Source organism: Argopecten irradians, chromosome 1 (assembly GCF_041381155.1).
Source record: "Argopecten irradians isolate NY chromosome 1, Ai_NY, whole genome shotgun sequence".
Classification (NCBI taxonomy): domain Eukaryota; kingdom Metazoa; phylum Mollusca; class Bivalvia; order Pectinida; family Pectinidae; genus Argopecten; species Argopecten irradians.
The window spans coordinates 61,055,008-61,173,979 of NC_091134.1; the positions used below are offsets into that span (position 1 = coordinate 61,055,008).

Here is a 118,972-nt window from a genome sequence, read left to right on the forward strand (position 1 = left end):
TTGCAGCCAGCCGAGATCAACACCCGCCCCAGTCTAAAGACCTACAAAGGTAAATCCAAAATGTTGGCGTTCAGAGATACACCCGTATACATGTATGATCCGACACTGACCTTAAAAGGGAAGCAATGAGGCAATAGTTAGATTTAAAACATGGCTATGATGTCATCTTTTGTTGTCCCCAGTACTTTATTTAGACTAATGTTCAAGTACTTGTTCTGTCTGTAGATTAGTACACCTTTCACTGTACATTAGTTTACCTGTAGCTGTAGATTAGTTTCAACTAATCTACAGTTCCAGGTAAACTAATGTACAATGAAAGGTAAAGAGTGACACTACATGCAGCACTGTAAAATTGGACAGATAAATAACAAATAAATGTAATCAAATTCAACATAAATGTAATAGAAAACTTCAATAATACATATTATTACATATTTTCTGTTTTATATATTGATTCGTGGACATCGTCATAAATCCAATCACATCAACCACAACGCATAAAATTACTCCTTGTGTTGAAAATCAAGACTCTTTAGTATTTCGACAGCACAGGCATTCCAACAATGATGTTTTGATTTTAAATAGAAATGTGTACTTTCTTTCTTGAAAATTGAATGAATGCTTTCGGTATATTTCCCAATAATTTCGGTGTTAATTGCTTCATTTCTTGAATACATACTTGAATACATACACGTAACACATAAATCCACGTTTCCCAAATTGAATAATCTCGGTATAATTCCTTATCCAAGAATCACACAAAGCCTAATGAGCAAATTTGAAATTTTAAGCTCACTTTTCATCACTTTGCCGTTTTCACTGAATTTCAATGTAGTTTCCTTTAGAATCCACTAAATCTTGATATTATGTTTTAGGTCCAATCATATTCTTCATATCATAACGTAGAGCTGTATATTCAAAATTACTACATTTCCATGGTCATCCTCTATATCTTGTGAATTTCCAACAAGTTATATCCAAGTGAATGGTCTGCCTCTGACAGCAGTTAAATTAACATATCACAAAATATACTCTGTTATTGGAAATTTGATAATCATTTTAGATAGTTTGACTTCATAAAGATCTGATCTGCACTGTCCGCCATGTTGCCTCTTGTTCTGTTCCACTCAGAATGAAGAGAACTCAAACTCGCAAAAAATTATCTGGTAATAACATTGGTATGAAATTTCATGAAAAATTCATGCAATGCATGCACGACCAGAGTAGACATATTACAACTGTGCTGACATGTTCACTTTCAAAGGTGGTTGAAGGCCTTACCTGTAGCTGTAGATTAGTTACACAATAGCCATAGTTAGCGTTGTACATCAGAGTGCCATGTTTTAAGTAAGAGAAACACCTCAAACTGTAGATTAGTCAAGATAACGAACAATGCTCGGCCCTTCGGGCCTCGCATTGTCCATTATCTTGACTAATCTACAGTTTTCGGTGTTTCTCCTATACGTAAGGTATCTACACATGAGTATGGCTAATACATGTATGATTTAGGAGACAATAGTAAATGGAAACTTTGCACATTTTGTAATGCTATCCCAATGAAATATTGTACTAAAAAGACACCAAGCAACTCAACCCGTCCGGTCACATACTTCGTACACTGGCAATTGGCAATCTAGCCTTTTTCCTTCCTTTCTGTTCGGAATTCTACAGGAGGCTAGGTGTAATTTACTTTCAGGCTGAGTACGAACACAGACCAAAACACCATCACAAGGGCGAACGCTCAGCTCAATGTCAAAAATGGTGCGACGTTAAGGGAGACGTTAGAAAATCCCAATTTAGATTCCAATTTAGTCGCCTTTGTGATATGGAACAAATTCACGTTGACAGATAAAGCATTTCGTATTGACGGATAAAGCATTTCGTATTGACGGATAAAGCCTTTCGTATACGGGACAGCTGCAGGATAAAACACAATAAAATGGTCTTAGGGCACTCTGGTGGGTCCGCAATTATACAAACTGTAACTAATTCTCAGGTCCCCCTGATGGCAGATACCACGGCAGCCTCCCAAAACAACTCTCAGTTGTATTTCACATGCCCTAGAGTCTGAAGGTCCGGTAACTCAAACGGCCCAATTAATTAGTCCGGACACGCTAAAGTCGGGAGCCCTAGTAATCCTAAAGCTTAGTACAAATACACAAAACTCTGAAAATATCATGCATGCAGAAAATTAATTTTACCAATGTTTGATATACCGGTAGATCGAGACTCTAGTGGGTCCAACTTGATAAAAACTCTAACTAATTCTTAGACCCCTGTGCAACAGATCTGCACATTATTTAAAGCAACAAATAAAAGTCATGGAGATCTTTCCTAAGCTTCTACAGATGGTTTCATTAATTGTTCCAACACCAAAATCTATCATAGGTAAGAACAAGTGAACGGTTTGATTGTTCTTTACAGGAACGCAATGCTCCATCCTAAATAAGGTACTCTAAACTGTCGTAACGTCTTAAAACAGGTTCGTATATATTTATCAGAACACTTCATCATGCCTCTTCAGGATTTATTGCAACCATACCTTTCGTGAATGATAGTTTCGTTATCATTTTTTCTAATGATATGTCTGCTTTCTTCTGGAAAATGGCGACTGTCGACTTGTCAAATTATTAGTTTAAAAACCAAAGTTTGTTTAGTTGCCCATCAAATCGGCGAAACTCGTTTGTTGTACATATACTACGATCGGCGATGACACGAAACTTAGCTATCTACATGTACTAATAATTGCATCGATATGCAACAATAACCCAAAACTGATCAATATATGCCTCTAGTATTCAAGTTGTTTGCTGTTGTTTTATTGTTGTTAAAACTGTGTGCAGAGTGTTAGTATGGCTTCCCTTCCGTTATAACATTCATATCTTATACATGTATCGTCTAAAATCCCGGTCCATCGGTGAAAACTGAACGAGTAGGGATCGAAGATGGAAGATAACGTCTTTTCTAATCACGCTCCAATATATATATATATATATATATATATATATATATATATCCAGGTTATTACGTCACAATAAGACTTGCCAATGATTGACGTCACAAACACGTTTACGTCACTAAGAACCTACCCTTGGTGATGTTTTTTTAGGCGATCGGAAGCTACAGGTGGAAACTTAACATACTCAGTGATGTTTATCAACGTGGAACACGGAGGTAGGTATACCGTCATACAAATACTAATGTACCATATGCTGAATTGTGTAGAAGAACAGAGAAAATACAAATAAGATTCCTGTCGAGTGCCCCGACCAGGAATCGAACCCTTCACTCGACATCTCATAAATTCTCTTTCTCGCCTTCCAATGAAAAATCGATTCAACTTATGTTTCATCTTCAGATGGATTGTTAAAAACAAAGTTAAAAATAAACCCAATAACTCCAGATTTAATTTTGAAACTTTCGCCAAATTTCTCCATTTTTGTAAAACACAAGACTGCTGGAAACATAGCCATGATGCTGGTATAGCTGAGTTTAGATCGGTGTTTTTTTCTGGGGATATTCTATGTTGCATTCTTCACCAATAACCCGGTAGTTATTTGAGACGACCGCCTATTTATCACAACGAAACCCCATACATGTAGCTCCGCCAGGCGACGAGGAGGAGCACACGTTGACATTTTCGCGCGTCGATATTTTCGCTGAACCATGATCAGATTTCGCGCTATACATCTATAGTCTAATTATATTTTATTCTCATGTTAAAAATGCACTTGATGAAAACGAAATAAGCAAAACATTCCATGTCGTGATTGATTCCTCTTTTACAGAATACATTTAATTAATAAGTGGCAAAAACAGCCTGTTGTTTCCACAAATTGTTTTCGATATAGCTGTTGCTCCTTCTTACCTCTGGGTAACCTAAGTAGACATTCCTGGATAAGGTTTTGTCTGGAATAAAAGACCACAGTAACTTTTTATTGTCGGGCTATAGATTCTCTAGCCGCAGCCTCAATAATATACATATAACATAATTACATGTACAAATGTACCTCGTGAGTAGCATTGTTACGGGATTGGACTGTCTTACGACAATGCCGTCTCTTAGTTTGTTAGACAAAACAATCTGTTATGAAAATGGTTGCCTTGCATTGTTAAACAACAAGAACAAAGTAATGTAAAGTGATACAGTGATGTTGTAAATAATTAACACATTTAAGTGTAAATAGTCCCCTTATCAAAAACAGATAACATTTCTGATCAACTTTAAAGTCATAAATTCTTGTTCACGAAATCATTGCAACCAAACTATTGCCGTTTTTTTTGGAGAAAATATCTTTGGTAATCTTTCAAAATCGAATAAGATACATGTATATGCTATATTGCCTGTGCCTACACTAAATACTAAAGTTCAATGGGAAAAAAATAGCGTCATCGTCGTATGAAAGATTTTTCCTTCCCTAAAGTCACTTAAAGTATATTTAGTCGGCGAGTGGTACATTCGTGGAACTCCCTTCCAAACTTCGTAGTAGAATCCCCTACTCTAAACTCGTTTAAAAACCGACTGAACACTCACTGGAACTCAGTACCATGCAAGTTTTACCCCAGTTTTTATATGGCACAACCGGACAATAATCTAGTAAATGAACTAAACGCGCCACAACTAGTTGGAACTAAGAAGAGGTAACAGGTAATACACAGGTTTCTGGCGCGTAGATGAAGGGTGTTTTTGGCAGTTTTTGCGTGATCTACCATTTTGCAAAATAGTTAATACCAAATGCGCCATGCTGATATATCTGTAGGGTATATCAAATATATTTTAGCCTCGTGATGTCATAGGAAATGAATTAGACGGTAAGATACTGTTGGTTAACCCTGACTGCAATGTCAATAATCTGTTGTAGATGGGAAGAATCTGTTGGTTAATCATGACTGCAATGTCAATAATCTGTTGTAGATGGGAAGAATCTGTTGGTTAACCCTGACTGCAATGTCAATAATCTGTTGTAGATGGGAAGAATCTGTTGGGTAACCCTGACTGTAGTGTCATCAATCTGTTGTAGATGGGAAGAATCTGTTGGTTAACCCTGACTGTAATGTCAATAATCTGTTGTAGATGGGAAGAATCTGTTGGTTAACCCTGACTGTAATGTCAATAATCTATTGTAGATGGGAAGAATCTGTTGGTTAACGCTGACTGTAATGTCAATAATCTATTGTAGATGGGAAGAATCTGTTGGTAAACCCTGACTGTAATGTCAATAATCTGTTGTAGATGGGAAGAATCTGTTGGTTAACCCTGACTGTAATGTCAATAATCTGTTGTAGATGGGAAGAATCTGTTGGTTAACCCTGACTGTAATGTCAATAATCTGTTGTAGATGGGAAGAATCTGTTGGTTAACCCTGACTGTAATGTCAATAATCTGTTGTAGATGGGAAGAATCTGTTGGTTAACCCTGACTGTAATGTCAATAATCTGTTGTAGATGGGAAGAATCTGTTGGTTAACCCCGACTGTAATGTCAATAATCTGTTGTAGATGGGAAGAATCTGTTGGTTAACCCTGACTGTAATGTCAATAATCTGTTGTAGATGGGAAGAATCTGTTGGTTAACCCTGACTGTAATGTCAATAATCTGTTGTAGATGGGAAGAATCTGTTGGTTAACCCTGACTGTAATGTCATTAATCTGTTGTAGATAGGGAAGAATCTGTTGGTTAAATCTGACTGTAATGTCAATAATCTGTTGTAGATGGGAAGAATCTGTTGGTTAACCCTGACTGTAATGTCAATAATCTGTTGTAGATGGGAAGAATCTGTTGGTTAACCCTGACTGTAATGTCATTAATCTGTAGTAGATGGGAAGAATCTGTTGGTTAACCTTGACTGTAATGTCAATAATCTGTTGTAGACGGGAAGAATCTGTTGGTTAACCCTGACTGTAATGTCAATAATCTGTTGTAGATGGGAAGAATCTGTTGGTTAACCCCGACTGTAATGTCAATAATCTGTTGTAGATGGGAAGAATCTGTTGGTTAACCCCGACTGTAATGTCAATAATCTGTTGTAGATGGGAAGAATCTGTTAGTTAACCCCGACTGTAATGTCATTAATCTGTTGTAGATGGGAAGAATCTGTTGGTTAACCCTGACTGTAATGTCAATAATCTGTTGTAGATGGGAAGAATCTGTTGGTTAACCCTGACTGTAATGTCATTAATCTGTTGTAGATGGGAAGAATCTGTTGGTTAACCCTGACTGTAATGTCAATAATCTGTTGTAGATGGGAAGAATCTGTTGGTTAACCCTGACTGTAATGTCATTAATCTGTTGTAGATGGGAAGAATCTGTTGGTTAACCCTGACTGTAATGTCATAATCTATTGTAATGTCTGTTGGTTAACCCTGACTGTAATGTCATAATCTGTTGTAGATGGGAAGAATCTGTTGGTTAACCCTGACTGTAATGTCAATAATCTGTTGTAGATGATGGGAAGAATCTGTTGGTTAACCCTGACTGTAATGTCAATAATCTGTTGTAGATGGGAAGAATCTGTTGGTTAACCCTGACTGTAATGTCAATAATCTGTTGTAGATGGGAAGAATCTGTTGGTTAACCCTGACTGTAATGTCAATAATCTGTTGTAGATGGGAAGAATCTGTTGGTTAACCCTGACTGTAATGTCAATAATCTGTTGTAGATGGGAAGAATCTGTTGGTTAACCCTGACTGTAATGTCAATAATCTGTTGTAGATGGGAAGAATCTGTTGGTTAACCCTGACTGTAATGTCAATAATCTGTTGTAGATGGGAAGAATCTGTTGGTTAACCCTGACTGTAATGTCAATAATCTGTTGTAGATGGGAAGAATCTGTTGGTTAACCCTGACTGTAATGTCAATAATCTGTTGTAGATGGGAAGAATCTGTTGGTTAACCCTGACTGTAATGTCAATAATCTGTTGTAGATGGGAAGAATCTGTTGGTTAACCCTGACTGTAATGTCAATAATCTGTTGTAGATGGGAAGAATCTGTTGGTTAACCCTGACTGTAATGTCAATAATCTGTTGTAGATGGGAAGAATCTGTTGGTTAACCCTGACTGTAATGTCAATAATCTGTTGTAGATGGGAAGAATCTGTTGGTTAACCCTGACTGTAATGTCAATAATCTGTTGTAGATGGGAAGAATCTGTTGGTTAACCCTGACTGTAATGTCAATAATCTGTTGTAGATGGGAAGAATCTGTTGGTTAACCCTGACTGTAATGTCAATAATCTGTTGTAGATGGGAAGAATCTGTTGGTTAACCCTGACTGTAATGTCAATAATCTGTTGTAGATGGGAAGAATCTGTTGGTTAACCCTGACTGTAATGTCAATAATCTGTTGTAGATGGGAAGAATCTGTTGGTTAACCCTGACTGTAATGTCAATAATCTGTTGTAGATGGGAAGAATCTGTTGGTTAACCCTGACTGTAATGTCAATAATCTGTTGTAGATGGGAAGAATCTGTTGGTTAACCCTGACTGTAATGTCAATAATCTGTTGTAGATGGGAAGAATCTGTTGGTTAACCCTGACTGTAATGTCAATAATCTGTTGTAGATGGGAAGAATCTGTTGGTTAACCCTGACTGTAATGTCAATAATCTGTTGTAGATGGAAGAATCTGTTGGTTAACCCTGACTGTAATGTCAATAATCTGTTGTAGATGGGAAGAATCTGTTGGTTAACCCTGACTGTAATGTCAATAATCTGTTGTAGATGGGAAGAATCTGTTGGTTAACCCTGACTGTAATGTCAATAATCTGTTGTAGATGGGAAGAATCTGTTGGTTAACCCTGACTGTAATGTCATTAATCTGTTGTAGATGGGAAGAATCTGTTGGTTAACCCTGACTGTAATGTCAATAATCTGTTGTAGATGGGAAGAATCTGTTGGTTAACCCTGACTGTAATGTCAATAATCTGTTGTAGATGGGAAGAATCTGTTGGTTAACCCTGACTGTAATGTCAATAATCTGTTGTAGATGGGAAGAATCTGTTGGTTAACCCTGACTGTAATGTCAATAATCTGTTGTAGATGGGAAGAATCTGTTGGTTAACCCTGACTGTAATGTCAATAATCTGTTGTAGATGGGAAGAATCTGTTGGTTAACCCCGACTGTAATGTCAATAATCTGTTGTAGATGGGAAGAATCTGTTGGTTAACCCTGACTGTAATGTCATTAATCTGTTGTAGATGGGAAGAATCTGTTGGTTAACCCTGACTGTAATGTCAATAATCTGTTGTAGATGGGAAGAATCTGTTGGTTAACCCTGACTGTAATGTCAATAATCTGTTGTAGATGGGAAGAATCTGTTGGTTAACCCCGACTGTAATGTCAATAATAATCTGTTGTAGATGGGAAGAATCTGTTGGTTAACCCTGACTGTAATGTCAATAATCTGTTGTAGATGGGAAGAATCTGTTGGTTAACCCTGACTGTAATGTCAATAATCTGTTGTAGATGGGAAGAATCTGTTGGTTAACCCTGACTGTAATGTCAATAATCTGTTGTAGATGGGAAGAATCTGTTGGTTAACCCTGACTGTAATGTCAATAATCTGTTGTAGATGGGAAGAATCTGTTGGTTAACCCTGACTGTAATGTCAATAATCTGTTGTAGATGGGAAGAATCTGTTGGTTAACCCTGACTGTAATGTCAATAATCTGTTGTAGATGGGAAGAATCTGTTGGTTAACCCTGACTGTAATGTCAATAATCTGTTGTAGATGGGAAGAATCTGTTGGTTAACCCCGACTGTAATGTCAATAATCTGTTGTAGATGGGAAGAATCTGTTGGTTAACCCCGACTGTAATGTCAATAATCTGTTGTAGATGGGAAGAATCTGTTGGTTAACCCTGACTGTAATGTCAATAATCTGTTGTAGATGGGAAGAATCTGTTGGTTAACCCCGACTGTAATGTCAATAATCTGTTGTAGATGGGAAGAATCTGTTGGTTAACCCCGACTGTAATGTCAATAATCTGTTGTAGATGGGAAGAATCTGTTGGTTAACCCCGACTGTAATGTCAATAATCTGTTGTAGATGGGAAGAATCTGTTGGTTAACCCCGACTGTAATGTCAATAATCTGTTGTAGATGGGAAGAATCTGTTGGTTAACCCTGACTGTAATGTCAATAATCTGTTGTAGATGGGAAGAATCGTTGGTTAACCCCGACTGTAATGTCAATAATCTGTTGTAGATGGAAATCTGTTGGTTAACCCGACTGTAATGTCAATAATCTGTTGTAGATGGGAAGAATCTGTTGGTTAACCCTGACTGTAATGTCAATAATCTGTTGTAGATGGGAAGAATCTGTTGGTTAACCCTGACTGTAATGTCAATAATCTGTTGTAGATGGGAAGAATCTGTTGGTTAACCCCTGACTGTAATGTCAATAATCTGTTGTAGATGGGAAGAATCTGTTGGTTAACCCCGACTGTAATGTCAATAATCTGTTGTAGATGGGAAGAATCTGTTGGTTAACCCCGACTGTAATGTCAATAATCTGTTGTAGATGGGAAGAATCTGTTGGTTAACCCAACTGATAGAGAAATCTTGGTACCCACTGTAATGTCAATAATCTGTTGTAGATGGGAAGAATCTGTTGGTTAACCCTGACTGTAATGTCAATAATCTGTTGTAGATGGGAAGAATCTGTTGGTTAACCCCGACTGTAATGTCAATAATATGTTGTAGATGGGAAGAATTTGTTGGTTAACCCTGACTGTAATGTCATTAATCTGTTGTAGATGGGAAGAATCTGTTGGTTAACCCTGACTGTAATGTCAATAATCTGTTGTAGATGGGAAGAATCTGTTGGTTAACCCCGACTGTAATGTCATTAATCTGTTGTAGATGGGAAGAATCTGTTGGTTAACCCCGACTGTAATGTCATTAATCTGTTGTAGATGGGAAGAATCTGTTGGTTAACCCCGACTGTAATGTCAATAATCTGTTGTAGATGGGAAGAATCTGTTGGTTAACCCCGACTGTAATGTCAATAATCTGTTGTAGATGGGAAGAATCTGTTGGTTAACCCCGACTGTAATGTCAATAATCTGTTGTAGATGGGAAGAATCTGTTGGTTAACCCCGACTGTAATGTCAATAATCTGTTGTAGATGGGAAGAATCTGTTGGTTAAACCCTGACTGTAATGTCAATAATTTGTTGTAGATGGGAAGAATCTGCTGGTTAACCCCGACTGTAATGTCAATGATCTGTTGTAGATGGGAAGAATCTGTTGGTTAACCCTGACTGTAATGTCAATAATCTGTTGTAGATGGGAAGAATCTGTTGGTTAACCCTGACTGTAATGTCAATAATCTGTTGTAGATGGGAAGAATCTGTTGGTTAACCCCGACTGTAATGTCAATAATCTGTTGTAGATGGGAAATCTGTTGGTTAACCCGGACTGTAATTCAATAATCTGTTGTAGATGGGAAGAATCTGTTGGTTAACCCGGACTGTAATGTCAATAATCTGTTGTAGATGGGAAGAATCTGTTGGTTAACCCTGACTGTAATGTCAATAATCTGTTGTAGATGGGAAGAATCTGTTGGTTAACCCCGACTGTAATGTCAATAATCTGTTGTAGATGGGAAGAATCTGTTGGTTAACCCTGACTGTAATGTCAATAATCTGTTGTAGATGGGAAGAATCTGTTGGTTAACCCCGACTGTAATGTCAATAATCTGTTGTAGATGGGAAGAATCTGTTGGTTAACCCTGACTGTAATGTCAATAATCTGTTGTAGATGGGAAGAATCTGTTGGTTAACCCGACTGTAATGTCAATAATCTGTTGTAGATGGGAAGAATCTGTTGGTTAACCCGACTGTAATGTCAATAATCTGTTGTAGATGGGAAGAATCTGTTGGTTAACCCCGACTGTAATGTCAATAATCTGTTGTAGATGGGAAGAATCTGTTGGTTAACCCCGACTGTAATGTCAATAATCTGTTGTAGATGGGAAGAATCTGTTGGTTAACCCCGACTGTAATGTCAATAATCTGTTGTAGATGGGAAGAATCTGTTGGTTAACCCTGACTGTAATGTCAATAATCTGTTGTAGATGGGAAGAATCTGTTGGTTAACCCTGACTGTAATGTCAATAATCTGTTGTAGATGGGAAGAATCTGTTGGTTAACCCTGACTGTAATGTCAATAATCTGTTGTAGATGGGAAGAATCTGTTGGTTAACCCTGACTGTAATGTCATTAATCTGTTGTAGATGGGAAGAATCTGTTGGTTAACCCTGACTGTAATGATAATCTGTTGTAGATGGGAAGAATCTGTTGGTTAACCCTGACTGTAATGTCAATAATCTGTTGTAGATGGGAAGAATCTGTTGGTTAACCCTGACTGTAATGTCAATAATCTGTTGTAGATGGGAAGAATCTGTTGGTTAACCCCGACTGTAATGTCAATAATCTGTTGTAGATGGGAAGAATCTGTTGGTTAACCCCGACTGTAATGTCAATAATCTGTTGTAGATGGGAAGAATCTGTTGGTTAACCCCGACTGTAATGTCAATAATCTGTTGTAGATGGGAAGAATCTGTTGGTTAACCCCGACTGTAATGTCAATAATCTGTTGTAGATGGGAAGAATCTGTTGGTTAACCCCGACTGTAATGTCAATAATCTGTTGTAGATGGGAAGAATCTGTTGGTTAACCCTGACTGTAATGTCAATAATCTGTTGTAGATGGGAAGAATATGTTGGTTAACCCCGACTGTAATGTCAATAATCTGTTGTAGATGGGAAGAATCTGTTGGTTAACCCTGACTGTAATGTCATTAATCTGTTGTAGATGGGAAGAATCTGTTGGTTAACCCCGACTGTAATGTCAATAATCTGTTGTAGATGGGAAGAATCTGTTGGTTAACCCTGACTGTAATGTCATACATCTGTTGTAGATGGGAAGAATTTGTTGGTTAACCCTGACTGTAATGTCAATAATCTGTTGTAGATGGGAAGAATCTGTTGGTTAACCCTGACTGTAATGTCATTAATCTGTTGTAGATGGGAAGAATATGTTGGTTAACCCTGACTGTAATGTCATTAATCTGTTGTAGATGGGAAGAATCTGTTGGTTAACCCTGACTGTAATGTCATTAATCTGTTGTAGATGGAAAGAATCTGTTGGTTAACCCTGACTGTAATGTCAATAATCTGTTGTAGATGGGAAGAATCTGTTTGTTAACCCTGACTGTACTGTCAATAATCTGTTGTAGATGGGAAGAATCTGTTGGTTAACCCTGACTGTAATGCTGTCATCCTTCAGGATTACATAAGGAGGGCATGTGGTGTCAAGTCCACAGGTAGGTCTACAAACCGGTTCAAATGACCTTGATATCAACATTGTTGAAACAAAACCAATATATCTTGACATGATGTTGTAATATATAATTGATCAGTGATATGTACATGATGTTGTGTTGTATGTTTGACCCGTGAGATATACACGATGTTGTGTTGTATGTTTGATCTGTGAGATATACACAATGTTGTGTTGTATGTTTGACCTGTGACATGTACACGATGTTGTGTTGTATGTTTGTCCCGTGAGATATACACGATGTTGTGTTGTATGTTTGACCTGTGAGATGTACACGATGTTGTGTTGTATGTTTGACCTGTGAGATGTACACTATGTTGTGTTGTATATTTGACCTGTGAGATGTACACGATGTTGTGTTGTATGTTTGACTTGTGAGATATACACAATGTTGTGTTGTATGTTTGACTTGTGAGATGTACACGATGTTGTATGTTTGACCTGTGAGATGTACACAATGTTGTGTTGTATGTTTGACTTGTGAATGTACACGATGTCGTGTTGTAAGTTTTACCTGTGAGATATACACGATGTTGTGTTGTATGTTTGAACTGTGAGATATACACAATGTTGTGTTGTATGTTTGAACTGTGAGATATACACAATGTTGTGTTTATGTTTGATCTATGAGATATACACGATGTTGTATTGTATGTTTGACCTGTGAGATGTACACCATATTGTGTTGTATGTTTGACCTGTGAGATGTACACGATGTTGTGTTGTATGTTTGACTTGTGAGATGTACACGATGTTGTGTTGTATGTTTGACCTGTGAGATGTACACCATGTTGTGTTGTATGTTTGACTTGTGAGATATACACAATGTTGTGTTGTATGTTTGACTTGTGAGATGTACACGATGTTGTGTTGTATGTTTGAACTGTGAGATGTACACGATGTTGTGTTGTATGTTTGACCTGTGAGATATCCACAATGTTGTGTTGTATGTTTAACTAATGAGATGTACATGATGTTGTGTTGTATATTTGATCTACGAGATGTACACAGTGTTGTGTTGTGTGTTTGATTTGTGAATGTACATGATTTTGTGTTGTAATTTCTACCTGTGAGATGTACATGATGTTGTGTTGTATATTTGGCCTGTGAGATATACACAATGTTGTGTTGTATGTTTGAACTGTGAGATATACACAATGTTGTGTTGTATGTTTGAACTGTGAGATATACACAATTTTGTGTTGTAATTTTTACCTTTAAGATATACACGATGTTGTGTTGTATGTATGGAGACCTGTAAGATGTACACGATGTTGTGTTGTACGTTTAAAGACCTGTGAGATATACATGATGTTGTGTTGTATGTTTGACCTGTAAGATGTACACGATGTTGTGTTGTATGTATAGAGACCTGTGAGATATACATGATGTTGTGTTGTACGTTTAAAGACCTGTGAGATATACATGATGCTGTGTTGTACGTATAGAGACCTGTGAGATATACATGATGCTGTGTTGTATGTTTGACCTGTAAGATGTACACGATGCTGTGTTGTACGTATAGAGACCTGTGAGATATACATGATGCTGTGTTGTATGTTTGACCTGTAAGACGTACACGATGCTGTGTTGTACGTATAGAGACCTGTGAGATATACATGATGCTGTGTTGTATGTTTGACCTGTAAGATGTACACGATGCTGTGTTGTACGTATAGAGACCTGTGAGATATACATGATGCTGTGTTGTATGTTTGACCTGTAAGATGTACACGATGCTGTGTTGTACGTATAGAGACCTGTGAGATATACATGATGCTGTGTTGTATGTTTGACCTGTAAGATGTACACGATGCTGTGTTGTACGTATAGAGACCTGTGAGATATACATGATGCTGTGTTGTATGTTTGACCTGTAAGATATACATGATGTTGTGTTGTACGTATAGAGACCTGTGAGATATACATGATGTTGTGTTGTACGTATAGAGACCTGTAAGATGTACACGATGTTGTGTTGTACGTATAGAGACCTGTGAGATATACATGATGCTGTGTTGTATGTTTGACCTGTGAGATATACATGATGCTGTGTTGTACGTATAGAGACCTGTGAGATATACATGATGTTGTGTTGTATGTTTGACCTGTAAGATGTACACGATGTTGTGTTGTACGTATAGAGACCTGTGAGATATACATGATGTTGTGTTGTATGTTTGACCTGTAAGATGTACACGATGTTGTGTTGTACGTATAGAGACCTGTGAGATATACATGATGTTGTGTTGTACGTATAGAGACCTGTGAGATATACATGATGCTGTGTTGTACGTATAGAAACCTGTAAGATGTACACGATGTTGTGTTGTACGTTTAAAGACCTGTGAGATATACATGATGCTGTGTTGTATATTGGTACAGTTACAATTGACCTTAGTGATGAGAATGCCCTCTTGATGGAGCTCTTCAATAAGCCACCACAGGAAAACATGTTTGATTTCTTCATGCCGCGTAGTACATTTGTGCTGGTACAGGTTGAGCGTAAGTCTTTCTTTAATGGATACTTGTTTTACTGCAATAATTTAATTGGATATGTTACACTCATTTTCATTGGTTACAAGAATTGTGCAGTGTAACTTAGGATTCTAAAAATTAAATATTACAAGTGTTTCTCATTAAAGCAAGTGAAGAAGAATACCACTTTTGATTTTCAGACATAGAGAATTTCATCATAAAAGTATTATTTGCTTTCAATCATTCTCCAGAGGGAGAAAATATATATTTTAAATTTAAACATAGCTAGTTTTTTTTCCATGTTCCTGAAGATAGTCAAGAGGCTGAAGAAGAGACATTTGCACTGTTTAAATTCTCTTTGTTCTAATTATATATAGGAGGTCCAGATGGCAGCATCCTGAAAGTGAGCCCTCTTCTTACAGACTGGGAGAAGAAATACCCCTTCATGGAAAGTAAGTAGTGAAATATGATAATATATGTTACTCATATATGGCTTGGAAATGTGAAACAAAGCAATATATTGTGTAGTCATCTTGAATCTCTGATGGTTTATTGGGGAAATTAACACACTTTGTTGTCGGATCATTTTGTCTTTGTATATTGCTGAGGTAATTGCTCTTGTGCTGAGGTATAGATTGCTACACCATCTGTTTATGTCAGAAAATCATGCATTTTCTAAGAAAGATATGACATTGATCTCACAAACAATTCATGTAATAAGCAATTCTTACCCACAAGGGGAAATACATGTAACTCTTCAAAGAAGGAATAGTCTTGCCAACATGTAAAATATTATGAAGCTTAACTGGTGTCTCCCATATATACCTCTGGTTTCCTGAGTCTAAACTCCATGTGGGGCAATCACCAGGTAATGACTGGTTGCCAGACTAAAGTGTTTTTTCTCTGGGTAATCTGGTTTTCCTCCATGATCTTAATTTGGCACTTCCTTAAATGACCCTGGCTGTGTAACAGGACATTAAACTGATCCAACCAAACCAGGCTAATCTCGTCTTTTCAAGTTTTTGTCTCTGAAGTGAATAGATTATCACACTAGAGGCATGTTTAGTTAATTTGGAGTCAATAAGAAAATTTTAGTGTTCAAAAATTTGTGAACGACATTCTTGGATTTAGTTCTAGAGTTTATCAATACATGTACATTGTACACCATTATTAAAAGGCTTAGTTAAAAGGCTTGGATTATATATCTTGGATATCTTAAAGACTAAGATTATATTACTTGGATGTCTTCTCCAGTCCAAAACATTGAATCTCTCTTATTACAAAGGGAAGCTGAGGCAGCGTGATAAGAAAGTCAAACAGAACATGGCCACCGAGAAAGAGCTCAAAGAAAGGGGGCGGGGCAGTAAGCTGTCCGTCAAAAGTGATTCCCCTACTAGTGCAGGTATGTATACACCAGATCAACCCTAATCAAAGTCAGTTAAGGGCCGATTTTATCCATTTTGTTTGCCTAGCTAGAAGTAATGTCAAATGATACAAATTCCACTTGAATATCAAATAATGCTATCTATACAGAGCCAGCTTTAATCATAATGACCATATGCAGATAATTGATTTAAAAAAATATCAAAGAAGGAACGTTTTTTACTTCATTACCTATGATAAATACTGAAGATAACACCCCCCAAAAAAAATACACTTCAAGACCTCAGTATAACATTGCATTTCTGAAACATTTTTCAACAGTATCATTTTAAGATGATTTTGTATATCGTCCTTGTCAGTATACAGTATTTTTGTTTCTTAATTTGATATAACTAGATCTGTATTTCCTTCCTTTTTAAAATCACAGGTAAAACTTCTAGCAAAGTTAGTCTCAAGAATGGAAAGAGCTCAGCTAAGGGAGACAATCGTACCTTGACAATAGCAACTGATGAAACCGCTCCCCCAAAGAAAACCAACAGCAAGGGCAAGAAAAAACAGTCACAATGAAAGCTCTCAATTCAAGTTCATAAACTCAAAAATAACTGAATGAAGTAAAATGGCAAATATTTAAAATCTAAAAACATATTTTTCATGTTATCATTTTTCTGCATAACTTACTGCAATGTTGCAATTTTATGGATCAAGGTACATGTCATTTTGGAAGTTAAACGTCTGATTGGAAATATTATACTTGGATTAGCATTCCTTTATCACTGCAACAAAGGAGAATTACAATGTATATACCTTCAAGATGTAGGTGTGTACTAGTACTGTAAATAGTGACAGACAAGGCTTATAGCCATGATATATATAAGTGACAAACTACAGACTGATATAAGAGGCTGTACAATGGATTTATCTATTCAAAATTAGTGTTTATTCCAAGTAAATTTTTGATAAGATTGAAAATACCTGGTATGTCTTTTTGCAATTTTACATACTGTATTAATCATATACCATAAATTGGAGACATTTCAATATCTCTTTTTCATTTCTACCATAGCCATGTAAAATATAGTCTATTCTAAAATGATAGTTAACCACCACATTGCACTTATACATGTAATACTCGACCAGTTCACTTCCACATTGCACTTCCACATGTAATACTAGACCAGTTCACCACCACATTGCAATTACACATGTAATACTCAACCAGTTCACTTCCACATTGCACTTATACATGTAATATACTCGACCAGTTCACTTCCACATTGCACTTACACATGTAATACTCGACCAGTTCACTTCCACATTGCACTTATACATGTAATATACTCGACCAGTTCACCACCACATTGCACTTATACATGTAATATACTCGACCAGTTCACTTCCACATTGCACTTACACATGTAATACTCGACCAGTTCACTTCCACATTGCACTTATACATGTAATATACTCAATCAGTTCACTTCCACATTGCACTTACACATGTAATACACTCGACCAGTTCACTTCCACATTGCACTTATACATGTAATACTCGATCAGTTCACTTCCACTTTACACTTATACATGTAATATACTCGACCAGTTCACTTCCACATTGCACTTACACATGTAATACTAGACCAGTTCACCACCACATTGCACTTACACATGTAATACTAGACCAGTTCACCACCACATTGCACTTACACATGTAATACTCGACCAGTTCACCACCACATTGCACTTACACATGTAATACTAGACCAGTTCACCACCACATTGCACTTATACATGTAATACTCGACCAGTTCACTTCCACATTGCATTTATACATGTAACACTCGACCAGTTCACTTCCACATTGCACTTACACATGTAATACTAGACCAGTTCACCACCACATTGCACTTACACATGTAATACTCAACCAGTTCACCACCACATTGCACTTACACATGTAATACTCGACCAGTTCACCACCACATTGCACTTACACATGTAATACTCGACCAGTTCACTTCCACATTGCACTTACACATGTAATACTAGACCAGTTCACCACCACATTGCACTTATACATGTAATACTCGACCAGTTCACTTCCACATTGCACTTATACATGTAACACTCGACCAGTTCACTTCCACATTGCACTTACACATGTAATACTAGACCAGTTCACCACCACATTGCACTTACACATGTAATACTAGACCAGTTCACCACCACATTGCACTTACACATGTAATACTCGACCAGTTCACCACCACATTGCACTTACACATGTAATACTCGACCAGTTCACCACCACATTGCACTTACACATGTAATACTAGACCAGTTCACCACCACATTGCACTTATACATGTAATACTCGACCAGTTCACCACCACATTGCACTTACACATATAATACTCGACCAGTTCACCACCACATTGCACTTACACATGTAATACTAGACCAGTTCACCACCACATTGCACTTACACATGTAATTCTCGACCAGTTCACCACCATTTATACACTACATATTACATACTGTCACCATTTTTACACTACATATTACATACTGTCACTATTTATACACTACATATTACATACTGTCACCATTTCGACCAGTTCACCACCACCATTTATACACTACATATTACATACTGTCACCATTTTTACACTACATATTACATACTGTCACTATTTATACACTACATATTACATACTGTCACCATTTATACACTACATATTACATACTGTCACTATTTATACACTACATATTACATACTGTCACCATTTATACACTACATATTACATACTGTCACCATTTATACACTACTTATTACATACTGTCATCATTTATACACTACATATTACATACTGTCATCATTTATACACTACATATTACATACTGTCACCATTTATACACTACTTATTACATACTGTCATCATTTATACACTACATATTACATACTGTCACCATTTATACACTACATATTACATACTGTCATCATTTATACACTACATATTACATACTGTCATCATTTATACACTACATTATACATTCTGTCACTATTTATACACTACATATTACATACTGTCACCATTTTTACACTACATATTACATACTGTCACCATTTATACACTACATATTACATACTGTCACCATTTATACACTACTTATTACATACTGTCACTATTTATACACTACTTATTACATACTGTCACTATTTATACACTACATATGACATACTGTCACCATTTATACACTACATATTACATATTGTCACTATTTATACACTACTTATTACATACTGTCATTATTTATAACAATAATAATAGTCAGCTCACTTTTTCCTTCAAACCTATCAACAAAAACAGTTTTGGTGGTGAAATTATTTTCCTTAATGCCTGTCATTTCTCCTGCTTTTCTATAATTTTGCCACCAAACACTTAGGTCTTGAGTTTCTTTTTCTTCTTCTTTTTCTGTGAGCTGTTTGGTGTTGTTTTCACAGGATTTCTAACTAACTTGTCCTCGGGAGATGGACATCCAAGGAAATACCGCCTCACTTCAACTGAGACATCCTCTGCAGATTGACCTTAAAGAAAACAATGCAAATTATCTTTTTATTCCATATGTGACCTGTTCAGGATGTCAGTTGTGATCCTTACAACATACTAAACATAATATCAAAAGTGGTATTACTCATACTTCAATACTGCAGAAAATAAAGTAAACTTAACAATATATTCTGTAAAGTTTGATACATGGTTTTCCATTCAAGGACTTTGTATTAAGTTCATCTATTATGCGCAGAGTTTGACTAAAATTGGTTTTTATTATTTGCTACTGAAAACAAAGAAAATACATCAAAGCAGCTCCTTTTCTACAAACAAAGCACTGTCTTAGGGGCACTCTATCGAATAAAGTGATAATGCCTTAAAAGTATGCATTTATCAACCAAATATTCATTAATGTAGATCAAATGAAATGTATGAATGAACATTGAAATGTAACTTAATAACAGGAAATGAATAAATGTAGATTATTATAAAAAAAACATTTGACTGTACCTGCTGAGTTCAAATTGCTGAAGAACTCCCTCCACGCTGCACACATTTCTGATGTCTGATGATCGGAAATGTCACCCATCACCTTATTCAACATCTCTATCAAACCAGGTCTTACAGACTCTTTAGTATTAGAATCATAGTCAACAAGAAGCTTGTCACCTGCAGTGTTGTATAAAGCATCATAGATCTGAAGAAGGTGCCTTGCAAAATCTTTCTTTTCTGTGCCCTTTAAATGTTTGACCAGAGATCCTTCACAAAAATGAAGATGTATCCAAGAAACAACGCCAGCAAATGTCTCTTCACTTAACGATCGTAGACTAGTCACTAAGAATGAAATAGCTGCCGAGGCAACAGTGCAAGTGACCTGAATCTTATCACTACTTGTATCACATGACACAAATAGACTTGGTTTCCAATGTAACAACAAATCAGTACTTAAAGAATTAATTTTCACTTCAGTGTTGATTTCGTCTGATTTGTCAGACTTTTCTGCAAGGTTTTCCATTTCTTTTCCATCTTTAACTTTTCTTTCTGTTTTGAATTTGGCATCCTGCCTCGATGCCCCCTTGCTTTTTGCTAGTTTCACCTTCACATTCAAGAGTTTTAAGGCTTCAGTACAAGCTGTTTCTACATTTTTGTTGTTGGCGATTCTGGCCGAGTTGACTAGGACAGTACACACATCGTGTGTAGTGAGAGGCGTAACATTCACCTGCCCTTTGTCCTTTAGGAGTACGACTGAATCCTTCAGGTGATTCAGCACAGACACTAAGGTCTCCAAACATTTCTCATATACCTTGGGGCTTGTTTCTTCCCTGAAAAAAGAACAATCAACATAAAGATCACATATTGCTTTCTTTGTAAAATCACCTCCCTGGATACAGCCCTGAGTCCCTAAATCTAGACTTACCAACACCACCTGAACAGTGACAGAAGACAAGTCAGCACCTTTCTGGATATAACCCTGCCTCCCTAAATCTAGACTTACCCAAACCACCTGACCAGGGACAGAAAACAAGTTAGCACCTCCCTGGATATAACCCTGCTACCCTAAATCTAGACTTACCCACACTACCTGACCAGGGACAGAGGACAAGTCAGCACCTCCCTGGATATAACCCTGCTACCTTAAATCTAGACTTACCCACACTACCAGACCAGGGACAGAAGACAAGTCAGCACCTCCCTGGATATAACCCTGCTACCCTAAATCTAGACTTACCCACACTACCAGACCAGGGACAGAAGACAAGTCAGCACCTCCCTGGATATAACCCTGCTACCCTAAATCTAGACTTACCCACACCACCTAACCAAGGACAGAAGACAAGTCAGCACCTCCCTGGATATAACCCAGCTACCCTAAATCTAGACTTACCCACACTACATGACCAGGGACAGAAGACAAGTCAGCACCTCCCTGGATATAACCCTGCTACCCTAAATCTAGACTTACCCACACTACCTGACCAAGGACAGAAGACAAGTCAGCACATCCCTGGATATAACCCTGCTTCCCTAAATCTAGACTTACCCACACTACATGACCAGGGACAGAAGACAAGTCAGCACCTCCCTGGATATAACCCTGCTTCCCTAAATCTAGACTTACCCACACCACCTGACCAAGGACAGAAGACAAGTCAGCACCTCCCTGGATATAACCCTGCTTCCCTAAATCTAGACTTACCCACACTACCTGACCAGGGACAGAAGACAAATCAGCACCTCCCTGGATATAACCCTGCTCCCCTAAATCTAGACTTACCCACACCACCTAACCAAGGACAGAAGACAAGTCAGCACCTCCCTGGATATAACCCTGCTACCCTAAATCTAGACTTACCCACACCACCTAACCAAGGACAGAAGACAAGTCAGCACCTCCCTGGATATAACCCTGCTCCCCTAAATCTAGACTTACCCACACCACCTAACCAAGGACAGAAGACAAGTCAGCACCTCCCTGGATATAACCCTGCTACCCTAAATCTAGACTTACCCACACCACCTAACCAAGGACAGAAGACAAGTCAGCACCTCCCTGGATATAACCCTACTACCCTAAATCTAGACTTACCCACACTACCAGACCAGGGACAGAAGACAAGTTAGCACCTCCCTGGATATAACCCTGCTACCCTAAATCTAGACTTACCCACACCACCTAACCAAGGACAGAAGACAAGTCAGCACCTTTCTGGATATAACCCTGCTACCCTAAATCTAGACTTACCCACACCACCTAACCAAGGACAGAAGACAAGTCAGCACCTCCCTGGATATAACCCTACTACCCTAAATCTAGACTTACCCACACTACCAGACCAGGGACAGAAGACAAGTCAGCACCTCCCTGGATATAACCCTGCTACCCTAAATCTAGACTTACCCACACCACCTAAAAAAGGACAAAAGACAAGTCAGCACCTCCCTGGATATAACCCTGCTACCCTAAATCTAGACTTACCCACACTACCTAAAAAAGGACAAAAGACAAGTCAGCACCTCCCTGGATATAACCCTGCTACCCTAAATCTAGACTTACCCACACCACCTCACCAAGGACAGAAGACAAGTCAGCACCTTCCTGGATATAACCCTACTACCCTAAATCTAGACTTACCCACACTACCTGACCAGGGACAGAAGACAAGTCAGCACCTTTCTGGATATAACCCTGCTACCCTAAATCTAGACTTACCCACACTACCAGACAAGGGACAGAAGACAAGTCAGCACCTCCCTGGATATAACCCTGCTACCCTAAATCTAGACTTACCCACACCACCTAACCAAGGACAAAAGACAAGTCAGCACCTCCCTGGATATAGCCAGTGGTAAACACTTTGTGTCCTGTCCGCCATTGTCTGCATTAGAGTTGTTTCCCTTGATAGAACGGTGTCGTACCATTGAAAACCAGAGACCATGGAGTATATCTGACACCATTTCAAGCTTGCTAGCAATCATGTTACTGAAATGAATAAAAATCAGCCTTGAAAGATGAATAAAATTGTTTTATTTCATAATTGTCACAGTAGCATCACAAAAGCTGTATAGGTGATTAAACCCATGTTGCACTCCTTTGCTGAAATATAGCAACAACAAATGGCAACATAAAACATTTTGATGATGTCACTGAGATCAGCTTGTGACCAGATATCAGGAACAATGAGCATCTACTACAAATAATACCAAATGTACGAAAACCTTATTTATTTCTTTGAAACAAAAAGAAGCAATGAAAAGACCTTACCCGTTAGTGACACCTGCCAACCAACTCAATATGCCATGCTGCTTGACAAGGTTAAAGGTCACCGTTCTTTGTCGCGATGCTGACCTCAGTATGTCTAACACCTGGAGCTGTAAAACCAACAAAATTTAGAAATTATGTACACAATGATATGGGTAAGTAATATCAACTGTTGTTTTCTATATAACACTACATCCTTATAGACATGTCTGTAGGATACCAATTGCTTTTCAAGACACAAAAAGAACAAATAGAATTACCCTGGTACATATTGAGGACGGTAACAAATGTTCACAAAAACATTAACAATGATGCAATAATACATATAACATTTACACAGTTCAATGTTACTGTCTTTAAATGTCTTAACCTCTCTTGTGAGGGTACCAATTTAGTTAAAGCATATACTTCTAAGATGACTTAACTAATATGTGTAGCTAATTAATGATGACATGGGAAAGTTTCCAGAACAATATACAGCTGAACCTTGTAATTACTCACAGAGCCTGTTTATTTGAAGAGTTATAAGTCGGTATTGATAAAACTTTAATCAATACAGTAGTCCCTTCATTATGTAACCAAGTGGTCTTATAAAGGAGATGGGATAAAAGACCATGTACAGTGGACCCTTGATAATCCAGAAACTGATAGTCCGCAAACCATACAATCCGAAGGGAACATATTTTATCATTAACAAAGTAAACAAAATCGAACAGTCCAAATAACTGGCAATTCAGATAGTTTGAGCACGGGACGCATATGTCCAGATTAACGAGGTACACTGCATATATTACAGCTCTCACTAAAACAAATAATCCAATTACTTTAAGTTTTATCATATGGTCCCACCAACTTCAAGTCAAACAAAAGGTTTGATATGGTCCCACCAACTTCAAGTCAAACAAAAGGTTTGATATGGTCCCATCAACTTCAAGTCAAACAAAAGGTTTGATAATGTCCCATCAACTTCAAGTCAAACAAAAGGTTTGATAACGTCCCATCAACTTCAAGTCAAACAAAAGGTTTGATATGGTCCCATCAACTTCAAGTCAAAACAAAAGGTTTGATAATGTCCCACCAACTTCAAGTCAAACTAAAGGTTTGATAATGTCCCATCAACTTCAAGTCAAACAAAAGGTTTGATATGGTCCCATCAACTTCAAGTCAAACAAAAGGTTTGATAATGTCCCATCAACTTCAAGTCAAACAAAAGGTTTGATATGGTCCCATCAACTTCAAGTCAAACAAAAGGTTTGATAATGTCCCATCAACTTCAAGTCAAACAAAAGGTTTGATATGGTCCCATCAACTTCAAGTCAAACAAAAGGTTTGATATGGTCCCACCAACTTCAAGTCAAACTAAAGGTTTGATAATGTCCCTCCAACTTCAAGTCAAACAAAAGGTTTGATATGGTCCCACCAACTTCAAGTCAAACAAAAGGTTTGATAATGTCCCATCAACTTCAAGTCAAACAAAAGGTTTGATATGGTCCCACCAACTTCAAGTCAAACTAAAGGTTTGATAATGTCCCATCAACTTCAAGTCAAACAAAACGTTTGATATGGTCCCACCAACTTAGAGTCAAACAAAAGGTTTGATATGGTCCCATCAACTTAGAGTCAAACAAAAGGTTTGATATGGTCCCATTAACTTAGAGTCAAACAAAAGGTTTGATAATGTCCCATCAACTTAGAGTCAAACAAAAGGTTTGATATGGTCCCATCAACTTCAAGTCAAACAAAAGGTTTGATAACGTCCCATCAACTTCAAGTCAAACAAAAGGTTTGATATGGTCCCACCAACTTCAAGTCAAACAAAAGGTTTGATAATGTCCCATCAACTTCAAGTCAAACAAAAGGTTTGATATGGTCCCATCAACTTAGAGTCAAACAAAAGGTTTGATATGGTCCCACCAACTTCAAGTCAAACAAAAGGTTTGATATGGTCCCACCAACTTCAAGTCAAACAAAAGGTTTGATAATGTCCCACCAACTTCAAGTCAAACAAAAGGTTTGATAATGTCCCATCAACTTCAAGTCAAACAAAAGGTTTGATATGGTCCCATCAACTTAGAGTCAAACAAAAGGTTTGATATGGTCCCACCAACTTCAAGTCAAACAAAAGGTTTGATATGGTCCCATCAACTTCAAGTCAAACAAAAGGTTTGATAATGTCCCATCAACTTCAAGTCAAACAAAAGGTTTGATAATGTCCCACCAACTTCAAGTCAAACAAAATGTTTGATATGGTCCCATCAACTTCAAGTCAAACAAAAGGTTTAATATGGTCCCACCAAATTCAAGTCAAACAAAAGGTTTGATAATGTCCCATCAACTTCAAGTCAAACAAAAGGTTTGATATGGTCCCATCAACTTCAAGTCAAACAAAAGGTTTGATATGGTCCCATCAACTTCAAGTCAAACAAAAGGTTTGACTGTATAAGAATATGATATTTTACAATCACTATATTATGACAATAATGTCTGTATACTGACCTGAGTGACACTATCACTGATACCTGAGTCGTGGAAGCCGAGTAAGAGTTTGAAAACGTAACGAGACTCAAACAACTTGTAGTCAAGGGTCTCCCTCAAACCGTCTTTACATAAATCTAAGATCCAAGACCTCTCCACCTTAAACTGTAACAAAAGTTATGTGAGGAAGGAAATGTAGTTTTATATCAAAGTAAATTATACCAAATTATTCTACCTAACAGTGCCAAATTGTGGCTAGATGTATCCTAATTACACTTATTTTTAAAACTAAACATATTGCCGTTAATCAAGGTAAGGATTTCATTTTTTTTTTGTTTTTGGTGGATTTTAATAATGAAATTATTCTCCCTTTCTAAGATCAAATTTCACATATCATAATGCTCTACAACCATTGAGGATGTACTTGAGGAGATCTGGTTACACTACCTCAAAGGCCGAGCTGTTAAACAGTTTGTAGAACTCAGGCACTGTGGTGATATCCATGGCAGGTTTCAACAGCAGAAAGTAGTTCAACACTTTGTACATATGGTCATCTGTATCGACATAAAAATCACAAATTTTCATCAACAATGTACCAAGAAATGTCTGTTAAACAGACTGTGGTAAAACTGAGAGATCTGCTGACAACATAGACATGCTCCTATATGTTGATGACTGTGGTAAAACTGAGAGATCTGCTGACAACATAGACATGCTCCTATATGTTGATGACTGTGGTAAAACTGAGAGATCTGCTGACAACATAGACATGCTCCTTTATGTTGATGACTGTGGTAAAACTGAGAGATCTGCTGACAACATAGACATGCCTCTATATGTTGATAACTGGAAAAACTGAGAGATCTGCTGACAACATAGACATTCTCCTAAATGTTGATGACTGTGGTAAAACTGAGAGATCTGCTGACAACATAGACATGCTCCTATATGTTGATGACTGTGGTAAAACTGAGAGATCTGCTGACAACATAGACATGCTCCTATATGTTGATGACTGTGGTAAAACTGAGAGATCTGCTGACAACATAGACATGCCTCTATATGTTGATGACTGTGGTAAAACTGAGAGATCTGCCGATAACATAGACATGCTCCTATATGTTGATGACTGGTAAAACTGAGAGATCTGCTGACAACATAGACATGCCTCTAAATGTTGATGACTGTTTTAAAACTTAGAGATCTGCTGACAACACAGACATGCTCCTATATGTTGATGACTGTGGTAAAACTGAGAGATCTGCTGACAACATAGACATGCCTCTATATGTTGATGACTGTGGCAAAACTGAGAGATCTGCTGACAACATAGACATGCTCCTATCTATATGTTGATGACTGTGGTAAAACTGAGAGATCTGCTGACAACATAGACATGCCTCTATATGTTGATGACTGTGGTAAAACTTAGAGATCTGCTGACAACACAGACATGCTCCTATATGTTGATGACTGTGGTAAAACTGAGAGATCTGCTGACAACATAGACATGCTCCTATATGTTGATGACTGTGGCAAAACTGAGAGATCTGCTGACAACATAGACATGCCTCTATATGTTGATGACTGTGGCAAAACTGAGAGATCTGCTGACAACATAGACATGCTCCTATATGTTGATGACTGTGGTAAAACTGAGAGATCTGCTGACAACATAGACATGCCTCTAAATGTTGATGACTGTTTTAAAACTTAGAGATCTGCTGACAACACAGACATACTCCTATATGTTGATGACTGTGGTAAAACTGAGCGATCTGCTGACAACATAGACATGCTCCTATATGTTGATGACTGTGGTAAAACTGAGAGATCTGCTGACAACATAGACATGCTCCTATATGTTGATGACTGTGGCAAAACTGAGAGATCTGCTGACAACACAGACATGCTCCTATATGTTGATGACTGTGGTAAAACTGAGAGATCTGCTGACAACATAGACATGCCTCTATATGTTGATGACTGTGGTAAAACTGAGAGATCTGCTGACAACATAGACATGCCTCTATATGTTGATGACTGTGGTAAAACTTAGAGATCTGCTGACAACACAGACATGCTCCTATATGTTGATGACTGTGGTAAAACTGAGAGATCTGCTGACAACATAGACATGCTCCTATATGTTGATGACTGTGGCAAAACTGAGAGATCTGCTGACAACATAGACATGCCTCTATATGTTGATGACTGTGGCAAAACTGAGAGATCTGCTGACAACATAGACATGCTCCTATATGTTGATGACTGTGGTAAAACTGAGAGATCTGCTGACAACATAGACATGCCTCTAAATATTGATGACTGTGGTAAAACTGAGAGATCTGCTGACAACATAGACATGCTCCTATATGTCGATGACTGGTAAAACTTAGAGATCTGCTGACAACATAGACATGCCCCTATATGTTGATGACTGTGGTAAAACTGAGAGATCTGCTGACAACATAGACATGCCTTCATATGTTGATGACTGTGGCAAAACTGAGAGATCTGCTGACAACACAGACATGCTCCTATATGTTGATGACTGTGGTAAAACTGAGAGATCTGCTGACAACATAGACATGCCTCTAAATGTTGATGACTGTGGTAAAACTGAGAGATCTGCTGACAACATAGACATGCCTCTATATGTTGATGACTGTGGTAAAACTGAGAGATCTGCTGACAACATAGACATGCCTCTATATGTTGATGACTGTGGTAAAACTGAGAGATCTGCTGACAACATAGACATGCTCCTATATGTTGATGACTGGTAAAACTGAGAGATCTGCTGACAACACAGACATGCTCCTATATGTTGATGACTGTGGTAAAACTGAGAGATCTGCTGACAACATAGACATGCCTCTATATGTTGATGACTGTGGTAAAACTGAGAGATCTGCTGACAACATAGACATGCTCCTATATGTTGATGACTGTGGTAAAACTGAGAGATCTGCTGACAACATAGACATGCCTCTATATGTTGATGACTGTGGTAAAACTGAGAGATCTGCTGACAACATAGACATGCCTCTATATGTTGATGACTGTGGTAAAACTGAGAGATCTGCTGACAACATAGACATGCTAGCTCCTACATTGTATATGTAACAGGAGAACATTAGCCTAATGCTCTACCAGCTGAGCTACCTGGTCACCGATGATGGACCCAGTCCAATCTTGCTACACATACAACATCACTGACCAGGAGTTTATCATTACTTTTGACTTTTGACCCCACCCCTCAGGCCCCCCGGGGGGTCAGCCCTATCATTTGCATAATTTATAAACCCTACCCTATAAGGATGCTACCATTCCATTATGGGTGCTATCAAATGCTTAGTTGCAGAGAAGAAGTCATTTATATGGAAATAGCCAAATTGACCCCTTTTGACCCCACCCTTCAGGCCCCCGGGGGGTCAGCCCCATCATTTTTACAATTTTGCATCCCCACCCTATAAGGATGCTACCATTGCATTATGGGTGCTATCCTATGCTTGGTTTCAGAGAAGAAGTCGTTTATATGGAAATAGCCAAATTGACCCCTTTTGACCCCGCCCCTCAGGCCCCCTGGGTGTCAGCCCCATCATTTGTACAATTTTGTATCCCCACCCTATAAGGATGCTACCATTGTATTATGGGTGCTATCCCATGCTTGGTTTCAGAGAAGAAGTCGTTTATATGGAAATAGCCAAATTGACCCCTTTTGACCACGCCCCTCAGGCCCCAGGGGGGGTCAGCCCTATCATTTGTACAATTTTGAATCCCTACCCTATAAGGATGCTACCATTGCATTATGGGTGCTATCCCATGCTTGGTTTCAGAGAAGAAGTCGTTTATATGGAAATAGCCAAATTGACCCCTTTTGGCCTTGCCCCTCTGGTCCCTGGGGGGTCAGCCCCATCATTTGTACAATTTTCAGTTAGCAGCCCATTTTGACCAGGTGAGCTAATAAAAATTATAAAAAAAACCCAAATACACTTTTTATATTATTTCAAAAACTGTAACTTACCATGCAAGAACATGAGTGACACCATCCTTGCGAGAAACACCGTAATGATACAGGCGAGTTTGGTATTTGGCCGTGTCACACTGTCTCTCAGTAGGCTGACTAGGTACAGTATCTGTTGTTGTTCAGGGAAACGTGCTCCCTCAAGATGGTGGAGATATCGTGATAACACATGGTAAGCAACACCTCGTACCCGAGCGTCATGGCAACTCAGTGCTGTAATGGTGTATCCTAGACACAATGTCTCTGCAAACTTCCGACAATCCACATACGAATCTGTTTAAATGTTAAGGATCAAAGAAAACATACAGTCCATTTTCATCTACAAGTTATTAATAAGTGACTACACTTTAAATTCATCAAAAATCTTTTGAGAGGATCAAAGATGAAAACAAATTATTTTTGACACACACTGGTGTGTAGCATACAATTATATCTACCTATAAATTAAATGTACTATAAGGCCTGAGACTTCTACCTATAAATTAAATGTACTATAAGGCCTGAGACTTCTACCTATAAATTAAATGTACTATAAGGCCTGAGACTTCTACCTATAAATTAAATGTACTATAAGGCCTGAGACTTCTACCTATAAATTAAATGTACTATAAGGCCTGAGACTTCTACCTATAAATAAATGTACTATAAGGCCTGAGACTTCAGCTTTCTAAGACATACCATAGAGGCGTAGATAGCAAACTTTATTGTAACACGTAGAATGTTCTGGTTGATTTCAAGGAATTAATACATGTATATTACAAGCAAATTTACATTAAGGTTGAAATTGAATTTCAAGAGATGACCTTGAACTATGACCCTTAATTAATTACCTGGAGACAGCAGATTACTGAACAATGGCAGAATAAAGCAGGGGTCATAGAGGTCATCATCTACTCCAAAGATTGATAGGTCCTGTAGCAAGCCCGGCTGATCACCAAAAGATAGACAGAAGTATTGGCAAGTTCAAAATGTAGCAACAGAGACATAGCTTCTAAATGTTACATGAGTGAGAATCTTAATTAGTAAAATATCTAGACCGAAAATGCTATTATATTAGATTAAAAGTTTTGATTATACACCTGTATTAATTTTTCAGAAGAAAAGAAAAAGATTTACTCGTATTATACATTCAATATTTATCAAAATGGCATCTGTATTATTATAGATGGATTGTGCTCAGATGTCCTATACATATAATTTCTAATAATATTTTGGCGTCTCAGTGAAAATCAAAGTTGGCACCTTTGGGTATTTAATTGACAATAATTTACCTGAAGTTTCCGTAGTAAAGGGAATTTGACAATAGATCTTTGTAGTCTGTCTTGGTCTATATACTCCAACACCTGGTCTGTAGAAGGCTGTTTCCATAGCGACAACCCCATGGACTTCCTTATGGTGTGCTGCTCAGTGGCCTTTGACCCCCAAAGATATGGCCTTGAAAATGAAATGATTTTAATCAAAATGAATTACACAAGTGACAAACCCTCACTTATATTCTACAGATTATTATTATTATTCTGCTGATATTCTTTCTCAGCTTTATTTGGAGTTAAACGTTCAAACACTTGTGAATGTCTAAATTATCATGGCTAAAACTGCATGGTTACAACTAATATAAGTAAATGGGAATGGTAATAATGGACTAACAAGTTTTCTAAAATCCAAACATTGTTACATGTGTTATGAAAGTGTTCAGGATATTGACCGGGCAGACTGCTTTTAGTTAAAATATGTCTGAATCGTTAAAGACAGTAATATGATAAAAGGTCTTACTTACCTGTACTCCTTCATGGAGACCCCATTGTTCTCATACAGGTGTAGAAGTCTCAGCAGCTTCTGGTCTGAAAGGTAAGAGTAGGTAAGTAACTGTTTTTATTTTACAAATGAATCTGAAAAGACCAATAAATGGAGGCACTGTATTGTATTGCAGACTCCCTAACCCTCATTAATTACATTGACCAGTTACCGGGAAGCAAATATCGCTGGTGCCGGTTTCATGATCAAAGCAATTTATTTTGTGAATTTTTTATATGTACACAAATTCATTTACGAATCCACTTCCATCAATGCTTAATTGGTCCAAGCAACAGATTGACCATAATTCAAAAGGATATTGAAACAAAGCATTTTAAGATTAGGATGTAATGACATTTTTCAGCTATAAAGGCTTTTTACACATACCTGTTTGTGACAGTGCTTTTTACACATACCTGTTTGTGACAGTGTAGCACTGTAAGCTCCTAGGTATATCCCTATGTGGCTGGAGTTACAGCAGTCTGGACAGAGCTCCACCAGTGTCAACAACTCGTCTACCAAACACTCTGTATAAATCCAAAATGTAAACTCTTCAACATGGTATTATTTTTTATTATTTTTTTTTGTTAATATTTAATGTATGAAATTAATTAATGTACATGTCAAGTTATCATCATAAGTTGTTTTAAGTACATGTAAACAAAACTGGAGATTTGTTTTAGTTATTTACAAACAAAGTCTCTCCTCCAACAGTTTCAATGTGAGTGGCCTTATAGCCTTGTAGTACACTATGGTACAGTGTTTATACCAGACATGAACAAACGACCTTGGTGCACTGAGCATAGGTGATTCAGATAAACGTCTAGTGGTTCACAGTAACTTTTAGTACACAAGTTCAGTTCAGTATTTTCTGTCTTCTTTGAAGGTAAGACATGCTTAACATCAAAACACTGACATGTACACTTTCCAGTTGGACGAGATGTCAACTGACCTTTAACCTCGGACCGAGCCTCGTCTAGTATGATGGACAGGAACATTGAGTGGCTGAGTACCATGTCAAAGATCATGTTTGGGGTGAGGTCAAGGGTTGTTCCACTTGTGTACACAATCTTCAGTAGTATGTTGAGGATCTTGTGAGTACTGGCAGTAGAATACTGGGACCGTAAACAGGCTTTCACAAACGATGAGAAATCTTTATGTAGCTCAGACGGTTTTAATTGTTGGATGACTTGCTGCATTAAAAATAACAAATTATTTATATTTAATTTATCTATTTGATTAAAAAAAACTTATGTTGTACATTTAATAGAAACATTTGCAAAATGTGCTCTGCTTTCAAAACAAAATACTACTACAGTGGAATAATCATATACCATCAAATTTGCCAATTAGCCAAATAATGCCTCACCCAACATGCTTTTGAATGTTTATTCTTCAGACAATAAGTTCTTTGTGCAATATAAAACAAAAAGTCTCCTTTTCTTACCCCTCCCCATGACATGTAGTTAATGGTTCCAGTAAGTTACCCACCTGAAATGTAAAACTCACTATAATAATTCTCACCTGACTGGTTTTAGAGAGGACATTTTGGAGGTACTCCACTAAATCACTGTCCCATTTCTCCTTTTTCTGTAGAGTATAGATTAAACATCGCCGACACGCAGAGTACACCTGGGCCTCAGTAATGACAGCCTCAGTACTGCCCTCTGGTGTTGAAGAAGAAAGGTAACATAGCACTTTGATGTGGTCCTTTTTTACAGGTTTCTTGGCCTTTATAGCAAGAAAAATACTCTGAGAAATATCTTTTTGTTTCTCAGAACCTGAAAATAGAATGACTTTATTAACAATTTAATTAACACCTGACAAAGAAACATGTTATAAAGCTGCATACAACAAAACAAATAATAGCATGATAAATACCCCATCTATGTTGATCCTCAAACCTTTGACTTTCAGCAAGGTTACGAGTTGACTTACCTATGACTTTGAGTTTACACAGCAAGAGCACCAGTTGACTTACCTATGACCTTGAGCTTACACAGCAAGGTTACCAGTTGACTTACCTATGACCTTGAGCTTACACAGCAGGGCTACTAGTTGACTTACCTATGACCTTGAGCTTACACAGCAGGGTTACCAGTTGACTTACCTATGACTTTGAGCTTAAACAGCAGAGTTACATGTTGACTTACCCATGACCTTGAGCTTACACAGCAAGGTTACCAGTTGACTTACCTATGACCTTGAGCTTACACAGCAGAGTTACCAGTTGACTTACCTATGACCTTGAGCTTACACAGTAAGGTTACCAGTTGACTTACCTATGACCTTGAGCTTACACAGCAGGGCTACTAGTTGACTTACCTATGACCTTGAGCTTACACAGCAGGGCTACTAGTTGACTTACCTATGACCTTGAGCTTACACAGCAGGTTTACCAGTTTACTAACCTATGACTTTGAGCTTACACAGCAGAGTTACTAGTTGACTTACCTATGACCTTGAGCTTACACAGCAGGTTTACCAGTTTACTAACCTATGACTTTGAGCTTACACAGCAGAGTTACTAGTTGACTTACCTATGACCTTGATCTTACACAGCAGGTTTACCAGTTTACTAACCTATGACTTTGAGCTTACACAGCAGAGTTACGAGTTGACTTACCTATGACTTTGATCTTACACAGCAAGAGCACCAGTTGACTTACCTATGACTTTGAGCTTACACAGCAGAGTTACGAGTTGACTTATCTATGACTTTGAGCTTACACAGCAAGAGCACCAGTTGACTTACCTATGACTTTGAGCCTACACAGCAGAGTTACGAGTTGACTTACCTATGACTTTGAGCTTACACCGCAAGAGCACCAGTTGACTTACCTATGACCTTTAGCTTACAGCCGTGCTACCCCAACTGAGAATGACGCGTGTATATAAACCCATACCGCTCTACCGCTGACTTGTATCGATGCATTGAATGAGTGTACTGTAGCCGTCGTATTTATAGACTCGAGTACTGTTGCCAAATCCACAGGTAAATTGGTACTGGATGCTACGCTCAGGCCTCTCATCCAGCTTAACGAAGCTGAATGGCTAGTTAGCTTAACCGATCTATATATCATCAACAATGCGTCTGTATCTACTTAAAAACAAAACAAATATTCTTCAAATTGCATCAACATTCACTTGACTAGTATTTCTTTATTTTAGATATTTTAACATATCTTCATATTTCTAGTAAAATTGCATATGAAACTCCTTATAGATCTAGCGATGCTCATTACGTAGGGAACCGCCATAACATGTCCTGGCTGTAGGCCTTGTGCAAAAAGTCAAAACACGTGGGATTTATAAGACGAGTCCTAAACTGTCCTATATTTAAGATTTTCAATAAGTGGTTTGTAATATTATAACAGCAAAACTGACAAGCTACAAGGTTAGTGGCATTTTTAATCGTACTGTTATATATAATTAGCCATCAGCTTGGATCTGGTGCCGTACAGGTAGTAAGTTTACTCACAATGTGATTATTGCAAGCCAACATATCTGCTATCTGATTGCTCTCTAAAGTTTGTTAATGATCTCAAACACACTTGTAAATTATTGTGGCAATTTTAAGTAACTAGATTATAATATTTTCAAATAGTTCTGATAACTATTCATGTGTAATATCTCCAGACATTGACATGTGTACGGAGTATGGCGGACTGCCAATGTTTTTGACATGTTCTGCAAGATATATTTCACTGTTTCAGTTACGGTGGCCAATAAAAGAAAACAAACACTGTGCAATCATATTATGTTATTTCTTTTAAATACAACATTGACAAGTTGTCAAGCATTTATTGTGAATGTTTTCCAATATAATTACCACCTCTATAACATTGAATTTGTGGTTCCCCAGACATCGTTTTCCCCAAAATTTGAATGCGCAAAATATACGGATAGTAGATTTGTTTCAGCATGTTCAGCCCTGAGAAAAAAATACATGTGCAAAGTACACTGGTGTGTAAGTAACACAAGTTTTTTATGGTATTTGTAACAATAATAATCGTGTTTGGTACAGCTAATGTAGCCAGAGCGCCCGCGATTTAACTGATGATTGGCGACAGTACTCGAGTTTATAAATAACAAGCTTCACTCATTGAATACGTCGATACAAGTCAGCCGCAGGGGTTTATATACACGTGCCGTTCTCAGTTGGGGTAACACAACTGTAAACAGCAGAATTACCAGTTGACTTACCTATGACCTTGAGCTTACACAGAAGGGCTACCAGTTGACTTATTTATGACCTTGAGCTTACACAGCAAGGTTACCAGTTGACTTACCTATGACTTTGGGCTTACACAGCAGGTTTACCAGTTGACTTACCTATGACTTTAAGCTTACACAGCAGGGCTACCAGTTGACTTACCTATGACCTTGAGCTTACACAGCAGGGCTACTAGTTGACTTACCTATGACCTTGAGCTTACACAGCAGGGCTACCAGTTGACTTACCTATGACCTTGAGCTTACACAGCAGGGTTACCAGTTGACTTACCTATGACCTTGAGCTTAAACAGCAGAGTTACGTGTTGACTTACCTATGACCTTGAGCTTACACAGCAGGGTTACCAGTTGACTTACCAATGACCTTGAGCTTACACAGCAGAGTTACCAGTTGACTTACCTATGACCTTGAGCTTACACAGCAGGGTTACCAGTTGACTTACCAATGACCTTAAGCTTACACAGCAGAGTTACCAGTTGACTTACCTATGACCTTGAGCTTAAACAGCAGAGTTACCAGTTGACTTACCTATGACCTTGAGCTTACACAGAAGGGTTACCAGTTGACTGACATGTCCTGCAGCCTCAGTGTGGTGGTTAGAGATCTCCATTAAAGCTCCTACCCAGTCCTCATACTGCCTGTAAATTTTGTGGACTGCTTCTGTAGCTTTTACTGAATAAAAAAAATACCACCTGTGGAAAACCTCAATTTCTACATGAATCAAGCTAAACTACAGGTTTTTTGATAAAACAATTTGTAAAATATGTTATTGTAATTTTCTGAAAATAAACAATAGAAACATTAGTTGAATCATTATTTAAGTCTCGGCGAATAATGATGTAACGTTACAGTAACATTTTAAGTCCTGGTGAAAAATGATGCTACAGTTAAACTCAGTGAATAAAACCAACAGAACTTCATAATGGTTCAGGTTTTTCTGTCAATCTTCTAACTAGACTATATATATCACAGCCTTTTCAGGCTTGATAAATGTAGTACAACCTACCTTCCCTGTTCAGTATACACTCCAGGTATGTATTCAGTAAGGGGAGGATGCCAATCTTCCAGTCACTCTCAATATTTGTCTCCATTATCCAATCTTCTAGATACGACCTGGCTACAGAATTATGTTGGATTACAGTCAGTGTTATCTTCTGTTTGGCTAAAGATGTGCTACTAAGGAGATGCCACATGGTTTCCTTGGTAACGGCCACTGAGAAATGAGGATATGTCTCCAGAAGATTTTGACAATTAACATCCAGAGCAGTTGAGTTGATGCTGCACAACATATCTAGTAGTACCTGGAAATCCTTGATATGTAGATACATACAGCTGCTGTGGTCAATAGACTGGTTACTATGGATCTCGTCCAGAAGGTTCATCAGGAAACTCCCTAGGGGAGATAACTCTGATGACAGGTCAACAAGTAAAGACTTTGGCAGGTAGAGGACAGTGTGTAGGAGAGAAAACTGTGCCTCTTTGTCGAGAAACTTTGTAAAAAGCCCTAAATTATTCTGGATCAGTCCAACAAGTTCTTGGTACGTGGAGCTTGGTTCATTTCCCTCTTTGATGGAGTCCATGAAATTCTTGATTTTATCTACATACCTCCTTAAAACTGGAGACAACTGACTCAGGTCCTCTTTTACAATGGACAAAAAAATCTTGCTCATTTGGGATGTGATGATATATCGAAGACAATTGGCTGTTGGAGGGGGGTAAGCGGGATCCTCAAGTTTACCAGCAGGGTTATAAAGGAACCATCGCACAAGTACAGGGTGTGTCAAAACTGTCTCAAGTATATCATACAGAGGCTCTGTCCTTGTGGTATGACCAAGGTCAGTCAGCAGATCAAAACTATCATCATTTAAGTGATCTTCACATTGTTTTTGACCAGTGGTTTCTCTGGTTATACACAATTGTATTAATGCATGAAGAGTTTCTAACAATGTCTCTGCTGCGACACTGGACTTTGATCCCATCTGAAAACATGAAAGTACTGGGTACTGTAACAACTAGAATGTCAATGATAAAATTATTCTCTATATATAAAACACAATGTGTATTTCTTAACCAGTAATTAGGTTTTTGACCTTGACCACAAGCTTTCTGTTAACTTTCCTGTTAACTTTTTCTTGCTACTTATATACTACATAACAAAATCACATATTGTAATTGTGGTGTAATAACATAATATCATGCGACATCATCCATAACATATCTTCTGATTGATAATATATGACCTTGACCAACGACCTCTAAAATGTGATAAAATTTATATTATAATATTAAAATCTATCGTGACTGTATGATCCAAATCTGTACCTTTCCGCATGTCTTTTCCAGAGTAACAAAATACAACAGGAGTTGCTTGGCAACCAGAAGCATGTCCTCTCCATCCAAGTCACCTATATTCTTCATAATATCCTTGGAATTAGCCTCTTCAGTCTTGGCAGACATTTTGATGAAGGCATGCATCAGTGGTCTACTGGATAATATCTGTATAGCTTCTTTTGGTAATTTCATCTTCTTTAGCTAAGGAAATAGAAAATACTCATAAAGCCAACATTTTTATCGATGCATTATCAATCAATCAAAAAATATCTAAACAATCACTTTTCTGAACCTTTAACATATATAGAGACAAACTGGAATGTTAACAAAATCCTGCTTGCTTTGCTTATTACTATTTTATCACTTAAAACCTTATCCATGTAAAATAAAATATGACAATATCAAGGAAATTACTTTTATTTACAATATCAGTATCCTTGACTTAATCATATATTTCAACATTTTTTCTATCATCACTGAAAAAAACACCTCAAACGGCATTTTCAATTTTGTGTTTTGCGCCTGTGTGCCAATAAATACCTTTTCTTTTGGTAGCCATGACAACATATACTTGATGACCCCAGTGTCTAGTTTGTCTCCATGACAAGCACTCAGCATACACACGAGAGGGAGGGGCTGTAACTGGGAGTGGAAAAGGTCAAGGACAACCCCAGACATGTAGTTTGTTATACCTGGAAAATAGATCAAAATGCAGGTAAACAGTTTGGGTCAGGTTATTTGATAGTCATGCTGAATTATCTGATATATGGCTTATATACAAATGTAATAGCTAGTTTATTTGAAATTGCAATAACTTTTTGACTTCAAATACAAAAAAGAGTTCCTCAAAACTTCGAGAGATGAAAGAGAAATTCAGGAGTCATTAGTTTACCTCCAGCTAATAGAGACATTAAAATCTGTTCTGCAAGTCTGGATGTTTACTTACTCAAAGGTAAATCCTCTGCCCTGTTCAAATGTTTACTTACTCAAAGGTTAATCCTCTTCCTTGTTCAGATTTTTACTTACTCAAAGGTAAATCCTCTGCCTTCTTCAAATGTTTACTTACTCAAAGGTAAATCCTCTGCCCTGTTCAAATGTTTACTTACTCAAAGGTAAATCCTCTGCCTTGTTCAGATGTTTACTTACTCAAAGGTTAATCCTCTTCCTTGTTCAGATTTTTACTTACTCAAAGGTAAATCCTCTGCCTTCTTCAAATGTTTACTTACTCAAAGGTAAATCCTCTGCCTTCTTCAAATGTTTACTTACTCAAAGGTAAATCCTCTGCCTTGTTCAGATTTTTACTTACTCAAAGGTAAATCCTCTGCCTTCTTCAAATGTTTACTTACTCAAAGAAAAATCCTCTGCCCTGTTCAAATGTTTACTTACTCAAAGGTAAATCCTCTGCCTTGTTCAAATGTTTACTTACACAAAGATAAATCCTCTGCCTTGTTCAGATTTTTACTTACTCAAAGGTAAATCCTCTGCCTTGTTCAAATATTTACTTACACAAAGGTAAATCCTCTGCCTTCTTCAAATGTTTACTTACTCAAAGATAAATCTTCTGCCCTTTTCAAATGTTTACTTACTTAAAGTGTACACGGAATGGAAAATGATATTTAGATATGTTATTCTGTTTGATCTCCTGACAAGAATGTTGAAAACCGCATCAAAATCGGCCGCTTCAGTACCGAGATACCTCCCTCCGAAGTGCTCGATTTTTACCTGTATATCAACTGCTCATCAGGGAATCAGCCGCTCACGCTGATTTGGGGAATAACCGGATGTGACGTCACGAGGACAACGGCAGTGAGGTGTTTGGTAGTGGGGTTATAGCACAAAGGTGGACATATGTATTCCTAAAATGGGGTTACGAGAATTTTACAGATATATATACAGTATACAGTTATGGTGAAGATTTAATTATATATAAAATAGGAAATATTGCAACTGAAATCATGCTAAATACATAAGTAGATTAGCGGAAATTATAAGTTATTTATGTTTCTGGTATAAGCCAGGTGTACCTTGTGTAAAAACTTTTAAGTAGAGATCTTATCTCTGTTTTAACAGCTTACTAAATTATCAAACCTGGGGAATATTCAATTTTCATAATGTCATATAAAAAGAGACGAATTCGAAAAATGATGGTCATATTCAATACACGTAAATATCATAGACATAAATTGTGAGGGGGAATAAATTAAAAAAAAAATAAACCACTTGAGAAATTGAATTTAAAATACATAATTCATTTATAGCTGTAACGAGTCTATCTTCCTTTTATAGCTACATGTACAGTACATGTATGAGAGCATGTGTTATTTTAACAATATTCAACAGTACATTTATTGGTCATATAGATTATCATTATTAGTATTATATAATGATCGATATTGACCAAAATTCACAAAGAATTGGATATCCAAAATCTAGCAACTACCAGAAATATCAAAATTCTGACATTGTGCATCATATTTGCATTGTTCTTTCTCGACATGCCATTTGTAAATAATTTTGTAGTTTCTGTTATAAGAATACATATACATATAACTAGAAATATATATACGAGACAAATGTATACATTGGTCATTCTGAAATATACAATTATGTATACATCTAGTGATTTATACACTTGTTATATGTTATGTTCGAATGGTATATTTTACTGTAAACCAAGGATTAATAAGTGTAAACAAATATGACATTATACAACAATTAAATGATTGTCCATCACTAACTTACCTGTGATCTTACTTTTGACACCTGACGTCAGCTAATCAACGAAGCGTGACAGGTCACTAAACACCTTTCTTACGTAATCTGGTTATTAGCCCCCTCATTAGTCTCGGTTGACCACGCGTTTTAGTTACTGCAGTATACAGGTAAAGAGATAAACGCAGCACGACATTGGCTATTCGGAAGTACAGTTCTGATTTTGTTCTGTACTTGATATCTGCAACTTGGATTAGACATAGACATCTTCAGTCTTTTTTTCGTCTGACTCGTGCATGATTTATTTTTTCAATTAAAGACACTAATAAATGAACTTGAGCGAAATATCAACAAGTCGTCGGATGTATTGTATTATATGAAAGCTGAATGTATTTCGTCAAAAAAAATGGATCGATTTCAGATATAACGCAATTAGTAGATGCATTTACATATATGCAAAAAATTCTGTTTAGAATCATAACTTAATTCGTATGGGTAGGTTATATGAAAAAAACAGAAATTTGTAAAGCGGGTTTGACCAGTACAACGACCCGAGTCGGGTTTTGGATAACATAGTCAAGAATCCTTTACATAATATTCATGTATATGTGGTTTCAAATACCGTAGATTTACAACGTATGTGGATTATTATACACATTATGTTGTATAATATTGTGCAGAAATCGCGCAGAAATGTTCATTTATCTACGACAGGTACATCAATATATGCATGGTATAAATCCCTATTTTCAAGCGTATTCCAAACTCATATCTGTGATTGAGGATAATATTAAATAGGTATCGGACATGTTCACATGTATTTGTGTCTGTAAAGATCGATATTTACAAACAGATTGTTTATATTAGATGGCAGATACAGAAAATCGCCACTCTATCTTATGCGAGTAGAGTAGGTACCGTTGTCCTCGTGACGTCACAGGTCAGGGGTTCCGAATCGGGGTCAATGGCTTGGGGCTTCAGGTGTGTTCTAGAGAAAAGTCGCATTATCTCTAATACTGTATTCGCTATGAAACTCGTACTTTCTCCATTCTAAATTTTATACAATGACACATTTATTTAGCCTTAAATACCAAACCATTCCGTGTACACTTTAAAGGTAAATCCTCTGCCTTGTTCAAATGTTTACTTACTCAAAGGTAAATCCTCTGCCTTGTTCAGATGTTTACTTACTCAAAGGTAAATCCTCTGCCTTGTTCAAATGTTTACTTACTCAAAGGTAAATCCTCTGCCTTGTTCAGATGCTCTAGAGCTATCACCACCATGGGACTGTAGGGGAACCTACAACAGAAGGAAGCAAAACTTATACGCCACAAATCATAATATTGTCTTTGTATTGTTTATGTGCAGTTACTATGGATTTCACAGGCCTGACAAACCACAAAAATCAGATCTGCCCAAAATTTGAGCATTGTATAATAATTGCAAGTGTTCTTAAGGATGTACTCCTCTGAGAAGTCAAAATTTTCTTGTATTAAACTTTTTTTCTCAAATAGATTTTTGGAAAAAGGAGTTCATACCATGAAAGAAAATGAAAGAAAAAACATATGTCCTTGTTCTCGTTTTTGAGCTACTGTCACTCAAAGATACCTTGTTGACAAAATATTGGATTTTATGGGAATTTTGCCGTTTTGACCATATACACAAGAGATTAAAGCCATAATTTCCTAATGAGGTGTTTGATATGTATTAGTGTTTGTAGAATTTATTTTCCTGTAGTCTTCTTTTAAAATATACCAGTTTTGATTAATAAGACTAATATTTTTTCTCAGAATAACAACATATGCTACCCCTACCCCTTAATTTTGAGCTACAAAATGCACCATTTTCAGTCATTTTTGCCAAATCTAACCCTTTATAGAAAAAGTTCTGGTATTAAACTTTTGTTTATATTTTGCATATCAATAGAGAAAGGGTTGTTCTTTCAAAATCAGGCAGAAAAATGGGGGGTCCGTGTGCTTACTTTTTTGCCCCACTTGAATATGTTATTTTTCAGTATTTTAGAGTTAAAAATAAAAGTGCTCAAACTACCATAAAATGTAAAAATATATACTACCATAAAATGTAAAAATAAAGTGAAAAAGTGAATCATTTTACACATTAATGCTTAATATTTTGATTACCACGAACCAAGTAAAGATTTACAGCAAAAATAAGCTTGATACAGCTAAAAACGGTGGTGCAGTGATGAATTAAGTAAAAACAATTTCAGTAAAAAAATGGTAAAACTTTGGCTAAGCGGAAAAAGACACAATCTCAAAATGGCCACCAAATGGGCCATTTCTTAAAATCTCTGTATAAAAAAATCTGCTAAAGTTAGAACTGTAATTTTTTGATAAAATTTGCTACTGGCAACTTGCTACAGATATTGATAAATTGTACTTGAAAATCTCATAACTTCTTTGATCTTTGTCGAAACGCGACTTCAACGGGACTGAAACCTCAGAAGAACACATCCTAAAAGTACCTGTATACAGACCCAATGCACTTCTGTTCTGTTGTGGACAGCAAGTCACATAATGGACTCCTAGGTGTCCATTATTTAATATAATATAATGGTCATATACAACAAAGGAAACTCTACTAGCTGGGTTTTAATGTTGTTTACCTGAAGGTATCATCATGTTGACCTATCATGGATATTATTGTTGTTTACCTGTCATGGTATCGTCATGGTCATGGATATCACTATTGTTGTTTACCTGAAGGTATCGTCATGGATATCATATTGTTGTTTACCTGAAGGTATCGTCATGGATATCACTATTGTTGTTTACCTGAAGGTATCGTCATGGATATCACTATTGTTGTTTACCTGAAGGTATCATCATGGATATCACAATTGTTGTTTACCTGAAGGTGTCGTCATGGATATCACTATTGTTGTTTACCTGAAGGTATCATCATGGATATCACTATTGTTGTTTACCTGAAGGTATCGTCATGGATATCACTATTGTTGTTTACCTGAAGGTATCGTCATGGATATCACTATTGTTGTTTACCTGAAGGTATCGTCATGGATATCACTATTGTTGTTTACCTGAAGGTATCGTCATGGATATCACTATTGTTGTTTACCTGAAGGTATCGTCATGGATATCACTATTGTTGTTTACCTGAAGGTATCGTCATGGATATCACTATTGTTGTTTACCTGAAGGTATGTCATGGATATCATCATATTGTTGTTTACCTGAAGGTATCGTCATGGATATCATATTGTTGTTTACCTGAAGGTATCGTCATGGATATCACTATTGTTGTTTACCTGAAGGTATCGTCATGGATATCACTATTGTTGTTTACCTGAAGGTATCGTCATGGATATCACTATTGTTGTTTACCTGAAGGTATCATCATGGATATCACTATTGTTGTTTACCTGAAGGTATCGTCATGGATATCACTATTGTTGTTTACCTGAAGGTATCGTCATGGATATCATATTGTTGTTTACCTGAAGTATCGTCATGGATATCACTATTGTTGTTTACCTGAAGGTATCGTCATGGATATCACTATTGTTGTTTACCTGAAGGTATCGTCATGGATATCACTATTGTTGTTTACCTGAAGTATGTCATGGATATCATATTGTTGTTTACCTGAAGGTATCATGGATATCACTATTGTTGTTTACCTGAAGATCATGATATCACTATTGTTGTTTACCTGAAGGTATCGTCATGGATATCACTATTGTTGTTTACCTGAAGGTATCGTCATGGATATCACTATTGTTGTTTACCTGAAGGTATCGTCATGGATATCACTATTGTTGTTTACCTGAAGGTATCGTCATGGATATCACTATTGTTGTTTACCTGAAGGTATCGTCATGGATATCACTATTGTTGTTTACCTGAAGGTATCGTCATGGATATCACTATTGTTGTTTACCTGAAGGATTGTCATGGATATCACTATTTTTACTATTGTTTGTTTACCTGAAGGTATCGTCATGGATATCACTATTGTTGTTTACCTGAAGGTATCGTCATGGATATCACTATTGTTGTTAACCTGAAGGTATCGTCATGGATATCACTATTGTTGTTTACCTGAAGGTATCGTCATGGATATCACTATTGTTGTTTACCTGAAGGTATCGTCATGGATATCATGTTGTTTACTATTGTTGTTTATCTTGTACTGAAGGTATCGTCATGGATATCACTATTGTTGTTTACCTGAAGGTATCGTCATGGATATCACTATTGTTGTTTACCTGAAGGTATCATCATGGATATCGTTATTGTTGTTTACCTGAAGGTATCGTCATGGATATCACTATTGTTGTTTACCTGAAGGTATCGTCATGGATATCACTATTGTTGTTTACCTGAAGGTATCGTCATGGATATCACTATTGTTGTTTACCTGAAGGTATCGTCATGGATATCACTATTGTTGTTTACCTGAAGGTATCGTCATGGATATCACTATTGTTGTTTACCTGAAGGTATCGTCATGGATATCACTATTGTTGTTTACCTGAAGGTATCGTCATGGATATCACTATTGTTGTTTACCTGAAGGTATCGTCATGGATATCACTATTGTTGTTTACCTGAAGGTATCGTCATGGATATCATTATTGTTGTTTACCTGAAGGTATCGTCATGGATATCACTATTGTTGTTTACCTGAAGGTATCATCATGGATATCACTATTGTTGTTTACCTGAAGGTATCGTCATGGATATCACTATTGTTGTTTACCTGAAGGTATCGTCATGGATATCAGTATTGTTGAATGGATCCCCAGTTATCTCAGGCTCCATATCCTCGTCCATGTCCAGGATTCCTAAAACAAATATTATCATCTGTCACTATCTTCTAAATTTTTAAAACATTGTGTAATAATTATCAGTCTACTAGTGAATTCATAGTAAATAGAACAAAAATATGTTTGGTCTCTGACAATTTATTTACCTTAAAGAGGAGAAGTTCACTGGATATGTCTAATTGGTATGTTAGGGTTAATTTTAGATTTTAGGGAAATTTAGAGCTTCACGCAGAATGAACATTTCATTCAAATTCAAAATCAAAATGCAACTTGACTATATCAATAATTTATCCAGCAGACTCTACCTGGTAGTATGGCTTCACCCATGAAATAACATAAACACCAAATTATCTTATTCCATGTTGAGAAGTGCTTGATTGCCTATGAAATAACATAAACACCAATTTATCTTATTCCATGTTGGGAAGTGCTTGATTGCCTAAATATCCAATGAATAATAATTCATAAAAATGATTCTTTATCATTTTCTCCCATAATGAAAATTTAAAAGAAATTCAAAATCATTATTAATTTTATTTACCTGTATATATTTTGCGTAAACTTACACCATTAAGTACTATAATGGGACAAGGAACATAATTCTCTAAGGGGATATAATCTGAAAACAGTAATCCCATAATCCACAAAGATATTACACTTTAATTCAGCAAATAAACCTACGTATCACTGTGCAACCGGGGCCATAAAAGCAAAATATTGATCAGTCTATATAAGCTTACCATCAATAATGCTGTCATGAGTTCCAATACTGATGTTGTCAAGGTCACGACCCCCTGTGGTCTCCATGGTGACGGCCTCTGACACAAAGTCACTGACCTTGTCTACATAAGGATAAGGATTCTTGATGAAGGTCGTGAAGACGTAAGCCAGTAGTCTGATGACTTCTATCTTGTCTTCGTTTGTCGTGAGTTTCTCCATCGACCTACTGAACTGTCTGATCCATAGATGTAGCTCCCACTGGTGGTACTCAAACAGTCCCGTACGAAACAACAACTATTGGAAAGATAAAAACTGGATCCATATAACTGTTACAGAGAAATAGCAGTTATTGTTACTGATTCATATTAAGGTAAAATAATGTAATTACATGAGTGTATATCATGTATAATTTGCCTAAATAAGATGTATTTATATGCTTATTTTACTATTAAGTTAAGTAAGTATTTCGATAAAGCACAACATAATGTTGAAAAGCACTTTAACAGGAGATACCTAGAGTTACTCAACACTCGCATGTGAATTGTAGAAAAGATTTGACAAGACTTTGTAATGAAATTACCACAGCAAATGATAAAAAGTGTATTTTGTTTAAAGTACAAAACCTCAGCAAGACACTTGCTATGTGATTTACCTGTGATATAAGGTCCCTTGTGGTGACGGTTAGTTGAGTCTGACAGATAGAGCTGACTTCCATCATTATCTCCAGTAATATGTGCATTAGAGACCATCCATCTTGATTCTGAATTATATGTAAATGAAGAGATGCTCTATTTACAAATACCACTTTTATAATTACCTAAATTTGATGTTTTTATTTCTTCATTTTCTCTTTGTCTTGCATCCCTTTATGTGATTAAAAGAAACTATCAACAATCTATTGACATCTTTTTATGATTTTCTAAGGTAACAGTCCCGAGAACAGGAATTTCCTACACCCAATGCAATGTCAAAACCACAATAGTGTTTCCCTTTTTGGTTTATAACTATTAGTAGTCACTTTCATGATTCATCAAAATATGGTAACTTATGCTTTACATACATCTTTACCCCAGGGAAGTTTCCGGGCATCTGTCCTTGACAACAGTTTAAGAAGGTACAACTGAGGAAGCATGTGATCAAATGCTTTCTTATCTGATGATGCCTCAGTTTCAGCGGACTGCTCTGATTGGCTGATCTTTTCATCCTTGGCTGTTTCTGATTGGCTGCGTGTATCCTCTGTCTCCATTTCTTGATCAACACGGTTTGATTTTTCACGGTCAGTGAGGGTTTTCTGTGATAACTTTTTGACCCCGGCCAGTAACTTATAGATGATCACTGGATCATCGACCAACACAGAGGGTACGAGGTCCTGGTAGAGACACAGTGTCTGTTGTATCCTTATCATGTGTTGGTGTGGGGTCACAAAGCTGGTGTCTGTAAATGCATTAAATAAATAGCAAGTAGATTTAAAACTAATTTAAACAGTGCCGTCAGTCCTGAATTGTAAAATCCTTAATATATACAATTATTGATATCTCTATTTAAAAATAACTTTAATTCCACTTTATCCTTATCAATCTTTTGATGAATGATATCAAATAGATTAAATACAAAAATCAAATATTGTCAGATTTTTATGTTAATCCATACTGAGTTCTGACTCATATACCCGTACAATGAATTTGTCAAACTACTTTTGCCATTTTTTTAAGAAACAAAATAACTATGACTTGAGAAGGCTTGATACCTGTCAGTTTGCTGTCTTCATTCTCTAGTTCCTGTGGTTTAGCCTCAGATCCCAGTGTTGTGGCATGATCCCAGCAAACCATCAGAGATTTAATATCAGGAATGGCCTGCAATATTTGGTACATTTATATCTTTATCTTTTTAACAAAAGGACTAAAATGACTTTTTCTTTCATTACTTTTTTTTAAACAAGTCCGGTATGTCAACCTTTCTATTCTACACATTTAACTCCTTACTATAGCATTATCAGCACAAAAAATGTGACAACATTGTGGTACTATCAACCATTATCCCGAAATAAAAAAATTAAATAAAAAAACATCAATGAACATGGCTGTAGAATTGACAATTATGTGGTTTTCACATTAGAATCAGATGTGACCTTGACTCTATAAGGCTGACCTTGATGACTTTCTCCCTGTAGTCCTGCTTTATGTCGTCTTGCTCAGTGTCCGTGTACCAGTGGCCAAGGTTCTCCTCTGTTACACATGACAGGGCAGTCATACCTCTTTTTAACATCATGTTGATGAAATCTAGGACTGCGTCCCGAGGTACAATATGTCTATGCTGAAATTGACAAAGGTTACATTATTAAAGACTTCGGTAATGCATGTGCCCTTGACATTTACTGATATACAGGTACAAGATCATCACCTTATGTGACCCTCGATCCTGACTTTGACAATGATGTGAATGACAGGGGAAGAGTGATATGTATTTCCTTAATAGCGCTGACCTTGACACTGACATGAATGACCCTGACCTTAAAAGTTATGTGAACGACCATGACCTTGAAAGTAATGTGTTTGGACCATGACTGACCCTTACCTTGAGACTGCTTTATAAGTATGACCCTAACCTTGAAAGTGATATGTTTGGTTGTGACTGACCCTGACTTTGAGAGTGCTATGTATAACCTTGACCTTGTAACTGATATGTATGAACCTGACTGATCCTAACCTTGAGAGCCTGTAGTACTGTATATAACATCTCTTGTGGAGGTAAGGTGTCCACCATCATCATGTCCACAAACTTATGGGGATTTACTCGCTCTCTTAACTTGAATGCTGCCGGAAGTTCTGACTGCTTTTCAAAAATCTGGAATAGAAAAACAAATATTGACTACTATATTATGAATATAATATGTATGAATATTAACTGTCTTTTTCTGCAGAGAAGGATGATCTGTACATCAAAATCATTAGTTGAACTCCATGGAAAAAAGATAAGTAAATGGTTTATGTGTCATGACCTCCTCTATAACTGACCTTGCAGAGAAAGGCCATGGAAGCTCGCCACTTGGGTGAAGGTCGTGGTGAGAGGGTATTTAACATAGATGGAAGGTAGTGACACAGCTGGTCGGGACATGCCCTTAATGTCTTTATAATCAAGTCCTGGATTTGTGTTGATTCTGTTACTTTGGTAAGAGACGTCAGGAAACTTGTTAAAATATGGTTTTGGTTTCTGAAAAGAAAAGAAAATCAGAAATATTTACCATGAATATCTATCTGGAATATTTGCTTCTCATCGTGAGTAAATAGTATCAGTGTCTGAGATATTGTCCTTCATCTGATAAAGCCTATATAGATTCTTAATGATATAATGTTGATCATAAGTTTTTTTTTATCTTTGGAATTAAAAGTTATCTTAATATCTATTCACAGGATCTCAAATTTCAAGAATACTCCTTTGACCACAGGGATAATAAGCATCTCACTATTGTATACAACTGTCATTGACTAATAACTTACTGTCCTGAAGTACCCAGAGCTTTATCATAAAAGTTGATTCCAAACTTGTGTGAAGAGCACAGCTCTACAAGGAGTTGGTGGGTACTGTCTGCTACAATCTTTTGGTCTTCAGTCTTTGTCCCATCGCCATCCTGTTAAAATGGTTGTTTACACCTCAGGCAATATTTCTTCATGTGAATTTCAAGTGAAGAAATCTTGCCTGTGTAGTATCACAAGAGAAGAACATATCTGTGCATGCAATGCCAAATTCTAAAACTTCTTCTTGAAATTATTCTTATAAGGATACAAAACTCCATACAGTTCACCTTACACTGCTGGTAAATTCAGCCATTCCCATTTCAAACATACTGCTAATATTAAATATAACTTCTTTATAATTACCTTTAATTACAATGTTGGTTATTGTTTATTTGCGAAAATGAGCTTTCTTAAATTCACTTTGATTGAAAATTTGCGAAAAGTAAATCGCACATGAAAGAAAACTGCTTACAGGCCTATCAAAAGTTCATTGCTTCCTTTAAAAAAATTCTAAATCTGAAACTATCTTAACTAACCTCAAGATGGTCATCAGCTGACCGGTTGTGCCAGGTGCTTGGACCTGTCCAGTGGTATAACTGACCCAAAACTCTCATGTTGGCCTCTGTAAATAGCCGCACCTTCAGCGTCTTAAAAACCGCAGGGTTCTGGACAACCTGAAAGTACAATAAAAGCTGTTTGAGAACAACAATGCTCCTGAAATTCTTTACTAACAAGACCTTATCAATAACATTTTGGCCCACCAAAAAAACAATACATATAATCTGGCCTTTACATAGGCAGAAATCAATGTCAGTTGAAACGGATAACAGCATTTCAACATTTGCACCATAAACATATTAAAGTTATCATTGTTCAATATAGCAATACATGTATATGCATTTCTTAAAATCTAAATAGTTTTAATGAGTCTTTTACTGCATATAGTTGGCTGCAATTAATACTTACTCAAAGAGACATAAATATTTTAATACAAAATGTGTTTATGAGTGCCATCTCACACTGTAGAGCAGTAATATGATCCCAGCTATAGAGTACAAAGCTCTGTACCTTACTAAGTAACGTGGACATCACCATCTGTATGTTACCCACACTGTCAGCTAGTAACCCAGGTATCAGGCTGCCAAGGAAACCTAAAATCAAACACACCAGATTTTTATAGAGAAATGAATACTTTAAAACATACTTAACAGAAAGAAAACACTGCAATGTCAGGTAACAGTTATCAATTAAATAGAAATGATAGAAAAATTAAAAAAACAAAAAAACAAATCTTTTGTTATCTGAACATTTACTACTGAAACATTGAATTATCTCTTTTGTCCCTGTATTTAATGTCAATAAGGAACATCAATTGCTTAACAGAAGAATTTCACTGTATATTAGACGTTGTGTGGATTTGGAGTGTAAATATGACCTCTTTGTTAACATTTTACTGTGTATAAGACGTTGTGTGGATTTGGAGTGTAAATATGACCTCTTTGTTAACATTTTACTGTGTATAAGACGTTGTGTGGATTTGGAGTGTAAATATGACCTCTTTGTTAACATTTTACTGTGTATAAGACGTAAGTGTGGATTTGGAGTGTAAATATGACCTCTTTGTATAAGAAGTAGTGTGGATTTGGATAAATATGACCTCTTTGTTAACATTTTACTGTGTATAAGACGTTGTGTGGATTTGGAGTGTAAATATGACCTCTTTGTTAACATTTTACTGTGTATAAGACGTTGTGTGGATTTGGAGTGTAAATATGACCTCTTTGTTAACATTTTACTGTGTATAAGACGTTGTGTGGATTTGGAGTGTAAATATGACCTCTTTGTAACATTTTACTGTGTATAAGACATTGTGTGGATTTGGAGTGTAAATATGACCTCTTTGTGAACATTTTACTGTGTATAAGACGTAGTGTGGATTTGGAGTGTAAATATGACCTCTTTGTGAACATTTTACTGTGTGATTTGGAGTGTAAATATGACCTCTTTGTTAACATTTTACTGTGTATAAGACGTGTGTGGATTTGGAGTGTATAATATTTTACTGTCTTTGATTTGGAGTGTAAATATAACCTCTTTGTTAACATTTTACTGTGTATAAGACGTTGTGTGGATTTGGAGTGTAAATATGACCTATTTGTTAACATTTTACTGTGTATAAGACGTTGTGTGGATTTGGAGTGTAAATATATGACCTCTTTTTAACATTTTTACTGTGTGTATAAGACGTTGTGTGGATTTGGAGTGTAAATATGACCTCTTTGTTAACATTTTACTGTGTATAAGACGTTGTGTGGATTTGGAGTGTAAATATGACCTCTTTGTTAACATTTTTACTGTGTATAAGACGTTGTGTGGATTTGGAGTGTAAATATGACCTCTTTGTTAACATTTTACTGTGTATAAGACGTTGTGTGGATTTGGAGTGTAAATATGACCTCTTTGTTAACATTTTACTGTGTATAAGACGTTGTGTGGATTTGGAGTGTAAATATGACCTCTTTGTTAACATTTTACTGTGTATAAGACGTTGTGTGGATTTGGAGTGTAAATATGACCTCTTTGTTAACATTTTACTGTGTATAAGACGTTTGTGTGGATTTGGAGTGTAAATATGACATATTTGTTAACAATTTTACTGTGTATAAGACGTTGTGTGGATTTGGAGTGTAAATATGACCTCTTTGTTAACATTTTACTGTGTATAAGACGTTGTGTGGATTTGGAGTGTAAATATGACCTCTTTGTTAACATTTTACTGTGTATAAGACGTTGTGTGGATTTGGAGTGTAAATAAGACCTCTTTGTTAACATTTTACTGTGTATGATTGTGTGGATTTGGAGTGTAAATATGACCTTTGTGTAACATTTTACTGTGTATAAGACATTGTGTGGATTTGGAGTGTAAATATGACCTCTTTGTTAACATTTTACTGTGTATAAGACGTTGTGTGGATTTGGAGTGTAAATATGACCTCTTTGTTAACATTTTACTGTGTATAAGACATTGTGTGGATTTGGAGTGTAAATATGACCTCTTTGTTAACATTTTACTGTGTATAAGACGTTGTGTGGATTTGGAGTGTAAATATGACCTCTTTGTTAACATTTTACTGTGTATAAGACGTTGTGTGTGGATTTGGAGTGTAAATATGACCTCTTTGTTAACATTTTACTGTGTATAAGACGTTGTGTGGATTTGGAGTGTAAAATATGACCTCTTTGTTAACATTTTACTGTGTATAAGACGTAGTGTGGATTTGGAGTGTAAATATGACCTCTTTGTTAACATTTACTGTGTATAAGACGTTGTGTGGATTTGGAGTGTAAATATGACCTCTTTGTTAACATTTTACTGTGTATAAGACGTTGTGTGGATTTGGAGTGTAAATATGACCTCTTTGTTAACATTTTAACTGTGTATAAGACTTGTGTGGATTTGGAGTGTAAATATGACCTCTTTGTTAACATTTTACTGTGTATAAGACGTTGTGTGGATTTGGAGTGTAAATATGACCTCTTTGTTAACATTTTACTGTGTATAAGACGTTTGTGTGGATTTGGAGTGTAAATATGACCTCTTTGTTAACATTTTACTGTGTATAAGACGTTGTGTGGATTTGGAGTGTAAATATGACCTATTTGTTAACATTTTACTGTGTATAAGACGTTGTGTGGATTTGGAGTGTAAATATGACCTCTTTGTGAACATTTTACTGTGTATAAGACGTTGTGTGGATTTGGAGTGTAAATATGACCTCTTTGTTAACATTTTACTGTGTATAAGACGTTGTGTGGATTTGGAGTGTAAATATGACCTCTTTGTTAACATTTTACTGTGTATAAGACGTTGTGTGGATTTGGAGTGTAAATATGACCTCTTTGTTAACATTTTACTGTGTATAAGACGTTGTGTGGATTTGGAGTGTAAATATGACCTCTTTGTAACATTTTACTGTGTATAAGACGTTGTGTGGATTTGGAGTGTAAATATGACCTCTTTGTTAACATTTTACTGTGTATAAGACGTTGTGTGGATTTGGAGTGTAAATATGACCTCTTTGTTAACATTTTACTGTGTATAAGACGTTGTGTGGATTTGGAGTGTAAATATGACCTCTTTGTTAACATTTTACTGTGTATAAGACGTTGTGTGGATTTGGAGTGTAAATATGACCTCTTTGTTAACATTTTACTGTGTATAAGACGTTGTGTGGATTTGGAGTGTAAATATGACCTATTTGTTAACATTTTACTGTGTATAAGACGTTGTGTGGATTTGGAGTGTAAATATGACCTATTTGTTAACATTTTACTGTGTATAAGACGTTGTGTGGATTTGGAGTGTAAATATGACCTCTTTGTTAACATTTTACTGTGTATCAGACGTTGTGTGGATTTGGAGTGTAAATATGACCTCTTTGTTAACATTTTACTGTGTATAAGACATTGTGTGGATTTGGAGTGTAAATATGACCTCTTTGTTAACATTTTACTGTGTATAAGACGTTGTGTGGATTTGGAGTGTAAATATGACCTCTTTGTTAACATTTTTACTGTGTATAAGACGTTGTGTGGATTTGGAGTGTAAATATGACCTCTTTGTTAACATTTTACAGTGTATAAGACGTTGTGTGGATTTGGAGTGTAAATATGACCTCTTTGTTAACATTTTACTGTGTATAAGACGTTGTGTGGATTTGGAGTGTAAATATGACCTCTTTGTTAACATTTTACTGTGTATAAGACATTGTGTGGATTTGGAGTGTAAATATGACCTCTTTGTTAACATTTTACTGTGTATAAGACGTTGTGTGGATTTGGATTTGGAGTGTAAATATGACCTCTTTGTTAACATTTTACTGTGTATAAGACGTTGTGTGGATTTGGAGTGTAAATATGACCTCTTTGTTAACATTTTACTGTGTATAAGACATTGTGTGGATTTGGAGTGTAAATATGACCTCTTTGTTAACATTTTACTGTGTATAAGACGTTGTGTGGATTTGGAGTGTAAATATGACCTCTTTGTTAACATTTTACTGTGTATAAGACGTTGTGTGGATTTGGAGTGTAAATATGACCTCTTTGTTAACATTTTACTGTGTATAAGACGTTGTGTGGATTTGGAGTGTAAATATGACCTCTTTGTTAACATTTTACTGTGTATAAGACATTGTGTGGATTTGGAGTGTAAATATGACCTCTTTGTTAACATTTTACTGTGTATAAGACATTGTGTGGATTTGGAGTGTAAATATGACCTCTTTGTTAACATTTTACTGTGTATAAGACATTGTGTGGATTTGGAGTGTAAATATGACCTCTTTGTTAACATTTTACTGTGTATAAGACGTTGTGTGGATTTGGAGTGTAAATATGACCTCTTTGTTAACATTTTACTGTGTATAAGACATTATGTGGATTTGGAGTGTAAATATGACCTCTTTGTTAACATTTTACTGTGTATAAGACATTGTGTGGATTTGGAGTGTAAATATGACCTCTTTGTTAACATTTTACTGTGTATAAGACACTTGTGTGGATTTGGAGTGTAAATATGACCTCTTTGTTAACATTTTACAGTGTATAAGACGTTGTGTGGATTTGGAGTGTAAATATGACCTATTTGTTTACATTTTACTGTGTATAAGACATTGTGTGGATTTGGAGTGTAAATATGACCTCTTTGTTAACATTTTACAGTGTATAAGACATTGTGTGGATTTGGAGTGTAAATATGACCTCTTTGTTAACATTTTACTGTGTATAAGACATTGTGTGGATTTGGAGTGTAAATATGACCTCTTTGTTAACATTTTACTGTGTATAAGACATTGTGTGGATTTGGAGTGTAAATATGACCTCTTTGTTAACATTTTACTGTGTATAAGACATTGTGTGGATTTGGAGTGTAAATATGACCTCTTTGTTAACATTTTACTGTGTATAAGACATTGTGTGGATTTGGAGTGTAAATATGACCTCTTTGTTAACATTTTACAGTGTGTATAAGACATTGTGTGGATTTTGAGTGTAAATATGACCTCTTTGTTTACATTTTACTGTGTATAAGACATTGTGTGGATTTTAAGTGTAAATATGACCTCTTTGTTAACATTTTACAGTGTATAAGACATTGTGTGGATTTGGAGTGTAAATATGACCTCTTTGTTAACATTTTACAGTGTATAAGACATTGTGTGGATTTGGAGTGTAAATATGACCTCTTTGTAACATTTTACTGTGTATAAAATTTTTGTGGATTTGGAGTGTAAATATGACCTCTTTGTTAACATTTCACTGTGTATAAGACATTGTGTGGATTTGGAGTGTAAATATGACCTCTTTGTTAACATTTTACTGTGTATAAGACGTTGTGTGGATTTGGAGTGTAAATATGACCTCTTTGTTAACATTTTACTGTGTATAAGACGTTGTGTGGATTTGGAGTGTAAATATGACCTCTTTGTTAACATTTTACTGTGTATAAGACGTTGTGTGGATTTGGAGTGTAAATATGACCTCTTTGTTCCAGGAGCTGTTTGATGACATCATCACTTCCAGTGAAAAGGAAGGACAACATGAAGTGAATTAGACATGTCCGTACATCATTAAGGTCCTGAAACAAAAAAATAAGACATTTATATCAGCAATTAAAACTGACTGACTTGTGTTCCTTAAACAAATGTTTACTAGAATGACAGCATGCAGACTATTGCAAAAATTATAAAAATACCAAACAGTTACAAGTTCCTTATACAGTGAGTAAAATTATAAAGATGACTTCTCTTTAAAGAAATGGTTTTAGTAGTATTAGGAATATTAAGTAAAAAAATCACCAGACGCCTCCATTAGATTCCAAGATCAGGCGAAGGCCAGTTAATTGGGGCACTGGGTCACATCACCATATGCTTTATCTATTTGTATCCTACCTTTTTATCTCTGCGGTTCAGTAATGGAGGCAAAACAGAGTTGTTGAAGTCAAACTGAGCAAGGACCATTCTTGCTGACCGGTCTCCCAACATCACCATGGCAGTGAGCAGCTTCAGAGTCACTTTGATGTGGCCTGACTTGTTGGTCATCAGCAAGGTGAAATAAACGGTGGCCATTTGGGAGGATAAAAGTCTCTGAACAATGTTCTGTCCGACCACAGAAAACTTCTCAAGGTCATCTGCAATCCTGAGCAATATGGCCTCCAGCACGCCAAAGATGAGTGCCAACTAGATCAATGGAAGATAATTTATACACTGGTTATATCAGACTTTTGAAATATACTCAAATACAGTTATAAAGATTCATGGATTCAAGGATTCATTATTTATTTGTTAACTTTTCAAATATAACTAAATAAATGTACTACTTTACTTACTTATCAAACTTGTTAAAGAACAAATTTATCTATTGTACTGGCATTAAATCATTTTCATAATTAACACTGAATCAGAAAAATGAAACCAAGATACAACAATATTTTCAGAGAATTTAAGACATAAGAAGTAAGCTTTTCATCATCAATTTTCATCCTTATTTGTAATGATTCATCAACTTCTATGGATCATTAATCTACAGGATCAACATGAACAAAGACAAAAAAAGCAAAACTCTTCAAAGAAAAACATGATACATTATACAGAATCATTGAAACTGAAATTACCTCCCCTGGTTTTCGTTTTCCCACTTCCAGAACTTTGAACACTTCACTGCATTCAGCAGAGGATCTGCAGTATCCGGCAACAATGTCATATCCCTGATTTTCAGAACAAATTCTTGCAGTTTCCAAAAACCTTTCAAAAGCTGAAACCAAAAGCAAAATGTAAATATTAAAATTTTCAAATTGTAATACATGTACTGTGTAAATACCAATTAGATTGTGAAAATGTATTTTTACATTAAGTCAAGTCAATTTTATTTAGAGTTGGTGCATGGCATTAATCAGAGAATATGAGCCTATATAACAGTCTTTTACAATCAACTATAAGCAAATTAAACAATTTAATGATATAAAACAAGACAAGCATGCAGTGTAGATTTTGAAAACATATATACAGGACATACATTTCTAGTGCTGAAATACTGCACAGAGTTGATATGATATGCCACAAATCGACTAGTATGGGACAGGTTTTTATAGGTTCCAACAGATACTCAATCAATCAACCTTTTATTGATTACTATACTATACTTCCATGTACAATCAGAATCATCATATATAGAAATGCAACGTGCATGTAATATATCAAACTCCAATTACAGTATAGTATACTTTGTTCAAATTGACCCTTGTCCGATCCAGATACCAGTGTCTATTGTGGCATAAATGAATGTCCTTTTCCTTCTTAATGTATAGAAATCAAAACTTGACCATGCCAACCAAATGCTGATCCTGATGACATTCAGCATAGACAATTACGTTACACTAGTCCTCACTACTGGATAATAATTGTTTCTAAAAATGGACCAAATCTTTTATACTCAATTTTCAAAGTAAATCTTTAACAAGAGGCCCAGAGGGCCTGTATCGCTCACCTGGTTTGTAATGCCAAGTAATGTTCTGAATACAGGTTCATTGTTCATTGCCCCATCCCTCCCGCCCCCAGGGGGTCAGAGCCAAAATTTATACAAGTTCTGTTCCCCTTACCCCAAGGATGTTTGTGGCCAAATTTGGTTACATTCCATTCAGAACTCTATGACAAGTAGCGATTTAAAGGATTTACCTCTATTTCCCCTATTGGGCCCCGCCCCTCCTGCCCCCAGGGGACCAGAGTCAAAATTTATACAAGTTCTGTTCCCCTTCCCCCAAGGATGTTTGTGGCCAAATTTGGTTACAATTCATGTAGAACTCTATGACAAGTAGCGATTTAAAGGATTTACCTCTATTTCCCCTATTGGGCCCCGCCCCTCCTGCCCCCGGGGGGTCAGAGCCAAAATTTATTCAAGTTCTGTTCCCCTTCCCCCAAGGATGTTTGTGGCCAAATTTGGTTACATTCCATTCAGAGCTCTATGACAAGTAGCGATTTAAAGGATTTACCTCTATTTCCCCTGAGGGGCTCCGCCCCTCCTGCCCCCAGGGGATCAGAGCCAAAATTTATACAAGTTCTGTTCCCCTTCCCCCAAGGATGTTTGTGGCTAATTTTGGTTACAATCCATGCAGAACTCTAGGACAAGTAGCGATTTAAAGGATTTACCTCTATTACCCCTATTGGGCCCCGCCCCTCCTGCCCCTGGGGGACCAGAGCCAAAAGTTATACAAGTTCTGTTTCCCCTCCCCCAAGGATGTTTGTGATCAAATTTGGTTACAATCCATGCAGAACTCTATGACTAGTAGCGATTTAAAGGAAATGTTGACGGACGGACGCCGCGCCATGACATAAGCTCACCAGCCCTTCGGGCCAGGTGAGCTAAAAATTGCAAGTATACTTATAAATAAAGTAAAGAAAAGTTGAAAGCATTGAAAGCGAGGCTGCGTGGAAATGTAACCATAGACGTTAGTGAGTCGGGAGGATGTTTTAGAATTCCCATACTTTAAATTAATTTTTTCGTATGCAGACAGATTTTGACGAGAGATTTTATTTTTCTATTTCATAAGAAATAATACTGGATACATTCACACCATTTTCACAAACTTTAGCCATCCTTGCCCGACTGTTCACTTTAAATAATTTGTTCTGTATGCTTAGATACGGTTTTCAGATATTTATTGAATATTTTATTACAATGATTGGTTGTCTAAAACGACAGGAAAACGTGGGGAATACCTACCTCAAAAATGATAAAAATAGACCGTCATATTCTATTTTTGGAACACAAAACGAAAGCTGGGCGAAAGTGAGGTTGTAATGAACAACAAACTTGCTGACGTGACAAGTCAACATTTGTTTTCCACATTTTAAGATTATTTTCTAATTTATGATGGTTGACAAATGAAGTTTAAGCCATATTTGTTATAAAACAATTTGTATTTAGCGTAAGAATGATAATTCAAAAGTCAAACGAGACTTTTCATTCAATCATGACATGGCACCGTGAAGGGAGGTTCCTGACTTATTGCACATATGTAGATCACGTAAGTATAAATTGGGGAGTTGCTCCCGTCTCTTGCATTGCAGCCATCCATTTATATTTACATACTTTCCCAATCGCACACATTACTGACTCTTGACATACACTGTTTACTATCGGAATCAGTTTGTGTTCGCTTCACCCACGTTTTTGACCCACCATTTTGTTTACATGCAATTAATTTGTGCAGTGCATTGTGGGAGGTCACTCAAGTTCAACACTACTATACTATCGTTACAAAATTCGACCGGTTCAAAATACAGAAAGATGGAATTTCCATTATAATTATTTTATTTGACACATTTGCACAATAACTGATATATACTACTTAGTAAGGTATCTGACACATCTTAAATATGTATTTTACTCAAATTTACATGGTTTATTTAGATTCATTTTGCCCCTTTAACACAAAAAAATGATATAAAATAATAATTTATTTTGCTTTTAGTGCATGTGCTATTGGTATTAAGCAAGAAAATTAGTCTTATTGCACAAATGCACTTCATGGTTTAGTGAATTGACACATTTAATTAAAAATAATTTTATTTATCTACATAATGTACATTTGTTTAGAAATGGCAATGGGTAGTACAGTATTTTCTTTTTTTCATTGTTATGGGCAAACAGTTGCATCAAACCACTTTGTTATTGAATTCCCAGTCTCTGACTTTACATAGGTGTAAATTGAAAATGTATCATTCTAAATAACCATCAAATCAGAATTCGTGTATCTGTGTTAAAGATTAGCTTTTAGGCTTTGGTGGGAAATTGAGCCCTGCGCATGTACCATTACTGAGAGGGAGAAGATTAAGCAGAATGAAACGACAATCATGATCAGCAGTTGTGGACAATTTTAAGTTATTATCCAATCCATTACTGCTGATCACCATCACCGTAGTGCACTTGGACTATAACCTGGAAAAGTTGTAGATGGGTCCCTCAAAAGATATTTAAATGTTATTTCTGTAAACTCGTCACTCTTGCTTTTCTTGCTTGGCGAATCACTGCTTCGATTTTCATCGTCAACTTTCTTCTTTTTCCGTTTTAACGGCGAATTCGACCCCTCCGTCATGTTTACTAACCCATGTGCTTTCAAACCGGAAGTTCTCGCCTGTGTTTACCTTCCGAACGGCTTCACGTCTAAACATACCATAATTCCAAAAGTATTCCGAAACAGTACACAAATATTAGTGACGTAGGATTTCGTGATCTCATTCCCACTAAACATCACAAGGGAAGCAGTCATTTCTCAATCACAGTACTCTCGCAGACAGAAGAGATCTGAAAGCAAATCAAATAGACGTTGCAGACGAAACACCAAGAAGAAATATGTCGATGGACAGTATCCTTTCACATGCAGAAAACTCTTTCTGGTTAAAAAGGGAGTAGGCCTACAGTATATTTGAGTTGTGATGCAAGTTACATTTTGTAGGTTGTTTCTTGAAAATGTAAACATTGGAAGTCACGATTTCCTGATTCTCCCTGACACAAGGGTTTGTCGTTGAAATCTGCTAATGTATGATAGACGTTTTGTTTAAAAGTTAAACAATACAAGTTTTGTCACTACACCAATAAAAAATGTAATGCTCAACAGATCATCAAAGACGTCACGAAATTTAAATATAATTTGAGGATTAAATACAATAATGTAACATTAGTACAAGACATATATAAGTTTACTTGTCAGTCGTTTTCTTAACGGATGTTATTATTTATCGGACAAGTTCGACATCAAATAAAGATGTAAGGAAAAATATGAAATATGATTATCAATATTTATGTAGCTCTATACTGCTGGCAGGCGACCAGTTCACGCCAAGTACCAGTTCACGCTATAGGCTAGAACGAATAATCACACCCTGCCTCCACTTCGGTTCCCGGCAGGGTATGAATTCCACCCCGTTGCCGCTAGTGTTGCAAGCCCCGCTGTGATCCACATGCGCACTTTGAGACTGATAAAAATATATTTTTCGGGTAATGTCCTTATGTATCTGTATTGTTCTGACAACTATGATCAATATTCAATTCACAAACCTTTCGATTATAATGTTTCATCAACTATTAGTGGTAAAATCCAAGGCAAGCACAACACATGTATAATTCTGTTCAAATACGCCGCCATGTTTGATTTACCGGAAACCGAGACGAAATGAAACACTCAACAGGTAAAATATGTTTAAAAGTTTTAAAAAGCCAACAAACTAAGAATAAACATGGTGGAACTGAACAAATGTAAGTATTATTTAGAATTTAGCGAAAAATAATTTTTAAAGTTCATGTTAAAAACTTTGTGACATTATATTTCTTTCGTAGTGAAAATTTGTAGGTCATTCCATATATGGTACTAGTTGCCATATTTGGAGCGCGAGACTTTCTAACGAGAAGCATCATGGCGGCCAAGTGAGCCGTGTCGGAGATTTGAGCCATTCAAAAGTGCTTTAAAACATAATTAAGACATGGAGGTGGGTAAATAAATAATCATTTTATGTTTAAAATGTTTGATTTTGTTGAATTTATCAAATGCAACATTTTTACCGCTGGATGTTTTGTAACACTACGGTCAATGGGACGGAATCGTAGCTCTGACGACGACCATCTGTCAGAAATCTTTGTCCGTCGTTCAGAGCTACGTCATCGCAGCTAGCTATAGGCTAGCATTGGTATCTGTACAATGCAGGCCGGTAATTCGGCGCATCTAAGACTTTCATGCTGTTGCTGTCATTTTGTTTTTGTGCAAATATAATAAAATGCACACCAATAGAAAGGCTGAAGTTTTATATCTTTTGAAATATTAGAAAAGAAATGAAATATTTATTAAAATATTGGAGTTACAGGGCATAAAATGTGGCTACTCCCACATCTCTGCAGATGTTGACATGTTCGGAAAATCTGTGCATGTGTAGAATATAGTCGTTTCCGGAGAGATTTCACTTGGTATAGAGGCCAATACATGATTGATTGGTTTATCGGTGTCATGTGCTGATTTCAAAGTATGTTGTTTTGGATATAAATATAATAACTGTTGAACTAGGAATGAAAATCAAATATCTGTGGTGTAATAACACATTTCATGATTTGATCTAACTGTGTATAAAATAACAATAAAGCATTTCAACACGAACTTTGATGAATTTATGACAATGTTTGCCATGATACTAAATTTACCGAAAGTGCATATTTCTCGACAGTAGGAAATGGCGTCGTTTACACAAGTGTGTTTTAGCTTATCAGAGTTAATGTGCAGTTTCCCTATATGCGTCCAATATTCCATTAGAAGAGGAAAAAAAAGAAAAGCAGAGAAAAGAATCCTCTTTCCATTGTCTGTTATATATTAAATCATTCTTTGTTGGGTGCTAAGATCCTTATGGGATTTCTTCTTATTAATTGTACTTGTTTTATATCACATACAGACTGCATATTGTTATTATAATCTATTTAAATACAATTATAAATTATTGTGTATATTAATGCATTTGACAATTTTTATGCATGTGTACATATTATTATATATGAAAGATATATATGTATGATTTTCTAAACCTTAATTTCATCAAAGCTATGCATAAATTAAATGAAACTTATATTTATTGCATGTCCTGAATGTAATTCCTTAACAATATATAGAACATCTCTTTAATCTCAAATTTGCTGCAAAGGACTTGGAGCGAAATGCAAAGCGAAGTGAAAAGTCAGAAAAGGAAGAAAAAACCAAATTGAAAAAGGTAAAATTGATTTCCGTCACTATATTTACCAAGAGTGTACATTGTCAGTGTTGTATTAATGACTAAAAGTAAGCTTACATAAGATAATGTATTGGTTATTATACAGATAAACCTGTCTATAAAGATCATACAAAGGACATTTTGAGAAAAGTGGTCTTATGATGCAGGTGTTTTTTAAATAGAGAGGTGGTCAGTTCTATCTTACTACTAAAATGGCAGGTTTGACTGTACACATGTACAGTAATATATGCATTACTTGGTTTTCAATTAAATTATCTATAAAAAATTATATATTGGTAAGTAATTGAAGCTTAACTATATTTTTTCATGAAATTTAAGATATTGTTACTGTGATAGTAAATTTCAGGAGTTCCAGGTGAGAATATTCTATGTCATATTATAAGACTCTTTCATATGTGGATATGAAGGATAGGGATATTCTACCCGAGGGTCACAAAATGTAGTAAAACCAGAGGCTTACGTTCTATTGCAATTTTACAACTAAATATTCCGTCATTTTGAAATAAATTCAAAGAAATCCACAGCTGAAAGTTAATTTTTCTTAAAATTACGTGATATTTTCAGCAAAAATTCCATTGTTTGCATCTTTTATAGTAAAACCAGTCAAGTTTGTGGAAAAAATGTTAAAATTTTGCTGAGGAAATAGAAATTTTGTTGACGCCGTGACTCACGAGGCTTTATTGCATGGGTAGCCATGCAATACAGCCTCAGGCGGCATGAGTATATTGCCCTAGACCAGCCAGTATTACACCCGTAGGTATGAAAGAAATTATTGTCCTTTACATGACACCATGGATAATATGGCATCAAGGATTGAGGTACAATAATACGTTTTACAAAAATGTTAGACAAATTGTAAACACTTTAAGCAGAATTACATTGTAATAAAGAAAAACAAAACCTTACATGTAGATATTCCATCTTTGCATATTACAGAATTAGCTCCCTTGCAGGTTGATATCAATTGTGACATCATTTTTTGTGAGCGAAATTCATGTGGTTTTATGTTTTACGATGTAATGCTCGTAAACACATGCTGTCACAATCATTACCTACCCACAAGGGCAGATAACTTTGTAATATGCAAATAGAGTAGCCACACGGTCCATAACGTGACCCGTGAACCAGAATAGATACATTTCAAAGTCTAGATCTGCAACCCTAGAGATATGGAGGATTTTGTTTATTTTGAGGTAATAGGAGTCTAGTATGACATCAAGTGCCATATGTCTCCAACTAAACTGAAATGAGAATACTCATCTGCCAATTAAAGAAGAATGTATATGATATATATAAACATATCCTAGGCCTGCACATATATTTCAGTACTGTATAAATGCTATTCTTCGCTGTCATATTGCTCAATGCAAATTTTGATTCTAGTTGTTCATGTATCTAAATCTGTAAACCAAAACATATCACATTATTTATATACATGTGTATTTACAATACACTAGTACTGTACCTGTTGTAAACTTTACCAAAACATATCACATTATTTATATACATGTCTATTTACAATACACTAGTACTGTACCTGTATCAGTCCTTAAAACGGTACACATGGTAACAGTCCTTGACAATGTACAGTGAAACTTAACCAGCACCTCTTCAATTTGAAATATAGTGCTAGGTCACTACTTCGTCACGCAAACAAATGTGATAAGGAAGAAAGGGCAGAAAAAAGAAAACTTAAGAAGGTGAGTTTAAACAAGAAAAGATATTTGACACTGATCTGTAAAACTAGACATTACAGTAGCACAAAAACAGAAGTTGGGGCGTGTAGATGATCTGTTGCGGGAAAAAAAAATAGAAAAATAGCGTATGTGATTTTAGCTGATATTATGTTTGATACAGGCTATCCAGAAAGGCAATCTAGAAGGAGCCAGGATACATGCAGAAAACTCGATCCGCCAAAAGAACCAGGCCCTTAACTACAGACGCATGAGTGCAAGGATTGACGCTGTAGCAGCTCGGGTACAGACAGCCGTCACAATGAAACAGGTACATTACTCCTGTTAAATAAAGTTTGTTTTAATGTTCGACAATGCTTATAAGGAGATATTTTGCTGTATTAGAATTTCTAGAAGATATTTTTGATAATGTATGATTAACACAAAGGGTCATATGTATGTGTATTAGAAAAAGATAGTTTGATTGCCATTAGTTTGTCCGATAGGAATTATTTTGTATCTATATATTGCATAGTTATCTGTCCTTGTGGGTAGGTATTGATTGAGACATCTTATGTCTCTGAGCATAATATAATCATTTTTAGCTCACCTGGCCCGAAGGGCCGGTGAGCTTATGTCATGGCGCGGCGTCCGTCGTCCGTCCGTCCGTCCGTCCGTCAACATTTCCTTTAAATCGCTACTAGTCATAGAGTTCTGAATGGAATGTAACCAAATTTGGCCACAAACATCCTTGGGGGAAGGGGAACAGAACTTGTATAAATTTTGGCTCTGGTCCCCCGGGGGCAGGAGGGGCGGGGCCCAATAGGGGTAATAGAGGTAGATCCTTTAAATCGCTACTAGTCATAGAGTTCTGAATGGAATGTAACCAAATTTGGCCACAAACATCCTTGGGGGAGGGGGAACAGACCTTGTATAAATTTTGGCTCTGACCCCCCGGGGGCAGGAGGGGCAGGGCCCAATAGGGGTAATAGAGGTAAATCCTTTAAATCGCTACTTGTCATAGAGCTCTGAATGGAATGTAACCAAATTTGGCCACAAACATCCTTTGGGGAAGGGGAACAGAAATTGTATAAATTTTGGCTCTGGTCCCCCAGGGGCAGGAGGGGCGGGGCCCAATAGGGGAAATAGAGGTAAATCCTTTAAATCGCTACTAGTCATAGAGTTCTGAATGGAATGTAACCAAATTTGGCCACAGACATTCTTTGGGGAAGGGGAACAGAACTTGTATAAATTTTGGCTCTGACCCCTGGGGGCAGGAGGGGCGGGGCCCAATAGGGGAAATAGAGGTAAATTCTTTAAATCGCTACTAGTCATAGAGTTCTGATGGATTGTAACCAAATTTGGCCATAAACATCCTTGGAAGAAGGGGAACAGAACTTGTATAAATTTTGGCTCTGACCCCCTGGGGGCGGGAGGGGTGGGGCCCAATAGGGGATTTAGAGGTTAATATCAAAATTCCTTCAGAAAAGAAACAATGAACCTGTATTCAGAACATTACTTGGCATTACAAACCAGGTGAGTGATACAGGCCCTCTGGGCCTCTTGTTAGAGTAAAGCAAGGATATCACAATAGATATTTACAAGCAAGGAAAAATAATCAAAGGGTCTCCTAGTAGTCTGTTACATTCTCCATGTGAGTTAATTTCCCATCCTTATTATTTGCTGTGTACAAAGTGTTCACTAAAATGATATTATTTAATATATGTAGCAGTAACACAAATACTGCTGATGAGATATACTGGATTGTTATAATCCAGCCAATGATAAATGACATAATTTAATTCTGTTTGAAGTATATATTTTATGTTGTATTTACAGGTTACAGGGTCTATGGCTGGAGTGGTGAAGTCTATGGAATCAGCAATGAAGAGTATGAATCTGGAAAAGGTAACTGTTCTATGGAAACTTTAAAAACAATGTGGGCAGTATTTGATAAAAATATTAAAAATTGCAATAATTAATAAATAATTAATGGCAATCCTTACCTTATTTTAGATCTCCCAGTTGATGGACAGATTTGAGCAACAGTTTGAGAACCTTGATGTACAGTCACAGGTAATGGAAGACACAATGAACGCATCCTCCACTCTCAACACACCACAGACCCAGGTCGAGGGACTAATGCAGGAGGTGGCCGACGAGGCAGGGTAGGTTTCTCAACTTATGGTTCTCATTGATTAAAGAAAGAAATTCCAATACCTGGCCAACCAGTTAAGGATACAAGATGAATAACTTTGTAAATATTTCTAATAACTAGTCAACCAAATAGCTTTCCGGTCATTTCAATTAAATTTTAAACACAAAAAGATTTGATGTCAGTCTGTCGCAAAACATTGATTGAAAAAAAAAAATGTATTAAGGGTCTCCATTCACGGTCTTGTGGTTAGTAGGGATGAAGATGATATAGTTACTACATGAAAGTCCATCAATATTTTAATACATATATCACTAAAATATTACTTATTTTCATGACTAGTAGAAAATCATGGTAATTGTGTTAACAGATTCTGTTTTAACATTCAATGACATTTTCCCTTCCAGTCTTGAATTAAATATGGACCTCCCCACAGCACAGTCTACTTTACCCTCTGGGGTAGCCTCAGCATCAGCTAACAGTGAACAGGTATGTGTGTGATAGACCCTTTGGACAACAATTGGTTATCATAGATGTTTTATGTTATGGTGTGGTGTCTGCCATCCATGTAGATTTCCTCTGTACATTTTATTCTAGACATAAAGTACAGAATGTGATAGAGGGAATCCATAGATTGGATAGAATTGGATAAAAGTTTAATTTGCACAGTCCTAATGTATAAGTATTTTATGTCACACCATTAAATGGCATCTATGTAACTTTACCCTTTTCTTGCCTTGTCCTGAAACATCCCATCCCCTCTTTTCTCGCACCTCGGACAGGGAAATCTCACATGATACCTGGTGCTAGATTTTTCTATCTCGTCCGATCTGTCTGGTACCTTTACGCGAATTTGGCGGAATTTTACGCCATTCATGTAACAGTCCGCGCATGTGACGTCAAACTCTCGAACTGGTGACGTCACAAGCGTCAGATAATCAATATTATTAGAAATATGTGCATTCAGTCATTTACCATGCATTGTTTGTTTGTTGTTTTTAATTATGAAAACAGTATGTACCGATAGATCATCGTTTTTCTTTGATATAACCGAACTATATAGTTTTATGCGGAATAACTGAAATCGAAGCGCAGATGAAATGCTTTGAACCAGGAGGCCCAAGACGGGATAGTTTTACACTCTGAACGCGTATATAGACGGGTTTTGCTATATCTTAGAGGCGCGAGAAAAAAAATCTATTACCTTTAATTGATCAAGATCGGGTTATCTCAGTCTCGGGCTAAGATTTTGTAACATCCCAACCTCGGCTAATGCCTCGGTTGGGATTATGTTACAAAATCTTAGCCCTCGACTGAGATAACCCGATCTCGATCACTTACAGGTAACAGATTTTATTAGTCTTGTCAAGTTTGTATATGAAGGAGAGGGCATTTATGTATCACTGTAACTGATGTATCACTGTAATTTCCAGTTTTGTAAAGAGTTAACAAAAAAATATACATAATCAATGTTGTTATTCAATACATGTTGTAACAAAACACACAGAAATTATCATATAAACATAGTTTTATTGGACAACTTACTAAATATTTTTCTTTTCTTCAGGATGAACTTACGCAGCGACTGGCAAAGTTACGGAATTGATACACATATCAACTTCATTGTGATAGAAAATTGTTAATCTTGACATTTTAACTGTCGCCTTAGCTTTGAGTAGAAAAGTTTTCCTGTGAAAGAGGAACCAGAAAATCGATGACTGCCTTCATCTTGTTTATGTACAGCTGTCCCAGACTAAAACTTTATTGTGATGATGGATTCATATCGTGTAAAATAAACTGACACATGCAATATTGTCAGTCAAGGGAATGCTGAGGAGGATGTGGTACTCAATACTGTGAGAAAGATACTTGAAAAGGTGGAGATAATTGTTTTAAACACACATTATGAATAATGCCCAAATTTTATATCCGATACTAGTTCTAGGCTATTCCTCATGTTTATATACTGTAGGAAACCAATGTAACATATTATTTCTTCATACTTGCTGTATTTGTGAGTTATTTAAGTATTATGTGAGAGATGGGTATGTAGCTAGTGAATGAGAATCACACCTCTAACAATATTTTATTCATTTCATTCTTTTGTTGCATGTGGGTACTACTTTCAAGGTATCACCAATAATGTTCATACTCTATATGGTGATATTGAACCCACCAGTGAGCAATGATCAAAGGGAGGGAACTTAAACCTTATACAATTTTTCTTTTTTTTTCTTCATGTACAGTTTTATGATGATAAGTTTATTTCTGTCCTAATCAATGTATCTGGGCATTTTGACAGTTAGATGTATACAAAATAAATCTACATCAATAATATTGAAGGATTGATTGTCAATTTTGTTACATTCATTGACTGATAAAGAAAGTTAATCTCATGCAAATGAAGTGAACTGTGAATTAAGTTGGATAGGAATGGGTAAAAAACTGTCAGTAATATACAACTCTCTTGGTTTTATATAAATAATTCTTAATTAATTAGAGAAACATAATGTTTTCCTTTTACACCACGATTTTATAAAAAGAAAAATTCCACAAAACTGCTGTACAATACAAGACTTTATCCTCTTTTGTCAAGCATTTTGGATCATTTGTTGAAGTGTTCAACAACCTCTATAAAAACTTGTTTCCCTGACATTTCAGGATAAACAATGTTTTCCTTCTTTGATATTGTTATAAACTTGTTTTCACGTTCATACATACCTCAGTGTATGTAGTAAATTATGTATTATGAATTAATGAAATCGTTAAATAAATCTTGATACAAAATTACAAGGTTGTTGAAGTTTAACTCACAATTTATACTATACTATAGTGTATCCTGTGTTTCTGCAGTCAGTATGATTGATCTATTTAGGTAAAATAACGTAGATATTCACTCTGACTTTTGACCTCAAGATTTAGGTCATCTGATCCAACGGGCCAGTATGACATTAGGCCTATTGTCATCATGCTTATTTTGTCGTTGTCTGCCATTTGCCATCCTTAAATATTTTTGCGTTTAAACTTTTGGCATTTAGTGAAACTTATCTAAGATGATCCTGACATGGTCCTAACCAAGTTTGTTTATGTTTTGGGTTGATCCGAAATACAAGATGGATACCATACTTCTTTAGTCCTTCTGCTGCAATTTAGCCAAAAACTTTATGGTAACAATCCTGACATAGTCCCAAGGTATTTCGGATTGATGTGAAATCCAAAGGCTGCCACAGTTGTAAAATTTCAAAAATGTAATGGAAGCATCGATGATAGCTTACGCTTGTGCAAGATAAAACCTAGCAAAAGTTCGAAATTATTACATAATGAAATCACGAAGATGAAATTAAAGAAGACGCTTGCACCCGTGAGTTGAGACTTGATTTTTTTCCCATGTTGACTGGCCCGCTCATGGTACATTTTCATATTCCATTCAATTGATGTGGGTCAGTTTCATAGACATGAGTAAGGCCCAGCTAAATTACGATCAGTCTAGGGCCTATATATTTTGCGTTTTCCTAATGCGCTTTGTCGCCCTTTTGTTCCCCACCATAGAGGGTGTCGTCCACGCACTTCCTTTTGGAAAAACAGGAAACGTCATCCCTTTACGCCTAGCAGTGAGAATGGTCCTAAACAGGTCCACTGTCTTTTAAAATGTTTTCTTTTTGGAGTAAATATCTCCATAATCTTTTTTAACCAGCACGTTGCACTAGGCCAATTGGTTGCGTCCTTTCTTCCATGTTTGACACATGAGTGTCCATAAACTCCTTATAACAGATTGGGCACTTTTGTAAACCTTGTAAAAGAAACCCACTGATGCAGACTTCAACTTCTTTCCGTTTTCAGTCATGGACATCCACCTGGTCCATTATGTGGTACTCCTTGAAGTTCATCCGTCGTCAGAATGGATATTCCTGTACTTTTGTCTTCGTTTTGAAACTTTGAAGACATTTCAATCTGTCGGCTGCGAACATGTTCTTGATGTATTGAAATATTGCATCGTCCTTCACAACGATCAATATTTCTCATACTTTCTTCTAAGTTCCTTTCCCGAGTCTTTCTGTATTTCTCTGGCGACACTCGAGATTATTCCTGAGCTGTCTCTCTGAAGGTTATTCTTGAACTACTGTAATCCTTTTTCTTGAATGTCCTTCCCATGTTTGTCAGCTTCTTCGTAGTTGCAATCCGGCACATTCTCCTGTTCAGTGACGTGGCTCGTGGATTTATATACCAAATTCCATCTGCTAACATCAATTTACGTTCTTTCTATGGAGCTCCACAGACAATTTTGTAGGAAAACATTTACCACTGTTTTGTCATCATGCACCGTCCGTTGTCGTGCACCGTGCGCCGTGCGCCTGTAGCATTCTTGGATGAAGGGCTACCAAGTTTGTTCAAATGAATGACCTTGACCTTCATTCAAGATCACAGGGGTCAAATAGGCTAAAATCTTGTAAACAACTTCTTTTGAATATCTAAGAGGTCCAGAGACCTGATATTGGGCCCCTGACATACTGGGATGATGGCCTATTAAGTTTGTTCAAAGCAATGGCCTTGATCTTCATTCAAGGTCACAGGGGTCAAAAAGGCTAAAATCTTCAAACAACTTCTTCTCAAGAACCAGAAGGCCCAGGGTATTGATATTGGGCCTGTAGCATGCTGGGATGAAGGGCTTCCAAGTTTGTTCAAATGAATGACCTTGACCTTCATTTAAGGTCACAGGGGTCAAATAGGCTAAAATCCTTTAAACAACTTCTTTTCAAGAACCAGAAGGCTCAGGGTTCTCATATTGGGCCTGTAGCATGCTGGGATGAAGGGCTACCAAGTTTGTTCAAATAAATGACCTTGACCTTCATTTAAAGTCACAGGAGTCAAATAGGCTGAAATCCTTCAAACAACATCTTATGAATAACTAAGAGGTCTAGAGACCTGATATTGGGCCCCTGACACGCTGGTATGAAGCGCTATCAAGTTTGTTCAAATCAATGACCTTGATCTTCATTCAAAAGATTTCTTGAGAATAACTAGGAGGCCTAGAGACCTGATATTGGGCATGTGACCTGCTGGGATGAAGAGCTACCAAGTTTGTTCTAATGAATGACCTTGACCTTCATCCAAGGTCACAGGGGTCAAATAGGCTAAAATCTTGAAATTACTTTATTGGGCCTGTGACATGCTAGGATGAAGGGCTACCATATTTGTTTTAAAAAAATGACCTTGATCTTCATTCAGATCACAGGGATCAAAATGGTTAATATATTTAAATGACTATGTTGTATTGTGCCAATAGTCAGATGACCGTTAAGGCCCATGGGCCTCTTGTGAAATTAGTGACAGATATGGTGATTTTATAGGTGTATTGTTTTCAGACAAAGCCTTGACAAAGTCCTCACGGGCCGGTATCAAAATCTGCAGGTCCGTCAGGATTTCATGTTATAGCCATTTGATTCGGTTAATATAGTGTTTAAAGACCTAGACCTTTTTCGTTTATACGGTTTGAATGGTTGGACCTATTTATTCGTTTATGAATTAACGACAGGTCTATGCCATTTCCGTTTATTCGGAACAACCGGTTCGACCGTTTGTAAAAGTCTTTATTTCAAGTATAAATCCTGACGGACCTGTAGTTTATGATACAGGCCTGCGAGGGATTTGTCAAGGCTCGTCTGAAAACAAAATAAAATCACCAGGTCCGTCTTTATTCATAAACGAACAACTATGTCCAACCAGTCAAACCGCATAATCGAAAACGGCCATGGTGATTTTATATCGTTTCAGACAACTAGCCTTGACAAAGCCCTCACAGGCACGTATCAAAATCTGCAGATATATTACATTTACGAAAGGTGCAACCGTATAAACGAAACCGGGCTTACACTGGGGCAACTTCCTCGATCATATGTAACATTCTCAGGGCGATGTTACACTAACATTCTCAGGGCGATGTTACACTACCATTCTCAGGGCGATGTTACATCATATTAACTTCAACAAAAGATTCTTATTCAATATGATACTTCAAATTAATTAATGTTTCATGAAACATCATTTCAAATTGAGATTTAGTTTGAATCAATGGAAACATCCATGTATCCGGAATACTTAAAAAGAACTGTTTAGCAGGGTGCTCTTATAGGACTTCACTTATTTTGAAGCTTTTTAGATTAGGAATTGTCATTGTCGCCAAAGCATCAGTACTATATGACTTGATAACCATTTTATAAGGGATGGACTAATCAGGTAGCCAGAACCTTTCTGACTAAAGGTATGTATGCATGCATACCGATATATTATTCAATTTCATATTATATATTTAATGACATTTAATGCGAATTTCTGGTACAGGATAGAATATCCTCTACACCAGACTTAAATTCTGTACATACTTATATATATATATATATATATATATATAGTAGTTGTTCCTTTTCAGTTAAGACAAAAACAATTTAACTTCGCGCCATTTCTTGCTTATGATTTGACAATAAAGCACATGGATATCAAAATACAATGTACAGTTTAGATTCCACTATGATCCTCCTCCGATAGATTGAATTAACGTGTAGCTTGGGGAAAGTTATCCACAGTTGATTGGTATGACGTTTGAGCGAATAAAAGTCAATATGATAATAAAACTCAAACATACGATGACTGGGGATGTAGAATGATATACACATTCAAATTTTATATCTAATAATTCTAATTTTTATACTGTTATTTATGTACAAATTGTATACATACGTAAATGTCGTGAATATACTTGTTCTGGCAGATGTTGATATGTAATGACTATGATGAGAATAGGTCTTGAAATATCGATTCAGATGGATAAAGTAACACTGGAGATACAGGGGTGATGCTGTTCTCAAATGGGACATATACATGTATTAGGTTTCGCTATACACGTAGGTAGCATTAATTATACTGTATGTCCTTATTGGTTTTTGCTTAGGTAAACACTGTACTGTTTTCTAGTTGACGAATGAAGACGACGAAATACAACTTTGATACACGACGAAGAAAAACTTAAATCAAGATTTTATAGTTTGAAATTATCATTTTCCGTAAAACAAATAAACCATGTACTTCGTTACCATCTATGTGGTTATGTACAGTACGAGGTCGATATTGTGACGATGAGTTCTGATATATCTGTGTACATTTAGTTGGATTGCGACTAAAATGTATAAAAGTCATCTTGTAGGCATGTTTTAATGATATTAAAGTGTTAGAAAATGTCTGCTTTTTGGATAGATATTTTCATAAAAATGACATTGTCTAGACCAGAGGGGGATATCAATATATAGGGCACTGGAATGGATCCTTGGGGAACTCCCGATTTGATTTCTATGGTATTACAAGAATATTAAAGGCCCATAACCTTTCCGGGCAAAAAATAAAGGTTTCTTAAAAAACATTAATAACGTCAGAAAATGCATACCGATGACCTAAGATAAGGTTACGACACCAAACATATGCAAGATTTCCTGCGTAATAAATGAAAACAGCGGAAAGGAAAGTCAATTCGCTGTTTTGCCGTCTGGCGCAGTGATAGTCAACTACCGCGTGGTATTTAGGACGACGGCGGGAAACATAATACGACCCGCGTTATGAAAATTAACATTTAAATTTATTTTAATCAAATCGTTCAGAAGGTGATGATCAATGTAGTATTAACGGTTAGTTAATACTTTTTAAGACTCTAAAAAATTATCGATCTTGTTTTACATTCCCATTTTAAAAATTAAAAGCCATTTCGGAAAGGAAGTGGGCCTTTAACAAAAGTAATCTGATTAAAATACATATCCTTAGACAACCACTACGTTCAATAGAATACAGATCATTATAACCACCCTGACAACATTCCGTAAGGGGTCATGTTCTTATGATCTCTATACCACCTTTACTTCAAATCAAATACATTTCCTCACATTGCTACATCAGTTGAAAATGCCATTTCGTCCCAGTGTACATATACTATTAGCTTTCTTATGCTCTTTGGGCGAGATGACTACGTACACGAAAATAATTATGGGAGGTTTTTTTAAACTATTTCGTCACCTGAAATTCACTTCAAGATTCTGCAGGTGGCAATTTGATTGTCCATTTCCAAAGGTCACCTGTACATGACCCCTAATGGGATGTTGTCAGATCCTCTTATCAAACGTAGTGATAATAATCAGATTGGAATAGAAGAAGTTGATAACAATTTCAGAAGAGACATGTATGTAGTTTCATTTTCTGAAGTAATAGCTTATGATTGAATAGCAATATAAATTTATCAGAGACATAGATTATTTAATTTACTATCTAAATCTCTGTACATTGTATATATAAAGATAATATTTGTGCAAACTTCTCAAACTGAAATTTAGTTCTTTACACGCAACCAATGAAGATTGTTGAGGTGTCGCGAATATCAAAATGTTCAAAATTTACCTTCGATAACGCCAAAATAAGCTAGGCCTACACCAATTTACACAGAATATGGTTTTCTCTCTACTACTGTTACTGAAGGATCGATATTTATTATACAATAAGAACCCTATATTTAACATAAAGTCCTCCTTCAAGTCAATATTTCATTAATTAAAATTAGCATTAAGGATGTATTCTTCTGAGGTTTCAGTCCCGTTGAAGTCTCGTTTCAACATAGATCAAAGAAGTTATGAGATTTTCAAATATAATTTATCAGTATCTGTAGCAAGTTGCCAGATGCAAATTTTGTCAAAAAATTACATTTCTATTTTTAGTAGATTTTTTTATACGGGGATTTTAAGAAATGGCCCATTTGGCGGCCATTTTGAAATTGTGTCTTTTTTCGCTTCAAATAGAGCAACAGTTTTACCATTTTTTACTGAAATTGTTTTTACTTAAATCATCACTGCGCCAGCATTTTTAGCTGTATTTAGCTAATTTTTGCTGTAAATCGTTACTAGGTTCGTAGTAATTAAAATATTGAGCATTAATATGTTAAACGATAGACTTTTGTGACTTTATTTTTATATTTAATGGTAATTTGGGAACTTTTATTTTTTACTCTAAAATACTGAAAAATAACAGAAATTCAAATGGGGCAAAAAAGTAAGCACACGGACCCCCAATTTTTCTTCCTGATTTAGAAAGAACAACTGTTTCCCTATTGATATGCAAAATAATAGCAAAAGTTTAATACCAAAACTTTTTCTATAAAGGGTTAAATTTGGCAAAAATGGCTGAAAATGGTGCATTTTGTAGCACAAAATTAAGGGGTAGGGGTAGCATATATTGTTATTCTGAGAAAAATATTAGTCTAATTGATCAAAACTGGTATATTTTTAAAGAAGACTACTAGAAAATGAATTCTACAAACATTCATACATATCAAACACCTCATTAGGAAATTATGGCTTTAATCTCTATCTTATATGGTCAAAACGGCAAAATTCCCATAAAATCCAATATTTTGTCAACTAGGTGTCTTTGAGTGACAAAAGCTCAAAAACAAGCACACGGACATATGTTTTTTCTTCCATTTTCTTTTATGGTATGAACTCCTTTTTCCAAAATTCTATATGAGAGAAAAAGTTTGATACAAGAAATTTTTGACTTCTCAGAGGTGTACATCCTTAATCCTTGCATTAGCATGTCACAGATGTTTTATTTGTCTGATACATTCTTTGAATATTCGGTCTTTTTGAGCCTTGGAGTTCCTAGAATCAGATCTAGGCCTCCTTTCACAACAACATAAACACCAAAGTTCATTTTCTACTGTTTTAAGTGAAATCGTAAAGGAATATTGTCAGATGTGCAATATGAGGACTTAGTCTTAGTACGTAACCGTTGTGCCTGAACGAAAATTAAAAAGTCGCGGTTGTCTAACTTTTTATTGTCTATTTTTCACTTTCGTACATAGATGGTAGATCTTATTAGAGTGATCTTGTATATATAAGCTTATACATATTATCATAAATGTATGTGCGTTCCATTTTCAAAAATAGTGATGGACTCATTTCTTGTGAGCATGTGGCTCGTGTTAAATCCCATGTCATTTCTAAAATTAGACAGGGAAGTCTCTTTCGCGCATGCGCATATATAATGTTTTGCTGCAGATATCGAGGATTTCAAGGTATGGCTTTTCATTTGGATTTCTAATTATACCACTTTGACAATGATATTTGGCAATGATATTATAATTAACGATCTCCACAGGTGAAACTTGTATTATCTACAAACAGCTCTGTAATTAATGTCGGTGCATTAACCTGCAAGGCTCTGATTAGCTGGTTTGTTTACTTTTATGTCGGTGAGTTCGTGGTTCTTCCTGGTTAACTTTTCGCAGGTAAACAATGCAATGGTAGCTATTTAAACAAACGGTACTTCGACATTGATATTCTTTTATCAATACAGGCTAGGCCTAGTAGTAGTTAAAATATCTTATTTGTATGATGCACGGAGGGTCTATGTCCCGGGTCGTTTCGCCCCTCTAAGTTAGGGCCTTACTCCCAAAAAATAATGACCGGAAAATTAACCTGCCAGGTAGGCCTACATATATCTATACAAATGCACAGTGCAGTATACCTACAGATCGTTAATTAATGTACAGTGCAGTATACCTAGAGGTATACATATATGGCAAGCCGTTTTGATATTTAATACATAATAGCTTCAGTTAAAAAGTTATTTAGCTTAAGTTAAAAAGATTTCAACTTAAGTTAAAAAGATTTCAACTTAAGTTAAAAAGAATTCAACTTAAGTTAAAAAAACTTACATAATCAAACTTTTTTTAACTTAAGTTGAAATCTTTTCAGCTTAAGCTGAAATATTTTTAACTTAAGTTAAATAACGTGATAATGCAAAATACTCTTTTTCTAACTTAAGTTGAAAAGATTGTTGCACTATGATAATGCAAAAAGAATTTGTCTTAAAGCTGACAATGCAAGTTAAAAATTATTAAAATGATTTTTTTTTTAAAACAAGTATACTCGTTGTCCAAGAATCGTTTATGAGACATTCCCCAGTTGAGGACAGCCATTTTTGTTTTACATTCCGACGACTCACCGACCCCTTTATAAAACGCGTGAATCGACACACGTGCGCTCATTTGTGTACCCATACGCCTAGCAGTCCACAGTATATATCACCTACAAATAGGTAAACAAATCCCTCACCTGTAAAACTATATGGGACTTTTGTTAGCAAGAAAACATGTCAACTCCTCTAAGCTGTCATTTAGATGTTTCTCAAAATAAAATTCCAACGCAAGTGAATAGAAATCCAAACAATAATCCGTCCACATATCTCCACGTATATCATTGTACTCGATGCACTCAACTGACCATGTACACGTGACTACGTACCTGACCCGGGCGAGCGACAACTATCAAGGACACACATGTGTCGATGTACATGTACGTGTAAAACTTGGTGTATATTGAAGTGTTTTATTAGTTCGTATTGGACATATGTTGGGATATAGCTGACAACACATTCATCTATTACATCAATGAAATATTGTCAGGTGAGTGCAGTGTTTATTTTCAATTTGACATTGTTATTTGCAATATCGGGGCATGTGTATCTGAGACAAGACATGTTTAGAATGACACACGTGTGTCAAGTGTCCCGTGCTTTATATAGGGGGTTGGCCAGTGAAGGTTACTAAGAAGAGCAAAAGAAAAATGGCTGCCACTTCCTTAGATACCACACTGTCATAACTAGGGGATGTCTCAGAAACAATTTTTGAAAAAAATATTTCGCTAATATATTTTTTTTTTAATTTCAAATGCATGTTTTTAACTTGCATTGTCAGCTTTAAGTTAGATTTCTCATTTTTGCTTTAACACTTATTTTAACTTAAGTGTAAAAATATATCGATCGCACTTCCATCGAAATTGTGATCATGCAAAAAAGGTAAAGTCAACCGTAAATCGCCTTTGGACTAGTCCAATATACTCATCCAATGAAAACACTCCATACATAACATCCAATCACATTACAGTTGCTGTTTCGAAACTGCTTTGCGTGCAATGACAACTGCGTAACAAAATGGCAGCCCTCGCCCTCAATATTTATATGCTGAGTACCCATTGCACGTTGCATTTTTCTGTTAATTGTTAAGTAAAATATTTATTTAGCACATTCTCCTGTTGCTCATCTAAAAAATTGCATTTGTTAAAAAGTCAAATTAGACCAGCTACAATTAATCACAACCAAGCTGAAAAGTTTTTTTAACTTAATAAGCTGAAAAGTTTTCTTTTTACTTAAGTAGTAAAGTTTTTTTAACTTAAGTAGAAAAGTTTTTTTTATTTAAGCTGAAAAGTTTTTTCAACTTAAGTAGAAAAGTTTTTTTAACTTAAGCTGAAAAGTTTTTTCAACTTAAGTAGAAAAGTTTTTTTAACTTCAGTAGAAATTTTTTTAACTTCAGTAGAAATTTTTTTTAACTTAAGCTGAAAAGTTTTTTTAACTTTAGTAGAAAAGTTTTTAACTTAAGCTGAAAAGTTTTTTTTAACTTAAGCTGAAAAGTTTTTTTAACTTAAGTAGAAAAGTTTTTTAACGTAAGCTGAAAAGTTTTTTCAACTTAAGAAGAAAAGTTTTTTTAACTTAAGCTGAAAAGTTTTTTTTAACTTCAGCTGAAAAGTTTTTTTAACTTAAGTAAAAAAGTTTTTTTAACTTAAGTAGAAAAGGTTTTTTTAACTTAAGCTGAAAAGTTTTTTTTAACTTAAGCTGAAAAGTTTTTTTTACTTAAGTAGAAAAGTTTATATATATACCAGGTTTTTTTAACGAAAAATTATTCGTAAGGCATTATTCAAATCCAGCACCTTTATTTTCTTACTAGCAAAGTGGCTATCTTGAAAAATAATGGAAGGCGCCATATTTACAATGTCTTCTAGACGGAAAACATATCTTGTTGGGGTTACCTTGAAGTAGTTGATTTGATACCATTCAAATATTAATCTGAATTGCTGATAGCACGTCGTCGGCCATTTTGTTTTATGCAATATGGCTGTTCAAGCTTGTCGGGAACACGTACAAATGGACTAGCCTAACCCATTATAAATATAAGGGGATGTCAGGTAGAATATTGGAAATATGATTTACTTATCTACAACCAGATTTTTTTAGCTTAAGTTGAATAAGGTTTATTTGCATTGTCACTTTTTTCAGTTTAAGTCAAAAAGATTTCAACTTAAGTCAAAAAGATTTTTTTTGACTTAAGTGAAAAAAAGTGATAATGCAAAAAAACTTTTTTTAACTTAAGTTGAAATCTTTTTAGCTTAAACTAAAATCTTTTTAACTTAAGCTAAATAACTTTTTAACTTAAGCTATTATGTATTAAATATCAAAACGGCTTGCCATATTAAAGTCACATATGTGTTGGCTTATGTGCATATGCATATACCTATGTGTGTAGTAATCATTATGTCAGTAATAATTGTTCACAGTTTTAGATAACACATTTGTTGTAATTAATTAGTACCCGTCAAATTACAAAATAAATTAACATAGTGTGAAAAAAGTCAGCCATATTCAAACACTTTTCGTACTCGTGGCATATCGATCTGTCACAGTATGGGATTCACAAGACTCACTAGTGATTATACACATTCCATATGACATGTAATATATTATGGAATACAATGGGATGTAAGCATTACCGTGTTGAAAAAAATTGTTTAATTCATAAAATGGAGGGGGGGGGGGGGGGTTGGCATTTATATAATTTCAACTCCTTTATCAGAAGAGGGTGTGTGTATAAGGATTAGGGAAGGGATGCTTATACATGAAATTATGACGAATATGCACCATTGCATGTGTTTTTAAGCTTTGACTTCATTGAAATCAATAAGGTTAAACACTTCAAATAAAAAATCATTTGTACCCGGAAATAAATTATACGTTGTAGTATGTTAAACCTAGTCCGCTAAACCTGCCTATATTATTAGGCTCTTTTTTTTTTATTATTTTTTTTTTTTTTTTTGCCTAATATATAGTCAGCTCGCGGTACCTCTTAAAAATGTGAAATCGTAGGCCAGATTTGGCCTACGCTACGTCAGCGGCATATTTCTAATATATCGTCCATGCAATGCCGGGAAAACGTACACATACCTTTATATTGGGATCTTATGTACTCCTTTGCCCCCATGTTACATCCCATTTATGAAATTAAACAACTGTGTACAATGAAATACTTCCAAGACCCTTCTATTTCACACATTTGTAATGGCCGCCGTATACACATTTAGTAGAGCAAACGGCAGCCAATCAACTTCGCTTCCGGTTTTATTTTTAAATATCCACGTGTAGTTGAAAGATAAACAAAATTCTACCGTGTATATGCTACATGTATATGCAACGTGAATATCGCGAAAGTTATGCGGTGCCAGCAATAGTCGTGTTCAATTTGAATATTTGACAACATGCCGTGTATGTCGACCATGATTTTACTTTAAAAACTCTAACTGGCTAGCATTTTGTTTATCTTTCAACTACACGTGGTTTTTTAAAAATAAAACCGGAAGCGAAGTTGATTGGCTGCCGTTTGCTCTACTAAATGTGTATACGGCGGCCATTACAAATGTGTGAAATAGAAGGGTCTTGGAAGTATTTCATTGTACACAGTTGTTTAATTTCATAAATGGGATGTAACATGGGGGCAAAGGAGTACATAAGATCCCAATATAAAGGTATGTGTACGTTTTCCCGGCATTGCATGGACGATATATTAGAAATATGCCGCTGACGTAGCGTAGGCCAAATCTGGCCTACGATTTCACATTTTTAAGAGATACCGCGAGCTGACTATATATTAGGCAAAAAATTTTTTTAAAAAAAAGCCTAATAATATAGGCAGGTTTAGCGGACTACGTTAAACCCTCCTATATCAACTACAAAATATGTACACAATACACTTGTATTTACCAGGTTTTAGATACAGAATGAGCTGAATAAAAAATAGCTTCAAACACAGGTGTCTGACTTGTTTCACAAAAATATGTGTAAGTATATAAACTTGTTTAGTTCATATATAATGAATAAAGTACTACATGATATTTTTGCGAAACCATTAAGCCAGATGCACCTAAAAGTCACCTATATATTACATAGATCAATGGGTGTCTGTATTCAGTAATAATTCATATGAACCTAAATAGCACATTTGAATTAACATATCTTTTCTTTTATTATCTTCCAGTTTCCCTTTCCAATGCCTTCTATGTCAAGATGAGGAACACAATTTTCTTCATATATATTAAGTATTAAGCTAGAGTAAAGACAACTTGAAGTACCCAATACACCAAACAGAAGAGCCCTTAGGTCATAATTATCACCGTACCATGGCAACAGTATTTGGAGGCTGTCATGTTGTCCTTGACCTGACAACAAGTGTTAGCTTTAAAAGGAAACAGGAAATCCGTAAGAAGATCACAGAAAATGACGGTGTTGTCTCCTATATTGTGACAAAAAAGGTAAGTACCAAAGTTTCTTCATTGATGACAAGGTAACAACAGAAGATGTAATACTGTATACATGTACCTGTTTTTTTTTTACAGGTCAAGATTTCTGCGATTGTAATCATAAACAAAAACAAAACAAAATATTAAAAATTACAGCGGTTGAAAATTTTTGCTTCCTGACTCTAAGGGTATGATTAATTCATTTCTCAATGTTTTCCTGATCCAATTTTTGCTATCTTAGCAATGACCTGTAAAAATTGAGAAAATATCATCACCCCGAAATTGATGGTTTTAGGTAGAAATTGTTTGTGTGAATTTTTATGTTACAATATGGTTTTATAATGACAAAATTGATATCACACCAAAAATTAACAGAACAGACTAAAAATCATTTTAAGGTGTGCTGTTTTAACTGTTTTATGTTTACATGTATTATTCCTATAGAGTACCCATGTTATCTGCAATGACCCCGCTAAAGCAGATATTAGCTACAAATGTAAAATGGCCCAGAAGTATGGCATTCCAGTTGTATCTGTCAACTTCTTGTATGACTGTGTGGAGAAAGGGAGACTACTCAGTACCGATGACTACCTGGTTATCGGCAAAACAAAGTCTCAGAAACTCAAATCCGGTAGAATTGCAGGTAAATAATCATTAATCATTGTTTTATTTTGATATTGCAAATTCATGATAACGTACCTTTTAAAATTGTGTTAAAAGTGGTTGTGTAATTAGCAACATCCCCCCCTCCTGCTTGCGCAATTTTCCATGTTAAGGTAAACTTGATTTGGATGATTTTTTTTTAGCTACAAAGTATCAGATTCTTGGTAAAAGGAAAAAGTCCTCCTTCTATCCTGGGGGAGCTAAAGCTTGGCCGCTACACGAAAAACACACCCCAACATTCAATCATACTAAGTACCAAGTGGCAAAATATGCCTTACTTAAGGTAAGTGTACAAAAATCACAATATACGGCAAAGAGATATCATGATAGATAAAAAATAAAATCATGATGAAAAAAAATTAATGATAAACTTGACGTATCAAAAAGTAACATAATCTGATAATAAATCAGAGTTAATTTATGATATTATACATTCAGAATGTTAATGAAGCAAATTAATGTATCCAGCTAAAATATTTCAAAAATATTTTTAATCACCCCAAGGATTGGATGTAATACCTACTAAAATGCTCTACATTTACATTTGGATCAAGTAAGTAATTATGTTTATGTGAAGTCAAACTCTGGTTTGGGCTTGGCATATTGCATTAGAAATTATTGCTAAGAAATTGTACTGATATTATTAGCTCACCTGCCCGAAGGGCAAGTGAGCTTATGCTATGGTGCAGCGTCCAGCGTCTGTCCGTCGTCCGGCCGTCCGTCCGTCTGTCCGGCCGTCCGGCGACAACTTTTCCATTTAAACAATTTCTTCTCCAAAACTTGGAGACCTAGAGTCCTGAAATTTGACTTATAGCATGCTGGGATCAAGGGCTACCAATTTTGTTCGAATGAATGACCTCGACCTTCCTTCAAGGTCACAGGGGTCAAATAGGCTGAAATATCTTGTTAAGACTTCTGCTTCATAACCAAGAGGCCTAGAGACCTGATACTTGGCATGTAACATGTTGGGATGAAGGGCTACCAAGCTTGTTTCATTCAAGGTCACGGGGGTCAAATAGGCTAAAATCTTTAAACAACTTCTTCTTAATAACCAAGAGACCTAGGGACCTGATATCAGGCCTGTGACATGCTGGGATCAAGGGCTACCAAGTTTGTTCAAATGAATGACCTTGACCTTCATTCAAGGTCACAGGGGTCAAAAAGGCTAAAATCTTTAAACGACTTCTTCTTAATAACCAAGAGGCCTAGGGACCTGATATTAGGCCTGAGGCATGCTGGGATCAAGGGCTACCAAGTTTGTTCAAATGAATGACCTTGACCATCATTCAAGGTCACAGGGGTCAAAAAAGGCTAAAATCTTTTAAAGATTTCTTCTTAATAACCAAAGAGCCTAGGAACCTGATATTAGGCCTGTGACATACTTGGATCAAGGGCTACCAAGTTTGTTCAAATGAATGACCTTGACCCTCATTCAAGGTCACAGGGGTCAAAAAGGCTTAAATCTTTAAACGACTTCTTCTTAATAACCAAGAGGCCTAGGGACCTGATATCAGGCCTGTGACATGCTGGGATCAAGGGCTACCAAGTTTTGTTCAAATGAATGACCTTGACCTTCATTCAAGGTCACAGGGTAAAAAAGGCTAAAATCTTTAAAGGACTTCTTCTTTATAACCAAGAGGCCTAGGGACCTGATATTGGGCCTGAGGCATGCTGGGATCAAGGGCTAACAAGTTTGTTCAAATGAATGACCTTGATCTTCATTCAAAGTCACAGGGGTCAAAAAGGCTTAAATCTTTAAACGACTTCTTCTTAATAACCAAGAGGCCTAGGGACCTGATATCAGGCCTGTGACATGCTGGGATCAAGGGCTACCAACTTTGTTCAAATGAATGACCTTGACCTTCATTCAAGGTCACAGGGGTAAAAAAGGCTAAAATCTCTAAACGATTCTTCTTAATAACCAAGAGGCCTAGGGACCTGATATTGGGCCTGAGGCATGCTGGGATCAAGGGCTACCAAGTTTGTTCAAATGAATGACCTTGATCTTCATTCAAAGTCACAGGGGTCAAAAAGGTTAAAATCTTTAAACGACTTCTTCTTAATAACCAAGAGGCCTAGGGACCTGATATTAGGCCTGTGACATGCTGGGATCAAGGGCTACCAAGTTTGTTCAAATGAATGACCTTGACCATCATTCAAGGTCACAGGGGTCAAAAAAGGCTAAAATCTTTTAAAGATTTCTTCTAAATAACCAAAGAGCCTAGGAACCTGATATTAGGCCTGTGACATACTTGGATCAAGGGCTACCAAGTTTGTTCAAATGAATGACCTTGACCCTCATTCAAGGTCACAGGGGTCAAAAAGGCTTAAATCTTTAAACGACTTCTTCTTAATAACCAAGAGGCCTAGGGACCTGATATCAGGCCTGTGACATGCTGGGATCAAGGGCTACCAAGTTTTGTTCAAATGAATGACCTTGACCTTCATTCAAGGTCACAGGGTAAAAAAGGCTAAAATCTTTAAAGGACTTCTTCTTTATAACCAAGAGGCCTAGGGACCTGATATTGGGCCTGAGGCATGCTGGGATCAAGGGCTAACAGGGGTCAAAAAGGTTAAAATCTTTAAACGACTTCTTCTTAATAACCAAGAGGCCTAAAGACCTGATATTAGGCCTGTGACATGCTGGGATCAAGGGCTACCAAGTTTGTTCAAATGAATGACCTTGACCTTCATTCAAGGTCACAGGGGTCAAAAATGCTAAAATCGTTAAACAATTTCTTTTTAATAACCAAAGAGACTAGGAACCTGATATTAAGCCTTTGACATACTGGGATCAAGCTACAAAGTTTGTGCAAATGAATGACCTTGACCTTCATTCAAGGTCACAGGGGTCAAAAAGGCTAAAATCTTTAAATGACTTCTTCTTAATAACCAAGAGGCCTAGGGACCTGATATCAGGCCTGTGACATGCTGGGATCAAGGGCTACCAAGTTTGTTCAAATGAATGACCTTGACCTTCATTCAAGGTCACAGGGGTCAAAAAGGCTAAAATCTTTAAACGATTTCTTCTTAATAACCAAAGAGCCTAGGAACCTGATATTAAGCCTGTGACATACTGGGATCAAGGGCTACAAAGTTTGTTCAAATGAATGACCTTGACCTTCATTCAAGGTCACAGGGGTCAAAAAGGCTAAAATCTTTAAATGACTTCTTCTTTATAACCAAGAAGCCTAGGGACCTGATATTGGGCATGTGACATGCTGGGATCAAGGGCTACCAAGTTTGTTCAAATGAATGACCTTGACCTTCATTCAAGGTCACAGGGGTCAAAAAGTCTAAAATCTTTAAACGACTTCTTCTTAATAACCAAGAGGCCTAGGGACCTGATATTGGGCCTGAGGCATGCTGGGATAAAGGGCTACCAAGTTTGTTCAAATGAATGACCTTGATCTGCATTCAAGGCTAAAATCTTTAAACAGTTTCTTCTTAATAACCAGACAGCCTAGGGACCTGGTATTGGGCCTGTGGCATGATGAAATCAAGGGCTACCAAGTTTGTTCAAATGAATGACCTTGATCTTCATTCAAGGTTACAGGGATAAAAAAAGGCTTAAATCTTTAAACGACTTCTTCTTAATAACAAAACAGCCTAGGGACCTGATATTAAGCCTGTGACATACTGGGATCAAGGGCTACAAAGTTTGTTCAAATGAATGACCTTGACCTTCATTCAAGGTCACAGGGGTCAAAAAGGCTAAAATCTTTAAATGACTTCTTCTTTATAACCAAGAGGCCTAGGGTCCTGATATTGGGCATGTGACATGCTGGGATCAAGGGCTACCAAGTTTGTTCAAATGAATGACCTTGACCTTCATAAAGGACTTCTTCTTTATAACCAAGAGGCCTAGGGACCTGATATTGGGCCTGAGGCATGCTGGGATCAAGGGCTACCAAGTTTGTTCAAATGAATGACCTTGATCTTCATTCAAAGTCACGGGGGTCAAAAAGGCTTAAATCTTTAAACGACTTCTTCTTAATAACCAAGAGGCCTAGGGACCTGATATCAGGCCTGTGACATGCTGGGATCAAGGGCTACCAACTTTGTTCAAATGAATGACCTTGACCTTCATTCAAGGTCACAGGGGTAAAAAAGGCTAAAATCTCTAAACGATTCTTCTTAATAACCAAGAGGCCTAGGGACCTGATATTGGGCCTGAGGCATGCTGGGATCAAGGGCTACCAAGTTTGTTCAAATGAATGACCTTGATCTTCATTCAAAGTCACAGGGGTCAAAAAGGTTAAAATCTTTAAACGACTTCTTCTTAATAACCAAGAGGCCTAAAGACCTGATATTAGGCCTGTGACATGCTGGGATCAAGGGCTACCACGTTTGTTCAAATGAATGACCTTGACCTTCATTCAAGGTCACAGGGGTCAAAAAGGCTAAAATCGTTAAACAATTTCTTTTTAATAACCAAAGAGACTAGGAACCTGATATTAAGCCTTTGACATACTGGGATCAAGCTACAAAGTTTGTGCAAATGAATGACCTTGACCTTCATTCAAGGTCTCATGGGTCAAAAAGGCTAAAAGTCTTTAAATGACTTCTTCTTAATAACCAAGAGGCCTAGGGACCTGATATCAGGCCTGTGACATGCTGGGATCAAGGGCTACCAAGTTTGTTCAAATGAATGACCTTGACCTTCATTCAAGGTCACAGGGGTCAAAAAGGCTAAAATCTTTAAATGACTTCTTCTTTATAACCAAGAGGCCTAGGGACCTGATATTGGGCATGTGACATGCTGGGATCAAGGGCTACCAAGTTTGTTCAAATGAATGACCTTGACCTTCATAATGACCTTGACCTTCATTCAAGGTCACAGGGGTCAAAAAGTCTAAAATCTTTAAACGACTTCTTCTTAATAACCAAGAGGCCTAGGGACCTGATATTGGGCCTGAGGCATGCTGGGATCAAGGGCTACCAAGTTTGTTCAAATGAATGACCTTGATCTTCATTCAAGGTCACAGGGGTATAAAAGGCTAAAATCTTTAAACAGTTTCTTCTTAATAACCAGACAGCCTAGGGACCTGGTATTGGGCCTGTGGCATGATGAAATCAAGGGCTACCAAGTTTGTTCAAATGAATGACCTTGATCTTCATTCAAGGTTACAGGGATAAAAAAAGGCTTAAATCTTTAAACGACTTCTTCTTAATAACAAAACAGCCTAGGGACTTGATATTGGGCCTGTGGCATGCTGGGATTAAGGGCTACCAAATTTGTTCAAATGAATGACCTTGACCATCATTCAAGGTCATAGGGGTCAAAAAGGCTAAAATCCTTTAAACGACTTCTTCTTAATAATCAAGAGGCCTAGGGACCTGATATTGGGCTTGTGGCATGCTGGAATCAAGGGCTACCAAGTTTGTTCAAATGAATGACCTTGATCTTCATTCAAGGTCACAGGGATCAAAAAGGCTAGAATCTTTAAACGTCTTCTTCCTAATAACCAAACAGCCTAGGGACCTGGTATTGGGCATGTGGCATGCTGGGATCAAGGGCTACCACGTTTGTGCAAATGAATGACCTTGACCTTCATTCAAGGTTACAGGGGTCAAAAAGGCTAAAATCTTTAAAAGACTTCTTTATACCAAAACAGTCTTGGGACCTGATATTGGGCCTATGGCATGCTGGGATCAAGGGCTACCAAGTTTGTTCGAATGAATGACCTTGACATCATTCAAGGTCAAAGGGGTAAGATAGGCTAAAATCTTTAAACAACTTCTTAATAACCAAGAGGTCTTGAGACCTGTTATTGGGCATGTGACATGTTGGGATGAAGCGCTACAAAGTTTGTTCAAATGAATGACCTTGACTTTCATTCAAGGTCACAGGGGTCAAATAGGCTAAAATCTTTAAATGACTCCTTTTTAATAACCAAGAGGCAAAGAGGCCTCTAATATGCTTAGGGATGATATACATTCTCGTTTATTCTTTTTAGCTCACCTGGCCCGAAGGGCCGGTGAGCTTATGTCATGGCGCGGCGTCCGTCGTCCGTACGTTGTCCATCCGTCATCCGTCTGTCAACATTTCTTTAAATCGCTACTAGTCATAGAGTTCTGCATGGATTGTAACCAAATTTGGCCACAAGCATCCTTGGGGGAGGGGGAACAGAACTTGTATAAATTTTGGCTCTGACCCCCCGGGGGCAGGAGGGGAGGGGCCCAATAGGGGAAATAGAGGTAAATTCTTTAAATCGCTACTTGTCCTAGAGTTCTGCATGGATTGTAACCAAAATTAGCCATAAACATATCTTTGGGGGAAGGGGAACAGAACTTGTATAAATTTTGGCTCTGATCCCCCAGGGGCAGGAGGGAGGGGGCCCAATAGGGGAAATAAAGGTAAATCCTTTAAATCGCTACTGGTCATAGAGTACTGAATGGAATGTAACCAAATTTGGCCACAAACATCCTTGGGGGAAGGGGAACAGAACTTGTATAAATTTTGGCTCTGGCCCCCCGGAGGCTGGAGGGATGGGGCCCAATAGGGGAAATAGAGGTAAATCCTTTAAATCGCTACTAGTCATAGAGTTCTGCATGGAATGTAACCAAATTTGGCCAGAAATATCCTTTGGAGATTAGAACTGAGTTTGTATAAATTTTGGCACTGGTCCCGGGGCGCAGGAGGGGCGGGGCCCAATAGGGGAATTATAGGTAAATCCTATAAATCGGTACTTGTCCTATAGTTCTGCATGGATTATCACCAAATTTGTCCACAAACATCCTTGGGGGTAGGAGAACAGAACTTGTATAAATTTTGGCTCTGACCCTCCGGCGACAGGAGGGGGAGGAGCCCAATAGAGGAAATAGTGGTAAATCCTTTAAATCGCTACTTGTCCTAGACTTCTGCATGGATTGTAACCAAATTTGGCAACAAACATCCTTGGGGGAAGGGGAACAGAACTTGTATAAATTTTGGCTCTGACCCCCCGGGGGCAGGAGGGGCGGGGCCCAATAGGGGAAATAGAGGTAAATTCTTTAAATCGCTACTTGTCCTAGAGTTCTGCATGGATTGTAACCAAAATTAGCCACAAACATCCTTGGGGGAGGGGGAACAGAACTTGTATAAATTTTGGCTCTGACTCCCCAGGCAGGAGGGGCGGGGCCCAATAGGGGAAATAGAGGTAAATTGTTTAAATTGCTACTTGTCCTAAAGTTCTGCATGGATTGTAACCAAAATTAGCCATAAACATATCCTTGGGGGATGGGGAACAGAAGTTGTATAAATTTTGGCTCTGATCCCCCAGGGGCAGGAGGGGCGGGGCCCAATAGGGGAAATAAAGGTAAATCCTTTAAATCGCTACTGGCCATAGAGTTCTGAATGGAATGTAACCAAATTTGGCCACAAACATCCTTGGGGGAAGGGGAACAGAACTTGTGTAAATTTTGGCTCTGGCCCCCCGGAGGCTGGAGGGGTGGGGCCCAGTAGGGGAAATAGAGGTAAATCCTTTAAATCGCTACTAGTCATAGAGTTCTGCATGGAATGTAACCAAATTTGGCCAGAAATATCCTTGGGAGATTAGAACTGAGTTTGTATAAATTTTGGCACTGGTCCGGGGGCGCAGGAGGGGCGGGGCCCAATAGGGGAATTATAGGTAAATCCTATAAATCGGTACTTGTCCTAGAGTTCTGCATGGATTGTAACCAAATTTGGCCATAAACATCCTTGGGGGTAGGAGAACAAAACTTGTATAAATTTTGGCTCTGACCCTCCGGGGACAGGAGGGGGTGGAGCCCAATAGAGGAAATAGTGGTAAATTCTATAAATCGCTACTTGTCCTAGAGTTTTGCTTGGATTGTGACCAAATTTGGCCATAAACATCCTTGTGGGAAGGAGAACAGAACTTTGGCTCTGACCCCCTGGGGACAGGAGGGGTGGGGCGCAATAGGGGACTTAGATGATAATATTAAAATTCCTTCAGAAAAGAAACAATGAACCTGTATTCAGAACATTACTTGGCATTACAAACCAGGTGAGCGATACAGGCCCTCTTGGCCTCTTGTTGTTAAGTATGAACCATGTATGATTACCAGATTGCAATTGAGCGATTCGGGCCCATTGGGCCCTTGTTATAGTTTTGTCAAATGTCATTTGTTTCCGTTTGGTTCAAAATAAAGAAGCTTTTGTATGGACAGGTATTCTGGGTGCAAGAAAACATTGAACATAGTGTTTATACATATGAATATTTAGGAAGATCTTTGGCTTAAAAAGAGTAATGTAATATGCTAACATATTTTTTCAATTGTCATAGCTTATTTATTTTTTTCTTCAAGAAATATGTGAAGAGTGCTGGAAGGGCATTTTTCTGTGTTTTGGAAGTCCATGTTAATGAGGAGCGAGATCTTCTGCCGGGACAAACATACAGGTTTAGGGTGTCTAAACACCATGGTAACCTAAAGAATATCCAGGTGTGTCAAAATGAAATAATTAACATTAGAGATATGTTTTGTGAGAAAAAATATTTTTTGAAAACATATAAATCCAACATTAGTATTTCTGATGTTCCTGATGATAAATTACATAATGTTATTATTATGATAGTTTTTTTTCCAGTAGGTAATAGTGTACCTGAATAAATGTTTTGATGAACCTGTTTTATAATAGGATGGGAAACCTGAGAAAATGGAGTGTTATTATGTAGAGACATCAGAAGAGGCAACAAAGATGTACACTTACCTATACAAACAGCAGACTGACCCCCCAAACCTTATGGAGGTGTCCCATGATGCTCCACCTAGAGGGGTTGGCACCTTGCATTTTCAAAAGGTGATAGAAGTCTTAGAAAGAGTATAAAAAAACAAACAACAACATAAAACAAAAAAAATTGTTACCTTGAAATACATCTCAGAGATAAAAAAAAATCTGATTGAGATATGACAATAGAAAAAGTAAGCTTTTGATCATTATAATTTTACTGCTATTATACAAATTACGTCCTCGGTCAATATTTTTTCTTTGGTCGATATAACCATGTATCGACCTCATCAAAATGCTATAATTGTTTTATTATTTTTCTGGATTTTCTACATTTTGAAATGAGTGTGAAACTAAGTGAGCATCGCATTGTACATTCTGCTTCGTGATGACAGTTACAATTCTATGATTTTGTAACAAGTATAATTCAAAAACAACATATGAAAAAAGTATCACTTGATGCACTTCAAGCTTTTATTACATGAACCCGGTGCATGCGTGTTTGTAAATTGCATACATATACATATACTCCATTGTACATGAAGTTCCATGTCTTAAGGACACAGTCAATTAAATGTATAGTTTGTTCTCTGTTGAAATAATACACTTCGACGTCAAACATATATTAACAGATTCAGATTAAAATTAAGATACATTATCTTATGCTTAGTAATCCATTCCGTAAAATAAAAATCGTATACATACAGTAGGGTTAGCCAAGGCCTAATGTAGTAAATTAGCCTAGGTGGAATTATAAAAATAAATATCAAACGTATTCACTATTCAATGGCTCCAGACGCTTAATGAATATTATTCGATTATTTCCTACTCTCCTACCGTGTTTATATTGAAACTTTAAAAGCTTAAACTGTAGTCATCAGCTGGAAGTCATCATCATCTTTGTTAGAAACCGAAACAATCAACGTCGTCTGTCATTGTTAGAAACCAAAACAATCAACGTCGTCTGTCATCAAAGCGTTTGTTTCAAAGCGCCAGGAACACAAAGCGTTTTGGTAACGTAGACGATAACGTTATCTAAAAATAACCGTGCAATATACTTTTTCTATAAACTACTTCCGGAAAAATCATGCAATAAAGTTTTTTATCGGTGATCACGTGGCGTATTTTTGACCAATGAGAAGTGACAAAAAATCCAGAAAAATAATAAATAAATATATCAATTGAAGTGTTGCTTTTTCACAAAAATTTTGATCTTAAATTCATATGAAGCAAAATATAAGAATCAGTGATAAATCTATGTGCGCATCCCGAGTCCTGGACTCACAGAATTTTAAAAGGACCCATGAAATTTCTGGGAATGGTATCTATAACACTGTGGGACTCATTATTTTCACAAAAATCATTGAAAAGGACCCACGAAAAATAATCATAGATTGAACACTGAAGAATAATGTAAATTTATTAACTTGAATGATGTATGCAATACTTTATTGTGGTTTACTGTTATGTATAATATCTTTTTGTAATAATGAACTAAGAGAAAAAGGATTGTATTATTTCTTGATGTATGGGTTATAACAGATGATGGTCACATTTGGACTAGAGAAAACAGAGTTATCTGCCCCTGTCTGTGAGCTGGTAGAGGGGATATGGAAGGAAGCCTATTCCGATCTGTCTGATATCTTAACTTCACCCAGCTCTGTTAAATTAGAACAGGTTAGTAGATATGTAAAAAAACATATGTGATAATATTAATAGATGACTAAATTAAAGGTAAATAAATGTGAATAACATGTATTCATAAATAAGGAAAGGATTGAATGATAGATTTATATGCAGCAAATTGAATTGGACATTAAATTATCATTTTAATTGATAATTAACTAATTTTATGTATGCAGATTTTCAAATAAATGTCCTATTAAAACAGTATTTATTTTATTTATGAATTTATGTATGAAATGTTTATGAAATTTCATCATCTTGACTAGAAGAAAAATTGGTTTACTGTATTGGCTCACAGTAACATTTTATGAAAAATCATTTTATTCCAGATCTCTATGCACAAAATGCATTTTAACAAATTCAAAATACAAAATGTATCTGTTACTAATGTACACAAATTCTAGTACAGATTGTGAACAATATGTCCATTGTGTGACTTACCATGTAACATTGTAATGTTTTAGATTGAGAAAGCTGAAGCACTACTGATGAAACTGAAGTGTCAACCAGAGGACAAGGAGTCTATTCTCAATGAATACTACACTTCTCTTCCACACAACACTAAAGTGTCTGTCAACCAAGTGAACAATGCTTGGATGTCTAGCGAACAGGATATATGTCAGGTATGTTGAAGATCAGGATTTTTATTTTTCTGGTAACAACAGGACTTGTACCTGATTCATTGTTGTTTTAACAAAGGACTATGTATGGTTTGGGCCTTTATGGGCCCTCAAATTCATTAAATTGTCAACGTACCGGTAATGTTGCAAAATGAAGCAATATTATAATTGTATTTGAAATATTAAGTGCATCCCTGATTCATCTATGCTGGTTGTTTTCTATTATCACCACTTTAGTTGCCATGGTAACCATTCAAAATTTGTGCAAGTCAAGCGTATGTGAAAATTAATTCATTTTCACCTATTTTTGTGTCGCCTGCCAAGCAATGGCGACACTGAGGTATCACTATGTCGGCGTCAGCGTCCGGGAAACAGTTTCCGTGCGATAACTTATTATTATTGACCGATTTCAACCAAATTTGTTTTATTACTTTATATCAATGAAATCTCGTATGAAATCAATAATTGTCAAAATCCGTCAATATTTGTAAGAGTTACGGGACTTTAAAATCGTCAAAACAGATAAATCCATGGTTTCCGCTTGATAACTTAAGTATTTATTGTCCAATTTCAACCAAATTTGGTATATTGCTCTATATCAATGAGATCTTAGATGGGTTCGATACTGGTCAAAATCTGTCAATATTTGCAAGAGTTACTGGACTTAAAAATTGTCAAAACATGGTTTCCGCTCGATAACTTTAGTATTTATTTTCCAATTTCAACCAAATTTTTGTAAATTGCTTTATATCAGTGAGATCTCGTAGGAGTTTAATAATGGTCAAAATCCGTCAAAATTTGCAAGAGTTACGAGACTTTAAAATCATCAAAACCGATACTTTTTGTGTTTATTGTCCGATATCAACCAAATTTGGTGTATTGCTTTTATTGAATGGGATCTTAGATGGGATTGACACTGGTCAAAATCCATCAATATTTGCAAGAGTTATTGAACTTGATAACTTCACTTAATTATTAACAATATTTTCAACTTTAAATAAGTATTTTTTGTGATGATGTGCAGGCGACACATCCACTTCTGTGGAATTCTTGTTTGATGGATTTTATGTAAGAAAAAACAGAGTGCAATCCTGAACAAACCTAATATTTACTGAGAATATGTAAGCATTTAAGATACATCCTAAGTAGAAATATAAAGTTTATTCAAGGATGCGCTCTATTATTTTTAAATGAAAACCTTAGCAAAAATAGGTAAATATTACCAAATGATCAATTTACTTAATTTATGCATATTTTGGATGGTTTAATACCATGATAATTACATCTGCAATTATGCACAACTACCATACCAATTGTATCTTGGATGTACTAGATATTTCAAATTAAACAATTTAATCATTAAATAACGGGTTTAAAAATTTGACAGATTTGGGTGCCAAAAAGGGCCCAAATAGTACAAAGTCCTTTTTCATTTATAAATTGTGTTGTAAATGATGATGATGACGACGACAATGTTGTTGATAGTTTGTTTTGTATCTAAATGCACCATATATAGGTGATGAAGGACATGTTGACCGTCAGTGAAGCCACTGGCTGGTCACTCCGAGGGTCAACAGAGTCCAAATACCGAGCCCTCAGATGTCAGATAGAGCACAGACCCCCTGACCACCACGTATATAAGACTGTCAAGGCACTAGTCAACAAATCCATTGATAGGTGGGTACTTTGTGATCATTGTGATCATACCTTTGTGATATGATTCATAAGAGGTAGATGTTTACAGGATTACAGATTTCAGGTCAGGGCATAAGATCACTTACCAGAACATATGGTTTTTGTAAGGGGACTGCATAAATAACTAAAGAGATTCTTTCTATAGCTAGGCTTCTTATGTTCCTTTATGTAGGCTTATAAACATAATTGGTTCAGTTTGATCGAAAGTGATGAAAAGATATTTGGCATTTGATGTAAATCATAAATTAATAAAATCTATTTTTCTGTTATTTCCAATTATTGTCCCTTTTAAATTGATATTAAGAACAGATTTTCTGTCACCAGTATTGAGAAATCAAATAAATACCCAGCTAGATATAAATGGTTTATTGTGTGTTCCAGCAGTGTCACACGGCTGAACATTGTCAATGTGTTTGAGGTTCATAGACAGCTGGAGGAGGACAACTTCACAAAGGATGTACATGGACAGACACTTTTATTTCATGCATCAAAACCTAACAACTTTGTTGGGATCTTGTCCAGGTGAATAAATCGATACATCCATACACTTTTATTTGATATTTAGCTTTATTGGGTTGACCATTGTTACAGATGACCTATTTGATTCCAGCAAATATATACAATCATAATAATTATTATATATTTAATTATTGTAATAAGAATTCAATTACTTTTTTACTAGGAGTTTTGTTTACAGTCCTTTAATGTAGAAAATGCACGAAACTTTATTTGTAATTAAGTCATGGAATGGGAATCATTTTACTGATACTGTATTGGATTATCTAGAGGCTTATTGATGCCAAAGATGGTTGTGGACGATTTTGGAGGGACACGGACAGATGCTGGGATGTTGGGTGCAGGCATTTACTTTGCCAGTGCTGCCAGGTATAAGTTATGAAACTTAGGATTGGTTACATTAGAATAGAATAATAAATAACATAATTAAGTTCTGGTCATGAGTACATAATTCTGCATGCAGAAGGGACTACATAGATAAAAGATTTCCAAGGGGCAGCTGAGTGGTTAAGGTGTATCATTCTATTGATCTCCAGTACTTAGTTGTGAGTTTGAAACCAACATTAGGACAATGTGCCTGAGACTGACTAGAGACTGACCAGAGAAATATGTTTATACTCCCAGAGACATACTTAAGCTTTCCTCACACTCTAAGTTTAAACACATCCTTAAATGCCCCTTATTTCTAATGTTATATTTTTCCGAAAATATTCTGCAATGTTAAGTGGATATTAAGATACGAAAATGTTTACTTATTATTTTTTTGATGAAATTGATAATTTAGCAATTAATAAAGAATTATAAAAAAATGATACTCAGATTCTGAACGGTTTCATTGGTGTTGAAATCGTTATTTCAAAAATAATTTAGAAATAAAATTTAATAGAGTTATTTCAGGATAATAAGTTATTCAACTTATTGTTCTTGAAAAACTTCAAATATCATAAAATAAATACGGTATATCGTAAATATTTTTTATTAAACTCCGAAATTCAACACTGCACACTTATGTATAGTTTACTAAATTCTATATTTAAATGAAAAACCAATTTCTTTATTCCTTTGTTTGAGTCCTTCATTCACAGCATCTATGAGTGGCCTTGGCACTTTGATTTATATCATTTAGCACAAGTGTGAAGTATTCCCAGGTCAGTAAAAGCCGAGGCACCAGGATGATGCTGGTCAACAAAGTGGCTCTGGGTAAATGTATGGACCTATACAGCCACGACCAGACCCTTACTCATGCTCCAGATGGTTACTCCAGTGTTCACGGTGTGGCTAGCACATCCAATAAATCATCAGACTTCACCGTAAGCCATCATCCAAATTTAAATTTATACTTTCCTTACTTTTTACACTAGGTAGGATGTAGATATTGATTGTGCAATTTGAAGGAAATGTTCTTAACAAACAAATAAATAACAAATTATAAATAACAAACTTACATCTTCATAATATTATTATGATTGAAACATTTAAGCATAAACTGTCCTCGTGTGGAATCTATGGTCTATATAGATGCCAAAGCTTTGCAGACAATCTTTATAATGTGTACTATCACAAGTGACATCATACTGGTCATGTTTTGGGTGTCATTTATACCCACATAGACTTTACTTAATTTGGCTTAGTTAGTTTATATAGTAGAAGTGGCAAGTGAATTTCAGTATTTATGCTTATGTTGAAGATTTCAACTTAGGATAGACCAAAGAAAAATATCCCAGAAATTTGATTATGTGTGAGTGTATTGGCTTAGATTCATAACCTTTTTTTTTTTTTTTTTTTTTTACTTTATCCTGATTTATGCAATAACAAACTCCAAATACTGTTCACCTGTAGGAGGATGAGTATGTAGTGTACTCACCAGACCAACAGAAGATGTGCTACCTCGTGGAGTTTACAGTCAGCAGTGAGACACCCATACCTATGGAAATTGTACACACAGAGGAAAACATGGAGACTAATACTCAAACATTATCAGACAAAATCAGTAAGATTTTCATTTAAGATGTACTGTTCATTTTAGGGGTTCATTGTGTTTTTGACAAATTAGAAAATCCATTTGGAGAAATATTGAAGGCTGGTTATTTTAGGGGTAGATATCTCAAATATAATTTTTTATCAGCTAGTGTAATAACTTGAGTCTTGCTTGTAAACAGTCATCAAGGCATTAAAGTTTGTAGAGGTCCTGAGTTCAAACCCAGCTGCTACATATATGTTGTCATGTCATCTTTTGAATTAGAAGATAAGGTAAGAGAAAAGAGAAGAGAAGTTATGAATTGAAAATTAAAGTTCCCCATTGATATCATTGATCCATATAATTTTTAACTGATTTATAGATTTGAAAGATGTGAAAGATGTCTTGGACCCTATGTCAAAGGTCAAACCTGGACTGGTGGCTGATGGGAAGGAGGTCAATCCAGTAGAACTAGAGAAACTGGATGTGTTTGCTAAACTAATGGACTTGGTGGCTGAGGTATGTAGTAAACTGAATGTCTTGACTAAACTAATGGACTTGGTGGCCGAGGTATGTAGTAAACTGGATGTGTGTTGACTAAACTAATGGACTTGGTGGCCGAGGTATGTAGTAAACTGAATGTGTTGACTAAACTAATGGACTTGGTGGCCGAGGTATGTAGTAAACTGGATGTGTTGACTAACTAATGGACTTGGTGGCCGAGGTATGTAGTTAACTGGATGTGTTGACTAAACTAATGGACTTGGTGGCTGAGGTATGTAGTAAACTGGATGTGTTGACTAAACTAATGGACTTGGTGGCTGAGGTATGTAGTTAACTGAATGTGTTGACTAAACTAATGGACTTGGTGGCTGAGGTATGTAGTAAACTTTGTTTTGGCTAAACTAATGGACTTGGTGGCCGAGGTATGTAGTAAACTGAATGTGTTGACTAAACTAATGGACTTGGTGGCCGAGGTATGTAGTAAACTGAATGTGTTGACTAAACTAATGGACTTGGTGGCTGAGGTATGTAGTAAATTGGATGTGTTGACTAAACTAATGGACTTGGTGGCCGAGGTATGTAGTAAACTGAATGTGTTGGCTAAACTAATGGACTTGGTGGCCGAGGTATGTAGTAAACTGAATGTGTTGACTAAGCTAATGGACTTGGTGGCTGAGGTATGTAGTAAACTGGATGTGTTGACTAAACTAATGGACTTGGTGGCCGAGGTATGTAGTAAACTGAATGTGTTGGCTAAACTAATGGACTTGGTGGCTGAGGTATGTAGTAAACTTTGTTTTGGCTAAACTAATGGACTTTGTGGCTGAGGTATGTAGTAAACTGATTGTTTTGGCTAAACTAATGGACTTAGTGGCAGAGGTACGTAGTAAACTTTGTTTTGGCTAAACTAATGGACTTGGTGGCTGAGGTATGTAGTAAACTTTGTTTTGGCTAAACTAATGGACTTGGTGGCCGAGGTATGTAGTAAACTTTGTTTTGGCTAAACTAATGGACTTGGTGGCTGAGGTATGTAGTAAACTGTATGTGTTGGCTAAACTAATGGACTTGGTGGCTGAGGTATGTAGTAAACTGTATGTGTTGGCTAAACTAATGGACTTGGTGGCAGAGGTATGTAGTAAACTGGATGTGTTGACTAAACTAATGGACTTGGTAGCTGAGGTATGTAGTAAACTGAATGTGTTGACTAAACTAATGGACTTGGTGGCTGAGGTATGTAGTAAACTGGATGTGTTGACTAAACTAATGGACTTGGTGGACGAGGTATGTACAGTACCTGAACCGTTTAACGTTCCCAGCCTAACGCAAACGCAACGCAAAAAAATAGTTCGTTAGCTAACGCTAACGATTGCTAACGCTAACGATTAACGATTAACGATAAACGATTAACGCAATACCGGCTAACGATTAACGATTAACGCAAAACGCAAAACGATCGGCTATGATTAACCGGAAATACCGTTGTTATAATCACGGACACGGCTTGACGGTAAATGAATTACGGATCTTGATGTTTTGAAATACAAACGAAAGTACAAGAAAAACTGGAGTATGTTCGGGATTAAAGTTTCTGTATATCATATAAACATTTGCCTATGAAAACTATATGGACACGATGAAGTCAAAGACGACAGTACTCGATGCAAAGTTTCCATGTACAAAAATGAATGACATGTGCAACTGTATGTGTGGAGAAAGAATGGTATTATTCTAAAGTGTCATATTTACCCGGTATTTTAAGAAATAACAAATTGTTACAGCATCTCTTTAGTGATAATCACACAATGAAGTCAAACACGACTGTACTCGATACGAAGTTTCCACTTCACACGTACGTTTACAAATTACTTGTACAACCGTATGTATTAAGAGAGAATTGTGTTATTCTAAGTGTCATATTTGTCCGACATTTTAAGAAATAACAAACAAATTGTTACAACAACACTTTATTGATAATATTACCGTCACAATGTCATAACTTTAGTGAAGCGATCAGGCGTATACTGGTACATGTACTTTAAATGGAAACATTTTCACACATTTAAAATGCTGTAAATCAAATTTCCATCTATATGTTTGATTTATATTATCGATGTGTCATAACTCAACAATGGTAATAATTAACATCTTATAGTGTTTCTCGCATCAATCACAAGTTTCAGGGTTTTTTCCAGATTGTCGAAAGGCTCTTCCGCTTATCATGGAAAATTGTATTCTCGGAATATTTGTTTCATAACGGATTACACGCTGTATATAATTAGGGTGTGCATTCATAAAAGCTCATTGCTTACAATTGACTAGGCATCGATTTTAGGGTCGCACATGTACATTTACAAATACACGTACATACGCCATAGCTAGTGTAATAAAGATTGAACATTTGAATTCGTGTTTCGCCATTTGCAGTTCTCTCATTTTATAGTTCATGCATATAATACAGATATAAAGAACGGAAATATTTCACTTCCAGTTATCTATATTCAAATTAAGTCAAATTATGCATAATCATTGATGACAACAACGATGAAGATAGTGATGCACATGCATACATGTATGTACACTGAAGATAACTGTAAAATTGCATTGCGACAATTTTCTACGTATATTTGTAACTGGCGTAAGAAATATAGTTATTTGATCACATTTCACACCAAGCAACTCTTCAATTTACAGTTTAAACAAATTAAATATTCATACAATGTATAAGTGTAAGCTAATTCATTCCAACGTAATCTATAGGAAAGCATATTGCCCACATCAAAACTTTGAAATACGACAGTATATATATGTCCGTGAAATGTACTGTCACAGTGTATATTTTTGTACGGGGCACAGGTAAGTTGGGTATAAAGTTAATCTCCCTCCCAAGAAGGGAAAGTGTTAATTACAGGTGAACTCCGCCCGTGGCCAGCTACAGGGGGTCGACACAAGGTAACACCAGTCGTGACCTATATACCTGTACAGGTAAAATACCCGTGCGCGTCACGCTGGGAATTGAAAAGATTCCAGGTACAAATAACAACGAACACATGTGAGAAGGTGCCCGTGACTGTCCAGTTTTTATTGATATGAGCTTAAAGGTATACCCGTGCCTGATTTGACACGCGTACAGTACGTGTGAAGGCTTTAATACAATGTAACGTACCCCTGCACAGTTCGAATTCTCTACACGTGTTAACATGTAGTTGTAGGTATACTCGTACATTACAAACATTTACATCATTTTATTCCATTTTCATATATATATGTAGATACAAGTACTAATTAATTGCGTTTAAAAATATGTACATGTAAATGCCAAATCTCACCTATTCCCCGTGTTCAAACTCGTCATGATTTTTAAATTTCACGAATTTATTTACAAATCTCCCGAGTCTTTTTTAGCGTTCTTCATACATTGATGAAATTTAACATAACAAGAAGAATATGATGCAGCGTGTCTGTAATAACATTTTTATATTTTTTATTATCTGTTTTAGCTATATTCTTGTGTAATCTTTCAGCTGTCGTGGATTCTTTCTAAAATAATGCTTTTGACATTAATATTCTGTAAGACAGTTTCGTTAATATTTGAATTGCTTTCGCAGAAATCATAGTAACTACAAACATATATATGATATATGTTTCTGATAATAATAATAAGAAGTTTTGAAATGTCATTTAAATACGAGTATTTCAGAACGTTTTCACGGATACATATGTAGGAGCGTACGTCATGTATATGCGATCTTGTTACTGTACATATTTTTATTTCAACCACATCTAACAAACATATATACATCCAAAAGAGATATAAAATGCAATACAATACACTTTATTCATATTATTTTTTTTTCATAGATGTTATGATAATCGCTTCTTCACGAAGCGGTAAACGTAATATCATATCCGGATCGTCAAAGCATCTCACCGGCATTTGGTTCTATTTTTAGTGGCTAACGTTAGCGGAAGTGGGTCCTGCTAACGATTAACGCAAACGATTTCAAACGCAAACGATTGTAAACGCAACTAACGATTAACGATTGCTAACGCAAACGATAACGATTAACGATAAACGATTGCTAACGCTAACGATTGCTAACGGAAATAACGCAAACGCAAACGAAACGCAAATTTGGGAACGTTAAACGGTTCAGGTACTGTAGTAAACTGTATGTGTTGGCTAAACTAATGGACTTGGTGGCCGAGGTATGTAGTAAACTGTATGTGTTGGCTAAACTAATGGACTTGGTGGAAGAGGTATGTAGTAAACTGAATGTGTTGACTAAACTAATGGACTTGGTGGCTGAGGTATGTAGTAAACTTTGTTTTGGCTAAACTAATGGACTTGGTGGCAGAGGTATGTAGTAAACTGGATGTGTTGACTAAACTAATGGACTTGGTGGCTGAGGTATGTAGTAAACTTTGTTTTGGCTAAACTAATGGACTTAGTGGCCGAGGTATGTAGTAAACTTTGTTTTGGCTAAACTAATGGACTTAGTGGCCGAGGTATGTAGTAAACTTTGTTTTGGCTAAACTAATGGACTTGGTGGCTGAGGTATGTAGTAAACTTTGTTTTGGCTAAACTAATGGACTTGGTGTCTGAGGTATGTAGTAGGCTAAAATGTATTTGTTGACTAAACTAAGGACTTGATGGCCGAGGTACATAGTAAACTGGATGTGTTGGCAGAAATCAATTGTCATGTTTTATTCACAATCATTGGAATTTTACTTTTCATTGACATTAACTTTATATTGTCATTTACTGTAAATTTAACTTTTGATTTAATTAAGTGTGTCTATTTGCATATTTTTAAGTTTTTAGATTTTGAATATTTCTCAAATGTAATATATTAATCATGATAAAAGTACTTGTAAGTATAACATTGATGTAAAATAAAAATAGGTGATGATTTTGAAAGTTTAGTCTACTCGACATGAAGAAACTTTTGTTTTAATTAGGTTTAGATTACCATTATTTTTTAATGTTATCTATAATTGCTGAATTTCATTATTACTGTAAAAAACTTTCTTTTCAGGTGAAGGTATTTCAAGTTTACAAAAACAACAGTGCTGAAATGTTAGAAGGGAAGTATGTGTTCCCACTTGACGAGATGGCGGCTGTGTGTGGATTTGAGGCCTACATCAATGACAAGCATGTGGTTGGAGAAGTGAAGGAGAAAGAGACGGCGCACAAGGAGTACAAAAAGGCCATCAGTGAAGGTCATGGTGCCTACCTCATGGACCAGGACGAGGAGTCTCCGGTAGGTCCGGGGCTGGGAGTGTCTTTGTCTGTAATTATGGCTTCCATTCCATGGCTGATAGGGAGGCCTATCTTAAAGTTTTTACATCAGCGTTATATCTGGTTGTAATCTGTATTTTACATCAGTGTTGTATCTGGTTGTAATCTGTATTTTACATCAGCATTATATCTGGATGTAATCTGTATTTTACATCAGCGTTGTATCTGGTTGTAATCTTTATTTTACATCAGCATTATATCTGGATGTAATCTGTATTTTACATCAGCATTATATCTGGATAATGTAATTTGTATTTTACATCAGCGTTGTATCTGGTTGTAATCTGTATTTTACATCAGCATTATATCTGGATGTAATCTGTATTTTACATCACTATTATATCTGGTTGTAATCTGTATTTTACATCAGCGTTGTATCTGGTTTTAATCTGTATTTTACATCAGCATTATATCTGGATGTAATCTGTATTTTACATCAGCGTTGTATCTGGTTGTAATCTGTATTTTACATCAGCGTTGTATCTGGTTGTAATCTGTATTTTACATCAGCGTTGTATCTGGTTGTAATCTGTATTTTACATCAGCGTTGTACCTGGTTGTAATCTGTATTTTACATCAGCGTTGTATCTGGTTGTAATCTGTATTTTACATCACCGTTATATATCTGGTTGTAATCTGTATTTTACATCAGCGTTGTATCTGGTTGTAATCTGTATTTTACATCACTGTTATATCTGGTTGTAATCTGTATTTTACATCAGTGTTGTATCTGGTTGTAATCTGTATTTTACATCAGCGTTGTATCTGGTTGTAATCTGTATTTTACATCAGCGTTATATCTGGTTGTAATCTATATTTTACATCACTGTTATATCTGGTTATATCTGGTTGTAATCTGTATTTTACATCAGCGTTGTATCTGGTTGTAATCTGTATTTTACATCAGCGTTGTATCTGGTTGTAATCTGTATTTTACATCAGCGTTATATCTGGTTGTAATCTGTATTTTACATCAGCGTTGTATCTGGTTGTAATCTGTATTTTACATCACCGTTGTATCTGGTTGTAATCTGTATTTTACATTAGCATTGTATCTGATTATAATCAGTATAACTCAAAACCTTATAATGATACTACACCTAATTTGATGTTTTAGTTTCTTTGAATTATCTTCAGTTTTAATGTAAACTTTACCACCAAAACTTCTTTCTCAATATTGCTTTTCAAGTCCAAAGTTTAAAGGTCAAGGTCACTGTTACTAAAATAGAAAATCATGTTCTGTTTATTAACTGATTGGCAAGTTATTATATTTTTTTGTGGAATTCTTGTCCTTATACTATCTGTCTATACTGATGAATGGTTCAATAGTTTCACTCTGAATTGAATTAATAATTTTTAAGTGCAACTAGCGCAGACACAGAAGTATTTTAGACATGAAAATCACTGTGGTATAATAAATAATGGAATTTATCATATGCACATACATACAGTATCCATATTTGCAATATTCTTATTGATATTTTAGCGTGAGAATTCATGGATATATGTATTCAGCATCATTTTTCAATAGCTAGCTTTTAACACTTTGTGGTGAAGCTACCTTGAGTTAGGCCATCTTTAGATGAGTGATTGCTCTATTGTGTATCATGGCCTTTGTACATGACAGATAGGGAATCTCATCCGATTAATTTGTTTAACCTGAACTTTGTATGTTTGTGAACAGGATGTGTTTACAGTCACAGTGGGAAATGTCCCTGCCTATGCAACCGTTGTCATCAAAATCACCTATGTCACAGAATTACAAGTTGAAGGTGACCTTGTGAGCTTCCGTCTGCCAGGCACTTTAGCTCCATGGAAACAAAACATTAAGGACTATGTAATAATTTATTATACTCAAACATGCAATTTAACAACAAATTAAACCCTCAAAGGAGAAAATCTTTCATTAAATATAATCTTAATTAAAAAATTGAAATAGATTTTTTGGAGCAAATTATGTTAATGTCTAACACATGTGGCCTTTTTTCATGAGACTTCATTGATTTGATTTGGACAGGTGCTTTTAGTATGTTTTACTTCAATATCTTGATCACCAGTCTCTGTAGATGTAGGTGTAACTCTCAGACTAGATCTTGGACCTTATAGGTAAACTAAGTTGAGCATGTTGAAGGATAGATATCAGCTCTCTCAGATTCTGGATGTGTATTTTTGATTTTGATACATTCTTCTTCATTTATGGATCTTAAATACTTGAATCACATCATTTTAGCATGAAATGTAATTTATGAGATTGAGCTGTGTTTTCATTTGTAGGATATTGAATGTGTTATTGCTGTTGCTGTGGACATGCCCTTCGACCTTAGAAATATCCAATGCCCCACTCACAAAATTGTGATAATGGTATGTATTGATTCCCTTTCTTTTCTTCTAATCATTCAATTATTTGCATAGAATAACTTGTAAATTTTTGTTCCAATTAAACTATACAAGACATTGTGTGAAACATGTACCCAGTGCAGCAGATGAGTGTGAATTTCCTGATATTGAAAGAAATTTAAACTTATATTGCATTAATTTAAATAATTCACTTATTGAAAATTGCAATATGCTGTAAGTGAAAAAGAAATACAAACTAATTGTCTTAAAGAAGTCAAATTGTGATTTCAGTATCAAGTTCATGCAAAGGTGAGGTAATGTTGCTTAAAGATTTAGGTCAATATTGATAAATTTTAACTGCTGATCAAAAAATCGTAAAACAGAACAGTAACGCCAAAGTCAACCGACTGAAGATCATCACTATGGTAACAGGCCACAAGTCTGTTGCATGTGGGACCATTTCGTTTTTAGCATGTAGCTCCATTGTAGCTTATAGCATATCCCCTAGTTTTGAAAATCACGTTGTGAACAGGATATCTCAAGTTATACACCATTAACAGCTATGAAATTTGGCAGAGACATGTAGTTATAGATAAGGACGGAACTGATAAAACTTGGCGACAAACAGACATAAACTGTATTTTTGAGGAATTAAATAATATTTCATTCCTTCTTTGTCTATAGTAATATTTGGGAAATAGAGGTAAATCCTATAAATCCCTACTTGTCCTTGAGTTCTGTATGGATTGTAACCAAATTTGGCCACAAACATCCATGGGGGGAAAGGGAACAGAACTTGAATAAATTTTGGCTCTGATCCCCCGGGGGCAGGAGGGGCAGGACCCAATAGGGGAAATAGAGGTAAATCCTTTAAATTGCTACTTGTCAAAGAATTCTACATGGATTGTAACTGAATTTGGCCAGAAACATCCTTGAGGAAAGGGGAATAGAGTTTGTATAAATTTTGGCTCTGACCCCACAGGGGGCATGAGGGGCAGGGCCCAATTGTGGACATAGAGGTAAATCCTTTAAATTGCTACTTGTCATATAGTTCTACATGGATTGTAACCGAATTTGGCCAGAAACATCTTTGAGGAAAGGGGAATAGAGTTTGTATAAGTTTTGGCTCTGAACCACCAGGGGGCATGAGGGGCAGGGCCCAATTGGGGACATAGAGGTAAATCCTTTAGATTATTACTTGTCATAGAGTTCTGCATGGATTGTAACCAAATTTGGCCAGAAGCATCCTTTGGGTAAGGGGGTTAGAGCTTGTATAAATTTTGGCTCTGACCCCGGGGGCAGGAAGGGCGGGGCCCAATAGAGGAAATAGAAGTTGGTTCTTTAAATCGCAACTAGTCATAGAGTTCTGCATGGATTGTTACCAAATTTGACCAGAAACATCTTTGGGGGAAGGGGATTAGAGTTTGTATAAATTTTGGCTCTGATCCCTTTGGGGGAAGGATGTGTGGGGCTTGATAGGGAAAATAGAGGTAAATATTTAAATTCCTTTAGAAAAGAAACAATGAATCTGTATTAAGAACATAACTTGGCATTACAAACCAGATGAGTGATACAGGCCCTCTGGGTCTCTTGTTAATTTTGTTAATATTCACTAATTTTCTGGAATTAAAATTATGTTATGTTTTTCAGGATTTTGATGCTGGCAGACCAAGAAAAGTAAAAAATAGAAAGGTTTGTCATCTTCAACTACATGTATTACAATTGATAAACTGGAGCTATAATTACATTTAAATATAATTTTTATCAAAACCTGTTTTGAATAACATTTCTTTATAATATGGAAGCTTTATTATGATAATCTTAATATTTGGAAAGTTCTTATTAGTATTTGCTAGTAGAAAATTAATGCCAATTAGTATTTACAAGTAGAAAATTAATGCCAATTAGTATTTACAAGTAGAAAATTAATGCCAATTAGTATTTACAAGTAGAAAATTAATGCCAATTAGTATTTACAAGTAGAAAATTAATGCCAATTAGTATTTACAAGTAGAAAATTAATGCCAAAAAGGATAAACAACAAACTGCCTTCTTTTTCTTTGCTTTTGAAAATAGTGCACTGCACTTTCACAACAATTTAATCCCTAAGAATTTGATGGAATGGAGGCCAAATAGGCACAAACTAAACCTAGTGATCTCACTACATTTGGTTTTATTCCAGCCAAAAGGGTGTAAAGCTCTTGTGTTGACTGATGAAGAAGCCACCATGGCTGAAGGATTTCATCTCCTGTTTGAGTTAGCAGAGGTGCACATACCACGAATGTGGATTGAACAGAGTGAGGAGGATCCGTCCAATCAGGTGAGAGACGTATACAGCAATATTCTGTATGATGGTAATTGTATATTACAGATGTATGACATACTGACTGACCAGTATATAGATGTTAGATGACCTTGTCAAGTATGACACACTGACTGGTCAGTATATAGATGTTATGTGACCTTGTAAAGTATGACATACTGACTGACCAGTATATAGATGTTAGATGACCTTGTAAAGTATGACATACTGACTGGCCAGTATATAGATGTTAGATGACCTTGTCAAGTATGACATACTGACTGACCAGTATATAGATGTTAGATGACCTTGTCAAGTATGACATACTGACTGGCCAGTATATAGATGTTATGTGACCTTGTCAAGTATGACATACTGACTGGTCAGTATATAGATGTTAGATGACCTTGTAAAGTATGACATACTGACTGGCCAGTATATAGATGTTAGATGACCTTGTCAAGTATGACATACTGACTGGCCAGTATATAGATGTTATGTGACCTTGTCAAGTATGACATACTGACTGACCAGTATATAGATGTTATGTGACCTTGTCAAGTATGACATACTGACTGGCCAGTATATAGATGTTATGTGACCTTGTCAAGTATGACATACTGACTGGCCAGTATATAGATGTTATGTGACCTTGTCAAGTATGACATACTGACTGGCCAGTATATAGATGTTATGTGACCTTGTCAAGTATGACATACTGACTGGCCAGTATATAGATGTTATGTGACCTTGTCAAGTATGACATACTGACTGGCCAGTATATAGATGTTATGTGACCTTGTCAAGTATGACATACTGACTGGCCAGTATATAGATGTTATGTGACCTTGTCAAGTATGACATACTGACTGGCCAGTATATAGATGTTATGTGACCTTGTCAAGTATGACATACTGACTGGCCAGTATATAGATGTTATGTGACCTTGTCAAGTATTACATACTGACTGGCCAGTATATAGATGTTATGTGACCTTGTCAAGTATGACATACTGACTGGCCAGTATATAGATGTTATGTGACCTTGTCAAGTATGACATACTGACTGGCCAGTATATAGATGTTATGTGACCTTGTCAAGTATGACATACTGACTGGCCAGTATATAGATGTTATGTGACCTTGTCAAGTATGACATACTGACTGGCCAGTATATAGATGTTATGTGACCTTGTCAAGTATGACATACTGACTGGCCAGTATATAGATGTTATGTGACCTTGTCATGTATGACATACTGACTGGCCAGTATATAGATGTTATGTGACCTTGTCAAGTATGACATACTGACTGGCCAGTATATAGATGTTATGTGACCTTGTCAAGTATGACATACTGACTGGCCAGTATATAGATGTTATGTGACCTTGTCAAGTATGACATACTGACTGGCCAGTATATAGATGTTATGTGACCTTGTCATGTATGACATACTGACTGGCCAGTATATAGATGTTATGTGACCTTGTCAAGTATGACATACTGACTGGCCAGTATATAGATGTTATGTGACCTTGTCAAGTATGACATACTGACTGGCCAGTATATAGATGTTATGTGACCTTGTCATGTATGACATACTGACTGGCCAGTATATAGATGTTATGTGACCTTGTCATGTATGACATACTGACTGGCCAGTATATAGATGTTATGTGACCTTGTCAAGTATGACATACTGACTGGCCAGTATATAGATGTTATGTGACCTTGTCATGTATGACATACTGACTGGCCAGTATATAGATGTTATGTGACCTTGTCAAGTATGACATACTGACTGGCCAGTATATAGATGTTATGTGACCTTGTCAAGTATGACATACTGACTGGCCAGTATATAGATGTTATGTGACCTTGTCAAGTATTACATACTGACTGGCCAGTATATAGATGTTATGTGACCTTGTCAAGTATGACATACTGACTGGCCAGTATATAGATGTTATGTGACCTTGTCAAGTATGACATACTGACTGGCCAGTATATAGATGTTATGTGACCTTGTCATGTATGACATACTGACTGGCCAGTATATAGATGTTATGTGACCTTGTCAAGTATGACATACTGACTGGCCAGTATATAGATGTTATGTGACCTTGTCAAGTATGACATACTGACTGGCCAGTATATAGATGTTATGTGACCTTGTCAAGTATGACATACTGACTGGCCAGTATATAGATGTTATGTGACCTTGTCAAGTATGACATACTGACTGGCCAGTATATAGATGTTATGTGACCTTGTCAAGTATGACATACTGACTGGCCAGTATATAGATGTTATGTGACCTTGTCAAGTATGACATACTGACTGGCCAGTATATAGATGTTATGTGACCTTGTCATGTATGACATACTGACTGGCCAGTATATAGATGTTATGTGACCTTGTCATGTATGACACACTGACTGGCCAGTATATAGATGTTATGTGACCTTGTCATGTATGACATACTGACTGGCCAGTATATAGATGTTATGTGACCTTGTCATGTATGACATACTGACTGGCCAGTATATAGATGTTATGTGACCTTGTCAAGTATGACATACTGACTGGCCAGTATATAGATGTTATGTGACCTTGTCATGTATGACACACTGACTGGCCAGTATATAGATGTTATGTGACCTTGTCAAGTATGACATACTGACTGGCCAGTATATAGATGTTATGTGACCTTGTCATGTATGACATACTGACTGGCCAGTATATAGATGTTATGTGACCTTGTCAAGTATTACATACTGACTGGCCAGTATATAGATGTTATGTGACCTTGTCAAGTATGACATACTGACTGGCCAGTATATAGATGTTATGTGACCTTGTCAAGTATGACATACTGACTGGCCAGTATATAGATGTTATGTGACCTTGTCAAGTATGACATACTGACTGGCCAGTATATAGATGTTATGTGACCTTGTCAAGTATGACATACTGACTGACCAGTATATAGATGTTATGTGACCTTGTCATGTATGACATACTGACTGGCCAGTATATAGATGTTATGTGACCTTGTCATGTATGACATACTGACTGGCCAGTATATAGATGTTATGTGACCTTGTCATGTATTACATACTGACTGGCCAGTATATAGATGTTATGTGACCTTGTCATGTATGATATACTGACTTGCCAGTATATAGATGTTATGTGACCTTGTAAAGTATGACATACTGACTGGCCAGTATATATAGATGTTATGTGACCTTGTCAAGTATGACATACTGACTGGCCAGTATATAGATGTTATGTGACCTTGTCAAGTATGACATACTGACTGGCCAGTATATAGATGTTATGTGACCTTGTCAAGTATGACATACTGACTGGCCAGTATATAGATGTTATGTGACCTTGTCATGTATGACATACTGACTGGCCAGTATATAGATGTTATGTGACCTTGTCAAGTATGACATACTGACTGGCCAGTATATAGATGTTATGTGACCTTGTCAAGTATGACATACTGACTGGCCAGTATATAGATGTTATGTGACCTTGTCAAGTATGACATACTGACTGGCCAGTATATAGATGTTATGTGACCTTGTCAAGTATGACATACTGACTGGCCAGTATATAGATGTTATGTGACCTTGTCATGTATGACATACTGACTGGCCAGTATATAGATGTTATGTGACCTTGTCATGTATGACATACTGACTGGCCAGTATATAGATGTTATGTGACCTTGTCAAGTATGACATACTGACTGGCCAGTATATAGATGTTATGTGACCTTGTCAAGTATGACATACTGACTGGCCAGTATATAGATGTTATGTGACCTTGTCATGTATGACATACTGACTGGCCAGTATATAGATGTTATGTGACCTTGTCAAGTATGACATACTGACTGGCCAGTATATAGATGTTATGTGACCTTGTCAAGTATGACATACTGACTGGCCAGTATATAGATGTTATGTGACCTTGTCAATGTATGACATACTGACTGGCCAGTATATAGATGTTATGTGACCTTGTCATGTATGACATACTGACTTGCCAGTATATAGATGTTATGTGACCTTGTAAAGTATGACATACTGACTTGCCAGTATATAGATGTTATGTGACCTTGTCATGTATGACATACTGACTGGCCAGTATATAGATGTTATGTGACCTTGTCATGTATGACATACTGACTGGCCAGTATATAGATGTTATGTGACCTTGTCAAGTATGACATACTGACTGGCCAGTATATAGATGTTATGTGACCTTGTCAAGTATGATATACTGACTGGCCAGTATATAGATGTTATGTGACCTTGTCAAGTATGACATACTGACTGGCCAGTATATAGATGTTATGTGACCTTGTCATGTATGACACACTGACTGGCCAGTATATAGATGTTATGTGACCTTGTCATGTATGACATACTGACTGGCCAGTATATAGATGTTATGTGACCTTGTCAAGTATGACATACTGACTGGTCAGTATATAGATGTTATGTGACCTTGTCATGTATGACATACTGACTGGTCAGTATATAGATGTTATGTGACCTTGTCATGTATGACATACTGACTGGTCAGTATATAGATGTTATGTGATCCTTGTCATGTATGACACACTGACTGGTCAGTATATAGATGTTATGTGATCCTTGTCATGTATGACATACTGACTGGTCAGTATATAGATGTTATGTGACCTTGTCATGTATGACATACTGACTGGTCAGTATATAGATGTTATGTGACCTTGTCATGTATGACATACTGACTGGTCAGTATATAGATGTTATGTGACCTTGTCATGTATGACATACTGACTGGTCAGTATATAGATGTTATGTGACCTTGTCATGTATGACATACTGACTGGTCAGTATATAGATGTTATGTGACCTTGTCATGTATGACACACTGACTGGTCAGTATATAGATGTTATGTGACCTTGTCATGTATGACATACTGACTGGTCAGTATATAGATGTTATGTGACCTTGTCAAGTATGACATACTGACTGGTCCAGTATATAGATGTTATGTGATCCTTGTCATGTATGACATACTGACTGGCCAGTATATAGATGTTATGTGACCTTGTCAAGTATGACATACTGACTGGCCAGTATATAGATGTTATGTGACCTTGTCAAGTATGACATACTGACTGGCCAGTATATAGATGTTATGTGACCTTGTCATGTATGACATACTGACTGGCCAGTATATAGATGTTATGTGACCTTGTCATGTATGACATACTGACTGGCCAGTATATAGATGTTATGTGACCTTGTCAAGTATGACATACTGACTGGCCAGTATATAGATGTTATGTGACCTTGTCATGTATGACATACTGACTGGCCAGTATATAGATGTTATGTGACCTTGTCAAGTATGACATACTGACTGACCAGTATATAGATGTTATGTGACCTTGTCAAGTATTACATACTGACTGGCCAGTATATAGATGTTATGTGATCCTTGTCATGTATGACACACTGACTGGCCAGTATATAGATGTTATGTGACCTTGTCATGTATGACATACTGACTGGCCAGTATATAGATGTTATGTGACCTTGTCATGTATGACATACTGACTGGTCAGTATATAGATGTTATGTGACCTTGTCATGTATGATATACTGACTTGCCAGTATATAGATGTTATGTGACCTTGTCAAGTATGACATACTGACTGGTCAGTATATAGATGTTATGTGACCTTGTCATGTATGACATACTGACTGACCAGTATATAGATGTTATGTGACCTTGTCAAGTATGACATACTGACTGGCCAGTATATAGATGTATGTGACCTTGTCAAGTATGACATACTGACTGGCCAGTATATAGATGTTATGTGACCTTGTCAAGTATGACATACTGACTGGCCAGTATATAGATGTTATGTGACCTTGTCAAGTATGACATACTGACTGGCCAGTATATAGATGTTACCTGTGTCCTTGTCATGTTATGTGACTTGTCAAGTATACATACTGACTGGCCAGTATATAGATGTTATGTGACCTTGTCAAGTATGACATACTGACTGGCCAGTATATAGATGTTATGTGACCTTGTCAAGTATGACATACTGACTGGCCAGTATATAGATGTTATGTGACCTTGTCAAGTATGACATACTGACTGGCCAGTATATAGATGTTATGTGACCTTGTCATGTATGACATACTGACTGGCCAGTATATAGATGTTATGTGACCTTGTCAAGTATGACATACTGACTGGCCAGTATATAGATGTTATGTGACCTTGTCATGTATGACATACTGACTGGTCAGTATATAGATGTTATGTGACCTTGTCAAGTATGACATACTGACTGGCCAGTATATAGATGTTATGTGACCTTGTCAAGTATGACATACTGACTGGCCAGTATATAGATGTTATGTGATCCTTGTCATGTATGACACACTGACTGGTCAGTATATAGATGTTATGTGACCTTGTCAAGTATGACATACTGACTGGTCAGTATATAGATGTTATGTGACCTTGTCATGTATGACACACTGACTGGCCAGTATATAGATGTTATGTGACCTTGTCATGTATGATATACTGACTTGCCAGTATATAGATGTTATGTGACCTTGTCAAGTATGACATACTGACTGGCCAGTATATAGATGTTATGTGACCTTGTCATGTATGACATACTGACTGGCCAGTATATATAGATGTTATGTGACCTTGTCAAGTATGACATACTGACTGGCCAGTATATAGATGTTATGTGACCTTGTCATGTATGACATACTGACTGGCCAGTATATAGATGTTATGTGACCTTGTCAAGTATGACATACTGACTGGCCAGTATATAGATGTTATGTGACCTTGTCATGTATGACATACTGACTGGCCAGTATATAGATGTTATGTGACCTTGTCAAGTATGACATACTGACTGGCCAGTATATAGATGTTATGTGACCTTGTCATGTATGACATACTGACTGGCCAGTATATAGATGTTATGTGACCTTGTCATGTATGACATACTGACTGGTCAGTATATAGATGTTATGTGACCTTGTCAAGTATGACATACTGACTGGCCAGTATATAGATGTTATGTGACCTTGTCAAGTATGACATACTGACTGGCCAGTATATAGATGTTATGTGACCTTGTCAAGTATGACATACTGACTGGCCAGTATATAGATGTTATGTGACCTTGTCAGTATGACATACTGACTGGCCAGTATATAGATGTTATGTGACCTTGTCAATGTATGACATACTGACTGGCCAGTATATAGATGTTATGTGACCTTGTCAAGTATGACATACTGACTGGCCAGTATATAGATGTTATGTGACCTTGTCAAGTATGACATACTGACTGGCCAGTATATAGATGTTATGTGACCTTGTCAGTATGACATACTGACTGGCCAGTATATAGATGTTATGTGACCTTGTCAAGTATGACATACTGACTGGCCAGTATATAGATGTTATGTGACCTTGTCAAGTATGACATACTGACTGGCCAGTATATAGATGTTATGTGACCTTGTCAAGTATGACATACTGACTGGCCAGTATATAGATGTTATGTGACCTTGTCAAGTATGACATACTGACTGGCCAGTATATAGATGTTATGTGACCTTGTCAAGTATGACATACTGACTGGCCAGTATATAGATGTTATGTGACCTTGTCAAGTATACATACTGACTGGCCAGTATATAGATGTTATGTGACCTTGTCAGTATGACAACTGACTGCCAGTATATAGATGTTATGTGACCTTGTCAAGTATGACATACTGACTGACCAGTATATAGATGTTATGTGACCTTGTCAAGTATTACATACTGACTGGCCAGTATATAGATGTTATGTGATCCTTGTCATGTATGACACACTGACTGGCCAGAATATAGATGTTATGTGACCTTGTCATGTATGACACACTGACTGGCCAGTATATAGATGTTATGTGATCCTTGTCATGTATGACACACTGACTGGCCAGTATATAGATGTTATGTGACCTTGTCATGTATGACACACTGACTGGCCAGTATATAGATGTTATGTGACCTTGTCATGTATGATATACTGACTTGCCAGTATATAGATGTTATGTGACCTTGTCATGTATGACATACTGACTGGCCAGTATATAGATGTTATGTGACCTTGTCAAGTATGACATACTGACTGGTCAGTATATAGATGTTATGTGACCTTGTCAAGTATTACATACTGACTGGCCAGTATATAGATGTTATGTGATCCTTGTCATGTATGACATACTGACTGGTCAGTATATAGATGTTATGTGACCTTGTCAAGTATGACATACTGACTGGCCAGTATATAGATGTTATGTGACCTTGTCATGTATGATATACTGACTTGCCAGTATATAGATGTTATGTGACCTTGTCAAGTATGACATACTGACTGGTCAGTATATAGATGTTATGTGACCTTGTCATGTATGACATACTGACTGGTCAGTATATAGATGTTATGTGATCCTTGTCATGTATGACACACTGACTGGTCAGTATATAGATGTTATGTGACCTTGTCATGTATGACATACTGACTGGTCAGTATATAGATGTTATGTGACCTTGTCATGTATGACATACTGACTGGTCAGTATATAGATGTTATGTGATCCTTGTCATGTATGACACACTGACTGGTCAGTATATAGATGTTATGTGACCTTGTCAAGTATTACATACTGACTGGTCAGTATATAGATGTTATGTGACCTTGTCAAGTATGACATACTGACTGGCCAGTATATAGATGTTATGTGACCTTGTCAAGTATGACATACTGACTGGCCAGTATATAGATGTTATGTGTGACCTTGTCAAGTATGACATACTGACTGGCCAGTATATAGATGTTATGTGACCTTGTCAAGTATGACATACTGACTGGCCAGTATATAGATGTTATGTGACCTTGTCAATGTATGACATACTGACTGGCCAGTATATAGATGTTATGTGACCTTGTCAAGTATGACATACTGACTGGCCAGTATATAGATGTTATGTGACCTTGTCATGTATGACATACTGACTGGCCAGTATATAGATGTTATGTGACCTTGTCAAGTATGACATACTGACTGGCCAGTATATAGATGTTATGTGACCTTGTCAGTATGACATACTGACTGGCCAGTATATAGATGTTATGTGACCTTGTCATGTATGACACACTGACTTGCCAGTATATAGATGTTATGTGACCTTGTCAAGTATGACATACTGACTGGCCAGTATATAGATGTTATGTGACCTTGTCAAGTATGACATACTGACTGGCCAGTATATAGATGTTATGTGACCTTGTCAAGTATGACATACTGACTGGCCAGTATATAGATGTTATGTGACCTTGTC

At 36.3% G+C, this 118,972-nt stretch overlaps 4 protein-coding genes across 4 annotated transcripts; 3 read left to right on the forward strand and 1 right to left on the reverse strand.

The window, feature by feature from the left end:
- The first annotated feature begins 3,051 nt into the window (after window positions 1–3,051).
- Window positions 3,052–17,412, forward strand: LOC138336417 (uncharacterized protein CXorf65 homolog). The gene is made up of 6 exons (XM_069285907.1): window positions 3,052–3,174; window positions 12,238–12,324; window positions 14,727–14,846; window positions 15,197–15,271; window positions 16,105–16,221; window positions 16,630–17,412. The coding sequence occupies exons 1-6, from the start codon at window positions 3,150–3,152 to the stop codon at window positions 16,767–16,769; spliced, it is 564 nt and encodes a 187-aa protein (XP_069142008.1). The 5' UTR covers window positions 3,052–3,149; the 3' UTR covers window positions 16,770–17,412.
- A 1,403-nt stretch (window positions 17,413–18,815) lies between these two features.
- On the reverse strand, window positions 18,816–61,341 carry LOC138336361 (nucleolar pre-ribosomal-associated protein 1-like). The gene is made up of 33 exons (XM_069285814.1): window positions 61,136–61,341; window positions 57,813–57,952; window positions 57,091–57,378; window positions 56,681–56,777; window positions 51,206–51,288; window positions 50,674–50,811; window positions 50,120–50,250; window positions 49,637–49,832; window positions 49,329–49,466; window positions 48,771–48,935; window positions 48,370–48,475; window positions 47,683–48,056; window positions 47,275–47,382; window positions 46,643–46,916; window positions 45,836–45,920; window positions 42,324–42,391; window positions 38,921–39,072; window positions 38,372–38,581; window positions 37,056–38,028; window positions 36,578–36,721; window positions 33,337–33,593; window positions 32,765–33,005; window positions 32,229–32,339; window positions 31,796–31,859; window positions 31,290–31,452; window positions 30,849–30,945; window positions 30,019–30,291; window positions 26,436–26,542; window positions 26,010–26,153; window positions 23,517–23,623; window positions 23,043–23,234; window positions 20,264–21,075; window positions 18,816–19,788 (listed from the first exon to the last, which is right to left on the reverse strand). Exons 1-33 carry the CDS (start codon window positions 61,290–61,292, stop codon window positions 19,643–19,645), a joined length of 6,741 nt encoding a protein of 2,246 aa, XP_069141915.1. The 5' UTR covers window positions 61,293–61,341; the 3' UTR covers window positions 18,816–19,642.
- Window positions 61,342–61,403: 62 nt separating this feature from the next.
- LOC138336408 (charged multivesicular body protein 1B2-like) lies at window positions 61,404–70,584 on the forward strand. Its single transcript, XM_069285896.1, has 7 exons — window positions 61,404–61,562; window positions 63,845–63,942; window positions 65,821–65,967; window positions 67,476–67,544; window positions 67,653–67,804; window positions 68,199–68,280; window positions 69,359–70,584. The coding sequence occupies exons 1-7, from the start codon at window positions 61,550–61,552 to the stop codon at window positions 69,395–69,397; spliced, it is 600 nt and encodes a 199-aa protein (XP_069141997.1). The 5' UTR covers window positions 61,404–61,549; the 3' UTR covers window positions 69,398–70,584.
- Window positions 70,585–77,835: 7,251 nt separating this feature from the next.
- On the forward strand, window positions 77,836–109,625 carry LOC138305357 (protein mono-ADP-ribosyltransferase PARP4-like). Its single transcript, XM_069245648.1, has 20 exons — window positions 77,836–77,893; window positions 82,690–82,763; window positions 82,961–83,234; window positions 83,667–83,865; window positions 84,029–84,168; window positions 92,178–92,312; window positions 92,509–92,670; window positions 94,141–94,275; window positions 94,749–94,907; window positions 96,421–96,581; window positions 96,981–97,121; window positions 97,386–97,484; window positions 98,242–98,425; window positions 98,955–99,105; window positions 99,455–99,591; window positions 104,613–104,837; window positions 106,560–106,712; window positions 107,150–107,236; window positions 108,863–108,904; window positions 109,395–109,625. The coding sequence occupies exons 3-20, from the start codon at window positions 83,103–83,105 to the stop codon at window positions 109,623–109,625; spliced, it is 2,673 nt and encodes an 890-aa protein (XP_069101749.1). The 5' UTR covers window positions 77,836–77,893; window positions 82,690–82,763; window positions 82,961–83,102.
- The last annotated feature ends 9,347 nt before the right edge of the window (window positions 109,626–118,972 follow it).

Coding starts and splice junctions, on each gene's coding strand:
- LOC138336417 (XM_069285907.1), top strand. CDS start 3,150: ATGTTTATCAACGTGGAACACGGAG. Junction 12,325..14,726: donor ATGTGGTGTCAAGTCCACAG/GTAGGTCTACAA, acceptor ATATTGGTACAG/TTACAATTGACCTTAGTGAT. Junction 14,847..15,196: donor TGTGCTGGTACAGGTTGAGC/GTAAGTCTTTCT, acceptor AATTATATATAG/GAGGTCCAGATGGCAGCATC.
- LOC138336361 (XM_069285814.1), bottom strand. CDS start 61,292: ATGACGGAGGGGTCGAATTCGCCGTTAAAACGGAAAAAGAAGAAAGTT. Junction 56,778..57,090: donor TGAACCGCAGAGATAAAAAG/GTAGGATACAAA, acceptor TTTTTGTTTCAG/GACCTTAATGATGTACGGAC. Junction 42,392..45,835: donor ATCCATGACGATACCTTCAG/GTAAACAACAAT, acceptor CTTCTGTTGTAG/GTTCCCCTACAGTCCCATGG.
- LOC138336408 (XM_069285896.1), top strand. Junction 63,943..65,820: donor AAAAAACCAAATTGAAAAAG/GTAAAATTGATT, acceptor TGTTTGATACAG/GCTATCCAGAAAGGCAATCT. Junction 67,545..67,652: donor AGAGTATGAATCTGGAAAAG/GTAACTGTTCTA, acceptor ACCTTATTTTAG/ATCTCCCAGTTGATGGACAG.
- LOC138305357 (XM_069245648.1), top strand. CDS start 83,103: ATGGCAACAGTATTTGGAGGCTGTCATGTTGTCCTTGACCTGACAACA. Junction 96,582..96,980: donor GTCAACAAATCCATTGATAG/GTGGGTACTTTG, acceptor TGTGTGTTCCAG/CAGTGTCACACGGCTGAACA. Junction 98,426..98,954: donor ATAAATCATCAGACTTCACC/GTAAGCCATCAT, acceptor GTTCACCTGTAG/GAGGATGAGTATGTAGTGTA.